We start from the raw sequence: 114,360 nt of genomic DNA, 5'->3' as shown, positions 1-114,360 counted from the left end.
AAGCCTTTTATAAATATTGTAAATAACTTTTCTTCTCGATATCGGCTCCAGTAATATGAGTTTTGTAAAGCGTAAAAGATCAAGATTCAAGTTATTTTTTATTTTAGAATTGTTGTTCTTTTTTTTTGCATCTCTTTGATATTGCTGAATTTCATATACATATTTCATATCCGAGACTGTTCAGGTGAAAGGTTGAATGGGAATAAAATCAAAAAGGAAGTATTTAATTATAACCAATTCTTCAATAGATTAACAATTAATATATCCACTTATAAATGTTACAACAAACTCATTATAAATACCAGCATTGAAACTTTGTATTTCCTGAAAGTGTAAAAAAAAACCATCAAATATCCTGCCCAGCACCAGGAAATATGACAATGTGTACCCTATTTTTGTGATACTTTTTTTTTTATATCAAGCCGGATCTCGAGAATCCAATGTTTCAGTTTAACCCTATTACCCATATAAACTACGGAATTGATATCAAGTAGTAAAACAAGTTTACTAAAATTATATGCAAAAAACATTTTGTTGTGTCCAATATGGCTTTATCCAAACCCCAATTAGGAATACAATCTCCAATCCAGTGTCAGTTATGTGAACGCGATCCTAAAATCTCCTGGAAATGCTTCGAATGTGACCTACTGATGTGTTGTGTATGTAAGAATAACATTCATCCTAAAATCAAAACTACGAAGGAGCATAGGATTGTAGCCATCAAGGATATTGGAAATTCACCTAGCGTTGTTCCTTCGAAGATTGATATGACTATTATTGAAACATATCAAACAAAGTTAGATCAGGTTCGTGAACTGGCAATTTCCTCGGATGGCTTGTTGTGGATTGGTGACGGACACCGCAAAAATAAAATACGATTACTCACTTCCCATACAGGATTGCAGAAAGTAAAATTTGAAGGAGATAAGCTTAAGGTGATATACAGTTTTAACACTAGCGTTTATGACATTGCTGTAACCCTTGATAATGACTTACTAATAGCTAATGGTGAACCAAAACTGAAACAGATCAAAAGTGGAACAAATAAAGTTGTAGACACTGTCTATGATGTACCAGAGCCTTCGTCCATTCATGTAACCAGACATAATAAGATAGTAGTAGGAATACCCGGTGGAAAAGTGATCGTAATGGACCATGATGGGAACCGTGACAAAGTGTATGGTAATGGCCATCATAAAGATACATTGTTCTACCCATGGAAGATAACTTCAACTAGCAATGATAATATTTTTGTTGTTGATTATAACACTACTGAGAATGAAAGAAGAGTGGTAGTACTGGGACATAAGGACATTATCAATACCTATTCTGGACATGCTGCTATCAACATTGAGGATAATCCATTTACACCATATGATTTAACAACCACGCCTTCTGATAATGTCATAGTTGTGGACGGGCGAAATACTCTTCATATATTAAATTCCTTTGGATATTTGGTAACTTTCATCAACACCGAAGATAAGGGAATTACGTATCCATTTTCCATTGGACTTGCAAAAGAAGAAAAATCTTGTATGCTGTATATAGGAACTTTTGGGAAAATATATAAATTGAACCTAATAGGTTGTTAATAAACCATAGACTAACTTTTAAGCTCGAAACAGTTCTAAAATCATGTATTGTTTCATTAATTGCTATGCAATCTTTAACAAGTTTCGATTGATTTAGAAATTTTGTTCAAATGTAAATTGTATACAACATATTTATCAAATACATCCATCATTTTAAACAAGACTGGGCTTTTTATTATTGTAATTGCTAAATTGTATATTCCCTGATTAAACTTGATGAATCATCCTTGATCAGTTTTTCAATCAACATATAGCACTGAAAGATTTTATGTTAATCCTGGGAGAATAGGATCGAGCACGATCAATTGTCCACCCTTCTTGGCAATTGAAATACAATATTGTATGCTGTTAGCTTTGAAACATGAACCAAATTGAAAGTTAAATCAAAGGCAAACTTTATGTTGTTAATAAAACACAGATTTCACATTAAATACAATTACTAGTACACAAAAAGGTTAATGTATGAATAAGTTCTTCCATAGTTTTTGATCGCGGTCAAAGGTGTCAGAGAATGCGAGACACAGGATTGACAAACATTTTGTCAACTTTATAATAAAAAGAATATGAAGAACCGGGGGTTTTACTTATTGGTACAAATGCCTTAATTATGTTCTAAATATCGGTATTTACTCTTTTACATGCATGTCCGTTGTCATTTAGGCTACTGTTTAAATTAAGTGATTTTTTTGTGACTATACTTTTCAGAGAGGACGATTATTCCGTGTTTTAAATCACTACAACTTCGAATCCCCACGTTCTTCAGACAGGCTTCACCTCAATAAAGACAACATCAGTATACCGCTGTTCAAAAGTGAAATAGAATGAGAGAAAACTTTGTGTGAGATTAACAATTGTATGTTAAATGAGTTACCTTCGTTAAATAAAGAATTTATTATCCTATTTATAAACAAATACGGGTTACAAACTAAAACCGAAGCAAATCAACTATAAGAGGAAAACACTGTAATAAAAGAAACACTGATGTTCAACAAAAACAAACGCCAGCAATCATAGGAACAACATACATAAAAAGTCTCAACCTTGACCGCATTTTACTGATCAATTGGTTATGAAGGTTGCCTGCATGCATTGACCTCTGATACTCAACGTTAATATTTTTATTCAGAGCGGAATGATTTCGGTAATTACTTTGCTAGCCTGGTGGGAATTAAAAATAAGTAGGTTTGCCAAAGACAGTTGGCGAAAACAAATATTCGAACCCTCAAAGAAAAACTATTTGAGATTTTTGCCTAACAACTGGTGAAAATGAATGTTTGTGAAAATCCGTCTACTGCTCCACAATAAAATCAAAAGAGTTTTATTGACTATATATTAATGGTTAAGTGGCTACTTAAAAAATACTTTTTATGCCTTATTTATGGACATTATGCTTTCTAGTCTGTGCGTGCGTTCGTTCGTCTGTATGATCAACAAAATAGCAGATAAATAATGAAAGGTTGTATTTGAATAGTAAACACTGGTTATAACAATTGAAATTCAGATCCCATGTCCACACATCACTTAGTCTATTCTGAAAATGCTCACATACTTTCTTTTCAAGATCCTTTTGATTTAGTTGTACTAATACTCAATGACTCCTTCAAAATTGGATACAGAAATTTCCCTGGTTGATGTAATGATTATTAGAAAGTAGAAGAGAGCTATGTTGGATTTACCCATGCCAACAGTTGATCAGGATCTAGTCACTATTGCGGAGCACACAACCATTTCTCTTGGTGAGGGGCATTTTGCTCAATCTTTAGTGTTCAGTGAATATGTAGCAGAATGATAATCCCTTTCTTTATGATTAGGTTCGAGTCCCAACTTGGCTCAAATGACTCTTGATTGGTTGTATTCAAGAATTCTTTTCATTGTCAGAGCAAGTTTATAACTAATGCATGCCTTCCTTTGTAGTAATTTAATCTATGGATTAGTTGTGGTGGAGTAAATAAAGGCAACAGTAGTATACCGCTGTTCAAAACTCGTAAATCTATAGACAAAAAACCAAAATTGGGATAACAAACTAAAATTGAGGGAAACCTTCTTTTACTTTTTAAAATTACTATAAATTGTGTTTTAGACACCAGATTACATTTGAACGATGAGATATGGTAGGAATTGCGAGTAGGAATATAACTCATGTAATATTTTAGTTAGAAATGACCTTTTGTTAATTAACAGGTCATAACAATGAATTTAAGGTTTGAGTTACAACTTAATTCTATTTCACAGCTAATTTTGTAGTCCAACTCTTTCTTTTAATACTACTTCATTCCATGAAGAAGTTATCTAAATCTAAATGTTAAAAAATAATGCCTTTTATATACTTGATGTATTTTCAAAACCTAATTAAATCCGGCGGTTTTTTTCAATTGGAATATTGTAAATAACTTTTTTTCTCGATATCAGCTCCAGTAATATGAGTTTTGCAAAGCGTAAAAGATTAAGATTCAAGTTATGTTTAATTTTAGAATTATTTTTCTTCTTTTTTTTGCATCTCTTTGTTGAATTATATACATTTAATATCAAATACTGTTCAGTTGAAAGGTTGAATGGGAATAAAATCAAAAAAGAAGAAATTAATTATCACCCACTGTTAAATAGATTAACAGATGAATATCCACTTATAAATGTTACACATTTCTTTAAAAGTATACAAAAATGTTTGAGATAACATACCCATCAGCAGGAAATATAATAAAAATAAGTTTTCTAGGAAAAGTGTACAATCTTTGTGTGTATACTTTTCATATATCCAGCAGGAATTCAAAACTTCAAAATCAGTTTAACTCTATCAAACTAAGGAATTAATACCAAGGGTTAAAGACAAGCTTTACTAGACAATGTATATCTAGATTTTAAACAAATAACATTCTGTTATATTCAATATGGCTCTATCTAAACCACAGTTAGGAATACAGTCTCCAATCCAGTGTCAATTATGTGACAGTGATCCCAAAATCTACTGGAAATGTTTAGAATGTGACTTACTGATGTGTAGTGTATGTAAGAATAACATTCATCCTAAAATTAAAACTGCTGGAGAACATGTAAGATTATAGGGATTAAGGATATTGAGTGTTCACTTAGCAATGTTCCTTCAAAGATTGATATGACTGTTGTCGAAACATATCATACAAAGTTAGTAAAATTGGTTCGTGATCTAGCAATATCATCGGAAGGCTTGTTTATGGATTAGTGATAGACACAATTTATGACTATGATCAATCAAGCAGATCCTTTGTCCATTCACGTAACACAAAAACATAAAATTATAGTAGGAACACATGAAGGCACGGTGGTAGTAATGGATCATGAGGGGAAACGTGAGAAAGTGTATAAGAAAGGTCTTACTAAAGATACATCGTTCTATCCATGGAAAATAACTTCGACTAGCAATGATAATATTTTCATTTATGATTATCAAAATAAAAATGAAAATAGAGTGGTAGTACTGGGACATGAGGACATTATAAGTACCTACACTGGACATTCAGTCATCAACACTGACGATAGACCGTTTGATCCTCGTGATGTAGCAACCACGCCTTCTGATAATGTTATAGTTGCGGATGGGCGCAATACTCTTCATATATTAAATTCATCTGGATATCTGGTTACTTGTATCAACACTGAAGATACAGGAATTACATATCCATATTCAATTTCTTAACAATCGTCAACAAGTTTCGATTAATTTGGAAATATAACTCAAGTGTTAATATATCAAATACGCACATGATTTTTATATAAGATTTTGCTTCTCATTATTGTTACTGCCAAATATTCACCAATAAATACTGAATGATTGCTTCAACTCAACACAAAACAAGAAATTGGTGGTTAAACATTATAGAAAATTATGCACGACCAATTTTTACCGTCACTTGTAGTGGAATGCAATTGTGTATGCTCTTCAGTAAGAACCTGTATTGAAAATAAAGACCAATGGAAACTGCATTAACGAATCTTGATTTGTTGTAATTTACCGAAGATTTCCCAATAAGTACAATTATATACAATATTTTAATGTATAAATAAGTTCCCTCACAACTTTAAATGATTAAATCGCACCCACTGAATTTCAATGAATGCGACACATAGGGATGCTAACCCATTGGCAACTTTGTTAAAAAAAAGTATTTGAAGACCCATGCCTTATTTTCTTATGTTTTTCTCGTTCACACGTTGTCCTTGATCTCATTTCCATTGTCCAACAACTATTAAAACAAAATGTATACATGTAATATTTTTTTTGTGATTATAATTATGACAATAAGAGAACCTGAATGAGCGCGCTCACATATCCCACGTCCCCACATTGTCACTGGACAAATAAAATAACTCTAAGAAAAACAAGAGTGCGCACACTGAAATGTCTGACCTTCTTTACTTATCATTGATATTATGTTGATAGTCCTAAATATAAAGTCTTATTACAACTGTCACATAAACTTTACATTAATAAAAAAATCAATGACCCAATGAACCATGAAAATGAGGCCAAGGTCAGATGGACCATGCCAGGCAGACATGTACAGCTAACAATTCTCCCTTATAACAAATGTATTGACCTATTGCTTATAGTTTAAGAAAAACAGACCAAAACACAAAAACTTAACACTGGGCAATGAACTGTGAAAATGAGGTCAAGGTCAAATAAAACCTGCGCGACTGACATATAGATCATAAAATATTTTCATACACCAAATATAGTTGACCTATTGCATATAGTATTAGAAACTTAACTTTAACCACTGAACCATGAAAATGAGGTCAAGTTCAGATGACACATGTCAGCTAGACATGTACACCTTACAATCATTACATACACCAAATGTAGTAGACCTATTGCATACAGTATAAGAAAAACAGACCAAAACACAAAAACTTAACTTTGACCACTTTTTTTAAATTATACTGACTAAAAGGAGATTCATGGGTAAAAACCAATGAGACAGCAATATAACAAGTAGTAAATGGCATTCAACGGTGCTAATTATCAACACCATATGGTTTGAATCTCATTGACCCAAGACCGATTGTGAATAATTTAAACAAAACCGACTGAATAACTGACAAACAACTGACAAACAACATTTCATGATACACTGTAATGGCAGACAAATAATGAAAAGGTGCATTTTTAATAGTAAACACTCATACTAGTAATAACAATTGAAATTCGGATCCCATGGCCACACATCACTTACTTAATTCTGAAAAGTCTCTCAAACTTTCTTTTCAAGATCCTTGGAAGCTAGTTACTAAGATACTTAATGGTATCTGCAAAAATTTGGATGCAGAAATTTCATTAGTTCATGTGACCATTATTAGAAGGAAGAACTGAATGTTGTCAGATCCCTAAAAGAAATACATGGACAACAGATCTGTATTTAAATCATATTGTTTTGAACAGGCACATGGACTTTGGTTCATGAGCTAGTGTCATAATTATGCAAGCCTTTTTAGTATGCAGATACAATACCTTTTAAAGCCTTACTGACCTATTAAGAATTTAAATTGTGCATGTATGATAGACAAAATCAATTATGTGTACACAAAATTTGTAGTTTTAAGAGGCAAACAATTCCTTATTTGCTAGTGTAAATTGAGAAACAATGCAGTCTCATTTTAAGTCAAACTATTGATGCCTGCTACCTTATTTGATTGTCTAGTAATAACTACTGTTACTAGTAGAAATCAAAGATATGCTTAATTCATGGACCATACAGGAAAAAAGTAACAACGAAAATACTAAACTCAAAGGCATGTTCTGTAAAGGGCTGTGCCATGAGCACACAATATATCCATAGCCAACAGTACAGTCTTTGGCAATTTTTTAACTAATTAAGTTCATAACTCTGCAATATGTAGCATATTAATCTATTCCAATAAAAAATCATAATATCTAATAAAATTTGTAGATTTAGCTAACAAAGTCCTTATATTTGTATAAAAGAGGGACGAAAGATACCAAAGGGACAGTCAAACTCATAAATCTAAAACAAAGTGACAACGCCATGGCCAAAAATGAAAAAGACAAACAGAAAAACAATAGTACACATGACACAACATAGAAAACTAAAGAATAAACAACACGAACCCCACCAAAAACTAGGGGTGATCTCAGGTGCTCCGGAAGGGTAAGCAGATCCTGCTCCACATGTGGCACCCGTCGTGTTGCTTATGTGATTACAAATCCGGTAAATAGTCTAATTCGGTAGGTCACATTCATGAAAGGGAAGGGGATTGTATTTATTGTTATAAAGTAACATTCGTTTATAGTGGAAAATTGTTTTAACGTTGAATAAGCTACAATTAAAAATTGCTTGCTAGTCCCTTCTCTGTGATTACCATTAGATAACTCTGGTTCATTTCCCAATCAATCTATCATCAAGGGAAGAAAAGTAATTCAAATTTTATTCATAGTCTTTTTCAAAAATGATGAACGGTTCTTTATATTGGTATGTAATCATTTTAAAAATTTCAAATTTATGAAATTATATTCGTACATCAATGTTTTTGATACACCAATAACAAAAACTGAAATATATTGAATTGATACATTTTGTAATTATTCAAAATTATATCAGAAACCTAAACTTAATTATAAAAAAATGAACCTGTTAAGGGGAGACAATACTCGCATAACTTTTTCGAATTGGCACATAATACAACGGAATGTCACTCTTGCATACAAATGGCACATCAATATAATTAATTAACTGTGCAATCGTGCTCCACCTTCAATGATGATTCTAAATTATAAATATAACCAAAAGTTGGTAATCTATAGATAGTGAAGACTAATGAAAGCTAACCCACTGTAAAAATATTTCTTTGCAATTTTTTAAAACTTCCTCAGAAAAATGCTCGAGCCACTTTCATAGCTCAAATTAATGTTTTTACACAATATTTGAATGAAGTAGTTAAAGATTATTCGCTTCTCAAAGAGTAAGACGCAATAAAAATCATATGCTTGCACCAACTTACCGAAATACGGATTTAGTTAAGTCCTAAACATTTCGACATTTCTTTGTTTATTTTTATCAAAACAATATTTTTAAACAAATCACATAAGTACGTGTTTAGATCCGACTAAATACCTATTTTCCAATATGGTCAGGTAAATTTGCAACAATATGGTATCAGAAATTTATATAAAAAAAGAGAGCTTTTTCAATAAACTAGATAAAAACAAGTCACCAAAGTTTAATGATAACAGCTAAAAGCATTTTAGAGATATTATTTGAAATACTGGAAATACACCTCTTTTTCATGAATAAAGTCCAAATACTACAAAATGTCAAATCAAATAATCAAAAGTTAACTTATGCCAATAATAGAAAAATCCAGCATTTTTTATGAATAAAATGCCACAAATCAGAAATATACAATTTCAAGTTTATAGAAATCAAAGAGAGCTTATGTCAAAAGATCTAAACAATTCACTAAAGTTTCATCAAAATTGGTAAAGCCTTTTTTAGTTACTGTCTAAGATGGTGACAACGGACAGACAATGGTATACAGGAATACTTCCCTTAAACCAGCTTTTACGAAGGGGAAATAAGCATAATTGTATATCTTAAAGAAATATTTTGACTAATGACATTTCTTGCAACAAATAATAAAATATTTTTTTGAATATTTTTAATTGTTTAGAGAAGATTCCTTTACACAGATAGAATGATAATGAAAATTAATGAAGTCCATTTTGAAGTTCTTGATTCAACGGTGTGAAAATATTCCAACTTCTGCACAAAACTTGTATGGCTTGGTTCTGTTTGGCCCTCTGAAAAAGAAAAGAATAAAATAAAATTGCAAAAATAAATTTTGTATATATTTTCATTTAGCATTACAAAAAGTTGTTAAATGGTTGTAGAATGGGTATTTTGAAGTTTTATAAAAATAAATTTTACATATAATGGGTGTAACTTAAATTAAAAAAAAAATGCTGATTATACACAACTTGTTGAAGTAGCACGAAAATTACCTATATTAGTTTACTTATTTTAATTGTTTTACATTTTTCATTCTTGGGGCTTTTATAGCTGACTATGCAATATGAGATTAACTCATTGTTGAAAACTATACAGTGACATACTTTTGGTCTCTTGTGGAGAGTTGTCTCATTGGCAATTATACAACAACTTCTTATTTTTTAAACACTTATTTTACCTTGCAAATCTAGCATAAACTTTCTCTTTTGATATTTCCTTAGGTCCTTCTTCAGCATTCTGTGTTTCTGTCTCCAAATACACATCAAAGCACATTAGCAGACGTTGCAATTGATTGGCTAAAATTTGGTCATGTGACTTGTGAATAATCATCTCTTTGTAATGAACATTGACCTCTTCCTCCATTTCCTATAAATAAAGTGTACCCAATTTTTATAATTCTTAGAATTAGTCATGATGAGTGAAAATGTAATGAATTACAGAATTATAAAATAAATATGTGATAAATATGTGGTAACTACTGTGAATAAAATTGAGAATGGAAATGGGGAATGTGCCAAAGAGACAACAACCCGACAATAGAAAAAAACAACAGCAGAAGGTCACAAACTGGTCTTCAATGTAGCGAAAAATTCCCGCACCCGGAGGCGTCCTTCAGCTGGCCCCTAAACAAATATATACTAGTTCAGTGATAATGAACTCCATACTAATTTCCAAATTGTACACAAGAATGCCTGTACCAAGTCAGGAATATGACATTTGTTATCCATTTATTTGATGTGTTTGTGCTTTTGACTTTTCCATTGGATTAGGGACTTTCAGTTTTGAATTTTCCTCTGAATTCAGTATTTTTGTGATTTTACTTTTCATTATTATTCGTAGGATACAAATTTTCTTAAATTTTGTGTGTGTAGGGAAACTACAAGTTAAATGTTAAGCAAAGTACAAATGTTCCATAGAAATAAAAGCTGACTGAAACTAAACTATGACAACAAATATCCACGAAAATAGAAGTTTTTCTTAATCCATGAAAATTAGTACCCACGAAAATGAATGAATCCACATTAGATATTCTTATAAATAATTTCATTTAAGGCCTAAAACTTTACAATTAAAATGACAGATCTATGGTTACCTGTATATTGATGTCATTTAAAGCTGATCTTTCTGTCTGCCATTGTAAACTAACGAGAAACAGTGGTGCCACTGCTGGGTAATCAGGTGTCATTACAATCTGTGCTGTCATCTTGGCTGCAAATAAAGAAAGCCATCTTGAATAAAAATCTGTATACTGTAAAGTGTTTTATTTCTAGTGGAGTGTATATTTCATGATTTACTGGGCTAAACCTGTTAATAAGGTTTTATTTTCAGATAAATTTGTTACTGTCTCTGATCTTTTCTATCTAAAGAGAAAGTTTTCGGGATGAGATATTTTCATGATGTTATCTTAATCACCAAACATGTAAAAATTAAGATCTCAAGAGTATTTTCCACTTAACAGTAATTCAAAAATATTTATCATATCCTACAGCTGTTCTTACAAATAAAAATCAGATAAATTCAGAATCTTTGGCTAGCATATATTTTTTTAAATTGTTGTCAGAAAAATGGACAAACATGTATGTGAGGTGAATTATTGTTGCATACACAAAATGCTATCAAAATTCACAATGCAATAATTCCTTTTTGTGTAACATCAAAAAACATCGCGAAAAATTTCTGAATTTACAGGTAAACATTCCCTTTAACACATTGACCTCTTACCTGAGCCTCTGTCCATGGTTGCAGTAAAGAAGATATCCGACTCCTTGGCTAGACCATTTGATATAAGTTCCTCAGTGTAAGGTAACACACAGAAGTCCTCATAGGTTGACCTCTTCCAGGAAGCTAGTTTGGCCACTATCTTTGTTGGAAATAATGACATGGCTTCTGGAGCAAGGGGGATAATACCTCTCTCTACAAATAACAAAGTTCCAAATAAATAGTTTAATGAAATCTTACAAAACATGGCAACTATCTTTGTTGGAAATAATGACATGGCCTCTGGAGCAAGGGAGATAATACCTCTCTATAAAACATTAAGTTCCATATCAATAGTTAAATGAATTCTAAAAAACAAAGACTACTATCTTTGTTAGAAATAATGACATGGCTTCTGGAGCAAGGGAGATAATACCACTCTCTATAAATAACAAAGTTAGATATAAATAGTTGAATGAATCAATTAAAACCAAATGGATCAAGAAAAAAAATGTGTTTTCATGGATATTTCATTTTGTGGTTTAAGCAAGATCTATACACAAAATACAATAAATTTGTGCAGTTATAGTATAAAAATAGGTAGATAAAACTAGGAGAAATAACAAGATATGACTATTTTTTATGAGTTAGCTATGATAAGCATAGTAAGTCAGTATTCAGGATAAATGACTGGCCTTCAGGAAAAAATTTATTAACCCTACTCAGTAAATTGAGGATACCATAATATTGTGGAGTCTTTTATTTATTCAAAGGTACCAATTTTTCTGGATTGAGAAAAATTTGATATTTTGTGGATATTTGATATCATAGTTTTGTCATAATCTGCATACATTTGAATAGAACATATCTAATATATTGAATATTTAAATTTGTGGTTCTGCTATACCCAGTAAATCCATTAAAATTGGTACATAATGAATCCTTAGAACAATGTGAAATAAAGTTACAATTACCTAATGACGCCAGCTGCTTTAGAAGTGATAATCTTGACTTGATTCTTCGTCTTAAGCGTTTGATAGTCTGCTGCATATTTTCTGAACTGACAGATGAATCTGCAACCTTTGAACTTTTGTTGTTGTTAAGGAACTGTAACCCTGACAACCACTGTGCCCACAGGTATGGCTTTCCGGTTTCCTTAATGTACTGATTAAATTCTCCCAACCTGTAAATTATAAACAGTTTATAATTTTTTAAAAGAAGCAATAGATGACACAAACAAAATCAGTATAAAGTTTTCAGAAAAAACGTTCATTATGTGGTTGTCTTTTTTTTTTAACCTGGACAAAGGATTTTTTTAAAATTGTGTAGATTATTTGATATGTTTTAATTAGCTAACTAAACAAGTTTATCTTTATATCCACAGATGACAGTTCGTTTACAATATTTACCTGACATTTTAAATTTAATATCTAAAGACATAACAAGAGGCTGTCACAACGACAGCAAACCGGATTTATTAACATTTATTTGTGTCCTGCCAATATCACAAGAACCATAACTGATGAACGGTGAAAGTGAAAATCGTCAATATCAAATTTGACCTCCATTTTGTCATCAGTATCAACATATTAAAATTTGAAAAGCTTAGGTTGAATGGTTCATGAGTAAATGCAACAACATCAGGGGCGGATCCAGGAATTTGGAAAAGGGGGGCGAAGTTTTTAAAGATCGCCGTGCGGAGCGAGGCGAAATTATTTTGGGACCTTTTTTGGACTAAAAAACATAAAATAAGTGTAAAATGCACTTTTTAAACGGTTCCTGACGTGGGGCATGTATATTCTATAGTTGCTGTAAAGTGTCAGGGTTGGACATTTTTTATGATGTGTTCTCCCTATTGATTGTCTATAATAAAATGATAGTATGGATCCAAAGCTATGTACTGATATATTTGATGTGGGACTTGTCAGTAAAAAATAGACATGGACAATTCTCATTTGTTGTATGTTAAGTTAGCATAACCTCACAGATTTTTTGTTGTAAACAAGAAATACGCCGGGCTATTCTATGAAATTTACAATAGGAATGAGTCTGAAATGACAACGAATTTATGAATGACCGTCGACAAATGGAGACATAAAGGCCACTCTCAGCAGTCAGGTTGCAGTCTGGTCTTGAAACAAGTATTCAATATATCAGTTCGGCGAAACAGACATTCCGGTCAGACATGCAAGCCCCTGACCTTAAAAAAATACACCCGTTTTTTATTCATCATGTTCGTTTAATGCTAAATTATTCTGTGGGAAATTTTCGTTTCTAATAGCAAACAAGAATGTGTCCCCAGTACACGAATGCCCCACTCGCACTATCATTTTCTATGTTCAGTGGACCGTGAAATTGGGGTAAACCATCTAATTTGGCATTAAAATTTAAAAGATCATATCATAGGGAACATGTATACTAAGTTTCAAGTCGATTGGATTTCAACTTCATCAAAAACTACCTCGACCAAAAACTTTAACCTGAAGCGGGACAGACGGACGAATGAACAGACAGACGGACAAACAGACGGACGAACGAACGGACGAACAGACGGACGAACGGACGCACAGACCAGAAAACATAATGCCCCTCTACTATCGTAGGTGGGGCATAAAAAGTGGACAAGATTATTGTTTTAAATCCAGATACGGCCAGAATTTTTATTTAATGCAAAAATCGGTGTCAGATTTTTTCTCTCTCAGATACCTTAGACTGCCTCCTCAAATCAAATGGTTCGTACCTTAGACTTTAAATCTATCTATTGAGCTGATACTGACTGGGTATCATTATTCAGCTATCATGTTATTCTAAAATAGGCTGGGGCGTTTGGGGTAAAACATGTTTTCGTAGGTAAATAATATTGCTGTGGATTTTTTTTTTCATGACAGTGTAATAGAGTATTACTTTCTGTTTGATTGAATTGTGAAGTAGAAGTCACTACTATACGTTTTTGCTCAATCCTGTGTCACTTTGAAGGTATCATGGTTGTCATCCTCAGACTAAGCAATGTGTTACTGTAATTTGAATTTCAAAATGACTGAGTGACGCACTGGTCAACTCCACCATAGCGAATCACATGACTTAGACATACTCAATAAATACGTATACCAGCGAAAAATATCTTTATAAGTAAAGAATTGTCGCATAAAAATTAAATACACGGGAAATGGCAAAGTTCACGAAGTCTTTTCTGATTAATCATTTTACAAAAAAAAAAAAAAAAAAGTCCAAGCAAAGGGGTCGACATTATTGAACTTGACCTCCTTTTTGTCATCAGTAACAACATATTAAAATTTGAAAAGCTTTGGTTGAACAGTTCATGAGTAAATGCATGGACACAACTAGAAAAGCCATTTTTTAATCTTTCAAGAACCATAACTCCTGAACGGTAAAAGTCAAAATCGTCATTATTGAACTTGACCTCCATTTTGTCATCAGTAACAACATATTAAAATTTGGGAAGCTTTGGTTGAACAGTTCATGCGTAAATGCACGGACATGACTGGAAATGCCATTTTTCAATCTTTCAAGAACCATAACTCTTGAACGGTAAAAGTCAAAATCGTCATTATTGAACTTGACCTCCATTTCGTCATCAGTAACAACATATTAAAATTTGGGAAGCTTTGGTTGAACAGTTCATGCGTAAATGCACGGACACGACTGGAAATGCCATTTTTCAATCTTTCAAGAACCATAAATCCTGAACGGTAAAAGTCAAAATCGTCATTATTGAACTTGACCTTCTTTTTGTTGCCAGTAACAACATATTAAAATTTTAAAAGCTTTGGATGAACGGTTCATGAGTAAATGCACGGACAACATTTGGTTGCCGCCCGACCGACCACCCGCCGTACATCCCCAAATCAATAACCGACATTTTTGTCACAAAAATCCAGTTAAAAATCAAGTAAATAACCTATAAAATATTCTAGTAAATAATTTTAATGCTACAAGTCTGCATGGTCAATAAATTAGTAAATCATTTGACATGATGAAATGTGTTGATATATTTATTACTACTAGAAAATGGTTTACTTTCACAGATTTAAAATTTTGCGTATAAATAGGCAAAAGCTGTTTGCAAGTTTTTTTTACCATATTTTTCTTGTTTCTGAATCCAATTAGAAATTTTCACTCCTTACCGTTTTAAAAATGAAAGCTATTATTCAAATACACACAACTTACCCTAATCTCCTTAATTCATACTGATTGGCAGCATTGGGTGAAGTGTTACCATTGTCACCAGGATATATCTCATTCAAAAGTAGGTCAGGTGAAAGAAGGTCACTGTAACATACATTTTTTCATATTATTTAAAATTAAGTACTGTAAACCAACTTATTATTGCGAGCGATTTATATTTTGTGACTTTCGCGAGTAGAAAAATAAAGCGAAGTGGACTAGAAAGTATAATAAAGTATTCACGAAAACAGGTTGGTTTACAGTAATTGAATATATAGTATCAAAGAATTCGGAGAATAGAAAATGCTGAGTTCTCATATCCTAATTCATCAATGAAAGCAGCTACTAAAATTAAACATAAAATATATCTTCCCGACAAAAGCTTGTGGTATGGCATATCTTGTACATATAAATCACACTTATAAAAATTTGTGCTGAAAATCATAACATTTGTAAGATTAACTTATAAAAACTTGTGCTATGGTTTATTTTTTTATAAAAGAAACTTGTTCAATGGCCTTAGTTCTGTCATTGAATCTGACTACTATAACTTCTTGAGCAACATAACAGTTTGTTAACTGTTTTACTATGTGGCTACCTGCTAGTGCTGACCTAGTTTTTAGTTCTTTCAAAATTACCAGCTAGTTTGTGTGTTGTGTTAAGGTCAAAGACTGGCTGTAAATTGTAAAACCTATTGTGAAACACTTGCAAAATACCGTTTTATGTCTTCATCATAGTATCCTTCTCCAAATATGTTCTTCCAAGACCTATTGTAAAGGCTGGTCGGATTCTGTTAAGTGTCTTTCATCATAGCGTGTTTTGCCAAGATAGGTTTCCAGTAACACTAAATAACTTACCCTCCAGATATACAAGATGGTGGAGATTCAGATCCAGATTTTAATTGCATCACCACAGTAACTATCTCTAAGGTTACCAAGTAGTAAAAATTTAACTGTAGACATGTACCATCTGTAAAAGTGACACATATTAATCATGAAGGCTTTCTTTAGCAACATTTGTTTTTATAGATATTCCTGAGTTTAAGGTTTTAATACAAAAAAATATCATCATGGGCTTTGTTTTAATATATTGGTTGCAAAATATTTGTCCAATTGAAAATTCAGTCAAATGGGCATGATGTGCAAAATAAAAACACACTTAATTTCAATATTAGCAAAATTCAATTCACAAACTTAAATTGCATTCAAGGCTTCAGAATTTGGTATAATAAATGATTTTCCAAAACACAACATTATCAATTAGTAACACATGTGCTTTATTAAGTATGTTTGTCTCTATATTCATGATATTTCTATGATAAAATATTTTAATGAAATAAGACTTACAAATATTTTGACAGAAAATTCTCGGGCACTCAAACCAGAGGATAAAATTTTGCACCTTTGATGATAGATGATAGCATAGATAATCACAATTTTATAAAGGCGAAGGATTTATTTTTGGCTTCAAATTATATTGGTAAATATTAAGATTGTGAATCTTTCCAGGAAATCCATATACAGGTTGAGGAGCAGTTATGGATACAAAAAATAAATCAGATAATACAACTTTAGTCGTGAGCTTTTGCTTACAAGTCAAACCTCAGCTATAAGTATAAAATATCTATATATATAATTTCAGTTGTTACACTTATTTTTGTTTAATTTAAATATATCTAAATATTTTAATTCTATCATAAATGCTGCATTGGATAGATATTGATCTTATGCAAATGAACATTACATGATCTTATGCAAATGATCATGTACATGATCTTATGCAAATGAACATGTACATGATCTTATGCAAATGAACATGTAAATGATCTTATGCAAATGAACATGTACATGAACATGTGTAAGACTTTGAATGATTTTGGAACATTCAAATCTGAAATGAAAGAGGAATTTTTGTCTGTTTTGTAGGGTTTTTATAACAACTTAATTTTCAAACTGTCACATGTTTTGCATAGATATTTTCAACCCAAGGTAGGATAATGGATGTATTGATTTTCATTTGCATTAGGTTGATTTCTACCAGAAATAGCTCATATATAATTTATTTACCTTTTGTCTTTATTTTAAGCACAACAGACAATGGATGTTTTTTTAGGACTTTCTTTTTTCTTTCAACCTTTCCAGAATCTATTGTTTTTCTTCTTCTTTTCTGTCAAATAAAAAAAAAATACAAATCTTCTGCATCAAACTTGAGATTCATAGTGGGTGAATATCTCAAGTTCAATCATACTTTTTAAATCATTGTGATTTGTAAGAGATTTACCCACTAATTGGACAAACTATTAAAGTAAAGCATTTATCTATATATCAAAGGTTATTTTTATATGATTCTGTTGTGATGTTACATATATCTTGATATAAAACCCTTTAATGTAGTATTAAAGAAAAAACTAACAATGGAAACCTTTTTTTTTTAAATTTTCCAACCAATAACTTGTTCAGTCATTAAACTATTGCTGGCATGAAAAATCAGTTAAAAATACTTTCTCTAATTCTTCGTCAATTTATCCCTTTCTGCACCCACTGTATAAAAAAATTTAATCAACGTGTGGTTTGTTTGATGTCAGTTCTTTATTGGTTAAAATCCGATTATGACGTCGATTTTTCTTGCTTTCCTCTGAATTTCCTATTGTGACGGCATGAAAAAAGGCGACCATGCCTGATGACGTCACATAGAAAGAACACATCTTTTTGCAGATCATTCGAAAAGAAGGAATAAGTTTGCCTGCATAATGTTAGAAAATCATTAGAGAAACAGATTCTATCACCAAATCTCGTGTAATACGATATTTATCCACTCTCAACAGTTAAATTTTAAATATTTAAAATGCTCGGGCAAGCCTCGCGTTTTAAATTTGAAAATTTAACTGTCTCGAGTGGATAAATATCGTATTACACTTGATGCAGTGGTAGAATCTATATTTAACCCAATTAACATGATATGTTTTTGCCCATGATTTTGACTTAGGAACAATGCTAAGAATATTGAAGCCACCAAATTGACAAAACAAAACATGGTTGTTAAAAACGACAAGAAAGTTATACATACAGATGATTTCTTTTCTTGTTCTTCCTGGTCACTGTCGCTATCCTCTGTAAAATATCATTCTTATGTCAAAAATACTTTGATAGTACATGACATTTGTTTTCTTAATTTTCAAAGACAAAATGCATTTCTATCTAATCTTTGCTGAAAAATAGATTTCCCTCACCTTTATTTAGCAACTTCATGGTATTTTATTACAAAATTGTTTAGAATCAGTAATTTAAAGACTTGTTTCATGCTTAGGTTTAAGGAAGTTCACTTGTCATGTTTTGGGATTTTTGTTAGATTTTTGGAATCCTCTGGTTTTATCCATTTGAATGCCTTCAAAAAAAATTGCCCATTGACCCCTATTTTTCTTTTTATAAATATTTTACATGTATAATGATAAGCCATCTGTAAAAGTCTTATAAAAATTTTAATTATTTTTTAATAGTTTTTGAGAACATAAACTTGTCAATGATAAAGCTATGAAAAGTCTAGAGAGAATATTTCCCGGCCAATATTTCAATAGCTAATGTCTCGAAAACAAGGACATTGACCTATATATTTTTTTGGCTCTTTTGATTCAAATATTAATCCCCTATCAATATAAACTAATGTTTTGAAAAGTTAATTATTTTGAAACTGAGAAGCAAACTCCCTTAAGAAGAATATCAACAAAGAAAATCAGAAATTTAGGTCTGACCGAGTTACATCTTTTTATAAGAAACTGTTACACTCTATTCATGATGCTGAAAATGAGCTTCAGAGAATAGCTTTAAAAAACAAACACTTACAATCAAACCATGCCTAAAAAGGTGTCAGTAAAACCTTGATGGGATGATCTCCCGAATTTTCAAAAAAATAAAACGGATCATGAAAAATGAATCATTAATTCCTTAGTCGTGATTAGTGTAAATCTAAAATTCCTGCAAAAATAAAACCTTAATCCTGACATCCATAATAAATTCCTTCCATCCTGCTAAAGAGAAATTAATTGTAGACTGTATAGTTGCCTATAATTGCTTACACCAAATTTATTCTAATTTTGGTGTATAGTTGTCTCATTGGTAATCATACCACATCTCCTCATTTTTATATTGTCAATATGTATGAGTTACCTACCAACATCAGCAAATAATTCTGGAGTAGACTTCATCGATTTTGCTGCTTCAATGTCGCCTTCTATCTTCACTTCTAATTTCTTGTCTGTTAATACAAGTTATAAATCATTAAAAGAAAATAATTTAACTAAAAACAAGAAGAGAAGTTTCTTTTTTTCCTAACTGAGATACCCCATGAATAAAAATACAAGCACCTACAGAAGAAAATTTTCATTTATCTTTTCATGGATGATAAATCTAAAACAAGATCCATAGTGTTAGGATGCTTAAAGAGAGTTCCATGCTCCTTGGACATTGAAGAATACAAACAGTAAATATTTGGTATTTCTTACACTACCCACACAATCAATTTTCTTTGAGTCTTTGTAGCATTAATAAAGGGATAGATCAAGTACTGAGTGATTTCTTGTCTGAACCTGATAAATGTTATTTCATAATTTCTTGCCATACAAGGACTACTTATAAAGTACATATAGGGGATGGGGAAGGTGTCCAGCTATTTGATGTTGTAGTATCTTAGGACTACTTACCACAAGCCTGTCTGTAGGCATCTGTCTGCATGTAAAGTACATATAGAGGATGGGGAAGGTGTCCAGCGATTTGATGCTGTGGTATATTAGGACTACTTACCACAAGCCTGTCTGTATGCGTCTGTCTGCATGTAAAGTACATATAGAGGATGGGGAAGGTGTCCAGCTATTTGATATTGTGGTATATTAGGACTACTTACCACAAGCCTGTCTGTATGCGTCTGTCTGCATGTAAAGTACATATAGGGGATGGGGAAGGTGTCCAGCTATTTGATATTGTAGTATCTTAGGACTACTTACCACAAGCCTGTCTGTAGGCATCTGTCTGCATGTAAAGTACATATAGGGGATGGGGAAGGTGTCCAGCTATTTGATATTGTAGTATCTTAGGACTACTTACCACAAGCCTGTCTGTAGGCATCTGTCTGCATGTAAAGTACATATAGGGGATGGGGAAGGTGTCCAGCTATTTGATGCTGTTCTCTGATCTGGTCAAATGGCATACCTAGGTACTCCTGAACTGGCTTAGTGGACTGTAAATAAAAAAACATTAAATATAAAGAGGATGTTAAAAGTATCCTACTATATGACTTTATTCTCAGATCTGGTTAATTAACAGACTTTTAAAACTACTCCTGTGTAAGCCTTGTAGATTTTAAAACATGCAAAACATACAATAAGTAAATACATGAGGCCAGGGTGCTGTAACCTTATGCTTTTCTCTGACCTGGTTAAACAGTATTGATTAATTGAATGTTTGTATGAGGTAATAAAAATATGAGTAGTGTTTAGGAAGTATACGATTTGTGGCTATTAAATTGCAGTCAAGATAATTTTTTAAGCAACAGAAATAGTGTACCTCATGTTTGTATACATTTTTTTATATCTATTTCTCTTTGTCTTTTCATGTTCACCAGTATATAATGGTGCAGAATGTGCTCCTTGAATGTAAAACAAAATTTTTAACACTTTTGTATATCAACATTTTGAAAACTACCAACCACAACTTTCCCATTTATTTTATTTTATTTTCTTAATATCTTTATCAAGGAATGACACAGACTAGAAACCACAAAACTAACCTGTAATATTGATGTAAGTTTTGGTTGCAAGTTTTCTAAATATTCTTGCTGTGTTTTTATTTCTTTGTCCAGTTGGTCTTTACTGGTTTCAGATTCCTTTAGCTTCTGAGCCAACCTATAAGAGAAATTTATTTTTGGATTCTTGATATCTAATCTGTTACAATGAAACATGTATTAATGTAATAAATTCAGTACTTCAGTGTTTGTTATAATTAGCCATGTTGTCTGTTTCAACAGGTTTTATGAGAATATGTATAGCATATATTGTATGGATACAGGTAAAAACTTCCACAGTTTGTGGTTAGCACATGCTTCATATGAATATGATTCACATTCTGCATAAAGGGACATAACTCAGAAACTGTAAGTGATCAAATTTGTTCTTGATCTTAGTTTAGTGGTAATAAGCATTGTGCATAAGTTTTATAACATTTGGTTGAGGCAAGCTAAACTTATAGAATGGAAACGAATAATTCAGCAATGTTTGCATTTGTAAAGGGGCATAACTCTAAAACAGTTAAATAATTTCATTAACAATAGAACATGATTAAAACATTCAGCTGATGTTTACAGAGTTATCTCCCTATAGTGTTATGTACCACTCTAAAGTTACATTTGACTTACATTTTTCTCTGTTCCAGTTCCCAATCTAATCTAGCTAGTCTCAGCTGGTGTTGGTCTTCTTTTGTAGTTTCCTGTAAAACCCAAGTTAATTAAAATGTTGACTACAATTTTTACCAGACCTTCAAAACTCTACCCTCAAAGGGAATCGTTTTGCCTTTTGCAAACAATCCTAACAGTAATTTTAATTTTTTTACAATAGTCTTTCAAGAAAAGGATCTAGTATGTATAATTGAATTGAAATAAAAGGAGAATGTATCTGAGAACACGAGTGCCCCCATTCAAGCTTTCTAACAAAAATAGGACAGACAGACGATCAAGGGTAACACTTAATGACCTCGTTGCCATATTTTTTTTAAACTGATTAAATCATGAAATACAACCATTATATCTATAATCATCACTTCCCCTCATGGAGGCTAAATGAAACAGTTTTGTTTGGAAGATGAGTATGACTTTTTCTAAGAAATGTTATAATTAACAAAATTTGTAAGGGTTCCGTGGAACCCAGTGTCTCGCCTACTTTTGCTGTAAATTGCAGGATCAACAAAAATGAGGGAAAAAATCAATAAAAATATTCCGCTTGATACCATGTTTGGATTGTAGGAAGCTTCTGTCCAAGTTTTGTAAAAAATCCTGGATAGTTTATGAATCTAATAAATGTTTTAAAAACTTTAACTGCAGACTGGATGTAATGTTAACTGGAAGAAAAACTAAGTCCATTTATAAGTAAAATACAGATACACAGGTACAAAATATTAACAAAATTTCCTTCTAGATACTAGCCTTTGATCATAAACAAGCTTCTGTCTTAGTTTGGTACAAAAAAAAAAAGCATAAGAAAGTTATCAAAAATTTTTAAAATTTAACCACAGAGTGAATGTGTTGTTACCTGGCAGAAAAAAAGTCCATTTAAAGTAAAATATGGAAAAAATGGATTTGTCATTTTACAAAATTTACTTCTGGATACTATCTTATGATCATAAACAAGCTTCTGTCCAAGTTTGGAACAAACCAAGGATAGTTTAAGAAAGTTATCAAAATTTTAAAAACTACAACCACAGAGTGATGTAATGTTTTCCCGCAGAAAAACTAAGTGTATTTATAAGTAAAATACGGAAAAAATGGAATTTTATTTTCACAAAATGTACTTCTGAATACTATCTTCTGATCATAAATAAGCTTCTGTCCAAGTTTGGTAGAAATCCAGGATAGTTTCAGAAAGTTATTTAAATTTTAAAAACTTTAACCACAGAGTGTATGTAATGTTTTCCCGCAGAAAAACTAAGTCCATTTATTAGTAAAATACAGAAAAAATGGAATTTTATTTTCACAAAATTTACTTCTGGATACTATCTTATGATCATAAACAAGCTTCTGTCCAAGTTTGGTAGAAATCCAGTATGGTTTAAGAAAGTTATTAAAATTTCAAAAACTTTAACCACAGAGTGAATATTTGTGGACGCCGCCACCGACGACACCGAAATGTAGGATCGCTTAGTCTCGCTTTTTCGACTAAAGTCGAAGGCTCAACAATAATGTAAATTCAGAAATTATTGCGATTTTTTAATTTTAATTTTTAAGATATATATACAAGTTTAAATTCATGAAATTATTATGATTATAACCCTGTGACATTTTTCGCAATGATAAAAACATCGCAATCATTTCTGGATTAACAGTATTCAATTGATGTAAATACAATTTTTAACTTACAGGTTTACTGATATCGCTTGGTGCTTCTTCATAAAACTCTTCAACAGATACAAGCTCAATTTCTTCATCTTTTGACCTTTAAAAGAAAGTTTCTACTTTATAAAATGTTACATCTTTTCTGCAATGGCACAATTTTTGAAGAACATAATGCATAATCTCAATTCAAATAATTGAGATGACTCTAGGATATTAGATACTGTAGATTCTATTATTTTCGTAAGCATCAATTTTCATGGATTAAAGGGATAATTCGCGATTTTTCACTTTTCATCTTATTATGTTCATAATACCATAAAAAACATATTCACCAAGTTTTATTTTGATATGAAATCTAATAAAGAAGAAAATTGGGAATTATTAATTTTATTTCTTGAAGCTTCCTGACTTATGTGACGTAGTTTAAGTCTTTGATGCATGCCGGGAGTGAAAATATCTCATTTAAGTCTTGTTCGTTAACAATCTAATTACGCGATTTAAAGCGCATCGACGACTTTTGGTGTAGCTATTAACCAACGAAAAATAAGTGATAGCCATGCAACTTTTAAAATTATATCGTGTGGATATTTTAAAACGAATTTTAATAATAAAATTAATTCATACATAGAACATTTTTATGATTTGTTTTGTACAAATACTTTAAACAAACATATGAAATTGACATGATCAATAGTGTATTAAAAATACATGTTTGTATTCTGACGTTTTTGCTTCATTACAGCAAACATTTTCACTTGCTTGTACGGTGGAAATAAAATGTGTATTGTTTTGTGACACCTAAAGAATGTTGAATGCGTAGGTTAACTCAAGGTAATTAAAAGATTAGCATTATGTAATTCTAATCCTTTGATCCTCATTCAGTGAAATCTAGGCGTCACGGTTCACTGGCATTCAGGTGTGAACAACATAATTGTAAACGGGACTCCGACAAAATTTCAGACACATGAATGTAAAAAAAAAATTAAAATTAATTAACGGGAATAATAAGATCGCACAATAACTGGATAGCTGTTGTATATTTTTATATTTTGCATAAGATCACTTTTTAATGAATTATGACTTTTGATTACTTTAGTAACGATAAAACACTGAATTATTTTAATTGAAGAATTTATAAATAAAAATAGCCTTCTAAACACGAGTTTATGAACTAAAAATTGTACTATTTGAAATAAGGATCGGCAGCCTTAAATATTTCAAACAGATCATTAACAATTGCAATTATATATTTTAGTCCATCCAAAGTGATCTTTAATTACCTATTTAGAAATTAATGTGCTCATCAAAATATTTTAAATCTGACAACACATGAAGACTTCAGATATTTAAAAAGAAAAATGTTTAAAAAAATTGACAGGAAATTAAAGGATCTAATTGGAATGGAATCGACAAATTACGAACAGATATGCTTTTCAAGTGTGAAAAACATCAACAAAATTTATACATAATCGGGAATATGTCCTTCTTAAAATACTCTTCGTCTCACACCGTAACTATATATAATACTTTAGCTATTTGACCAACGATGTATAAAAAAAGACAACGAATTTAATGTCATCCTTCCCTATTTTTTAATGTAATTATAAGTCTGTTTCAACTGGCAAGAATACCACTAAAGCGGACAAGCAGTTTCTTTAAATTGCTGTCATTGAATATCTAGTGAGAAAATAAATCCCGAAATTGATTTGAAACTTTGATACTCTATAGTTTTCCCGGAAAATATTCACATCCCTCGGTATAAGTGTACTTCCAGTGGCGTTTATATTACATGCATTTTGGAACAATTGTGACGAAGACGAATTTCGTTCTTTTTTCGAGAACAATCTAATTGAATTATAAATGTCCATAACTTCGATGAGCCAAATAAAGTTATATATCGACCTGTGTTTAAATCTCTTCTTCTTCTCCTTCTTCGTTTGGTATACAATAATCTATCGACATTTGATGATTACTTACTGTTGGCATACGTGGACTTTTCATTTTACAAAACTTTTACCCCAATTTACGCAAAATATATTATTATGTTCTTATGTTCTATGTATAAATGTATATATTTTAATTTGCACTATAGTTCCGTAACTTATAATCCAGGCGTATATACGAATGGTCCACAATGCGTACCTTTTTTTAAATCAATATATTTCTGGTATGTTCCAATCTGTCCTTCACCATTGACAACGAGTATATATTACATTTGACCAAATTTACTCTTGGATTTTTTTTTTATTTCATCAGATCTGTTGTTTTTTTGGTATTATTTATATTTTTATAAATAATTTTCTTTTAACCAGAAATGTTATTTATAAACAAGCGTATATGTTTAGTAATGACTATATATTATATCACTTTCGGACACGCAAGATAGAGATGAATATTATACACCTAATAGTTCAAAATGGAAAGTTATAAGTTATCGGCCGTGTACACTTATCAATACACTAAGAAGTGAAACGATGCATGAATTTGCAAACTCGACAGGAAATCGCTTGAATACCTGGACGTGTCACCTCACACCCCCTACAATACCTTTGGGAGTAATACCTTTAGCCATGCGGGTGATCAGTGGAGCGAAGATCCTAATTTATTTGAATAAAGTTTATTACATAAAAGAATTATGAACTAATTAGATTGCCGAAAACAATTCAAGTTTCACGGAAGACTTATTTATGATTTGAAATTTTGACTTTTTCACTAATTCCTATATTATCAGTCTTAAATAACAGATCATGGTTATTAAAAAAAAAGAAGAAAATTTCCGTTTCAAGTTAACTAGTCGGATAAAACAACCGTACGATTGACAAGATATCGACACGCAATTACGACTACATCGGGTTACTGTAGTTCTGGTCCTTAGACATATCGTGACTGCAAATCGGACAAGGTGACAAAATGGCCGACCGGAAAGAATTGATACTCTAAATTTAAAATCGATGGTGATCTCTTATCTAGCAGAATAAAACTTTAATACCTATGAATTTGAGCATTTTTATACAGAATAAACATAATATCAATTTTTGATTTTTTTGCGAAGTTTCCCTTTAAGGAATACTTGCATTTTGTAGATATATGATTTTGTAGTTTGACGATCTCTGCATACTTTAGCTTATAGGAAATTTGTAATTGGTCAAACATTTGAATATGTGGATCATATGTACCCAGGAAAATTGGTATCTATGGAATGAAAATGAATCTACAGCAAAGCATGGCAAGAATAGATATTTTATTTTCAAAGTACTGTTCCTCAAAAATAACAAGCAATTTCATAAAGTGAAATGTTAATTAAACGGTAAAAATTTGAACAAATAAAAAAGTTATTCCTATTAACCCACATTTTTGTATACCGCAGATGTTTGATTGGTTAAAAAGAAACAGTGGTCATAATAAAACTGGTTTACTATTGATGACAATGACAGGCTTATAGGAACAGTAATATTATATGTGTTACGATTATATAGATGGCAATATTCATCAAGTATCTTTATTTAAATACAATTAAAATGATGAATTCAGAACTGAATCAGAACTACAATTTTTCTTTATTTTTTTCTCAACCATGCAGAAAATCAAATATTAAACACACATAAACATATAAACAATTTCAACAATATAAGAAAACAACATGACATCATCTATAATGTAATTTCCTAAGTTTACAGAATAATCCATCTTCGATAGACAAGAGAAACGATCCAGAGTTCAGGTGCTGACATTGGTTAAAAATTATGTAGTTGAAAAGGGTGTGTTAAAGGCCATACATTGACCTATAATGGTTTACTTTTTTAAATTGTTATTTGGATGGAGAGTTGTCTCATTGGCACTCATACCACATCTTTCTATATCTAGTGATTTGTATCAACCAGAAGATGGCACAGCATTGTAATCACAAATGTTGGCTTAATCTGCCAAGGGTGGAGAGGAGGGGCTGGATCGTAACCCTTGGCTACAAAGATGAGCAAAACCTACGACTAATCAGTTTTTGATCACAAATTTATGTCTCTTTTCCAAGTATGAAATTTAATGATATGATGTCACATTTGTAAAATAACCTGAACAAAATGACAAACCGATTTGGTAATTTCATACCATTCATCATATGACAGCATGCTAAAAAGTAAGATATTCATTGAGGGTCCATAAAAAAATTTGTTTTTCTTTAGTGTTGCAAAAATGTAGTTTGAGAGAGGCAAAAGACACCATAGATGTTACTCTTTGAAAACTATCAAAAAAAGAATCTTTCGTTTTAATCCTTTCATTTGAAAATACAAACACCATAAAGGGCACAAATTGTTACAGACTAGTAACTACTAAAATCTCTGGAAAATTTCAATATTCATTGTATATCATATAACTTACTTAAACTCCAAACATTTAGTGATTTCTTTTTCTAGATGCATGGTTTCATACAATAGATTCTGTAGTTGTAAATGGTACTGGTCTATTCTCTGTTTGGCCTAAAATCAAGAAATAAAATGATATGAATTATCACTTATACAAGTGACTTCGGACTATTCCATTAAACATTCATGGTATCCAGGAGAGGTACTTTGAAAATAGAGTAACCACCCATAGAAGTGATTCTAGATACAAGCATATATTTTAACACATGTACAGCATTATAGTTGATGAGTTGCATCGTATATTAAAAGAATGTATGCAACATTAGTGCAAATGAATATTTATTCATAAATTAATTTAATTTGAGTTAAAAATATCTCAACGGAAAGTCTATACTTGTTTGAAAATTGAGGTTTCAGAAGAACCCTACATAAAAGACAAAAATCATCTTTTTTTCATATTTGAATGTTCCAAAATCAATCAAAGTCTATTACATGTACATGTGCATTTGCATAAGGTCGATGTCTATCGGGGGTCTCATTGGGGGGGGGTTCCGATCCCGGTTACTGTTTTGTCAGATTCCCGTATCCCGCTTACACTATGTACGTAAGCAATTCTCATTTTTTGTCATTTCCCGGGTCCTGCTAGACCTCATTTCCCGTTTTCACGACACAATAATTTGACTTTCATGTGTCCCGCTTACAAAAAATCGGCAATCCTGCGTCACGCTTAGACCCCAATGAGACCCATTCTATCAGATACAGCTTTTAAATATATGTCAGCAGCTATTTTGGCAAAAAAAAAGAGTAAAAATACACGTAAGTCTTACACATTTCAGTATAACTTACAATCAGTTTTAATCGTAAGATATTTACATACAAGTCAGCAGCTCTTTTCGCAAAAAAAATTAAGAGTAAAAATACTTATAAATTATACACATTTCAGCATAACTTACTATCCAATTTAATCGTAAGATATTTTGAGAAAAGAGTCACTGATAATCAAAATTTACCTCATTTGTAGCATCTCTTGATTTTTTGCATCTAATATGTGACAATCTGTTCAATTTCTTGAGCAATACAAAATGTAAAGCTGTTTCTCTCTTCTTTGTCTCTATGTGATCATTCTATTTAGAGAAAGAAAAAAACATAAATGATATAAGATAAAGATTATTTAAATATTATGTATACGTACCATGCAAATACAAAAATACACAAACATCGTGGTGATGTAACTCCATCAATCCTCCAGTCATTTCACATATTTAGCAATTGTCAGGGTTAGTAACATCTCAGGATTATTTCTCTCATTATTGTAGAATATTCAATGAATATACATTCATCATCTAATTGAATATATCGGGTAATCAGATATTTTTAGCTGAAATTTTAGGTATCTGATTAGCCGGAGTTTACTGTACTTCTACTATGTATTTAAGAAATGTAAAGCACGACTGAATGTCTATATCAAAATATTCTGTCTAATTTTGCCATAAAAATTGCTGAATTGTCTTTCCATTACTGTGGATTCATTAAAGGGAAACTTCGCAAAAAAATCAAAAATTGATATTATGTTCATTCTGTATAAAAATGCTCAAATTCATAGATATTAAAGTTTTATTCCGCTAGATAAGCGATCACCATCGATTTTAAATTTAGAGTATCAATTCTCTGCGATCAGCCATTTTGTCTTCTTTCCCGATTAATAAAAGCGATATGTCTATAAACCACAAAGAAACAAAACTACAGTAACCGATGTAGTCGTAATTGCGTGTCGATATCTTGTCAATCGTACGGTTGTTTTATCCGACTAACTAACTTGATACGAAAAATATTCTTACTTTTTTTAAATTACCATGGTCTGTTGTTTTTAAACTGTTGATATTGGAATTAGGTGAAAAGTCAAAGTTGAAATCATAAATAAGTGTTCCGTGAAAATTGTTTTCGAAAATCTAATTTGTTCATAATTCTTTAAAGTAATAAACAAATATATTTTGATCTTCCCTCATCTGATCACCAGCATGGCTAAAGGTATTACTTCCAAAGGTATTGTGAGGGGTGTGAGGTGACACGTCCAGGTATTCAAGCGATTTCCTGTCGGGCTTGCAAGTTCATGCATCGTTTCACTTCTGCAGGTATTGATCAGTGTACACGGCTGATAACTTATAACTTATAACTTTCCATTTTGAACTATCAGATGAATAATATACAACTCTGTCTTACTTGTCATTACTAAACTCATACGCTTGTTTATAAATAACATTTCTGGTGTAAAGAATATAATTCATAAACATATAAATAATACCCAAAAAATAAGATTTGATGAAATTAAAATCTATTTAAATATTTTTTCCAAGGGTGAATTTGGGAAAATGTTATATATAGTCATTGTCAATAGTGAAGGACAGATTGGAACAGACCAGAAATATTGATTTAAAAAAATGTACGCACTTGCCGACGATTCGTTTATACGACTGGATAGAGGTGTCAGACCACCAATTACTCCCTCCAATTTAGAACGTATTCCTACTTTGACACAAAATAGTGCTTTTGATGTCATTGTTTACTTAAACTAACCAACAAATTTGCAGAAATGAAACTTTTGGTGAAAGGGAAATATATTTAGACCATTTTGAGCCAAAATTCACTTGTGTATGAGTTTGCATTAAAAATTCAGGATTAATGCGCTACATAGTACACTAATTTAAGATTTCCAGAAAACCGGGAGTTATTTTGGTTGTACCTGTCTTTTCAAAATCAGAAATTTGTTACAAGACTTTAAACATTGGTTGAAAATTGGCATGTAGGAAGGTGATACATGTACAATTCAGGATATACCTGGTTTCCTTGAAGTTAAACTTAAGGTAAAATATTTAGAAAGCTGTGAAAATTGCAAAATTTGGTTGAACAGATAGGGATTTTTAATTGGTGGTCTGACACCTAGAAAGTTACGGAACTATAGCGCAATTTAAAATATATACATGTATACATTGAACATAAGAAAAAAACATATATTTTGAATAAATAGGGGTAAAAGTGTTGTAAATAGACTAGTCCACGTATGCCAACAGTATGTAATCATCGAATGTCGATAGACTATTGTATACCAGAAGAAGAAGAGAACCAATTTGATTTCAATACAGGTCGATGTATAACTTTTGCTTTGGTTCATTGAAGCTGTGGACCTAGTAAAATCACAGATTTATATTTCAATAAGATTGTTCTCGAACAAAGGAAGTAATTCGTCATCACAATTGTTATATATGCCACTGGACGAACACTAATTATCCCCAGGGAATGTGAATATTTTGCTGGGAAACTTTTGAGTATCAAAGTTTCAAATTAATTTCGGGATTTATTTTCTTTCTTGGTATTCAATAACAGAAAAAAGAATAAATTACTTGTTCGCTAAATAGGGGTATTCTTGTCAGATAAAAGACTTTTAGTTATATTTAAAAAATAGGGAAATATGACATTAAATTGGTTCTGTCTTTTTTTTAAACATCGTTAAAAAGATGTGTGTCTAAGGTGAACGCGACAAGAACCCTGTAATACTAGTACGAGAGTATAGCATGTAAACATTCCTTCTCAATAATATGGTTGTATTGGAAATCTTTTCATACAGATTGACAACTCATTGTCCGATATGCATGTAATATTTGCCACATGACGCCCATAGTTCTTTCTACCATCATCATCTTATTCTGTGATATTGCTGTAAACATCGATGGTTCACACCCAAACAAAATGGGAGTAATGGACCTTCAGAGCTTCTCCGTGTTATACACTTGTGAAATATATAGACGAAATTTCTGTATTGAAATGAATCTACATCTCACAAACAGGATTTTCAAATAACGATTGTGAGTAATCACCTTACAAACCAATATAAACGTATGGCAAGATATAACCATGAAGGAATTTAGTTTTTGTCAGACGCAAGAACTCATCACTATATATATCATAAACGTATACATATATATATGCATACAGTTTCAAATATTAAGAACAAACGGTCGATGTCGATAGTCTGTTTTCTAACTGTTCAGAGTTAGACATGTCACTTGTTCATTCTTGGAAGCCTTCATATTCCCCGTCTAACGATGGGAACTCTTTCTGATTGTGTTGACTATAAATGCTTGTATGGTAATTCTGTCGTTTATCTGTACAAGCGGTTGCATTTCCTCTCCTTTCCCAACAAACAAACGAACGAAACGCCACTAGTCTGATTTCTCTGGAGCTCATCCTCAATGGCTCTTATACGTCAGGAAACTTACATGTATACTAATAATGATTGTTTCATACTAATAATGATTGTTTCAAGAACAACGATGTATGGACGAACTATTATAAATTCGTCAATATCAGTTATGCATGACTAAAATATAACTTTTATTACAACTACTGTATTACTTATTTGGATTAATGACGGCTATCATGTTCAACATTGCACAAATATTATCATAGAATTTTAAAAAAAATTCTCAAAAATCCTCAAAAGAAATAATGCCTTAGCTTAGATAATTGATATTCTTTTCACAAAAAGTTCGTGTAAATGATTGTCAAATGAATTTAATTATGTAAGAATAAAATGTTAAAAAGAAACTAAAAAAAAAATCATGCATGTTGTATGTTGTATTTTTTTGTCAATTAAAAACTTTAAAATTGCAATAGTTTTATTAGCATTTAAACACAGCCAGATTTGAATACAAGTTAAGAAATTCCGGTAAGGTCAATGATATCAAACAGATGTACAATGGTATATCAAATTGGGTAATATTGCATTTAGTTTTTATAAAAGATTAAAACTACTATTTTTTGCTTCATATTTGAATCTTTACGCCAATTGCCGCTAAGAAAGTAATAAAAAATTTTCCTTTTATTTTTATACACTTTCGGAATTACGAATCTGAATTTTATTTTCAATTAATTTACACAATTTAATTATTGTATCTTTATTCTCATCGTGTATTAAATCTTAGTGTATTAACATCGTGACAGCATACTCTTTCTAATCCTTTCTGTTTATCCTTTCCAAATAACAACATTTATACCTGTGTACGCTTGAACTCACACCTGCGGCTAAATAGCTACAAGGTAAACGAATTGACCTCAAGCCGAGAAATATACAGTGACCTTTACAAAATAATATACACACTCTGCTCACACATTAGTTGCATTGAAATGATTATCAAAACAATAACGGCAAATAGAACTGAAATATTTTCAGTTCAATATCAGTAAAAATGTTCAATAAATATTTTATGAAAAAAATCTCAACAATAATTAATTAAATTTATTCAAAAACATTTACTAGAGATAATTTTATAAGAGTTTAATTCAATCAATACAAAACGGTATATGCATATTCATTTTCGTTCATTCTTATATTGTGGTTAATAACTTCGACCATTCGTCAGCTGTGCGCTTTTAATTACGTATATTGTCGATAAGCTATAAGAGTTAAACAGATTTTATTTTTTCCCAGAATTCAATAAATCGGGCTAATACGTCACGACCCACTCGAGAATTCAACCAAAAAAGTTACAAATACTTGATTTTCTCCGTTTTTAGAAGGAATATAAATTCAAAACTTTGCAAATGTGTTTTTCATGTTAAGATGAACATAATTAGATGATAAGTAAAAAATCGCGGAATTTCCCTTTAATATTTGATGATACATGTACTTATTTTTGTGGAATCATCATTTTTTTTTTAATTTTATAAATTCTTGATATTGTGGGTTGCCAAATTTCTATGTACAAATTTATAGACAATTTGTACTTCATTAAACACTTAATTTTGTGCTTTATCGATACCCATTTTGTCAAACATCTAAACATCTGAACCTCTGATAATATAATTTCCTACAAATATTAGAACAGACAATATGTGCGTCGTTGACAGTTCGTGTTGTTTCTTATTTTTTATTTATAACTGTTGATGTAAATGTCTTTTGGTTTTGTGATTCTTTGTCTACTTTCTTGTCTTTCGTTTAAATGCATACAAATTTAACGCAGAAATGATATATATATATACTTACGGTGGATTTGTCTGGTTTATCTTTAGAATCTCTGATATCTTTAAAACACTTTCTAACATCATCCGTTGTTGATTTAAACAAGCTCAGATCTTTTTTAGGATCTCTGTGTTCAACCTCTTCTTCCTCAGCATAAAACAATTTAACATCCTTAAAACAGAAAGGAAATATAATATTCAATAAGTTTAAGATAAACTAGAAGTACAAGTACAAAATTACTGCATTGCAAGCAATCTTTCTACATGTTCAAATCTTTAGAGCCTGTGTCGCTCACCTGACTCTACTTGGGTTTTTGAAATCATATAAAAAAAATATCAAAAATCACAACAGATACTCAAATAAGGATTGAGGCCAAATTTGGTTTAATATTGCATTCCATTGTGTGGTTCTGTAAAAGAAGACATTTGTAAGTATTTCTCATAGGGTCCTACGTTAAACTAAGTCCCCTGCTGGCAGCAATCTTGGATGATGGAGTTACAACACTTGGATAGCACCTCATATGGAACATGCATGCTATGTTTCATTCCATTCAGTGGTTCTTTAGAAGACTTTTGTATGCATTTCCAATAGGGTCCTATGTTACTGTGGATTCATTAACATTCATTGGGTACTAATTTTCGTGGATTTCATGGGTACAGGGGAACCACGAATTTAAATGTTCAACGAATTACAAATTTGCTGAAGGAATGTATGCAGACTTTTCCAAAACCACAAATTTAAATATCCACGAAAATGCAAGTTTTCCTCAATCCATGAAAATAAATGAATCTACAGTATACTAAATTCCCCGTTGGCGGCCATCTCGGATGATGGATTGGCTACAAAGAAACAACACTTGGTCAGCACCTCATAAGGAACGTTCATGCCATGTTTGGTTCCACTTCATTCAGTGGTTCTCTAGAAGTTCAAAATGTAAAAAGTTAACGATGACAACGGACAACCATGGATGCCAAGTGATGAGAATAGCTTACTTGGCCTTTTTTTTTAAATTTAGAGGCGATAAATATAAATATTATATGAAATTGGAATTTACTTAATATATGTCATGTGTATGTATTTCATATGTCCTTGTTTTTAAAGTTGGATTACAATTCTTCTTATATTTGTGGCTGTCAGATCTTTTTTGGGTCTACATGTACATGTCATGTCAAAACTTGCTGCGAGGTTTGATTAAGTATTTGGTTCTGGTATGGTTTCATCTGTAGCACCTGTTGGGTCTGCATCAGTTGTTTGGTCTTGATTTTTAGAAATATGAATAATTGATTTGGCATTCCCACCAAAAAAACATCATAGCTGTTTAAGATGACCATTTAGATATAATCACTTTTCAATTGGTGAATCAATTAATAAAAATTTACAGATGAAATAATTAACAAGCCATTATAACTGTCAATCAAATGATTATATACCAGTTAAACAGTGAGTTATGAAGGATTTTCCACAATACAAACTCACACACACGCCAATTATTAAAACATTGTTTATCAATAAAAAAAACAACATAAAAGTACAAACGAGAAAATTAAATATTGTCTGTAAATAGTAAAAAAATAACATAAGGACCTAAGAGCTACGGTTCCGCAACTAACAGACTAAACAAAGGCAAACTAGCCATTTTTCCAGCAACAACATTTTGAAGCAGCAATAAACTGTATGCTGCTGATACTTGGAAAGGATACTGGTACTAGGCGAGGTACATATAGTTGGTTAAAACAAGGATTTGTATAGTAAGTACTATACAAATCCTTGGTTAAAATATTATGAGTAAAAGGGCTTCAGAGAAGAAATTCTTTAAGAATCACAAAACGGATAATTTGCTGGTATTGAAATCGACTTTAAACATGATTCCTGTCTTTCAAATCTATGACAGCCTTTTTACATTTGTTGATGATTTCGATCTTTTCACATCCCCTGCTCCTCTGGTTGGAGAAGACTCTTTTTTTAAGCTTCTTTTCCTTTTAACTTCGACTTCGTGATGATCCTTGCTGCTCATTTTTTTTAAATTCGATGTGAATATTTCTCTTTCGTACTTAGATTTCTATGTACTATAATAAAACGTTACAGTGACTACACTCTAGGAGCGTTCAGTTTAAACTCAGTTGTTTATCAAGGTGATGAATTTAATAAGAGTTATTCTTCTTGCAACGTAATCAAGTTATGTATGTTGTCAGCACAAGAAACTGTGTTATAGTAGTCTCATATAGACACATTATTTCTTTAATTCATATATAATGAAAATATAAAAAACAAAAAACAAAGGAACATAACAACATTAATTACCTCAAGAAAACTCAATTACACAACCCAATGAATTACATTGATCAAGGAATACAAATCCTTGCATTGAAGACATTGAAGTTTTAACTCTTCGTTGGTAAAGAGGCACCCAGTTAAGCCAGTGCTTATCATGCAATTGACACTTGGTAACTGTAATCAAATATTGATAGTTTACTTATAATAGAGTAATGATAGTCATACAAGACTTTTAGGTGCAGCATAAAAAAAGTACTGTTCTGCACAGCTTAGTTAACTGACAAGGGTTCTTTTAGTTTAAAAAGTATTTATTAATGAAAAATGACAAGATAAATATTACAATGTTACATAAAGTTCATATATGGGATTCGGAAACAAGTTTGGAAAAACTTTTATAAATCTGTCTCTCTAAAAAAAACCAAAAAAACAACATTACGTGCCAACAGTATATTGTTTGTAAAATAGATATGTTGGTTAACTGGGTGCCTCTTTTATGGGTATCTTTATATCATTGATTTGTATGTTTGGTTTGTATTGCTTTTATATGGACACATACAGGTAGAAAAAAAATCATATACTGTAGTTTTATCACGTCTGACTCTGTACCAGCCTTTTCACGCATGATTTAAAAGTAATACTGAACTTTCTCGGGGCGGGGTTACATCTAGCTAGCTTAAAAACAAAGGAGGATGTTCACGAAGAGTTGGAATTGGCCCTAATTAAGATGCATGGTTTTTTCCTCTCAATCAGATAAAATAAAAGAACCTACAAATTTCATATAGAAATACGTGTGATAATGACTACTATTAACAAAATACATTTTTTTGCACCTTCCTTTAAAAGTTGACATTCCTTTAAAATTTACGAAGCTATGGTCTCTACAGAAAAAAATAAAATTATATATTGGTTTTTAAACGTGAATTTTGGTAAATTTTCCAATCCTTTTCATTGTTTTTGGCTTAATTAACCTAAAGATTTGTAAAGTACTCTAGAAATCCTTGATTAACCTTGACCAACATCCACGATCAAAAACGTTTTTATATCAATGAATTTTATTTCAAAATTGAAATCTTTTGGTTACAAAACATTTTTAATCGTAGTTGGTGTCCAAGCTTTTAGGTCTGAAAATTGCACACAGTTATTATATGTTGACAAAAACTTCCAAATGATGGGCTTACTTTGGAGAAAACAATCACGGTACTTATATGAAAAGAACTGATTTATTTAGCATTGAGGCTTTTGAAATAGACCAATTTACGCATCAAATCGTAACCTTGTTGGTTTTTTATGATTAAGTTGCCAATTAGACAACTAGTACTCTTCACAAGAGACCATATGACACAGTGAGAAATTAACAACTATAGGTCACCGTACGGCCTTTAACAATGAGCAAAGCCTATGCCACATAGTCAGCTATGAAAGGCCCCGAAATGACAAATGTTCGGATTTCGTTTTTTGTAAATCTGTTTTAAAATGTTTCATTTTCAATGCTTTAGTATTTCATTTAATTGCAACATTGAAAAAAAAATACAAACAAACAAAAATGTCAGAAATGTCATCTTCATTACAGCAGAATGCATTGAGTGTGTAAGTAAAGATAATAACTTTGGTTAGCTTGTTTGCTAGCTGAACCTAGCTGAACCTAGCTGAACCATGAAGTCATTATAAGGCTAGGTAAACTATCCTTCTGAAAGAGTAGACAAGTCCGACAGATAACTAATCTATCGGTCTGTAGGACCAGACTATACTCTAAAAGGAGGCCCTCAGGTTAGTGTACCTAACTTAATAATGACTTACGGTTCAGCTAGCAAGCAAGCTTACTAAAGAGTCTACATTTACCTTCACACTCATTGCATTCTGCTGTAACTGAAATAACTAAATACCTTCATTATCCTGTTTTGATAAACATCGTCTGGTATTGAGTTGTAAAGTCGATTAAAGCCAAAACTAATAGTATTGTTATACATATTCATATGCATATGCAAATTCACGGTACAACAATCTGATACATGTATTGTGGCATTGCACAACAATCTATATATATGGGAAGATGTGGTATGAGTGCCAATGAGACAACTCTCCATCCAAGTAACAATTTATAAAAGTAAACCATTATAGGTCAAAGTACGGCCTTCAACACGGAGCCTTGGCTCACACCGAACAGCAAGCTATAAAGGGACCCAAGAATGGCAAGTGTAAACCCATTCAAACGGGGAAACCAACGGTCTAAACTATATAAAAACGAGCAACCAGAACCACTCATGAACCAAATTAACAGACGACAACCACTGAACATCAGATTCCTAGTTCATTTATAAAATATGCAGTAACTTCCCAGTATAAAGAAGTTTTGCACAAAAAGCCATGCGCATGGTTATGTTTTTGACTATTTTATTAGTTGTTATTGGCTTTGAACTTGTTGTCAGTAAAGTTCTGTGATTACTCTTAGATCTGTACCTAGTGTCTTTTTTGTTGTTGTAGGATTGCACCAATACCCACGTTCGGTTTGTGCTTTTCTTACTTGTTTTTCTGCTTTGTACCAATCTGATGAGTTAAGTCGTTTCAACTAATTTTACAGTTTGTTTATATGTTGAACTGTTACACCACTGCCAGGTTAAGGGCGGGTTCTATATGTGTTTTTCTCAAGTCAGAAATCTGTTATTCAGTGGTTGTCGTTTTTTGCTCTATATCATATTTGTATTTCGTTCCTTATTCTAAACATAAATCAGGCCATTACTTTTCCTTGTTTGACTTGTTTAACATTTGTCACTTCGTGGCCTTTTATAGCTGACTATGCATAATGGGTTATGTCACTTGGTGTCTGGTGGAGATTTAACGTGTGTCAATTGAATCAATTATATACCATATCTTCTTATTTTTAAAATTTGATAGAACCGTCATTTTTCGTTTCTGAATTTTAAAGTTCTTCTTGCTGTCAATCAAGAAATCAAAAACCTTAATCTGTAAATCATTTCTGCAAAAATCCCTAGCTGAACTACAAATGTTATATGATTTTGATTAAAGTTAACGTTGCCGCAAATGATGAATTAAAAAAAACGGGTTTCAAAGCGGCACGGTCAATTAGTTTTTGGTCAGATAATATGGGAATTATGTATAGGGTATACATATATATCATAACCGTTCATATACTTAACTTTATTACCTACGAAATTGGTTTTCTTGAAGTCTTCATCAGAATGCTTATGCTCCATAGATAATTAATTCCCGTGGTTTTTATATAATGTAATTGCAATATCGAATAATGCAGTGATTTTTAATGTAAAAAATTATTTTGTGCATACACTCATGGACCCAGCAAAGATGGAGATAGAAAAGTACATGATCTGCTGCTGTCCTCGGAAATCTTGTGTCTTCTTTTCGCCGGGTTGCCTCATTGAGCGTTCATCTCGACTGCTTAAGTGTAAAATAAACAAATATATTTTAGTTACCATACATATCAAATCAAACATGGCTGTCAAAACTTATGACATTTATGAAAACATATACATGTATTATAAACCAAATATGACAGACGAGATTAAGAAAAAAATATCTAACCATGGGACGGTAACCCATGGGACCTGTGTTATAAACATAAAAACTCTTTAAAACGACACACATCTTTACTGTGACTTTAGACCTCTCCATGATTAGGGAATGATGCATTTATATATATTTTTAAAACATAAAGTCACAAGAAATCGCATGAGATTGTGTCAAATATTGATATAAACGTAAACTGTTTATACTTGAAAATGTGGAAAAGACCCTGCATGTGTCTATCATGCCTGGGATGTCGCATGTCACTTTTCTGAAATTTTATCATAACACTGGAATAAAAGGAATGAGCCCAAAGTATACCTAAGTCCTTTCAACTGCAAATGAACAAAAAAATGCAGACGGTAAAAATGTATATGTTTATAGATATTTATCAATAATTTCAATATAGGATGTTGGATTTAGATTCAGATTTCAGTGAAAGACATTGAAATTGGATGTAATTGTTTTTTTAGCCGATTAAAGTTAACAGTTCAGTGGTTGTTTTTTTGTTTTTATGTGAATATAACATATTTATTTTTTTTCTTATATATTCCGTATATTGATGGTATATTGAAGTCATACTAAAAACATTTTCTGTCTTCTATTTTGCTTAAGAAAGTGATTAACAATCTTTCTGATTGGAAAGAAGATCGGATAACACCACGAAATGTTGGTGTCTTTTTTAAAAATATTCAACATGATGTGTAATCCCGCGTAAAAATATATAAAATTAAAGTGAAAGTAAATGAAACACGAGTTACTTTCACTTTCAATGCTTGACACGCCCACCTCGTGAATAATAAGGAAGACGATATCGATGCAAATCGTTTCCTCTCTGAATTTTCGACACAATAAGTGTTTATCCAATTCAATGGTTACAGATAATTTTAAATATTACTTTGAAATCAACCAATATTTGAATTTTTAGAAACATATGCTTTTGCACATCCTTATTTTGTGTCTGTATGAAGCTTACGGATCTCCAAAAGGAAAAGTGGGTCACAACTGACACTCCCCTAAACAAAACGTCAGAGGAAGTTCTTGGTGAATGTCATACATGATACAACTGTGCAGGAGCTTACAATAATGCCTGGATATTCAGAAGGTTTCGTCGAAAAATTAAGGAAAAGATGTTATTGCTCGATTTGTGGCTTGCCAATGAAAAATCCCGTCAAGATAACAACATGTGGTCACCGATTCTGTGAGAGTTGTCTGCAAGAATTTCTAAGGTAAGTCAACACCTGTGGTTATTGATTTTGATATATATATGCATACTATGGAATCTGGATCAGCTGTGTTGTTCCAGAGATCTATGCTGAAAAATTAACTAAAATATTTTATTTTTCGGTCAATTATTTCGGAATTGCACATACATAATTTAGTCATTAAACTCCACATTCTATTTTAAATTTCTTCATATATTTCATGTACCATTTCAAATTATCTCAGTGTCAGAAACAATTTCTTTTCAAAATATGCAGTACTGGCAGATCAAATCAACAGCCTGAATTGTAAATGGATAAACTATTGAAATTTAAAGCAGAGTTCTATTTTTCACTTTTTTATAGAAAAAAGTTTTGAAAGCTTATTTTAATTAAAATTAACTAAAATATTAGTTTTTAAACTTGCCATCAAAGACTGGTTAGACTGTCAAGAATACAACATTTTTTAACCTGACATGTCAAACAGACAGAGTCACATACCCATGTTTGTTTAAAACATGCATGCAGCTGCTTTGAATATATTCTGTAGATTGTTGGTGCACTTACTGCAAATATTATTAGATCTCACTTTTTACTTATTTGATAGAAGGAAATTTTGAGCAGTGAGGAAAAAGGGCTCAATAATCAAATGCGAAAACTTTTTAATTGACAGAAATGGTCCGGACAAGTTTGTTTATTAATGAAATATCAGCACAGTTAAGATTTTTTTAAAAATATTTGATCTTGCTTGATTTAAACTTTTAGTAAATAATTTAACCTCATAAAATATTTCAGTTTTGGTAATTTGTCAGAATGTTTTTTCTTATAACAATTTATATTTTTTCTTTCACAATATGATAAGGGACAATTATTAAAATTGTAAGGTCATTATTATGTATTACTTATGGGGAAAATTACTAATTGATATTTTATATATTATAGAAAATAACATATCCATAAATTACTGTTAACATTTATTTGTCTGGGTGTAATTATTTACAAGTGTTAGTATTTAAGTATTGGGTTGACAAAAACATGACTATGACATAAGTTACTTATCTATTTGTCATGTAAATAGGTATATACTCTCACCTTGAAAATTACCTACATAGGTAAACAAAAATAGCATGTGATGAAACCGTTCCCTTTAGGTATTAATAACATGTACAACCTCTAAACTTAAAAGGATCATAGATGAGTTCTTATAGAAACTAGATGATTAAAATATCATCTTTTATATATTACATATATTCTGTAATATGCAGTAAAAATTATAAAAGTTCTCTTTGTCATATTTGGTGTTTTTAATAATGTAAATTTATAATTATGACAAAACCATTTCTTTATTTCATCTTAAAATTTATATCAAAGGTCACCGTTTGTAATTGCTTAAGGTGAAGATGTGCACTTGAGATCAAAGATTTCAGCTGAACTTAATGAAATAATTTTCACACTCCTCTTTTAAATTGATGCAATATATATAAAAGGTGATATAATTACCAATAATTAGATCACTCATTAAATAGGGATTACTTTAATTGGTTTGGATGACCTTAATCCTTTGATTACTTATCTGGACAACTCCTAATTAACAGGTAGATATAAACTACAGGTGAATATAAGTTATCATTATGGATATGAAGCCTTACAAGAAGAATCACATGGAAATGTTTTTTGCCTGTTCTGGTGGCAATTTGTTAGTATCAGCTTTATTACAGTTAAATAATTATTTATATCAGTGCTGCAAGTGAACGCTGGAAAATAAGATGCATTCACAAGATGCATTCACAAGCACTTGTGAACTCTGGGAAAAAAGATGCATTCACAAGCACTTGTGAACACGGGGAAATAAGATGCAGTCACAAGCACTTGTGAACTCTGGGGAAAAAGATGCATTCACAAGCACTTGTGAACACTGGAAAATAAGATGCATTCACAAGCATTTGTGAACTCGGGGGAAAAAAAGATGCATTCACAAGCACTTGTGAATACAGGGAAATAAGATGCATTCATAAGCACTTGTGAACTCTGGGAAAAAAGATGCATTCACAAGCACTTGTAAATGCTGGGAAATAAGATGCTTTCACTAGCACACGTTTGTGAACACGGGGAAATAAAATGCATCCACAAGCACTGGAAAATAAGATGCATTCACAAACACTTGTCAACGCTGGAAATAAGATGAATTCACAAGCGCTTCTGAATGCTGAAAAATAAGATGAATTCACAAGTACACGGAACTCTGGAAAATAAGATGCATTCACAAGCACTTATGAATACCCTGGGAAATAAGATGCATTCACAAGTACTTGTGAATACAGGGAAATAAGATGCATTCACAAGCACTTGTGAATACAGGGAAATAAGATGCATTCACAAGCACTATTAAATGCTCCTGTGCATAGAACAAACCCATGAATCTATTATTGATACCATTACCTTGTTAGAACAGCGATATAATAAGGTATAGGAAATTATTTTCAGGAACACAGTTTCTGTTGGTGTATCTCCTACAGTTCTGTATTGTGAACTCCATAAATTGAAATTAACATGCTAACACTTTACAGTTTATTACTTTTTTGGTTGCAGTTGCATATATATATATATATATATATATATTAAAACTGACGTGGAAAGGTAACACATGGCCAGCGAAAGCTCTTTTTTGAGAGCCCAGGTGGTCGTGTGGTCTAGCGGGACGGCTGCAGTGCAGGCGATTTGGTGTCACGATATCACAGTAGCATGGGTTCGAATCCCGGCGAGGGAAGAACCAAAAATTTGCGAAAGCAAATTTACAGATCTAACATTGTTGGGTTGATGTTTAGACGAGTTGTATATACATTATGTACACAGCCATGTATCACCATCATTGATGGCGATCCGATGGATACATCTGTTGTAGGGTTGTCACTGACTCAGACGTACTTAAATATATTTATATATATAAAAATATATATATTGAGGATGTAAGTCACCCTTAGTTAGAAAAAAATATAAATTTGCTGTGTAAGCACACTAGATTTGGAAATGAGCCTTGTTGACCTTAAATCCTTGTGACAAACATTCATATTTTTTTAATTCAAAGTGCGTAGTTTTGAATGAAAACTATGCAACTTTACTATCAAAAGTTACAAGCCATTATAGTTTGGTTTTATTTCTTTTCATTGGTACAAGTTTCCTTGGGTTGCAGAAAAACTGTATTTACATTGTATACACAATTTTGTGGTTTTAAACAAATTTCACTTTCAGGTCGATAGGAAAGTTCTTTTTGATTGAACACTTTTAAAAAATTGCTGTTCACCTTTACCCCTGAAATCCAAAAAAATTATTTCTCCATAAATTATGATGAATCCCCAGAGAGAAATTTATCAACAGAAAATCATTGAAACATTTTTAAATTCATAATACATGTACATTAAACCTTATTGAATTGATGTGAAATCCTTGCTATTAAAACAATATTGATTTAGTGAGTTTTTATTGGAAGTTAAATCTATGCTACTTAGATTATGTATATTTACAGCATCAATAAAAGGGTATAAAACCTATATAGAGACATTAAAACTGTTTGTTTAAATTCATATTGATTTTGTTAAGGAAGGGTGGAGTTAATGAAAAATGACTGTTCTCAAAAAGTTAATAGATTAGTTTCAGGAGTAGTTGATGGATATTTACTTTCCAAGGGTTGATCATTTAAAATGTTGTTGGTAGTTGTAGGAAGATAAACTAGGGTGTATTTTTTTAAAGTCGTCTATGAAAAAGAGATTTTTTTTTTATGAAATCAATTTGAAATTTCTGCATCAGAAAATGTGTGTAATATGATAAAGTGAGAGCTCTAGAATATATTGGGTTGGGCCTTAGGCTTTAGTTTCTCTTAGAACTAGAAATATTCTTTCAACAATGTTGTTTTTACCTATATTTTATTTCCGCTGATATCAGCAAAAAAGAGTCTAAGTATAGATTACCATAGATTGCTTGTAATTTGCATTGTACATGTCAGTTTTGTTTAACTTGCTATCTTAGTTAAACAAAATATGCACTAATCTAGACATCAAAGGTTTTCATAGACAGGTATTTTAAAAATTTCAAATTTGTATATTCAATTTTGACTTTTAAAGTTAGAAACATATCAAATTTTGAAGGTATTAAATTTTTAATCAGCTTATATACACAATGTACTTACTTTTTGATCTGATTTATAAAATTACATATTATGGTAAATTTTTTTAATAAATTTATTATTGTATTACATATTGAGTATTCTATTTTATCAAGAAAATATTGAATTCATGGAATGCGAGTTACACATAGAATGAAATCGGAAAATATGCATTTCAATATATTTATGAATGATTCTAAATTTTGCATAAAATTCACAAGTCCCAAAGAGTTGTTCTACAGAAATAGTTGCGTTTTAAAGAGAGGCCGATGATACCAAACATTTCTTTTGTATTTTTGACAAATGTTTAGGTCACATTTGGGGAACTGCAAATTGCATGCAAGTCTGACACGACTACTGTGAACTTCTGCAGAAGTTCAAATTTGCTTTAAATAATAAAAGGACATTAGGTTCACTAAAGTCTCAAAACTTTTTGATTGCAAGTGCCCTTTTCTTACATCTATTTTAAATATGTTTTTGGAAGTCAACAGTTGCCTTAATTTTGCTACATTGTAAAAATAAGTAGATTTCACTGTTATTTACCAGCATTGAAACATATGCTTCATCAAAAGCATTTAAAGAAGTACACCAATATCATTTATTTAGAACTATCAGTTTTGCAATTCTACTATTTAGTTGTAACCATTCTTTGAATTGTAACATAAAACCCACAGTATTTGATAAAAGCCTTTATAAGTCTCTAGTTTGAGTTATATGGCTATAACAGATATATTTAATCTTTAAACTGTATCGGGGTTATGGGTTGTTAATAAACCATGGAAATGCATTCTTAAATAGATAATTTCCTAACCCTTTAAAATATTAAAGTGGAAAACACAATTTGTGATCATTTGATTAAAGTGAGATCCTTTGCTGTTTAAAGCAAATATTACAAGAAAAGATTTGTTATAATGTTTAATATTTCAATTATTTATCTGTCAGCTAGGGTTACGACAATAAGTTAGTGTAATCATTAAATGATCTGTTTTTCCTGCTCTTTGTCCAATGTTTCCGTGATTTCCTGTGGAAAATGAATTTTATTTTTAAAGTTCATAAATATTTTGACATTTATACAAAGGTTCAGTCCTTCAACTAGTATCTGTTGAATGTATGTATTATGACAGAAACAGGGTTAATTGAGGAAGTGCATTGTTAGGATCAGAAACGTTTTGATCCATGAATTGATCTCTCAATCATTAAAGGTACAGATATTTCTAGTTTTTTATACCCACCACTATGGAAAATGAAGTTTTAGGAATATAAACATTTTTTTCTTTCCATCTAACTGCCAATGTATATCTGATGACTCTGATGGACTTTATTATGTATGTACAATTAGGAGATAACTGTATTGTATTTTAAGCTCCGATGGCATCAATTGGGGATTTGATGGTCGCAAATTAAGTTTACTGGCGACGCGTTAGCGGAGACAGTAAACGGGTATTTGCGACCATCAAATCCCAAATTGATGCCGTCGGAGCTTAAAATACAATATTGTTATCTCCATTCTAATGAAACTGACAGAAAATAACGTTAAAACATGTATTTAAAATCTGTCATATGCCGTCTGCGCTTGCGCGTACGTCCCATAGCATCAATTGTCAATTGATGCCATGTAAGAAAGTGACGTTATCCAATCAAAATGAACGTTACAAACGTTGTTGCATTAGAATGTATATATGTCTGTCCCAAATCAGGAGATTGTAATTCAGTGGTTGTCGTAACTGTTGATGTGTTACCTATTTTTTTTGTTCATTTTTTGTACATAAATTAGATTTTTAAAATGTTTTAAATTTGTTATTTCAGGACATTTTATAGCTGACTCAGGTATGGGCTTTGCTCATTGTTGAAGGCTGTCACTGTACAGTGACCTATAGTTGTTAATTTCTGTGTCATTTGGTCTCTTGAGGAGTGTTGTTTCATTCATGGCAATCATTCCATATCTACCTTTTTGTAATCATGAATGGAAAATTTTTCCAAATATGTTATTGTAAGGCAGCAACCATTTGATTTTCTGGGGGGGGGGGGGGGGGGGGGGGGGGGGCTATGGTTTTTTTTTTGAAAAAAAAGTTTGTTTCCAGTTTTTGGAGAAAAAAATAATTTGTTTTTGATTCTGAGAAAAAAAAATTGTTTGTTTCACCCTCAGCTGCCACTATATGTAATGCTAAAATTGAAAGAAAAAAATTGTTTTCGCCTTGTCGCGAAAAAAATAGATTGTTTTTCGCCGCAGGCGAAAAAAAAAGTTTGCACAGAAAAAAAAACCATAGCCCCCCCCAGAAAATCAAATGGTTGCTGCCTAAGTAATATTTTTGGAAGTTTTAGCTTCTGATAAACATTCCTTGTGGAAAGGGAGATAATATAGATATTCAAATAAAAGACTAGTGGACCTGCGAAGACATGATTCTGACTTAATTATGAGCTAGTTTTATATGATCTGCTGATACACAATTATTAGCATTGGCTTTATATGATATACTAACACTAGTCATTTTGGGGCCCTTTATAGCTTGCTGTTTGGTGTGAGCAATTGATTAGGCTACATGTTGAACCTATAATTGTTAAATTTTTATACATTGTGGCTTGGATAGAGAGTTGTCCTATTGGAAACCATACCACACCTTCCTATTTATAATGACTAAATAATTGACAATACAATATATGAATCTGTGATACTTTGCACTATGGGTAATCAAGATCAGACCATGACTTTTATGTTTCCAGATTTCATTTACTATTCTAACAAAATAAAAAGATGAAATACATTTGTACTTGAATATCTTGAACTTTATATTTTTAATGTGTAAGTAAAATTATCCGGGGACTAAATAAAAATAAAAAAGAAGACAAACAGGCAAAAACTAATTGTTTGAAAAGATAGATACATTGTACACATGTATTCAACAAGGATTTATATATTACATCTATGGTAAACTTAATGTGACTCTAAAAATTCTTGATTTTAATCCGGAATACAATGGAATATGTGGCAATGTAAATAATGGAATCATAAATTTATATGAAAAAAGTTAACAACAAGAATGTGTCCATAGTACACGGATGCCCCACTCCCACTATCATTTTTTATGTTCAGTGGACCGTGAAATTGGGGTCAAAACTTTAATTTGGAATTAAAATTAGAAAGATCATATCATGGGGAACATGTGTATTAAGTTTCAAGTTGATTGGACTTCTGACAGCTTCATCAAAAACTACCTCGACCAAATACTTTAACCGGACGGGTGAACGGAGGCACAAACAGACGGAAGGACGAACGGAGGCACAGACCAGTAAACATAATGCCCCTCTACTATCGTAGGTGGGGCATAAAAACAACCTATATATTGATTTAATTACATTGGAATATAAAAGTGTATATTAGTATTTAAAAGTATTTTTTTGGTATTAACAACCAACCAAGTTCAGTTTATAAAGTTTGGCTTTGTCTTTACTCTCAACCTCAGTAGTGGTTCCTAAGTACAGCATACAAAATTGTCCTACCATTGTTAGTCCAATTGAATATGGATTCTGCACTTTTCCTATGTCTTTAGTGCTGATGTATGTTCTTATTCATATTTCGCCTTCGGTCTCAAGTAATGAATTAGCTTAACTTCTCTATGAGGGGTGAAGCTTACATATAATATCTCTGTTTAAAGAAACAAACTATACCCACCTATAGCCAGGCCAGTGACCTTGACCCTAGTATATAAGCACCTGTTCCATAATAACTTGTCATTATTTTTCTAGAGGGTTTGAAGTGAACACTTCACATAAGTTCTTTTTAGTTATTTTATTTTTATCTTAAATTTGGCAGAAAGTTATTAAAGTTACATTAACTTGTCTACGATGTACGACAAGTTCTAATGTTATTTTGTTATTTACAAATAATAATTCCTCATTTGTCTACGATGTATGACAATTGTTGATGGAAATGAATTTAAAAATTTCTTGTCTACGATGTATGACAAGTGTTCATGGAAATTAATTAAATATTTTATTGTCTACGATGTATGACAATTTTATATATTCATTAAGTTTTTGCCTAATAGCACATTTGTTACTTAATTCATACTCCTGTTTGTTAAACAGGTAGATATTTAAAAGTATTTCTATTCACCTGAAGGTCGTGAGTACTTTTCACAATTTACACGTGTTTTACCTGCACAGGTACACATTTTTGTCTTACATTGGCTGAATTTGTTTATGCAAATGTATTGTTTTTGCAAGATGTTTAGAATGATGTTTACACTTACAAGGGTGATGGTTATGATTTTCATCACCTCTGGAATGTTTTAGAAATTAAGGATGATAAATTTAATAGGAATACAAGAGGTATTTTGAATAAATCCTCTTCTTAAACAGTTATAAAACCTAGTAGTTTTATAATAGATCATAATGGCATGGCAATTGGAAATAATTGACAAAGCAACAGAACCTGTAAAAAGTAAGTTTTAAAATCTAGTGTTACTTGTATAACTTCAAAATCTACTTGATTTGTGATTGTTTCTAACGAAAGTGCTGTTGAGATTTAGATAGGCATGTATATTGATACATTTACTATTTATTATTAATGTAGTAAAGAACCTGTATGAATCATGAGGTTTGAGACAGTTTCACTGCCTTCAACTCTAGCAGAGTTTGTAGAGAAACCTGCTGCTATATTTGAATTTTGCCATTAGAGGCTTACTTTAATGAAGATTTAGTTCTAAATTTTGATCTTATCTACTGAAATGATATGGTGTATGTACCTCCTTTTGGAGTATGTGCCATGGCTGATGATAGTCCAGCCGGAGTTGAATTTGATACGTCTTTTGATCCTGCATTAAGGTTTTCAGAGGCCTTTAAGGCTTCTTTTAGTGAGATTAATGGTCCATTATCTCATCCTGTTTGTTGAACAGTTTAATCATGATTTTGATAAAATCAGGAATATATAAAGTTCATAGAGGAAATACTATCACACTGAGAACGGTGACAATCCTAGTGTGTCTAGGATAATTAAAAAATCGAAATGGCAATGCCTAGACAGGCCCACTCTGTGGTTTCAAAGATGCAGGAAACCCAGAGATACTTTATTAAGGGGTTGATCATCACCCCTATTGTTGAGTTGGCTATTTCTTGTTGTAAGAATGAGCCATTGGATCTTGATATTACAAGGATTTTATTGTAAAATTATATTTGTTTGTTTTACCATGGTTTTCTGGTTAAACCCATAGGAGATGCTCAGAAATATTTAGATGATAAAACTTATTTGTAATTCTGTTGTGATAGTTGCTTTATCACATTTCTAGTTATGATTGCAAAAAGCAAACTTAGTGTTTATACAAAGATTCTAAAGCAAATTATAGATTCCTTGGAAGAAGTTCCAGGTCTAGCAATTAATTTACTCCCAGCTGTTATGGGAAAGGCAATATCAGTTTTTTAACTGCAGAGGCTCTGTTGGTCAACAGGGCGACTATACTAGTAGGCAATTCCCTTCATTGAGAGGGAGAGGTTTCCAAAAAGGGAACAGAGAATCTCGAAGAGGTCACATTTCTCAACCAGTTGCTATATATACAGTAGATAACTTAAATATTATGATTTGGAAAATGTTACTAATGATCTATTGATATAAGATATATTAAGAAATAGTTATAAAATTATTTTTAATGATGTACCACAAGGTTTATCCTTTTTGAATTAAATACATTTCACCTTTCTTAAGGATGAATTAATTTCAGAAGTCCAAAAATTGATAGCTAAGAGAGCTATTTAAAAGGTTGATCGATCAATGGAAAATCAGTTTATTTCCTTTATTTTCTTGGTTCCTAAGAAAGATTGGTCTTCAAGGCCTGTATCTATTTGAAAAATTCAAACAAACTTAGTTTGTGGCTTATCAGCATTTGGAGCAGGACCATTTATCTTTTGTTTAGATGTAATTCTTTAGGATAATTATCTATATATATATATATATATATAGATAGAGCTAACATCTATAGATCTCACAGATGCATATTTAAGTATCATTTATGTTTATATCACAATTTCCTGATTCATGTGGAAAAGACATTGATATGATATTTATGTTTTTTGTTTTGGATTGGCTTCTGCATCAAGAGTTTTTACTAAGGTTTTAAAACCTGTCTATGTATTTATGAAATAATGTCACTTGAAGTATATACATGCTATAGTTTATACATTGATGATTCTTTTATTATGGATCAGAGTTTAGATGATTGTATTGTGAATACAGAAGAAGTGGTGCAAATGCTTGATAAGCTGTGCTTCAGAAAAATTTTGAGAAGTTGGTACTCATTCCTTGGAAGCACATTGTTTTCCTTTGTCTCATTATTGACACTGAGCTTATATAATTTAAGTTTTTTCTGACAGATGAGAAATGGTAAAATTATCTCCCTTGGGAAATTCTTTTTAAATAGAATTTGTAACTGTATTATAGATGATTTACATCATATATTGGTCTTGTGATGAATGCTTTTAATGCAGTATCTGTGGGAATGTTAATTTGCAGAAACATGGCGAGAAATAATGTTGAAACACTGTATAGTTGTTACAGTGTTTATTATCATCAATAGGTGAAATTTTTTAACAATTTAAAATCAGAAATTAAAAATTTGATTTATCATCCAAATAAGTTTTTGGGTTGTACCAGATTCCTCTGACATAAGAAGGATTTGGGATCCAAATTTGAAGAAAATGTTTCTGTTGGTAGACGGAGCTTCTTTAAGAGTATGCACTCATTTCATATAGATTTCATAGTATTGTTGGCTATAATATTCTTCTGGAGAAAAAGTTTTAGTCACAGAGAGTTATACAATCAGAAAATACAATTTCAGTAGCTTTTATTATGCAATAGGAGGTGTAACCTCTTTGTCACTTAACATGCTTACTACAAATATTTCATTATTTGGGCTTGGTGTTCAAGAAAGAACATTTTTATCACAGCTCTTTATATTCCTGGTAAGAAAATTTTTGATGCTTATCATATGTCTAAAAAATTTACAGATTCAAAAGGATGTCAATTGAAAGAAGATATATTTGTTTTGTTGTTATTACGTTTTCATTTTCAATCTGTAGATAATTACTTCGTTGTCTTTTGACCAACAAGCTCCTTTCAGAGGTGTTTTTATTTTCATGATCAGAATTAAGACCTTATATTTTCCCATCTTTTTCATTGTTGGGGATATTTATAAAGAAAATTATTAGTGATAAAGTTCAGAAGGCTCTTTTGATTATCCTTTTTGGCTTGCTCAGAGTTGGTTTTCTTTGCTAAGACCAATTTTAATTTCTTTGCCAGTTAAACTGTTAAGCATAAAAAAAATTAGTAACAATGTTACATACTGAAGATAATGTCTTTCTGTCAGGAAGAGACTTAATTTAACTGTATATTGTAAAAAAAAAAAAAAAAAAAAAAAAAAAAAAAAAAAAAAAAAAAAAAATTTAAGTGAACCAACACCTGAAGGGTTGATTGTGCAGTAGGGTAAAAACGTGAGTATTATACTCAGAAATCACTTTAATATAAACAGGAGATTTCAGAATCATTTGTAAAATATATTTACACTTCATCTTGGAGACCATGCATCTATTATCTAGCATTATCAATATTTTTTTGAGAAATTTCATTATTTGGTGTGTTCAATTAGAGAACCAATTCCTTATCACCATCTAAAAAAGGATGTTATTGATTATTGAAATTTTTGTAAAACACAAGCTTTTCATATTCAGCATGTTTATTGTGAATTTTCCTTGTTCTATGTTGAAACAGACTTTTTCCTTTAAGAAACAGATTTTACTGAATTTGTTTGTTTACTACATGTATATGTGAAAGGTTGCTTAAACCTGAATCTGCAATTGAAGAGTTAGATACTCTTTCACTTGGGAGATGAATTTAGTGCTATCTTTTTTAAGTTCTTAATATTCATTGGAGTATTTAACATTGAAGACTGTCTTTTATACTTGTGTCTTTATTTGCCTTGACTACATCTGCCTTGAAGTACTATCTTTATCAGCTGTAGATTTACATTCTATGTCTTTCATTCAGAGACATGGCACTTTATTTTTTCATATACATGAGTTTTTGAAAAATACTAGATCTGTTAGTTAGTTTACCTACTTTGTGATGATTAAGACAATGATTTATCATGTTTTGTATACAAAATAGGTGAGAGAATTCATCTAAGTCTTTTCGTAAAGTTTAGATAGTTAGAGAGAGTTCTAATTTTATCTGAGGTTTTAAGGTTAACTCATTTAGAGGAACCTCTTCATAAGTGCATTTAGCTTCAGGATGTTCTATTAAGGACATTATGGCAACAGTTTTGTCTGGACATATGGTAAAACTTTTTACAAGTTCTATAACAGGAAAGTAAATAATATCAGTACTAAAACACTTTTCTTCAGTTGTAGTTACTGGATGATCTTGTGATTTTTATCCTTTATTAAATGTTGGCATTTATATAAAAATTGTTTTTAGTTTGTGTCTACACTTTAAACAAGCTAATTCATTACTTGAGACCGAAGGCGAAATATGAATAAGAATGTTCCTTCATCCAAGCATATCTTGGATGTGCAGGATGAAGGTCATTCTTAGAATATGAGCCTGAGGCTCGAAAGTAATTAATTCCCACCCTAGGGATTATCAGTCAGACCCACCCTTTTCCACTGGGTTTTATATTTGGTCGACACAAACTTGCTTTAAATTATGAAAAGTTATTATGGAACAGGTGCTTATATACTAGGGTCAAGGTCACTGGCCTGGCTATAGGTGGGTATAGTTTGTTTCTTTAAACAGAGATATTATATGTAAGCTTCACCCCTCATAGAGAAGTTAAGCTAATTCATTACTTTCGAGCCTCAGGCTCATATTCTAAGAATGACCTTCATCCTGCACATCCAAGATATGCTTGGATGAAGGAACATTATCAGCTGTCCTGACGAATTTAAGATATGAAGAACACAGTTGATAAAGTCTACCACAATAACATTGTCAGCAGGTGTGGTTGTTAAATCTCTTGGTGTAAATGGTTTACCTTCAGTATTGATGGCTGGATGTCCAGAATATGTATTTATTATGTCCTCATGTCCAAGAACTATCACTTTACCTTCATTTCCATTACCAAATAAATCAATCACAAAAATATTTTCATTGTTAGTTGCATCTATTTTCCATAGGCAGGTAAATGAAATACCTGTAGTCTGGTCCTCACCGTACATCTTCTCATGGTTCCCATCACAGTCCATAACTATCACAAAGCCCTTGACTTTTGTATAATTGCAAGCACCTGCTATCACTTTATTTTTTCTTGTAACATGAATAGATGTTGGCTGATATGGATGCACATTATAAACGGAATCTACAATTTTTTTATTTTTTTTTGTTCCCCTTTTTATCTGTTTTAGTATTGGTTCATTACTAGCTATTAGTAAATCATTACCAGGAGTTATAGCCAGGCCACAAATATCAATGTTAAAACTAGATATCACCTTTAGCATATTTCCTTCACATTTTACTTTCTGTAGTCCTGTATGGGAAGTAAATAATCTTATTCCCTTTTTATGGTCTCCATCACCAATCCACAATGAATCATCTAAGGATATTGCTAATTGCATAACCCCATCTAACTTGGTTTGATATTCTTCAACAGCAGTAACATGAACATTGGCAGAATCCTTGCTGGAAGATGATGTACTACTGATATCTTTGTTGAGTGATGATATTTTCCCGATATCTTTGATATCCAAAATCCTATGTTCCCCAGCAGTTTTGATTTTAGGATGAATGTTATTCTTACATGCATTACACATCAGTAAGTCACACTCCAAACATTTCCAGGAGATCTCTCAATCAATAAAGGGATATATATTTCTAGTTTGTATACCCACAAGGTACAGGCACTTGCTTTGATACATGAAAGGACCCTTCAATCATTAAAGGTACAGATATTTCTAGTTTTTTATACCCACCACTATGGAAAATGAAGTTTTAGGAATATAAACATTTTTTTCTTTCTTTCCAACTGCCAATGTATATCTGATGACTCTGATGGACTTTATTATGTATGTAAATCAGGAGCCTGTAATCAGTGGTTGTTGTAACTTACCTATTTTTTATCTCCATTTTTTGTACATTAATTAGGCTGTTAGTTTGCTCGTTTGAAATGTTTTATATTTGTTATTTCAGGACCTTTTATAGCTGACTCAGGTATGGGCTTTGCTCATTGTTGAAATCTGTCACTGTACAGTGACCTATAGTTGTTAATTTCTGTGTCATTTGGTCACTTGAGGAGTGTTGTCTCATTGGCAATCATACCATATCTACCTTTTTGTAATCATGAATGGAAAATTTTTCCAAAAATATTATTTTAAATAATATTTTTGGAAGTTTTAGCTTCTGCAAAACATTCTTTGTGGAAAGGGAGATAATATAGTTGTTCAAATAAAAGACTAGTGGACCTGAGAAGACATGATTCTGACTTAATTATGAGCTAGTTTTATATGATCTGCCGATACACAATTATTAGCATTGGCTTTATATGATATACTAACACTAGTCATTTTGGGGCCCTTTATAGCTTGCTGTTTGGTGTGAGCAATTGATTAGGCTACATGTTGAACCTATAATTGTTAAATTTTTATACATTGTGGCTTTGACAGAGAGTTGTCCTATTGGCAGCCATTCCACATCTTCCTATTTATAATGACTAAATAATTGACAATATATATACCATATGAATCTGTGATACTTTGCACTAAGGATAATCAAGATCAGACCATCACTAAATGTTCCCAGGTTTCATTTACTATTCTAACAAAATAAAAAGATGAAATACATTTGTACTTGAATATCTTGAACTTTATATTTTTAATTTGTAAGTAAAATTATCCGAGGACTAAAACAGGCAAAAACTAGTTGTTTGAAAAGATAAATACACATGCATTCAACAAGGATTTATATATTAAATCTATGGTCAGACTTAATGGGACTCTAAAAATTCTTGATTTTAAAGAGGAAAAAACCTTTGAAATCTGTCACTTTCTTAAATTTCTTTGTATAACACACTTTGAAGCATTAAATTAACAGTACATTTTTTGTAATCAGGAATACAATGGGATATGGGGCAATGTAAATAATGGAATCATTATTTTATACGAAAAAAGTTAACAAAAATAACCTATATAGAATGAAATTCATAACAGTGTAGCTATGGCCATTCATTGACTGGGGAAAATTAGGTGAACGTTCGTCTGTAATGCCCACTACTCACGACATACTTATCATAGAAATTTAAACTGTGAGGTCACCAAAGGTTTTAAACGCCTAAATAAAATAATTAAAAATACTAATCAGGAATAACCTTTGTAATTTGAAAATAAATAAAAATGGCCTTCAACACGGAGTCTTGGCTCACACCGAACAGCAAGCTATAAAGGTTGAATACTTAATATTCTTTACTTGATTGTTTGTTATAGTTTGACCATCAATTTTCCTAATATGATATCGCACGTTCTTTCAGATTATTTTTTTACTTAATTGGCTTTAAAAGTTACAATGCATGATGTCGTCTGTTTATGTAGTTCATATGTGTTTTTCGTTTCTCGTTGGTTTTCCCGTTTGAATGGTTTTACACTAGTAGTTTTGGGGCCCTCTATAACTTGCTGTTCGGTGTGAGCCAAGGCTCCGTGTTGCAGGTCGTACCTTGACCTATAATGGTTTACTTTTATGAATTATTACTTGGGAGGAGAGTTGTCTCATTGGCACTCATACCACATCTTCCTATATCTATCTATATCTATACATTTTTTTTCAACAAAAGAATACATCACAAGAATATAAGTTTTGTAAGAAACGTGAGAAATTGTGTTGGACTTGAAGATAAGGCAAAGTGACAAATATCTGAAAGAATGAATCGTTTAATGGTATTAAACAAAGAAATCAAATGATTTTTTAATTATCCAGAACTCTTCACAAACAAAACCCACATGTATACGCATTGAATAAATAGTAGGCCATTCTTAAATGATCACAACGTAGAAGTAGTTGACGTGTGCTCTTAACAATGAGATATTTTGTGAATTAACCCCATCAACTTAATAGTTTTTTTTACAATGGATAAACCTATTTTTTAATTATTATTAAATAATATCATCTCTGAACATTATTATTCTTATAAATGACACGGTTGTATGTGATGATTATAATAAATATTTAAAACAAATTCCTTTCAAGCTTTGTAAAAAGAAAGTTTCATTTTATGTATCGGAATGTGTAACAAGTGAATATTTCAATCCCCACTGGAAGGCCTCTGACAGACTGGGTGAGCATAAAATCATAGCCGTTGACAAACAAGTTACAACCTACAAATGTTTTACTGTCGACCACACTGTTATGCAATTAATTCTATCAATATATTTACATTGGAATATAAAAGTGTATATTAGCATTTACAAGTAAATCTTTTGTTATTAACAACCAAGCAAGTTCAGTTTATAAAGTTTTGCTTTGTTTTTGCTATCATCAAAGGTAGATGTTCCTAAGTACAGCATACAAAATTGTCCTGCCATTGCAAGTCCTATGGAACATGGATACTCTGCTGTTCCTTTGTCTTTAGTGCTGAGGTATGTGATCAGGTTACCTGAAGAATTTAAGATATGGAGAACACAGCTGAAAAAGTCAACAACAATAACATTGTCAGCAGAAGTTGTTGCTAAATCACTTGGTTTGAATGGAGTTTCTTCAGTATTGATGGTTGGACTTCCACAATAGGTATTAATTGTGTCCTCATGTCCAAGAACTACCACTTTCTTTTCATTTTTATCACCAACCCAATCAATTACAAAAATATTATCATTGTTAGTTGCATCTATTTTCCATGGAAAGGCAAATGAAATACCTTTAGTCTGGTCCTCACCGTACACTTTCTCATGGTTCCCATCTTGGTCCATCACTATCACAATGCCTTTGTCTTCTGAATAATTCCTACCTCCTACTATCACTTTATTGTTTCTGGTAACATAAATAGAACATGGCTGATATGGATCTACATTATAAACAGTATCTACAACTTTATTTGTTCCACTTTTAATCTGTTTTAGTATTGGTTCATCACTAGCTACAAGTAAGTCATTACCAAAAGTAATGGCTATCGCGAAAACATCAATATTAAAGCTAGATATGACCTTCAGTTTATTTCTTTCGCATTTGACTTTCTGTAATCCTGTGTGTGAAGAAAATAATCTCATCCCCTTTTTATGGAACCCTTCGCCAATCCACAACGAATCATCTAAGGATATTGCAAGTTGAACAACCCCATCTAACTGTGTTTGATATTCTTCAACAACAGTAACATCAACATTGGCAGAATCCTTGCTGGAAGGTGATGTACTACCAGCATCTTTGTTGGGTGATGCTGGGCTCAAGATATCCTTGATAGATATAATCTTATGTTTGCCTGCAGTTTTGATTTTAGGATGAATGTTATTCTTACATACACTACACATCAGTAAGTCACATTCTAAACATTTCCATGATATTTTAGGATCACGTTCGCACAACTGACACAGAATTGGAGATTGTATTCCTAACTGTGGTTTGGATAGAGCCATTTTTATGTGAAAAAATCAGTTTGTACTTTAATCCTTGATGTTGTGGTTATCTTGGTGATAGTAACTATACACATGGAAAAAAGTATTGCAACACCTTGATTTTTTAAAACTTGAAAAATTATCCTCTTATTTTGGATGGAATATGATAAAATATTTGTAAAATAATATTGAACTTAGTTAATGATAACATTGGCATTAAAAAGAACAAATAAAATTGAGAAAGGAAATGGGGAATATGTCAAAGCGACAACAACCCGACCATAGAGCAGACAAATTTTTTTTATCTAACCAAAATTTTTATAACAAAATGAAGTGTTTTTTGTACAAAAGAATGCATTTTACAACTTTACTGTAGTCGAACTTTACAATGTCACACATTTCAAAATTAATCTTTAGATGATTGTTCACATCATGGTTGATCGTTATACGCCAAAGAATAAGTACTTTATGCTCAGCCTCCATTCAAATGGATAACTGCATCACAACATCTTCTGATTCCTGCCATAAGTTGACTAATTTGTTGTTAAGGTAGCAGCAACCATTCCTGACGACGAGTATTGTTTATTTTATGACGTGTTTGAACTAAGGTGTCCTTTCATGCACTTTACGCCAAATAGTGTCCCATATATGCTCGATATGGTTCAAATTCGGGCTACGAACGGCCAAGAAAGATAAACCATATTCCATGGGAACAATGGATCTTCTGCCACAATGATAATTTTCAACTTTGGCGAGTTCTTCACTTTATTGGATACGGGCAGCTGTGTGTATGTTCGTAGGCAAAGGTATTGAAATGATCATATCGCACGATAACCAGTAGCGATGAGCCGATCTGGAACAGTTCTTGTTTGAAGGCTCCTGTATGGTCATCGCTCTCTTTTTAGAATTGTATTGTTTGCAATGGGTTTCCTTCTGAGCAACCTTCAATATGCTTGATTTTCCCTTGCAGATGTTATAAGGGGTCTTCTTGATCTCGGAAGGTCTTTAACATCGTTTGTAGTCTGATTTTTATTCTCAAAACGACTTATAGTGGAATGGTGATGACCAACAATACGTGCAATTGTGACAGTGACATACCTGCTTCTCTCGTGCTGATTATCTGCCATCTTGCTGCAGTTATGAGTTGTGGATGACCAATAACAAAGTGTCAATCAAATAACTTTATACACTTGGGTATTCAAAATGTTGAAAACAATGAGGATAAAAACATCTGTTTTACTGTTTACGAGTACAGTAGCTGCATGTGCAGATAAGAACTTATTGAGTCGATATTTATTGATTAAATTCAGGTGATATTTAAATAATGTTCAACTAGTTTTATTTCAACAAATTATATCACAAACAAATAAAGAGGGTTTTTTTAATTTGAATTTCAATTTGGTGTTGCAATACTTTTTTCCATGTGTATATTTTAATCTTCTCTAATGATAGTCCAATGTATTTTGATAATTTTGTGAAAAATTATTTACATTTTAAAGTTATGGGGTGTGAGATACCTGATTGGGGTCAATTGACTGGCTTATATTATGTCACATAGTGTCCAAATCAACTGTGTACAAGAAAAACAAAATTTAATGTTTTCTCAAAATTTATTCTGAAATTTACTTATATTTGGTATAGTAATGTATTGACCATATCTGTATATATGTTATTACTGTTTTAGATTGGATAATTTTAATCTAATGAAGTTAAGTATTTGGTAGACTCATTTTTGTTGAGCCTGCAACTTTTGTCGCAGAATTTAAGCTCGATATAGGGATAGTGATCCAGTGGCATGGTTAGATTACTTCTTGAAAGCTTTATATTTTAAAAGGTGGAAGACCTGAATGCTTCATACTTTGTATATAGATACCGCATGTTGCGAAGTTTCCGTCTGTCACATGTCCATTTCTACCTCATTTTTATGGTTCAGTGACTTCTTGAAAAAAAGTACAGATTTTTTTTGTAATTATGAGCAATAGCATATCTATATTTGGTATGTGCGTACCTTGCAAGATCCTATTAGACATGCCCATCAGACAGTTTTCACTTGACCTTGACCTCATTTCATGGATCAGTGAACAAGGTTAAGTTTTGGTGGTCAAGTCCATATATCTAAGATACTATAAGCAACAGGTCTAGAATATATTCAGTGTATGGAAGAACTGTAAGGTCCACATGTCCATCTGGCAGGTTTCATCTGCCCTTGACCTCATTTTTATGGTTCAGTGGTTGTAGGTAAGTTTTTGTGTTTTGAACTGTTTTTCTTATACTGTATGCAAAAGGTCTACTATATTTGGTGTATGGAATGATCGTAAGGTATACATGTCTGACCTTGACCTCATTTTCATGGTTCAGTGGTCAAAGTAAAGTTTTTGTCTCGCCTTGACGGAGTAAAAAAAGCAAGACATAGGTATGCTGTCTACGGCGGCGGTGGCAGCAATAATGTTTTAGTTTGTGATTAGGTCTAGTTTATGGTAAACCACAAGTGGTAGGTCACTCATATTTCATATGCAGTTGTATAAGCATTGGCACATCTCATTTCCATGGCCATTATTTGGCCCTGCCCCCTCAGTCATGGTCTATTGACTTTGAAACTTTTGCTTATTTTACATGTATTAGTTTGTGATTAGGTCAGTTTAGGGGGAACCACAAGTGGTAGGTCAATAATATTTGGCATGCAGTTGTATAAGCATTGGCATATCTCATTTCCATGGAGACAATTTGGCTCCGTCCCCTTAGTCATGGTCTATTGACTTTGAAAATTTTGCTAAGTTATCATGTATTAGTTTGTGATTAGGTCAGTTCAAGGGGAACCATTAGTGATAGGCCAATGTTAATTGGTATTCAGTTGTATAATCATTGGCACATCTCATTTCCATGAAGAATATTTGGCCTCGCCCCCTCGGTCATGGTCTATCGACTTTGAAAATTATCTTAGTTTATATGTATTAATTTGTGATTAGATCAGTTTAAGATGAACTGCTAATGTTAAGTCAATGATATTTGGTATGCAAATTTATTGGCATTTGCAAGTATCGTTTCCATGGAGATTATATAGCCCCACCCCCTCTTCATGGTTCATTGATTGAAATTTTTACATAGTTTACAAGTTAATGTTTGTGTTTAGGTTTGGGAACGACTTTTAATAAGTCAATGCTATTTGGTATGCAGTTGTACATGTTGTATTAGCATTGGCACATCTCATTTACATGGAGATTGTTTAGCCATGTAACTCAGTCATGGTTTATTGACTTTGAATATTTGCATAACTTGTGTAAGATGTTAAAGTATTGCTATTTTGATTTCAACATTTGCATAATCAAAATTACAAAAAGGCGAGACATATCTCTGTGATAACAGTTTATTGAGTTTTTGGTCTTTTTTCTAATAATATATGCAATAGGTCAACTATATTTGGTGTATGGAAATATTTTATGATCTATATGTAAGTCATGCAGGTTTTATTTTACCTTGACCTCATTTTCATGGTTCATTGTTCTCTTAACTTTTTGTGTTTAGGTCTGTTTTTCTTGAACTATTATAGTACTGGATCAACTATATTTGTTGTATGGAAAAATTGTTAGCTGTACATGCCTGCATAGCATGGTTCATCTGACCAAAACTTTTCTGTCAGTGTGAGATTTCTTTCAATTTTTACCCTGCATTGCCAGAGGCTTGAATCCATATTGCTGCCCATCCTTCTTCATGTCCAAAACATGTACTTATATTGTGTCCTCTCCAACTCAGAATTTTTATGGCCTCGCAACTTGTTGGGGCCATATATAGTTTTACCCTTATTTGTCATTCCCTCCTTTATACAGACTTTTTTCAAAATATCTTTACAAATATATATATATATATATATTGAGCTTGTTTTTATGTATGTCTACAATGGTAAGTCATAGATCAAGTTTAAAGTTTGGTTCTGCTCTATTGCAATTTGTTGAAAGTATGACTTTGGATTTTGTGAAAAATTCTGTTATACCATTTATTTTTTAAACGCCTTCACATATTGAGCTGATTTTAAGTATGTGAGTCTATTATGATGAGTTACAGATTGAGTGTACATTTGGTTCAGCTCCACTGATTTGTTCTGAAATTACAGGCCTTAGAAACATTCTGTGAAAATAACACATTATACAGGCCTTCATTCTCAAAATTCTACTCATTGAAATGGCTTAAAACTATTTTAGCAAGCAGATTCATATCTTTCCAACCCATGTAGTCTTTTGATATTACTAGGGCCTTGTTTGCCAAGTGGTCAAGGTAATCAAACTTCTCTATCAATTTATCTATCTTAAATTCTTTATTGACTCGGATTATCAGTTTTCCTATCCAAGATTGTGGTTTTCTCCAGACACAATAAAGGCCCCTCCATCAATAAAAACTGACCCCTGGTTGTGGTTCTCTCCAAGCACTATGGCGCCTTCAACAAATAAACATTGATCCCAACAAGATAGTCCAACAGTGTTGAAAGTGGCATTAACCGCCAATCAATCAATCCATTAATCAATTTCAATATTATTTAAAATTTTTACATTGATAATACTGACATTCATATTGAAGATGTATTAGGCAAAATATCCTGGTGTTCATTTGTAAGAGGTCTTAAAGAATTATCCATTTTCACTATTTTTGAAAGAATTTAACATGATTGTAGACTGATTAATTTGTTCATTGTCAATTAAAAAAATGTACATTTTATCATTATGCTCCAAAAATATTGCTAGTAATGTCTATCTTTTAAGATATTATACCAATTTTACTGATGGTGTTGCCCCTATTATGACCATCATTTAAAAACATTACAGGGGCGGATCCAGGATTTTCAGTTAGGGAAATTTTTATTTTAGTTGAGCGGAGCTGAAAAATTTTTTGAGGTTTTTTTAGGTAAAAATTATTGAAATATTCTTCTAAAGGGGTGAAATGTAGATATCTCGAACTATTGTGTGTTAAAATTAGCGAGGAATTGAAGTTTCAAGCTTTAATCCACACCTGACAACAATCTACAGATAGATGGGCAAACAGACGGAGGCAAAGTGAGACGAGACAGATCACAATTGCTCACCTGACCAATATATTTTTAAAACAAAAAAGTTTCACTTTTACCAGCGATTTTTAATTGTCCTTTCATACTATCTGTTTTTTACTTTTTTGATTTTCGGAGGTTGTGCCAGACTTTACTGTGTTCGCCACAAACAACTAAAAACAGAATGAGATGCATTTACGCAGTTATATTTATTTTCTGGGCATCCCAAGCATACAGTAATACGGTACAGAATTCCGCTAAATATTTAGGTTGCAAGTGAGAAATAAATATAGACACAGAGATACAAATTAATAAACTAACCTTTCGCTTGAAACAGTATTTCTATCTTTCATTACGGATATTATGAAAGAATCTTACCTGCCGACTGTTTTCTTGACCGTGTCATGATGAAATTGTGAAAGTGAGTAAGGGATGTTTTGGAACTTCGATTATCAAACAAATTGATTATAAAAATCGCAAATGCAATGTAACATTTGTTTTTACTTTAACTGCTAAAAAAAAACTATTATATTTGTCATCAAACGCAGCTCCGCGTTTGACACCTTCCTTTGAAATTATTTATAGAACTTTAATAAAGCATAGGTCAGTTGATTAGTAATCACGTTGATTCTGCTAAACTGACTGTTTTATATATACTTTGAATGTTAAAAAAGTTGAATGGTCTCTTCTGATACTTAAATATGTTGAAGTCAACCCATGCTTTGCAAATTTTAGGGGGGGGCGCACGCCATCCACGCCCCCACCTAAATCCGCCCCTGTATTGATAAGAGCTAATTAAAACTTATCACTGATTATTTGAGAAGGGCAATACTATAAAGTCCACTTTAACATGACAGTTAACATATGAGCGTATTGAATATATTTACAATGAAATAAAATTGCTTTTAAGTTAATCGATGGTGATTTTAACACCCTATCATGTTCAGTTTATATATTTTGTCGTCTTTACTGTCATCTTCAGGAGTTCCTATGAAGAGCATACAAATTCTGCCATTGCAAGTCTTATACTGAAATTGGCATTGTTATTCCTTTGTTCTTTAGGGAAATGTATGTAATCATCTGTCCTGAAGAATTTAAAATATGAAGATTACTGCTCCTCATATCTGCAACTATGACATTGTCAGTTGATGTTGTTGCTAAATCACTAGGTTGAAATGGTCTTTCTTAAGTATTGATAATGTCCCTCTGTCCTAGCACTACCACACATTTGTCTTTAGTTCTAGACTTTTGATCAGCAATAAAAATATTATCATTGCTAGTTGCAGTTATTCTTGATGGGTAAGTGAATGAAGTACCTTTAGTCTGGTCTGCACCATACTCATTTTCATGATTCCCATCATAGTCCATTACTATCACCAATCCCATTTCTTCTCTTGTATTATTAGTTGTGTCTATTTTAAACTTATTAGTTCCCACTATTATCTTATTTTTACTGGTAACATGAATGGACAAAGGTTGATATGGCTCTACATCATAAACAGTATCTACAATTTTATTTGTTCCACTTTATTTGTTTCACTATTGGTCCAACAGTAGATATAATTAAGTCATTACTAGGAGTAAAAGCAATGTCCCAAATATTGATGTTAAAACTAGATTTCACCTTTAACTTATTTCCTTCGCATTTGACTTTCTGCAATCCTGTGTGGGAGGAAAATAATCTCATTCCTTTTTGATGATCTCCATTTCCAATCCACATTGAACCGTCTAAGGATATTGCTAGATGAAAAAAACCATCTAACTTGGTTTGATATTCTTCAACATGAGTTATATCAACTTTGGAATTACCCTGGTTGGAAGGTGATTTACTCTCGTTGTCTTTGCTGGGTGATGATATTTTCCCGATATCTTTCATATCCAAAATCCTATGCTCTCCAGCAGTTTGATTTTCGGGTGAATGTTATTTTTACAAACACTACACATCAGTAAGTCACATTCTAAATATTTCCAGGAAATTTTAGGATCACGTTCACATAACTGACACTGAATATGGGACTGTATTCCTAACTGAGGTTTGGATAAAGCCATTTTTATGTGAAAAAAAAATAGTTTGTACTTCAATCTTTGATGTAGTGAATATCTTGGTGATAGTAACTATTTTAATCTCATCTAATGATAGTCCAATATATTTTGATAATTTTGTGAAATATTATTTACATTTTAAAGTTATGGGGTATGAGATACCTGATTGGAGACAATTAAAAGGCTAAAGTTATGTCACATAGTGTCCAAATCAATCCTACAAGAAAAACTAAATTTCTGGGGGAATTAATTTCACCTGTACTTAAATATCACATGTGAACCCCAGTTGTGGGAAAAAAAATTCATGTTTGCACCTGTCCTAAGTCAGGAATCTGATGTACAGTAGTTGTCGTTTGTTTATGTAATTTATACGTGTTTCTCGTTTCTCGTTTTATTTATATAGATTAGACCGTTGGTTTTCCGTTTGAATGGTTTTACACTAGTAATTTTGGGGCCCTTTATAGCTTGTTGTTCGGTGTGAGCCAAGGCTCCGTGTTGAAGGCCATACATTGACCTATAATGGTTTACTTTTTTTAAAATTGTTATTTGGATGGAGAGTTGTCTCATTGGCACACACACCACATCTTCCTATATCTATATATGTTGGGTAAACAAGTATAACAAACAAAAAACTGAATTCAAAGGCAAATGCAAAACTCATGTCTTCCTACTTTTTTGTGAACTAGGATGTTAAAAATATGACTTAACTATGTCAGTCTTTGGGTCCATTTGTCTGTCCGTTTGTTGGTCTGTCTGTCCTGCTTCAGGTTAAAGTTTTTAGTGTAGTTGAAGTCCAATCAACTTGAAACTTAGTACACATGTTCCCTATGATATGATCTCTTTGATTGTAATTCTATTTAGAGTTTTGACTCCAATTTAACGGTCCACTGAACATAGAAAATGCTAGTGTGAATGGGGCATCTGTGTACTATGGAAACAAAAAAGAAATTTGTCAGAATTTCCATTTTTCAATGAAATGGTCCCCTCCTTATAAATATGTTGTGTCCTAAGTACTTTTCTGTATATACCCTCATTAGAAAAAGCAATAAAATTGAGAATGGAAATGGGTAATGTGTCAAAGAGACAACAACCCGACCAAATAAAAAAAAAAACAACAGCAGAGGGTCACCAACAGGTCTTCAATGTAGCGAGAAATTCACGCACCCGGAGGCGTCCTTCAGCTGGCCCCTAAACAAATATATACTAGTCCAGTGATAATGAACACCATACTAATTTCCAAATTGTACACAAGAAACTAAAATTAAAATAATACAAGACTAACAAAGGCCAGAGGCTCCTGACTTGGGACAGGCGCAAAAATGCGGCGGGGTTAAACATTTTTGTGAGATCTCAACCCTCCCCCTATACCTCTAACCAATGTAGAAAAGTAAACGCATAACAATACGCACATTAAAATTCAGTTCAAGAGAAGTCCGAGTCTGATGTCAGAAGATGTAACCAAAGAAAATAAACAAAATGACAATAATACATAAATAACAACAGACTACTAGCAGTTAACTGACATGCCAGCTCCAGACTTCAATTAAACTAACTGAAAGATTATGATTTCATCATATGAAATCAGGCACAATCCTTCCCGTTAGGGGTTTAGTATCATACCATCATAACATATATGAGAAGAACATAACCTGTGTCATGCCAACAACTGTTTTTAGAATAAATGTGTTTAGTTCCGATGCAAAGACCTTATCAGTGACTCAATATTAACGCCAAAATATGCAATCTTTAATGACTTGACCACAGTATCGTAATTATATCCCTTCTTAATAGGTCTATTCAAAGGTTTTGTAAGTTTGTGAAGTGAATACTGACACCTTTGTGCTTTATAAAGAATATTTCCATAAAAAATTGGATGTGAAATACCTGAACGTATTAGAAGTCTGCATGTTGAGCTATATTTACGAATGATGTCTTTATACCGATGATAAAATTTAGTAAATGTTTTGACTAGTTTGTGATATCGAAAACCCTGGTGTAATAATTTTTCAGTAATACATAAATTTCTCTCGTTAAAATCTAAAACATTGTTACATACACGAGCGAATCGTACAAGTTGAGATATATAAACACCGTAAGATGGTGACAAGGGAAAGTCACCATCTAAAAACGGATAATTAACGATAGGAAATGAAAAATCATCCCTTTTATCATAAATTTTAGTATTCAGCTTTCCATTAGTGATATAGATATCAAGATCGAGAAAAGGGCAGTGGTCATTGTTAGTATTAGCTTTATTTAAAGTAAGTTCAACAGGATAAATTTCATTAATATACATACTGAAGTCGTCATTATTGAGAGCCAAAATATAATCCAAATATCTAAAAGTATTAAATTTGTTTATCAGATGTTGTTTCGATGGGTCTTTGCTTATTTTTTTCATAAATTGTAACTCATAACAATACAAAAACAGGTCCGCAATAAGTGGTGCACAGTTAGTCCCCATTGGAAGACTGTTCCTACCAAAACAATTGAAGGTCAAGGACGGATAACTACACTTTTGCTATTTAATGAAGGAGAAGAACATGGTTTCTTGCTATCTATAAAAAATCACTGTTTATACTCAAAAACCTGCAGTGTATTTGCATGTATTTGAACATTTGAATATAAAAGTAAATCAACAACCAATCAAGTTCAGTTTATATAGTTTGCCTTTGTCTTTACTTTCTTCTTCACCAGTTGTTCCTATATACAGCATGGAAAAATGTCCTGCCATAGTATGTCCTATAGAAGTCGGAAACTGCACAATCCCTTTGTCTTTAGCATTTATGTTTGTGGTCAGTTGTCCAGAAGAATTTAAGATATGAAGAGTACTGCTATTATATTCTACAACAATAACATTGTCAGAAGGTGTTGCTGTTAAATCTATTGGTGTAAAGGGTCTTTCTTCAGTGTTGATAACTGGATGTCCAGAATATGTATTTATTATACCCTCCTGTCCCAGTACTACCACTCTTCCTTCGTCTTGATCTCTCATTGTATCAACAACAAAAATGTTTTCATTGTTTGTTTGAGTTATTCTCCATGGGAGGATAAATGAAATACCTTTATTCTTGTCCTCGCCATACATATTCTCATGGTTTCCCTCTTGGTCTATGACTATCACCATACCATTCTCCTCTCTATCATCCCAAGCTCCTACTATAACTTTATTTTTTTTGGTTACATAAATAGATAATGGCTGATATGGATCCACATTATAAACAGTGTCAACAACTTTTTTCGTTCCACTTTTGATCCGTTGCAATATTGGTGATTCTTTAGTAGCTAAAAGTAAGTCATTACCAGGAGTTATGGCCAGGTTACAAATGTTAATGTTAAAGTCAGATATAACCTTTAGCTTATTTTCTTCACATTTTGCTTTCTGCAATCCTGTGTGGGAAGTGAATAATCTTATTCCCTTTTTTTTTTAATCCTTCCCCAATCCACAATGTGTCGTCTAAGGATGTTGCTAATAGCATAACCCCTTCTAATTTGGTTTCATATTTTTGAACAATAGTAATATCAATATTAGCAGAAATCTTGCTGGAAGATGATGTACTACTGATATCTTTGCTGGGGGGTGATATTTTCCCGATATCTTTGATATCCAAAATCCTATGTTCTCCGGCAGTTTTTATTTTAGGATGAATGTTGTTCTTACATGCATTACACATTAGCAAGTCACACTCTAAACATTTCCAGGAGATTTTAGGATCCTTCTCACATAACTGACACTGAATTGGAGACTGTATTCCGAACTGGGGTTTAGATAGAGCCATATTGAATAGAAACAAGTTTTATTTGTGTTGATCCCAGATAGATATTGTCAGAAATACCTTGTTTTTACCGATGGTTTTTACTTCCTAGTTTAAAAGGTTCAAGGGTAGATTAATTTAGATTTGAACATCCATATGTAAATTGCAGTATCCATCATGTTTTAAATGGAATGAAAAGCGTTATATTTGGATATATAATCATTTTATTGATGCACCTATGCTACACTCGAAAAAAAAACCTAGATATGCTGGAAAAAGATGTATTTTTATAAATATATATATGTCTAATGTTTTAAATACTTCATGGTAAACTGTTCAGATAATTTTCATATTTGATTTAACTTGTTGCTTTACATTGAATTAATCTTATTATACCTTGACTCATATAATTTATTGGTGTTATTAATGTCTCCAAAATCAATTTGAAATTATGAAGTAAATTCCAATAGGATATAATCAGTTTAGTACTGTCGTATAATTGAAAACGCAACTTTATCCAAAATATTGTTTTGAAAATTTTTAAAAGTTAATAGCTCAAAGGCTGAAATTTGAAGATATGAAAAACTTGTACTCTGATTGTTCAACAGTTTATTTTACATTTAAAATTTTGATAAATGTAGAGATGCAAAATTGGTGACTCTTTGTAATATAGTTGAGCATTGGTGTGTTTAATTTGGTTGGTTAAGGATTATGTACCCTTATGTTGATTCAATGCTAAACATATGAAAATTTTATAGCAAATCCACAGCATTTATCCTTGTACTCTCATATTTGATGACTGATAGATTGCATGCAGTGCTAGCATTGATTTCATTTAAACAAGTTTATTTATGTAGTTATTGGTTAAAACAAATAAAAATATGGACCAAATCAAGTACACCTTTTAGGGTGCGCTCAACTTTAATTTGTTCATATTAAGAAGAAGTTAATTTATTTTCATTGCTTCCTTCCAGGAAGCAATTCCCGACATATTTTCCGTATGCAAAGTGATCTCCGTGTGACCCATCTCGTAAAAATCCGGTGATTGCAATATGCATGAATGTCCTTAAAATAAACTATTATCTGATTATAAATGTTAAATACGTGCTCAATATCCATGCTTTTTTTGTTGATTGTCGTTAAACTTCGGCTTCAAAACACGAACTTTAATTACCTGCCATATTTTCACAACAACACTGACCGACTGAAAAAAAAATTGACGTTAATACGAAATTTATGCGAAAAAATAAAGATAAAATTGTGCACAGAAGACTAAGTTTATGATGTTTGTATGCATTGGTTCAAGAATTGGAATAACATTATTTTTCACTGGTCACTCGTTTATTATGACTTTAACATTCATAATTTTGTTGTAAATGAAACTTCAGGAACTTCATTATCAAAAGACCACATTTAACTTTTATGTAGATTTGAAATGCAAAGGGTGGATGATTGTCTGAGTAAATGGTCAAATTTAATTTTTCATTTTTACCATTAGATGTAAATTACCCTATTAATATCCAAAACAGTAACTAATAGGAGAAAGTAATTGAAATTTTGCAGTCAAATATTTGATAGAAAAACAATCTGCCCTTCTGACAGTTATGAAAAAAATGCCCTGAAGTCATATATATACATATAATGAGGTAAATAATTGGGTCCCTGTACCAGGATAAAGTTTTTGTTTGATACAGTTATTTTAAAGTTTTGATTTAAAAGTACTGTACATTCAGATATTATTGCATGTATTTATTATTAAATATGACAAAGAGGACAACAAAAATGTTTTTGAAGTTAATAGTACATACAGTAAATTAAAACATAATGCTGTAGTTATATACACTTTCCAAAGTACAAAGCAAGTAAAATATAAATGCTAGGGTAAAATAAACAAAATGAATCAAAACTGTAATAACCTCACTTTTGAAGTTCTGAACCCATCTGCACCAGGAATGCCTAAAACCATAAACCTGATAGCCCACTGATATTGAGGCACATCAAGAGTCATAGGACCAAAAAAAAACATTATATAAATAACACATAGCTGAGAAGGTGATAGAGCAAATTGGTACCCTGAGAAAACATTGTCAACCGCGGTGAAGCCAAGGTTGACAATGCTTTTTCAAGGGGTACCACTCTGCTCTATCATTCTCTTAGCTATGTGTTATTTGATTTATTATACTGAACGTCCTACCATTATTGTCTTTTACAGATTCAATTTGTTTCAAAGTATTTTCAATGATGTCACGTACATAACAACGTTATGGGTATTAGAAAAAAACAACAAATTTAAGCCATTTTTAAAAAAATTTTAAATTTTTAAATTTTGACAGTATAATAAAATCTGAGCCAAAACGTAAAACTTATATAAGCATTGTATTCAATTCAATGTAAATTCAATCCTTTAAATTGTTGATTTTTGATTGGTTTAGACGAGAAGGTAACATTCAAAACAATTGTTACCCTCTCAACCATGTGATAGAGTAAATTAACACCCTCGTATTAGCCAATCAAAATATGGCATTTTAAAGTGAAGTATAATAATATAGCTTATGGACCAATAAAAGGAAAACTGTTATGTAAATTAAAAAACTACACACTTCAGCAGTGGCGGATCCAGAAATTTTCGTAAGTGGGGGCCCACTCAGACTGCCTAAGAAGGGGCCTGTTCTGGTTATGCTTTAGCGATTCCCTATAAGATCAACCAAATTTTTCCAGGAAAAGGGGGAGGGGCAGGGCCCCCTGCACACAACCCCCCCCTTTAAATCTGCCTCTGATCAGCACCTAGAATCTTTCACTGTAGACCATCTTGATGTATTTTAAACATTAAATATTTATCTACTAAAACAGAGAACTATTTTTTTGTCAATCTTTATTCAAAATTCATATTTATCTTTCAACATTGGTCCCTGAGCTGAACCAATGTGTGGGGTCCCTACAAGTCTTCATTTGTTTTTCATCAATATTATGTGTATTGACCTATAGCAACCTATCATGGCATCAATTGTTTAGATGACTTGTAACACATTGGCTGTCACCTGACATGGACAGGTATGAGATAATCTGAGATAATCCTAGGGTCTTTAACAGGTAACGTAAACATCCTTTTATATGACTATCACCTGACATGGACAGGTATGAGATAATCTGAGATAATCCTAGGGTCTTTAACAGGTAATGTAAACATCCTTTTATAGGTTAAATTCAATAAGGAAATAATTACCACCTGTATAATATTTCAATTTGATGACTATTGGACAAAGGGAGATAATTAAATCACTACAGTCAAATTCAAGAAATCAAGGAATTTGACTTGGAATTGGGGTTTTAAATAAAATTATGTATTTGAGTATGTATCCCAGTTTATTTGCTGACATCAATACAATTTTCACACTTAATTCAGAAATTAATATGTCTTGTTCTTAAATTATATTCTGATGAAACTTCTTGAGTTGGTAGACAATCTGAATTTCTCTTTTCACACAAGGCATATTTTAGCAACCAAATATATTGTGTTTGTGTACCAAACCTTAATCATGGACTTAAAAAGTGGAAAACTCATGGATACTGAGCTACCAACATCACCCCAACAGAAATGAGTCTTAATTGGCTATGTATTAAAATTAATTTGATTTTGACCATGTTTGTATTGTGGAAAATCTTCTTTATACATGCGTCTCTTAGACAAATGAAGTGTTGTAATTCTAAAGTAATTTTTGTCCCCTGTGCAACACTGCAAGGGACATAGAAAAATTAGCATCCATCAAATTGTTTGTTCAGTTGAGTCCAATAATTTTTGTAAATCCATTGAAAGGCTTTTTTTTGTTTTTTGGGGAGAATTTTAAGAGGAAGAATGGATTTTGTACATGTTCATGTAAATTGCATGGACATAAAGAAAAAAAAATTGCCATATACGAACAGGATCTATTGATACTTTGATTGATCAAAAGGGAAATAACTTTTATTAACCAAAAATTGCAAAAATATGGACTTCATGTAGCTAAATCAAATAAAGAGGTCTCTTGATAAATAACTTGTATCTAATTCATCAGACAAAGTAGGTGACATTTTGTTTTCATAGAATAACTAATCGAAGAATTCAAATAGAGATAAATATTCAACGAGTGACCGAACAACACATTAATTCATAATTCACGAATGTGTGTAGTTCGGTAACGAGTTGAATATTTTTCGATATTTGAATTCTTAGATTAGTTATTCTTTTTATTACATTGGCAAATTGCTTTTTTATGAAATTAAAGTAGAAAATGTAAGAAACTATATCTTTTTCTACGCATTCACAATTAATCCAACGTAATCAACGTCTTGTGGTATGATGTCAGAGGAGTGAAATAAACGTGAGGAGTGAAATTGTCGGTTTTCATTTCACTGGGAAATCAATGTAATTCAATGCCACCAATGTAATAAATGAGTATTGATATTGTATCTTGATCAACTTGGTTTATCATAAACTGGTGTAATGACACATTTAATATTGGATGTGATGCATTTTAGAGGGTACAGGTGAAGTATATTTGAAATAACCTAAATGATAGCCATTTTATCTCATCTGAGGTATATTTTTATACTTATATGGAATTTTTAATCATTTATAAGTGGTTATATATCTGTTTATCTTATAGATTGAATTTTAGAACTTTTTTGAAATGTTAGAATAACATCCTTTGTTAAAATATGACAGAAGATTTTTTACACGTAAGTGATTTAGAAGTATTTTGTATATCTGCCAAATACTTTGGACTGGGCAGTTTGACATTTATGGTTGAAGATGACATCATGGGAAAACTGTCAAAGCTAGAAAGGGTAGACCTGGAATATTAGAGGTCTGTAATATTTAATTTTAGAAGGAAAATATATCATGCATAATGCAGTTTTGTGAGTTATCTGGTTTTGCATGGTTTTTCAAAATCTTTAGGTCTGTATTAACTAGAAATTAAATTTGCGTAAATTTAATTTGATTTTTAATTCAACTTATAATTTTTTTTTTATATATATACTCTTGTTTTAAGAGGAGTTGTGTTTGTCTTTTTATTGGTTTTCTTTGGGCAATGTGTTTACTGTTTTTTGTTTGCCATGGTGTTAAGTGGGTTTTTTTTTGTAAGCGTGACACTTGAAAGTCAAATTATTGTGCCATGAAAACGGGAAATGAAGTCTAGTGGGATACGGTAAATTACAAAAATGAGAATTGCTTACGTACATAGTGTAAGCGGGATACAAGCATCTGACAAAACAGTAAATCAGAACCCCCAACTGAGACCCCCGTTTAATGTTTTTTCTTTGGTCATGGTAATTGGCTGTTTTCTTTGGCCTAGGGGTTGCCTGTTTTTCTTTGGCCATGGTGTTGCTGGTTTTTCTTTGACCATGATGTTGCTTGTTTTTCTTTGACCATGGTGTTGGCTGTTTTTCTTTGACCATGGTGTTGACTGTTTTTCTTTGACTATGGTGTTTATCTGTTTTTCTTTGACCATGGTGTTTACCTGTTTTTCTTTGACCATGGTGTTGCCTGTTTTTCTTTGACCATGATGTTGGCTGTTTTTCTTTGACCATGATTTTGTTTGTTTTTCTTTGACCATGGTGTTGGCTGTTTTTCTTTGACCATGATTTTGTTTGTTTTTCTTTGACCATGGTGTTGGCTGTTTTTCTTTGACCGTGGTGTTGACTGTTTTTCTTTGACTATGGTGTTTATCTGTTTTTCTTTGACCATGGTGTTTACCTATTTTTCTTTGACCATGGTGTTACTTGTTTTTCTTTGATCATGATGTTGCTTGTTTTTCTTTGACAATGGTGTTGACTCTTTTTCCTCGGCCATGATGTTGGCTGTTTTTCTTTAACCATGATTTTGTTTGTTTTTCTTTGACCATGGTGTTGCCTGTTTTTCTTTGACCATGATGTTGCTTGTTTTTCTTTGACCATAGTGTTGATTGTTTTTCCTTGACAATGGTGTTGACTGTTTTTCTTTGACCATGGTGTTTACCTGTTTTTCTTTGACCATGGTGTTACCTGTTTTTCTTTGACCATGGTGTTACCTGTTTTTCCTCGGCCATGGTATTGGCTGTTTTTCTTTGACAATGGTGTTGACTGTTTTTCCTCAGCCATGATGTTGGCTGGTTTTTCTTTGACCATGGTGTTACCTGTTTTTCTTGACCACGGTATTACCTGTTTTTCTTAGACCATGGTGTTACCCTTTTCCTGTGCCATGGTGTTGGCTGTTTTCTTTGACCATGCTGCTACATGTTTTTCTTTGACCATGGTGTTGCCTGGGTTTTTTTTACCATGGTGTTACCTGTTTTTCTTTGAGCATGTTGTTACCTGTTTTTCTTTGACCATGGTGTTGCCTGTTTTTCCTTGACCATGGTGTTGACTATTATTCTTTGGCCATTGTGTTGACAATTATTCTTTGACCATGGTGTTGACTTTTTTTTTTTACTATGGTGTTGACTATTATTCTTTGGCCATTGTGTTGACTATTATTCTTTGGCCATTTTGTTGACTGTTATTCGTTGACCATGGTGTGAACTGTTTTTCTTTGGTGATGGTGTTGTTTGTTTTTCCTTTGCCATGATGTTTACAGGTTTTTTTTAATTTGTTGATTTTGATTGTTCCTCTGTATCTGATTTCACCCCTTTTAAAAATGTATATTGAATTTATAATCATATCGTATGCTCCTGGGAATACTTTTGTTAAAAGGTGCTGCTTCTATCGTGATTAACCAGAGAATTATGAGAGACATATATAATATAAAGTGAGAAACATTGTAGTTTTTTGTATAATTTTAATCAGATAGCAATTAAATCTTCATTCATATTTTATATAAAAAAAATTGTGTTGTTGCCAGATTTTGTAAAATTTGAGATCAAGACATTATGACATTTGTGTGTGGGCCGTGTTGACATTTTAACCTTTAAATCTATGCTACGTTTACCTCATTATTTATATAAGTTCTTTAGAAATAAGATATAAATTCATTGACCAGAAATTTTAAATGTATACAAAATTAATGATCAGTTAAACAATTAATAAAGAAAAAGTAAACATACTCTTGTGACAGAAAGAAAAGCAGTACATATGTTTGAATAGAAAAAAATTGCTGCTGGTAATTAATATTTTTGAAATAGAAAATTATGTACACCAGGTACTAGACAATTTAAGTGTAAATGTAGCCATGGTTTAAATTTCGTTACTTAACATGAATAAAAAAAAGTAAAATGGAAGGCTTTAGATTCGATTAGCAGGAAGGGGTTAACATTTGAGATGTATGACCAATAAAAAATTAATAAACTTTATTGCTAGAGATATCACAACAAAGCCTCCCTTCCATCCCCCCTTTTTGTGTCCAGTTTTATCTTAGCTTATACTGGTTAGAAAAGATAACCAGGCAAAGTGGTATTTTGAATAACAATGCACCACAAAAATATTAAAGTTCCTTTTGTGTTTAAATGTCCCCTTTAAAAAAAATTTACTAGTAATCATCTAACAGTTATGTAATTGATTCCAAACAGTACTATGTAAATTCCGAAATTATTGTTTGCATTTATTTTTCATTTTTTCATTATAATCCTGTGTAATTTATATAAAAAAATTGAAAATGCGAGTTTAACTTATTGCAATTATAACCCACTTGCATTTTTCACAATTATAAAAACATTGCAATAATTTCTGAATTTACAGAACATATGATCAATACATATTTTATACTCTTATAGTAGATAAGTCTCAACTTTGATCTAGAATACAATTTCATCCAGAAGTGATTTAATGTATATTTATCCTGAAAAATGAAAATATAATGCATATGTCCTAAGGGTCATTATATCATTAACATATAAAACAAATTGATTTTTTTAGACTTTAGAACAGATGTGAACTTCACATGCTTGGCTGTCTATTAGTGATGTATTGTTTTGTACTGGGCTGTTGTTCATTTGACCTTTTTTGTTTGTTTTAGACTAAAGTGTAGCTTTTAAGGCCATTGTTGTTTGTTTGCATGACAAATTTAAAAAAGAAAAAAATAAATACATTAACTTCACAAAATTTTGACTTATTCAATTGGATACAAAAGCTCAGCATTAAATTCCATTAATGGTAAGGTTTAAGTTAACTTTTAGAAAAGAATATTTGAGAGAAAATGACACATTGGGGAAATTTATGGGTTGATGAGGCCTATTATAATTTTATTTGCTGTAAATTGTGAAATTTTTGTATTGTTATTTATTTCTAAAAAATGCAATGTGAGGAGCCTCTGGCCTTTGTTAGTCTTGTATTATTTTAATTTTAGTTTCTTGTGTACAATTTGGAAATTAGTATGGCGTTCATTATCACTGGACTAGTATATATTTGTTGAGGGGCCAGCTGAAGGACGCCTCCGGGTGCGGGAATTTCTCGCTACATTGAAGACCTGTTGGTGACCCTCTGCTGTTATTTTTTATTTGGTCGGGTTGTTGTCTCTTTGACACATTCCCCATTTCATGCATAAATTAACAGATATGCATGAATTAATAGATATGCATATAAATTAACAGATATACATAAATAAACTGATAGGCATAAATCAATAGATATGCATAAACATGAATAAAAGGAGATCTGTAGAATATGTCAAAAGGACAGCAACCCAATGACAATCCAAGGTTGCCTATATAACAAATCTTGAACCTCCACCCCCTGATTTTAGATTTTGTCATCTGATTGAGTCACTGACAGAAATACTAGCATATGTAACCCCATAAACGTCACCCATGTAAAATATAACCTGTCACAATAAGTTTGATGACATTGTATCTATACAGATAATCATCAGGTAAAAATAAAAACCAGGTGTGATAAAGATACCCCTCGTTATCGTCAATATCGTAATTACCATTTAATGGGACGTCCCCTCAATTTGATCTATGAAACATTGGGCATTTACAGCACTAAGCTTTGATAAAACACAGGTGATAGAATACCTGTATTACCTGTAATCGCCTTTAATGTTTGGCTACCTGATGGGTCCCTGATTAGGGACATTGATGACTTGGAATAAAAGTGGACATGATTGTTTTGTACCTATTATACCGACCATGTGAGGGCTGTATAGCCAGTCAAGATAGTTACTCCCATTATCATGTACCTATTTCCTGGTGTCCTAAAAATGACCACTAAAAAGTATTTTAAAACATTCTTCAATATAACAACATGGAAAAATATGTCCTTTCTTTTCAATTGTACCTTTTATACCGACCCTGCAAGGGCTGTATAGCAAATCAAGGTAGTTTAAAAAAACTACTATCATCATGTACCTATATCCTGGTCACTGTGGCCTAAAAATGACCACTAAAGAGCATTTTAAAATTCTTTGACAACAACATGGATAAATATGTCCTTTTCTTTACAATTTTTGATAGACATGTAGAGATGATAATTGATGTTTTAAACTTGAACAGTATCCAAAATTTTTTTTGTATAATGTAAGCATAATTAAATATTAATTCCTGATCAGGTTAAGCATTAGGAGGGCTACCAATATAATGTAATGGTATATCAATATCTATAGGGCTATAAAAATAAGGAGATGTGGTATGATTGCCAATGAAACAACTATATATATCCACCAAGCTTGAAATAAAGTGAATGTAAGCAATTATAGGCAACCGTACAGCATTCAACTAATTAGAAAACCCATACCTTATAGTTGGCTATTATAAGCCACAACATGAAATATATGAAACAAGTCGTCGAAATATATTGAACAAACTCATGAAATGACCTAATTTTTGACAAAATAATTTATGACAATTATCTTGAACCAACAACAAGCACTAAACTATGGCTTCTGTCTAGGGAGAGGCAAATAGAGATTGTGGCGGGGTTGAACTTGTTTGTGAACACTCAACCCTCCCCTAACCTGGTGTAAAAGCACAACATAAACCATTTAAAGTAACTTTTATCAGATGTAAGACAATTAACTAGTACATATAACACATTTTGTATACATTTTGCAGTAGCTAGGTTTAAGATTTATGTGTATTTAAGGGTGAATTTGAAGATGATGATCATCACTTTCTTCAGTGACCCCTTGACTTTTGATGTAAAAATTGCAACATCAAGACATCAAGACATAGAAAATATTTCGTCCTGGAAAGGTTAAAATAATTTTGAATGTCATAATTTCACATTTATTTAATGCTTTTAGTGATATTTAAGGTCATAATCGTTTAAGCTTCAATGTGTTGAAGTTATCAAAGTTATAATAATGGCACAATTTTTTTTTTTTAAAAGCAGTCAAGATTTATTTCCCTAACATTTTATCGGTTCACTTTTAAGTGTTCAGCTGTTGTTGACAATGAATTAAAATCTATTATCATTATCAGATGGTTATGAGAGAAAGCTTTTATCGTCATCATTAACCTTATGATTAATCACTGTCATTATCATTTTGAGATTTTACTACATTAACTATTCAATTATACATTACTGAAAAACTTTGCCTAACTATTTAGATCTGAGCATCGCTGATGAGTCTTATGAAAACGAAACGCGCATCTGGCATATTAAGTTATAATCCTGGTACCTTTGATAACTATATACTAAAACATATATGAAATAACATTCACAAGAAATTTTGCATGGTAAAAAGTTAGACTAGGGACAGACGAAGAATCTAAAAACCTGTTTCAAGTGTTTGATGCTCCCTAGTGTAAAATTGCGCTTTTTGATACATCAAAGGTTGATATTTTAAATTTATTCCATATGCGTGACTTTTAAAGATAAATAATCCAGATAAAATTTGATCTCATTAATCTAATGAAAAAGTTCAACCATCAACTCATCAATTTGTAATCATTCTTTTATTCAATTCCTTACTGACCATAGTCTGAGCTGAACCATTATTAAATTAATTTGAAATCTTTCTTTTATTCTATCATCTTCACAATGGACACCATGCCACTTGTCTTATCCACTAGGGGTATCAGAATCAATTAATTTCAAGTAAATTTCATATATTCATGTACAGTTGGAAGACAACTGAAAAGTTCAGTCATAGAACCCAAGGGCTTTAACCATAGAATCTGATTATTAAAATTAATTTGATTGATTTTGTGTATAGATAGAAGGTCCAACCTTAGCCAAGGGCTATCTTGTACATTAAAAGATAACAATTCATTTCTTTATTAGATAAATTTGTGAAGATTTATTTCTTTATTAGAGGTGTGTTACATAAAAACTTATGTCGTTAAAGATTTTATCGCTGGACCAAAACATAGATATCAGTTTATAAAACAAGTATAGAACATATAGCGATCATTTGATATAAGGTTGTTTTACAAGTATGTTTACAGAAAAAGTTACAAGGTGAATATTATCTACCAGTATGTGTTTTTTTATTAATTTAAGAAATTCATGGTAGATGATTTTAGTTTAAAAAAAAGTAAATGCACATCCACATGGTAAATTAGTTTTTCGTAGGATTTTGAAATATATACATATTCCCTTTGGAACAATTTTGATATTGAAGCTTACAGTATTGTATCAATTTATATTTAGTGTTATTAGAATAAAAGTTTACAATCTAATATACATTTATTACAGAAGTATTTTTTTTTTACATATTTTTTTTTAAAGTTTCACATTTCATAAATTTTTATTATTGTTGAGATGAAATTTGAATTTAATATTTTAATTAGGATTGATTTGTGAATATGTTTTTTAGCAGGCTTCAAATGATACTTCAGTAGTTTTTTTTTAGCTTTTTTATTATTCAAGCAGCAGATTTTCATATGGCACAAAAATACATATTATGAAAAGGAATAGACATATTAATGCACTAATAGTAATCTTATCATTTATAAACAATAGTAGACTTGTATACCAGCAGTTGAAAAAAGGGAAATAACTCTTACAAAGATTTTGACAGAAGAATACATGTATGAGTTATGTGCTATATGCTTTGTATATTGACTTGTATCTCAGTAAAACTTTTACATTCATAAGTAATACATACATAAAAGGATTGAATTTAAAAATTATTCAAAAGATATCTAAGCTATGATTTAGGTTTCAATAATTCTATGTCATATTTTCAAATAGAAAGTTTAACAATAATAATTTGAAGGTTATTTTAAATTGACCGTTTTGCCCCTTCTTTCTGAATCAAGTGAAGCTATCCATCTGTTGTAAGTGCAGTACAAAATGATCACCGAACCACAATAATTACCATACCAAATCAGTTTTATAATAACTACTTTACAATTATAATCTGGACTCCTGTTCAAACGACTGTCGTAAAATTTCAATAGATTTTCAAAATTTTCAAAATCTTTTGTATAAAATTATAATAGATGATTTGGTGGGTTAATACCCGCATATCAGATAAGATCACAAAATTTCTATGAATAACTGTAAAAGGCGCGTGTCAGCAAGTGTTTGTAAAAGAAAATAACAGCATGCACTGTTATGAAGAATTTCTTTGAAGTGTTATTTGAATAATGCAGCCACAACAAGAGTTTTTGCTAGTAGCGGTTGGTCGTGTGCGAAAAGTTTTCTCAAAAATATTGTTAACCAATCAGATGACAGAATAAATACATCTGTCTGTCCATCTGCCCGTAACATGTTAACAAAACTTTTTAATTTATTCAAACTTAGAGTAAGGTGTTGGTATTTAATTTGTCCATGAAACTCTCGGGGATACACATCATAAATGATGGGTGTAATAAGTAACAGGGATATGCCCGGTTTATCCAATTCTAGGGACCCTCCAGCATTTGGGAGACAGGATCTTATTAGGGCTAGCTTGAAAATTATCAAGAAACATTCAAAGTAAGTTTTATTTTTTCATACAATTTTTTTCTGATATTAAATTAGAATTTTTTAAAATGTATAATTCTGTTTAGTATTAGATAAACAAACTCATCATTAAGATACCAGGATTGAAACTTTGTATTTGCGCAAGATGCATGTTTTGGTCTACAAATAGACTCATCAGTGATAATCATTTACAGTTAGATTTTTTTTTCTTATACTTTTTTTTTCTGAAATTGGTATTCAAATTTGAAAATTGAAAACCAGCTATTATTCTTTTAAGTAGTAATATTTGTTTTACATATTTGTTTGTTTTATTTTAAATTGAAGGTCAATATTGCATAAGATTCTCATAAAAGAAATGTTTTACAACAATGGAAGAAAATTTTCATCACTAAAATTAGACAGTAATCTGACAGGGTTCCTTTTAAATATAAATATAACCATATGATGTCTCACTATTTTTAGAGAGATAAAATGAAAAATTCGGTAAGATTCTTTTTAAAGAGTAAATTAACACGCTAAATTTAGAAAAGTTATTATCACTTTAAGGTAAAAATTGGCATCATTTCAAACATAATATTTTTTCTTTGTTGATTTATATAAGGTATAAATAATACATTAGTAATTCTAATGTTTTGTTCTTACTTGTAGCTCGTAAATCTTGAACCTATCTCAAGAGCGTAAGCTGATATGTGTATTTATCTTACTTTAAAACCTTTATTTATATTCATCAAAGACAATTTTTAGTTTTGTTTTAACAAATAAAGACTTTTTCCTCTTATAAAGAAAACATTGTACATCTAAAGTAGGATCGGTTAAATTTAAATTTCTCTTCAGATTGTGAGTAGATAAAAAGTTTGGTTGTTTTATCGTCTATCAACAGTTAAATCAATCAGATGTTTACGGTCGAAAAAACAGGGCCGTTACGAAGATCTTTTGTATGTAAGGACATGCTTTATCCCTTTGTTTTAGGCCTGGCCGCCTTTCAGTTTTTGTCAGATTGGTATAAAAACATGAATATAATACAGGATATTTATCCCTTTTGACGCCGATGTTTTTGACAGGGTTTTATTTAAGAACTGAGTAGTTTTGTAAAGATCGGTGGAGAGTCGAGTGGATGTCCAATCATGTTTAGGTGAATACAATAGATTTGTGATGCTGATGTATATCATTATGACTAGCTCATAAACCAGTAAACATAATATTAGCGAAGATTAACGACAAGCTATGAATATATTCGGTCAATAACAATAGTTTGTTTTCTGCTTACAGCACAGGAGTTTTCCGATGTCCAGAAGATGACAAAGCCATTGATTATGCCCAGGTAGGTGTCTTTATTTGTTTGTGTTTGATTTGATGTGAGTGACCACATCATTAATTAGTTTAAATTACACGGAAGTAACAAATAGACTTACCTGATTTAGTTAGTACATGGTTGGTAAATTGATAGTGTGAGGTAAATTGACTCTAAATAATTTCTTAAATTATTGGATAACTAAAGGAATTTAGAGCTTACTGGATTCTGTAGGTATTGTATGATTATAACTTATTTCAGTTTTCAAATTATTTGCATAAATTGTTTTAAAAAATCAATTTAATAAACATAATGCATTGAAATTTTATATAGGAGTAAAATGACGGAATAATTGAAAAATATCATTTCTGTAAACATGTTTATTTAGGAGGAAATTGGTTTTAATTTTGCATATGCATAAATATTGCTTAAAAATTTATTAAAATTTTTGCAAATAATTTCATGAGCATTTATCTTAAAAATGTAGTCTTTTTTTTTTAAATGTTAATTTATGGTAGACACAAATATTTAGTTTCAGACTTGTCTAATTTTAAGTAATAATGATCCCAATGTAACAAGACATATTTCACATTGAAAATTTCCTTTTTGGGGAATCTTATAATGAAATCTCATTATATATTTGAAAAATTTGAAGGAAAAAAAAGACTAAAGACCAGAACAATATGGGTAACTCTGATACAAATTTGTATTACAAGACCTTCTTGCAGCTTGTAATCCACAGACAGATAAAGCTAATCTGGTCAAGATATGCTATTGTCCCTCTATGATAAAAGCTTGTTTGTACATATTGTTACTTTACACAGTACCCTTTAAAACGGCCATCAGCTTGAATTATAAATAATGAAACAATAATGAGATACAAAAGAAAAAGCTGTTAAAATCGGTTGTCAATATCAGGAGTTCAGGACAGTAGGATAACAGTACCGCACTTGACCAATTGACCAGGAGTTATTTGTTCCGTTATGAGAGTATTTTCACAGGTGAGACTAATTTTTGATGTTTACCTTTCATGAGCAGGTGCTCTTGAAGACCCGCCAGCTGAACTAGTATTGTTGGACTAACGGCAATTTCACACTTTAACATTGAAGACTTTGAAATTCTTTTGGGTTAAAAGGTTAGATATGGGGCAGTTTATGAAGTTGCATCTTCTTTGATGTGTATGAAATGACAGATTGCTCTACGACTTTCTGAACAGCTGAAGTTACAACTCTCCTCTACTATAACTGGTAGTCTGTCCCTGTTATGACTTGTAAGCTGTTTCAATAACAATACTTTTGACCCTTTTGTACACATGATCCCTTTTATGATTTGAAGGATGATCAATATTCAGCTTTGTAAAAGGCTTTTTAATGCAAATTAAGAAATTTGATTCTATAAAAAATTAATAGATATGTGTAGTCTATTTATCATTGTATTGTCAATTTTACAATTACAAATTCTTTTAAAAAAAATCATCCTTTCACTAGTACATATATTGGGCCACAATATCTAGACCAGTTCCTCTGATGTTAGGGTTCTACCATTTGATTTTTATTGACAGAACGGGGGAATAGTTGAATGAAAAATTTTGTCCGGCATTTTTTTAGTTGTAATCTCTCTCCTGCCTCTTTATTTTTCACTCTTATCAGTTATGTTTGTCTGAGAAAAAGTAAAAAGTATATCCATTATGAAACAGTTTGATATCAATAAAATTGTTGATTCTCAAATGTCCTGCTAATAATCATTGTCTAAACTCAAAAGACATTTTTAAGTACCGGTATGAATATAACCATCAATGGATGATCAGATATTATTTACTATTAAATATCACACCAGAAAATTACAGTAATAATAAAAATTTACAGTCAAAGGTAACCATGGCAACTGATGAAGACAAAACCTTAAAACAATGAAGAAATTGATTTTGTTGTCTAAAATGACATAAAATGGCTGAAGTGATAATTACATTGGAATAATTTGGTAAATGAAAAATGATGAAGTGTAAAGTCAGGGTACTTTTTCTAAGTTTCTAGAATCAGTCATAAGAAATCGGTCAGATTGCAATAAACTAAACTTTATTTTTAAGGTTTCATCTGGGAATAGTATGAAGTTCATAAATTACTGGCACAGAAATTAATAAGCTCAAGAACTCAAATAATGCATGTGTTTTTTTTATATAAAAAATTATTGCAATGTTTTTAATATATATGCAAATAATGGGACTGGGTGAAAATCTCAATAATAGGAACTTGCATCTGGTGTCCAATATATATACCTATTTATAATGCGCCTTGTCCTAAAATCTCAATAATCAATCCAGCATTTTTGTTCTGTTTTCAAATATTGCAATAACAAATTCCCGCAATAATTTCTGAATAGAGTAGATGGAAAAACATACCCAGAAAAAATCGAACTTGTAACTTATGTAATAGTAATGAAATTGGAGATGAATTTCACTATATTTTAGAATGTACATATTTATCCAAAGAAAGGAAAGAATGTATAGATGAAAAATTCTGTACCAACATTAATACTCTCAAGTTTAAAGCAGTTATGAATTTTTCAAAACAATCAAAACTTAAAAAGCTGTGTAAGCTCATTAGAATCATTTATACAAAAATGGTTTCTCTCTGATAAAATGGAATCCACCAAACCTGTGCATTCTTTTCTTCTCTATTTGCTGTAACCTCACCATGTTTTATAGTATTATTATGTATGTCTATGTATTTCTGTATACCATTGTATCAACATAAGTTCTTCAGAATAAAATATATATATACAATATATATAGTACTTTGAATTGAGAAGTGACTTGTATCATAATTTCAACACTAATCCTCGCATCCATTTGACAAAACCAAAACGGAAGGGAATATCAAGTATCTATAGTGTTGTGGGCATGTAAAGGTGCAAATATTTTGTGCAAATTCAGAAAGAGATTTTTATATGAGGGTGGGTTGATCTTTATTAGTGAACTACTGAATTTCCTTTTAATGATAATTTTTAGATGTAATTTGAGATAAAAGGTTTTTTGTAATTTTTTCCCATTTAGTTGTTAAGCTCCCTCTCTTCAGTTGGAAATGACATCTTTAATCAAATACAGGAAGTTGGGTACAAAAAGTGCTTTGGGATTAAGAATTACTGATTCATCAACATATCTCTTGTTAATTCCACTTTTTATGTTTTTTAATGAATTGTTTTGTTCTCAAATTCCACATTTCAACTGATGCTTGGAGGTTTAGTTCAATAAAAACCATAATGAAGCATGAAAATAATGAGCTTCCTAATGTCCTTAATTCTACAGCTGGAAAAAAACATTTCAAAGATTCAGATCCAGGCTGATGATCACATGAGTGTTTTCATCAATATTGATTGGATGCTGTTAAAAAATAGAGGATGAAATATGGTCTATTTGAACTTACAGCTAACGACTATAAAATATTTGTTTAATACATAGATGGAGTTTACATATTGTTAACTTACAACTATAAACCAGTGAAAAATTCCATTATTTCAGGTAAATTAGATCCTTTATGTTTATTTAAAGTTTTGATTATGTTTGATGTATTTAAAATAATATTTAAATGAAACCCAATACACACAATGGTTTTATTTTCGCAAAAATCAATATTTATTGTGTTAATTATTCTAGTAGCATCAAATTGCTTCTTTTTCCATCTAATTGTCTAGCATGCAAGCAAGTCTTTTTGACCTAGTCAATATTTGGTCACTCTGATATATTCTGTTCTTCCTATTCCATTATTCATATTTGTTTAACTGGATACAAAAATTGTGATGTAAAAAATTATTGATAATAGATGAATATGCTTTTTAGAAAGTAAATAGCTAATTTTTTGTTGCATTGTTTCATATTATTTCGTCTCGAGATCTTTTAAAGCTGTAAGGGTTTTGCTTATACATGATTGAAGGCCACAGTCGCGGTCTGTAATTCTTCGCTCATTAGTTTAAAAATTTTAATAGATAGTGGTCTATCGGTAATTACAATCATACCACATCTCCTTATGTTTTTACATATTACATATAAAATTCCTTAAGTAATTAAGTAATTGGATTTAGGAGGGGTCCTGGGCTCCCCTTTTGTGGGAAAAATTATGTATTTTATAATCACCGAAGCATGACTGTATCAGGCCCCCTCTTAGGCAGTCACTGGGCTCCCTCTTATGAACATTTCTGGATCTGCTACTCAATGACATGTAATGTGTTATATGCATCTTAGAAACAATGATTTAGTATTGATCAGCTATTACGATGTTCAGTAATAGTGCAGAATTATCAGTTATGCATTCCTGAACAGAAAATGTTCCTGTGGGGTTTAATGACAATAAGTCAATGGATACTGATTGATGAATAACAAGTGAATCACTATAAAACAAAGTATCATGATTCAGTAATGTATAATCAATGGCAACGTTATGATTCACAATTAAATATATGCTAGTAAGTTTGGGCTTAGTCCTTGCTGTTGTACACATCCCAGGACTCAATCAAAATGCAGGATGTAGTCTTTGAGAAAATGATAAGTCAGGTATTTACTTTTTTAAATATTTTAGGAGAGGGAATTGTCATTTAGACTCCACTTCATTATGTGTACTCATACCCGTAGCCAGGGGGGTTCGTCCGAACCCCTCCCCCCCCCCCCCCCTTGAAAACAAATAACGACTGTTAAAGTCAACGTTCTGTTCAAATTGTGACTGCTAAAGTTGAGTTTTTGAGGCCAAATAACCCCCATTTGGAAATTCCTGGCTACGGGCCTGGTACTGATAAGTGAGATAGAACTTTTTGAAAAAGATGTTGGGTACCGTATGCATCAGTGAGACAGATTACTTTGTGGAGATATAAATATAAGAACATGTGGTATGATTTGAAAATGTCAACTCTCCACAACTGACCAAATGACATAAATATTAACATCTCTGGGACAGTGTTTGGTCTTCTACAATGATCAAAACACTATATAGAGACTACATAACATGGGGGGTAGCATAAAACAAAAATCCTACTAAAAACTATATGTATAATAAACATTATTTACATGCTTCTTCACATTTGATTATTTGATTGATTGGTGTTTAATGCCACCTTCAACATTATTGTGCTATTCAGTGGCTGTCAGTTCTTATCATGCTGTAGTGCCTGGAGAGAACCATGACTTTCGATATGAAAACAGTCCTAGTCATTTAAGATTGGAGTCAAGTGCACCACTTGCCCCTTGAAGGGTTTTAACTCGCAATCTCAGTATTGATTGGCTAGTGATACAGTAGTTCAACAACTTAGACCAATCTGCCACTGAGGCCCCTCACACATTTAATAAAAACAGGAAATATACACTGCAGTCTATTGCAGTAAAACCAATAAGTCATGGCATGATGGCAGCACAAGCTTTTAATTTTGAGCTTAAATTATTTTTTAAATTAACAAAATATTTTGCCTGTATGTGAAATGAGAATTGAATGAAATCTATGTACTGAAAGACCTTCACATAATCATTAAACATGGACATAAAATGGTCTTAAAATTTTTTTTATAGCCATATAAATACTCTATCATTAGTTTGAATGTGTAAGTCCATTTGTTATAAATGTTTTTAAGCCTATCAAAAAAGGGTTTGTATCTGATTAAATGATTTTAATCTCTATAACTTTTCTCTGTGAAGCCATCATCCATATGTTACACATGACAATCAATCGCTATAGAAATAGGCGACATCGTAAATATGTGACCACCTTATTACAGAAAAACACCATTAAATGAAATAATAAAAAATAATTCTATAAATGTAATCAAGTAGACTATTCATTTTGTACTAGTCAAGAGGAATTTCTGTTATTTTTAAGTAGGTACAAAATATTTCCATTGATTAACCATGTTTTAATGAAAAACTTGCCAGGCAGATGTTGCCGATTTAATTCTCAGAAATAAGTGATGCTTGTCCTATGAAAAAATGAAGAAATTGATATGTTGTGGTCTATTTAATTATTCAAAATACATTATTCAAAAGTCAGAAATGGATTTATTGACAAGAAATGCTGCTTCGTTAGACAACCTAGATAATCGGAGAAAGCAATAAGATCATTTATCTCTATCATAGATTTGAGATACTACGATATTCAATAACATAGCTGTTTTGTCAATATATGGATGAATTTTCCCTGAAAACCATCTGTTGGGTGGAAAATGTCTGGGTGTCAAATTCTAGATAAGAATGTTAAAAAATATAATTAGGGATGAAGAAAAAATCAGATAAATAAAATGGGTTAAAGATTTATTGGGTTGCTTGAAAAAGTGGTTGTTTTTAATTTTGTAAATTAAAAGCATGGTGGTGAAACATGCATTAAAGAAACAAAAACTCCACTTGACCATTTGTTGTAAATCTCAACCATATACCTTAACCATGTTAGCAATGTTTGTCTATGATATGTTGTTTTTAAATTGAAAATAATTCTACATTAAAGATATATATAAAAAAATGAAGATCTATCTATTACTGCTTGATTTTTTATTATTTGTTTTTTATGTACTTCTTACAGTTAAACTGTTTACAACCTTTTAGCTTACAGCAAAACATTAAATTAATGTGGGAAAATAGAGGTAATTTAAGCCATTTCTGACTCTATATTAATTATCATTCTTCAGTCTTCAGATGTTTCTATTTGAAAATGCAGGCTATATACATGTATTGAATACAAACACTTTGGAAATTCCAGTATCTCTTTAATAAAAAAAATCAAACCAGAAATGAGAAATGTTGTCAGTACAGCCCTATTGATTAGTTTGTTTAATTAATTGATATATTAGTCGGAGATAATTTTGTAGAAAGCAGTCATAATTCATCCATTGGGACTTAATAAACTCTCATTAATTTCCAATAAATTATAAAAACTAGATCAATATCATCACTTTTAAAAAGAAATTTTCTCCTTCTGTTTATCGTCTCAATTATTTTGATCTAAAATCAATCGGGTAGCGGTTTTCACCTGTACCAACAGAGGTTATTACTTCCTGTCCGTAATAGTTGGGGATGTCAGATACAAAAATGGCGTTAGTTATTGTTACGACTACTGCTGTGTTAATGCGATATTTATGTGAAGTGTCACATCCAATGCCATTAATAGGGTTGAATTAAAAATCGTCCCTAATCTGATTAGAGGTAATTGTATTGTTAGTTGATTAGCTGTCTTGACCAGTACTTAATCCCATATTTAATGTTGATTCTTAGGATTTTTACCTGTCCACAGATGATTGTAGGTGGCATAGAATTAAAACACCTTGTGGTGTAAACCACCCATGTACTCTATGAACAAACATGACATAATACTTTTATAAGATTTGAAAAGTAAATCTCTTTGTTTGTTTTAATAAACCATGTCAAATTTACACTTATCTTCAAGAAAGCTGTTTTTATCTCACCTATTATGACTATATGAGTAAAATTTTCGACATGATTTTGAAATTTAAAAAACTTTAAAGAGCTGACAGGTTAAAAATTAAAATTTATTGTTGATGAAAATTGGATTTAAATTTTGAACTGCGGTTGATCTTGAAAGGTTGTTCTGGGGTATGTATTTTATAAAGTGGATTTTATTGTGTTTTGATTAGTTTTAGATTTAATTTAATAAAACTCTTAATTTATGAGACTATTTTTATGTCTTGGACAATGAAAAATTTATACTTTGATTTTTTTTACAAAAAACAATTTGACAAGAAAATATAAGTTAAAAGATTTATCTTTGGTGTTAATTAAAATAATTGAATTGAAATTATTAAAAATTCCATTGTGACATTAAAGTGCTATTCATTCAGTAGAAATTGAAATTTAAGGGAAATGAAATAAGAATAGAATGTGGCAGAACATTAATTTGAACGATGTTAATCAGATATTAGGGAAGTCAAAAAGGTGCGTCAAGAAGCCAGGTACATAAGTTTTCTTATTGTCACATTTTTATTTCCTTATTTTATTCTCATCAATTATTTCCTTTAATTTGATCGGCTACTTTTAACGAATACAACTCATGTCAGTGTAGTAGTCGTATAACAGAACTGAAAAGATAAAACAAATGTTTTCTAGCCATAAATTTGAGGTAGGTTTTTCTGTCATATATTTCTGAATCCTGCATTAAAAATTATTTTTGTACTGCACAATTAGTAATTGTTTATTATTCATTTGAAAGTCTTTCAAAAACCTTTTTTATTTTATGGAAACAAATGTTGTAATAATGTTGTCTTCCCAATATCCAATGTAAGGTACTCCAAGTGTGTTTTGATGTGGTCCTAAAAGATGTCGATACATGTTTATGAAATAATTGATAACTCATTTTATACTGTAAAATTTCCTTATGAAAAGACTGAAAGAAACTTGGCAAGCAATGCATGATAAGATTGAGAATGGCATCATCAATATGTTTTATTTGGTTTCACTTAGTTCTGTTTTCAATGAACACATAAAATATTTCTAAAATTATCCCTCATTAAAATTTAAACATGCCATATCCTCTTAGTAACTGCCCACTTCATACTGTATCCCTGATGAAAACCAGGACATTTATTTGATTACTTCAGTAATTACAGATAATTCATTAAAAATATAGCTATGTAATTTCATAGTGTTGTAGATCATTTAGATATAGTATATTTCCAAAACTATCCCTTTTGAAAACTATAACATGCATAATCCTTTCACTGCCCACTGCCCATAATGTATCCCTGATGAAAGCCAGGACATATATTTGATAACATCAGTAATTACTTATTACAAATACATGTAATTTTATAGTGTTATACTAGATTCTGGGTCAGTTTTCCTTTGATCTTAATATCAGCAATTAGTACTTATTCTCCTATGGGATAAACATCGGTCTGTTATGGTCAGTGGATATTTTTGTCCATCCAGTCAGTGGTATATATTTAAGTTGACCATTTTGGTTACAGAACTTTTATTGAATGATATGTTATGATGAGACAAAAGGTAAGCTTTCATATATCCTGTTCAACTATGGCTCTAAAATTTAATTTTGTGATACCTGACCAGTATAAAATAGAGCATTAGTTTATGGTGCATAAGTCAGACAATTAGTTTTCTGGTTTGAATTGTTTTACATTTGTCATTTCGGAACATTTCGGAACATTTTATTACCGACTATGCAGTATGTGAAAAATAGATGGTAACAGTTTGACTGAATTTGTGTTACCTATAATTTTATGGTTGTTTATATATATACCTATATTTGAAACAATTGTAAAGAAAACAAACATTTGGATTAATAGTTATATATGCTGAATTTTACAATGAGGGTCATATATGGGGAGGGGTATGTGCATAAACACACTGGAAATAAAATAGCCATTTAACAATTGAAATCTTACACATTATTTTTTTCTCCCTATTTTCCACTTATAGACACTGATAATGATAAGTTATAAGCATGAAAACATGTGAAATAAAGATTGTGAAGACCTGTCTGATACCACCCATTACAAAGTTTTAAGATTCTGTAGTGTATTGAACTAAACAGAAGTTTGATATAAAGATAAACTGACCATTGTCAAATTTCTGTATTTACTGTTTGTTTACTACATTGATTAGGAAGTTGACATTATATTAGATTACGAGCTGTCATCAGCTTCTACAAAGTCAAATATTTGTTTTGTCCATCAAGTATAGAAACAGAGGATCTGGTGTTCTAAGTGGGGGTGACAGGTCTGACGTTTCTCCTAAGCTAAGGGATCAATTTTGCCTGAATAATCAAAGGACCACTGTTTTTTAAGTGAATTTTTTTCCTCTTGAAGAAAATCAGTGCATGTCTTGTATAAAGCTGCAATATAAAGAATAGAGGGTCTTTAACTTTTGTATGTCAAAATTAAAGACCCTCTTGCAGAAACTTTTTAGGTAGAGAACATGCTACTTCTGAATGAGATTATCATATTAGCACTGACTTGTCCTGAACATGTATGACATATTTGCCACTGGACCTAATTAAAGCTTATAGCTTTGAAAAGCAATCTATGACTGTCTTATTAAGTTTAATAATGAACCAAGAAGAAAGATATTTTATAGTGTGTCTATGCACCATATGTTACATTTGTTGAAGTACCATTCAGTACTGTTAGATCTGGTTCCCTATCTCAGGTGAGGCAGGTGTATTATGATCTAGATAAAGTTAATTGCAGGTAATAATATTCATATCTTAACCCAACATATTGTAAAAAGTAGCTGTTAATCTCTCATCAAGTCATAATTTTGAACTAAGGGAAGCAGGAATTCTTACTGGAAAATTTAATTCTAGGCAAAATTGACTTCCACTTTATACAGTTTTCTTGGTGTATTTCTTTTATTCAAAATTCAGGTAGGATAAAAAAAAAAATTATTTTGTGCAGTTAACTTTGATAATTAACTGCTCAAATTTCTTGGCAGATATTGCATGATTACTAATAGACCAGTTTCACATAAGCTACTAATCAACGCTGATCTCGAAATCTTCTGCGCGTTTGAGTTTAAATCTCGCGATAATTAACGATATCATACGTGACAGGGGGCTACTGATATTTAGCAACACAATAATAAATCAACCGCTTAAAATTACTGCGTTATGTACATTGCTGTATGTCAGTTTGATTTTTCGTGAAAAGAGAAAAATATTTTGATAAAGAGAAAACAGCCTAAACATCAGAAATTCATTTAATTTCAGTTCTGTTCCAGTTTTTCTTCGAAATATTTTTTACATCTTCTTCACATGCATGTAAAGGGTTTTTACGGTCTACATATAGGTTTAGTATCATAGACTCGAACTTTTAATTTTCTTTTAAAAAAATACAGGTTACTGTTATGGTAACTTTTGCATGAAATTTTATGGGTACAAGGACATGATACCGGCACTACTAAATAATCGAAATTTCCAATAATGGTAGTACAATGTAGGGGAGTATAATATATAATGTTCAACGAAAATTGATAGAATTTTTCCTTACATACTCTTGTCAAAGATGTAGTACATAATTATTGTGATATGCTAACAATATGAAAAACACAATGATAGGTCACCGAGTGTTTTCAAGCTATACGCTGTGAAAATATGAATCATTTTGTATGGATTAAACAGAGGCATTTTTAAGGTAAAAGTATCATTATATGAATATTTGAAGGTAAAACAAATGATAGAATTCCAAAGTAAAATGTGAGAAAATAGCTCTTATAAAATGCGTTCAGAAAACAACAGAAAAAATGGAGTCACCATGCGTTTTATCCTGTTTAGCGTACATGGCATATAACATTAATAGAACACTTTCCTATTGATTGTAATAGACACGTAGTAGACAGGGCCCTGGTACCGTGTTGAAGACCGTACATTGACCTATAGTTGTTAAAGATATGTGATATAATTTATGGGGATTAGAAAAATAAAATTAATATTTAAGAATTATCTCCCCTTGTAGTTTTTCCAACAACAAAAAAGAAGCTTGTATTGGAGTTTGATATTTTTTGTTGTTGCTGTCAATCAATTTTATAGAATTTATGGTTATTCAAAGTTAGTTTTATTAATATTTATCAGAAATAAAACAGATACTTCAAAGATTAATGCTAGATTTATATACACCCAATGAGTTTCATGCACACTTCAAGTTTGATTAAGCTACTACTTTCTGCCAAACTGTTTTGATTGCAGATGATTTATGGATTATTAAATTGAAATTTATAAAGTATAGCTTGCAGCTTTTAGTGACTAAATCATTACATTTACTTGATTGATGAAATAGAATGTTTGGCAGGAAGGATTTTTGTACATTTCGAAAGTAAGTGTAAAATTCAACTTTTAATTAAATTTTTTAATACATTACTGGGTATTATGGGAATGTCTGATGAGCTGTATTGGAACATTGTTTACATAAGTATCTGGTATTGTCTTTTGAAATATTATACTTCAGCATGTTTAAGAATGAAGTTGACGATTGCAGACCTTGTTGACGGTGCACACCTGTTTTCTAAGTCTGATATAACTTGATCCAACTCTTAACTTTTGCAAAGCATTTATATAAATCTTGGTTTCATTTGAATTCAGACTAAAGTTTACTTTATAGGCTAATTGTTTGATTGATTGTAATTTTGTCTGCTGGGGGTATAAGTAATTCAAACAATCATTTTGTCCAACATAAATACTGAATATAACTATTACAACATCAAAGCCAAACATAGAAAATTCAGTAAATCAGAGTATACGTTTTCAAGGTCAAAGTATTGATTTATTATAATTAGCTTTTTATTTATAACTTAAAAAAAATTGAAACTGGTTAAATTTTTAAATGATCAATAAATTTAAAATAGGATAATTGTGAGAATTAAAAGATTGTCTACTTTTCTAAACAAATACAATTTTTGTCAGATTTTAAAATTCTAACAAATTCATAGTGTATTTATTTTTTACAAAAGACAAGGAAATCAATCCAGCATTATAAGTCCGATAATTATATGAATCACTTAATATATAGGCCAATTAAGTAGTCAGTAAATTTTTTGACAGGTTTCGATGACTAAGTCATTGGCAGGTGAAAAGAGGATGAAATTTAATATCTGGTCAATTTTAAAGTCACATTTACGAGAATTTAATGTGAGAAGACAAAATTGATAAATACTTATTTCAATGCCAATCTATTAAATATGTCTTAAAATGGACGTTTGAGAGTTGTTAATAATGCTTTATCGATAAGGTTAGGACCAATTGGCCGGCTCACGGCAAAAGGCGCTGTGACTCAGAATAGAGGTATCTGTGTTATCAAACATTTACTATACATAAAATGTGGTAATGGTCAACATCACAGGTGTAATAGACTTTTATTTATCCACTTAACTTGTCAATATTTATTTACTTATATTATTGAGGCTCCATTGGGGAACTACTTTTAAAATTACTGGACCAGAATTCAAAGTCATCTCCTGAAACAGTTAAGGAGCAACATTTAACAACTACCTCTAAAATATGATGTAAAATTGCTGGTCATTGTTGAAGGTTATTTAATGAGATTTTTTTTGTTACTGTGCATTGTTGGTTACTGTCTAAATCACATGTGAACTGAACATATCTTCCGTCTCTGATTTTGCGTCAGTAACTTTTTGAGGTAACCAGATGAAATTCGCTCAAAACCACCATAATATTTTTTTTTTTGGGGGGGGGGGGGGGAGGGGGGGGGGAGTGGGGGGGGAGGGGGGGGGAGTGGGGGGTCAATATTCTCTAAGAAATTGTTGCGCTAGATTAATTTTGAAAATTTGCAATCAAAATTGCTTCAAAATTATTTCTCTTTTTAAATTTTCCTTTTTATCTGGGGGAGATTTGCTCAAAAATTGAAATTAACTGATTTACAAAACGTCTGAGCACTAGTCCTATGATGTCCAAGTCCCTCGCTTGGGTCCCACCATCAAATTACCTTCCTTACTTTACTAATTGTCTGGACAGGTATTCCATGATAATTTTCCTTGTTAAAATCACTTTAAATTCTTTGAAGTTTTAAAGTAACAGATTGATAGATAATATTGATAAGATTTAATTTACTAGCTATTATTTGAACCAAATCTTTATAATCCTGTGTAAAATTTAAATCTGACTTGAAATGAACATTGCATGTTCTGCAGTTAATATAGATAAGTTGATCATTGGTTAATTCATGTCTTAGAGGAGAAAAACAAGGAGGTATGTAGGCTTATATAGCTTTTATATCATAGTTTTTTTAAAAGATTTTTTTTATAAAATGAAGAGTTAAGAAAACCAATATTGTTGCAGTCTTTTGTTTGTTTGTGGATTCATGTAGGACAATATCTTTTTTAAGCATTAAAAGAAAAAAGAAATCTATCTTCAAAACTGCAGGATTAATTTTAATCTATGGTGAATTACATATCTTCAAAAAAAATTTTTTTAGTACACTCCTTGGGAGATACTGGATTTTTGAAAGAACAATTCCATTACAAAGATTATATTGTGTTGGGAGAAGCAAGGTGAAAATTATTGGACGATTTTATGCTAAAAGTTGTATAACTGAATCAAGAAGAAAATGATATTAAAGTTTGTATCGCTTGAACTGTTGACCTGTTCAATATGCTTTACACCAGTATAAACGATTTTTTTATGTTAAATCCCAAATCATTAATAATTTGTGATAAATCTGAAGTGATTTCAATAAAGAACTGAAAATGACAATATAAGAATTTGTAATACATGTACCACATCTGGTGACAATAGAATTGAAGATTATGATACTCATCATACTATATATCGTGTTAAACATAGATAGTTTGTATTAGTATGAAGTAAATGAGGCGTATTTAGTAAAAAGATGAGTTGTCAGACTACCAGATGTCACCTAGTCAATAAATTCTTTGTCCATTCTATTTTAATGATGTTTTATTCGTACAATATGTTGACAAATACTGCTCTATATAATCATGATAATGACAACAAATAAAAGATTCTGGTTTTGGCAGTTTACAATTTATAGACTTGGTTTTGGCAGTATACAGTTTATAGAAATTTTATTTACAAATTGGTTGATATATGGTCACAATTACTATGGTCAGCCAGGTCAAATTGATGAAGTTTACTGACCATGCTTGAACCCTTATATGATTTCCAGAAGCAATACAAATTTATAAGTCATTGATTTATCATTTGGACATTGGTTGAATGGTCAATAACTGATCTGTTTGTCCTATGTCATATTGTCAAGGGGAATTGTTTTTGAAAGGTGATTTGTTCAGTGGTGGAACAATTTATTTATTAAGTTTCTTGATATTTCTTTTTGTTTTGACTGCAACATTACAAGCACTCAGATTCATGTGTTTACAATTAATGTTACTTTATTTCTGATATTTAGTATTTGTTGAAAATACAGAAGACCTGATCTAAAGTTTGAAAAAATGATGGACTATTTAAATTTACCCCGTTCAGCACTTGAGTTTCAACTTTGAAAATATTTAATTATGTGAAAGCAAAGAGCTGAAAAAGACATTTTAGTTGAGAAACAAAAATTGAGATGTAGATCAAATCAGTATTCCTTTGGAAAAGTAAATCAACATTGTAAATTTTGAATAGAACATTTTCTTAGTGGGTTTGTTTTCATAATCTTTGCACTTAGACGATCTCAAATAGTGCTGACGTTGCAGATTATTTATCAATGGAATAAGAATTTAAATCGTAGGTAAGCTTATTTGTCAATATATATTTTCAACAAAAATTAAATGTTTCTTTCAATGCAGGTTTTGAAGGAGGTGTTTTAAGGAGGAACAAATTAATTGTAGATCAAAAACCATTTGACTTATTGTACCTTTTTCTCATAGAACTATTTTTGTTATATAACCACTGCATTATACTTTTATTGTCAACTTTTGAAAGATACATTCTCAGCTTAGTAGGGGATACATAAATGTATTATTGTACAAAAACAGTAGGTAAACCATGTAAACTGTGACTTTTGTTAGCTTTTGTTGAATTATTTAACGCAAAAATGTCTTTCATTTTGAATATTTTATGAAGCCATCAAGTGAATGGTGAAGGCTGTCAATCCTTGTTAAATACATTGAAATCAATAAGAAAGAGATGGAACATAGCTATTATACAATGAATCACATGTAAATAACATATTACAAATCAATACATGTAATTGAAAAAAGTTAGTGAGATTGATATGCAGAGCCCCAGCAGAGGTATGCCTTTCAGTTTTAAAACTTTAAATTAGGACTACCTCAGTTGTTAGATCATCATGTGGTACTGTAAATTCATTTGTCTTTGTTGATTGAGAAAAACTTGCATTTTTGTGAATATTTGATTTCATGGTTTTGCCAATGTCTATACATACATGCAAATTTTTAATTCATTGAACATTAAATTTGTGGTTTATCTGTACCGATGAAATCCATGAAAATTGGTACCCCATGACAAATAATTAATCCACAGTAATTCAGAATCAAGACATAGATTATTAGTGAATTTGGAAATATAAATTGTTATGCAGAATTTTGATGTTTTCATAAATATTTGAGGGAGGGAGGTGGAAGGATGGGAAAATACTTGGGAGGTCGGAAGGATGGGGAAATACTTGGGAGGTGTTCCAACTTCCTTGGAGTCTTTTCCACATTATTTTAAATTTTTGCACTATTTTCACAAATAAGGAGGTAGAAAGGTACAAACAGATTCCTTTTTGAGGTTTTAGTTTGAGTTTCCGTTTCATATTTTTATCAGTTGAAATATTTCATTGTGGACTTTGATCGACTGTAATAAGTACAGATAACTTAAATGTCAAATATTTCCAGTTGACGAGCTGAGAATTTTTCATATGATACCTACATTTTATTCATGGTCATAAAGGAACAGTGAAAATTTTGTAATATGATATTTTACATAGTATTTATACATACAATTATAATGACAGGAGTTTTATTGTGTTATATTTAAAAACTTTTTGATGTATAGTTTTATTTTCTGTGAGATTTTCCCATTTTAGTATGATCTGTAAAATTTTCTGGGGTGGGAATTAGGTACCAGCATGACTATCAACAATAAACTTTATGATAAAATGATTGAAATAATAAAAGGTTTGAAGCAAACAGTAGCCAAAAAAATAAGCTAAGATGATATAATTTTTAAAAGGGCAGTAACTCTATATTTTTGATGATATTCAACACTCTATTTTTTGCTGATATTCTACAAAACTAGCTAAAATTGAGGTTTCAGTAGGATGTGAATTTCTTCACTTTTCCTTCTTTATAAAAACATAGTTTTCAGAATATTATTTACATATAATTTGAGAAATAGGAAAGTTGTAAGAAAGAATTGATTTGGAGGAAATAATTATGGGATATCTACATATAGAGGTTATTGTTGGCAAGGTCATTTGATAAGTGGACCAAATGTCTTAGTGTACAATACTGCAAGCTCAGCAAAAATGTTTGCTATTCCATTAAGTTACGTTCTCTACATAGCTTACTAATTTATCACATATTTCATTTTGTTTATAAACAAGAACAAAGAACTACCTTTTTAAAATTAATTTTAATGAACTTTAAAGCCTTTGGACATTTCATGTGAATTGCATATTTATCATTTTAAATTTTTCAGGTGTAATGTTTACCTTTTTGTACATATTGAACTGTCTTTTGATGTGATGTAAATTTTTGTGTATTGGTGGTCTTTGATGTCTTTCGGACAGGTATGAAATACCTACCAGGTGTTTATCTTTACCTTATCAAATAAAACAAATTCCATCAGGTCTTTCTTACTTATCATATCTACCTATATATAATTTTTATCATTGTGAATTAGACATATTTTGTATTGATAATCTATGTGCAAACATCATCTCAACATTGTTTCACAAAACATTCTTTACAAGGAGTAAGTTTTCTATTAACTATATGTTTATATTGAAAATGGTAAGGTCTTTATTTTAGATATATTTATGTTCTGAACATGCATGAAATATTTGCAACTGGACGTTAAGCAACCAACAATCAGCAATTATGTATTTTAGAAACTGGAAGTTAATTTTGGGTTTGGTAGTATTTTCATTTCAATTGACAATATCTTTAAAAATAACAAATTTTAAAAAGTACATATTTACTTTATATAAGATATAAAAAAAAAACACCTTAATCCTTAAAGTTCGGACTTCATGCACTTAATTTTGACTGAACATTTGTTATCTTAATTTATGATTGACAAAAAAAATAGTTCAAATGATTTTGTCAATAGTAGATATCAGTTTTTAGAATGTTAGAATATAAGCTAAGATTGACAGTTCTGTATGACACAGGTCTTGTTCTGGGTAGCAGATATAAACTTTGGTTTGACTTTCATAGAAGCACACTGATACTTAAGGTGGAGAAATTAGTTAATTATTGATAGAGATTTAAGTTTTGACCTTTTCATGGCTGTAGTTCAATGGAAACTATAGTGTGTGATAACATTGTGTGAGAGAATTCGACGTTTGATGTACCACTGTTCACTCCAGTGCAATTTATGACAATACCACTGCATCAATCAGAATTATTTTTTTTGCAGTGTTTTAAGAAATGATTTTGCTTTGTTGTCGCGTATTATTTGTGAAACATTCAATGTTTTAAAAAGGCGAATTTTCTTTATAAAGTCAATGATTATGTTGACTTTTGAAGGCCAAACTTTCTACAGCCTTAAATACGCTAATGAAAGATCCAAAAACTATACCAATACATAACGACATGATTATGAAATTATAACAAATCTATTGGTTCACAAATTTTTACTCGTTATTGCAAAATAATGAACTTAATATATCTGACATTTTCTCCCTACCCAGTTTACCCCTATACATTTTTATGATGTGGACTGGTCATTGTTATTGAATCGTAGGCAATTTGATTGGATTAAGTTGTTATTAGTTTACCTTCAAACTTGTTTATGCTTTTCATACATGACTATTGATTAATTAGAACGTGCATGAATGTGACCGGTAACTAAAATGACCTTCAAACTGGACACTGGACGAGTCAATATTATGTTTTATCAATGAAAGTTAAGGTATGAAAGGTAAGAATTGCCACTTATTCGATTTTCACAAAATTTTCGGAATATACAGTTGGAAAGGTTATTTTTTAAAAACCTATTGTGAAGAGTAAAGAGAAAGTTTACAAATAATACGTTTTGTTCCATTAAACAAGTCATTTTCGTAAGAGAAATACCGAAATATATTTTACGCACGACTACGGCAGGTAAAATTATTATTTATCATAATAAAAAAAAGCATTTTTCAGTCTCATTGGAATATGTTGATTACAATTAATCCCAAACTTAAGAAGTAAGTAACTAAAGTCAAAATATGTCCGATCTGCCTATTTCTGCACATCAAAAGTCAATACGATCGTTTTAAAGTCAATTTCGTCTACCTCACAAAATCTTGTTAGGCACTATAGTTGATGAATTGTCATGGGAAACAACTCTCATTTACCTATCAGTAGTAATATTTACATTTGTGGATGTTTCTTTCAATATAAAAACAACATTTTTTTTATCTGATCTACGTTTACTTTGATGTTACCTGTACATAATTACCAGGTGATTATCAGTAGGTATATGTATGTAGACTGTTGATATATAATACAAACTTATCTTGATGAAATCTGATTAAGTTTTTTTATTGTCTGCAAATGAGTGATTGTAGAAATGTATACCTAGATATGAGATCAGCTGATTATCTTGGATGTATATTGCGTTTATAACAAAGGTGTTTTAGCAAGGTGATAACAAATTGGGCAGGTTAATTAATTTGATCGCATTTTTGATTAAACATCTATATAATTGTCAACTTTATTGATAACTCGCATTAATGACATTACAATTGGTGACAGTTATGGAGAAGGTTTATTAATTCTACTCTACGCTTTTTAGGAATATTAAATGAAAAACTTGACTTTTGTGATAATATTAACTTTTCAAATCTATTACCTGGGATGAATATTGTATTTATAACAAAGGTGTTTTTAGCAAGGTGATAACAAATTAAGCAGGTTAATTAATTTGATCAAAGTTTTGATTAAACGTCTGTATCATTGTCAACTTTATTGGGAACATTACGAAAGGTGGCTGCATTATGGAGGAGTTTTATTAATTCCACCCTACGCTTTTTAGGAATATCAAATGAAAAACTTGACTTTTGTGATTATATTATACTTTCAAATCTATACAAAGCCTGTCTGGCATTTATGGATTAGGGATACTTGAACATAGGATTAACACCTGTGCAAGGTAAAACTTTTATAGTATTGAACTTTTTCCAGTTTATACATACGTCTATAGAATGAATTGTAAATTAAGTATCATGCAGGAGAATTTAATGAGTAAACTTTGTTATTGGTAGGTAAATATATGGACAAATATTTGACCAAACATTATTAGATCTTGCATCAACTTTTGACATTAGTTGATGGGCTGAGTTTTAAATAGGATTAAAATTTGTACTAAAGTTTTGGATGTTTAGCATGTTTACGTATCTCTGTTATGGAAAGTCGTCAAGATGTTTCAGAAAATAGTCAGGTATTTCTTTTTTAATGTAATTTTAAGTTGTTTGTTGAGCCATGTTGAAAAATATATTGGTTTCAAAACATATATATACTTTGGACATTTGTTTTTAAGCTATAACAGGGGGGAAAGTCAAGAAACCATAGCAATGGAAAACTTTGGTTTTAAAGTTATGTTAGGAAAGGGGAAAAAGATGATATGTTATTTTTGACTTGTTAAATTTTATCAGCATTCTAATATTTCTTATGCAGAGACTTACTCATTCTTTTCAACATTTTAAGGATGAGATCAAAGTCTTAAAAAGCCCTGATACAAATAAGTGTATAGTATCATTTTCTTATTAGTTTGTTACCAGTATTGTATTATAAGTTCATGCCTTTATGTCAGTTTTGAGGCTTTGATTGTACTTTTTGTACCTTTGTGGTTTTATAGGTTCTTCATTGTTTTAATAAGGTTTAAATTTTCAAATATTTTGGCCTCAAGCATCTCTGAAGAGACATTGTTGAAATGACTGCAGAAAAATGGGTACCATTAATGCTATTATAGATAACAGTAAATATGATAAATGAATACCCATCTATTTTTATAAAGACTGTGAATAATGTTGACATCTAGATGTCTTTGGTTATAAATGTTGTTGGGTTGCTGTTTCATTGACATTATAACATCCAATATCTTTTTTTATTCACAGACAATTTTTTTCAGAGATAAAGGCAGAAAAATATTTTATTTGATATAAACTGTAAAAATATTATCGTACAAATTGCATTTGTTATGCATGTGAAAAATCCGTTATTATCAAGTTTTACGTAATTACCTACATATTGAACACATGCAACAGATGTGCATATGTTATTATTGAACTGAAATACTTATATTATGATAAAACAGTGGAAATATTTGCTACATATATCAGGTGATGGATAACAGGAAGATTTTATTGGGTAATCTGTGTTTTTAAATTATATCAATTTTCTACTTAATGAGGAGGGTAATGTCAAAATGATTTAGGATTTGTTTCCTTGTGGCAAAATTACATATTGTCCAGAAGTTTGATCGATATAATTTGAGGAGTTAATTACTGTGTTCAGAAAAATATTGCAAATTTTTAAGGTATTTTAATACATGTGACAGTAATTATATATGAATACATGTAGTAATAGTATTCAGTGGTTCTGAAAATGCGTTGTGTTTACATGGTGAGAAGTATGTATTACAGCTAGATGTCTGAATTTATGCAACAATCAAATATTTTAGTTCCCTGTAATATGGGATTTCACCAGTGGTTTATAGGTGACTTACCAGGGTAAATTCATAAGTATTAAGTAATGTGATATCTGTAGAACTAAATTTTATTCTTATAAACTTTAAACCAGGACCTGATAAGGTGCTTTTCAGATTTTTGATGAAGCCTGAGGCCTGGTAGGAAATCACTACTGAAATGTACATGCAACTTTTTATCATTGTGAACCTGATACTGTCTCATTTTTCACATAATAAAAACATCCCAATAATATATGAATATACAGTATCTAAGGTTAAACAGATTAAGTAAGGTGATACTTGCAGATCAGATTTAAAAGTATTATATCTCATTCTGATAAAGCCTAAACCAGGACCTTAAAAAGGTGCTTTTTAGATTTTTTGGCTTAGCCTGGCAGGAAATCTTTGTTTATTTTGTTAATCTGAAAAATGTGATATTTTGTAAATTTTCTTCAATAATTGGCATGACAACATCCTCTGGGTGATGGGGACAGCTTTATGTATGGGTCTTCACTAAAAATGCTTCCTTTACTTTACAACAATGGAAGTTTTAAACGACCTTGATAGGCTTTACAGCCATTGCAAGGTCAGTGCTTCCTTCAGATGATGGAGACAGCTTTATGTGTTGGTCTTCACTAAAACACTTCCTCCAGATCATTTGACTTTCCTTTTATTATTATGAGGAGAATCATATGTTTATGATAGATTTGACAATTATTTGAAGGGTTGCCATTGTAGCATGTACTTGTCAGATTGTAAAATGTTTGGGTTCTCCATGTTAAGGAGTAATTAACACAGCAAGGGGGAAAACATGATAAAAAGAAATAGGGATCATAAATGTAAATTATTGGTAGGTATAAAATATCATTAGTCTTAAGATGAAAGCTAAGATAACATTTGTTGTATTAAATATTAGTAGCCTGCTGGTTTTTGAGGGTATGGCATTTAAAATCATGAGTTAAAAATATTGAAATGCCCTGGCACTTTCATGGAAATTTCCCAGTGGAATATCAAGCTAAAAGGTAGCAGTTTGATCTTGTGACATTATTTTTTTTTTTATCTTGCAAGTTTGCAACATTGTTTAGTTTTATCTTTAAATATTATAAATTTTTATCTTAAATATTTATTTTTTATCTTTTTACAATTGTTTATTTTTATCTTGCATCATTGTTTAGTTTTATCTTTTAACAATGTTTATATTTATTTTGTTGTATTTGTTATTGTTTGCTATATCTTTGAATTCACTGTTCATTTTTGCACCAAAAATATTGTTTGTGTAAACTTTGTTAACACTGATTTGGCGAAACTACAAATTATTCTATCGAAAATATTACATAATTGTGAAGAAAAACAGATAGTATTACCTAATTTATAAAATTTCCCTGGCTTCTATCATTTATCAAGATGAAGTAATATTTTCTTGAAATAATTTATTCTATGATGAACAGTTTTTAGTCTCAGTTTCAGGAGTTTTCCTGAGAGTTGAAGGTCTTCCGTTAGTTATACTCAGAGATATCCAATTATTCCATTAAATAATCTTTGATCTATGGAATATTAAGAACCCTTTTACATAAATTTTACATATTTGAATTTGATTTTTTCAGATCTACCCAGATGAGGAATTAACATCAGAAGTTATGAACAGCCTGACCCGCTGTCGTTACGTCAAGGAAGGTTGTCGCTGGGTAGATAAATTACAAAATTTACAGGTACGGTTGCTTTTTCCTTATTGATATTTTAAACATTATACAGAGAATCCAGTTTCAGAAAGACACAAAAAGAGCAGATACATGAAGAAAAGAATTAGTTTAGTTTACACATATTTCATTTGCTTGTATGCAAAAGGGATAAGACACAAGTAAATCAAACTTATATAGTCTTCTCCCAACAAGAAAAGAGTTATCAAATGGCTAATAAAACTTGACAATAAAAGTAAAATATCCTACACTCTTACTGTGGACCTTAGACCAAACTGGACAGATTCATTGCTGGCTCAGGCTTAATATGAATTTTAAACTATGAGGGGAAATGAAACATTATAATTTTATGATTGGAGAATGGTAAAATGTACAAGATGATGTCTTCCTTGAAGACGAGAAATGTTCAAAATCTTTTAAAGCAAATAACCATGCAAGAAAATTTTGAAATTATGAAAAAAGATCTACGCTATCGAATTTTTAGTGAAAAAAAGGAATATGAAATTATGGTAACACAGGGTTTTTGTAGACCCTAGGCAAATGCCTTGAAACCAGTATGGTTAATGATTTCAGTATAAAAACCACACTATATATACTTAACTTTAAAAAGAAATTACATTATCATTAATTATTTTGAGTGGACACCTGAAATTCTAAAACAATATTTCCCAAACCAGCTTTCTGACAAAAATATGGCACATTTTGTCTGATTTCACATGGACCTCTTAATAGAAATAAGAAATAAAAAGATGTGGTATTAGTGCCAATGAGACGTACAACTCGCCATACAAGTCACAATGTGTAAAAAGTAAATAATTATAGTTCAAAATACAGCCTTCAACACATAGCCTTGGCTTACACTAAATAGCCAAGCTAAATCAAACTCATTGTAAGATAATTGTTTACAAAAACATTTTATAAGATTATAATATTTATATGAAAATATAATTAATTTTAATCTTACAGGCTCATTTGGACCAATGTAGATTTGAAGCAATATCCTGCCCTAACAAGTGTTCAGCATTTTTATCTCGTCTAGATTTAGACGATCATCTAGATTATACTTGCCCAAAAAGATTTGTTCAATGTGAACACTGCAATCAACAATTTCCCGGAGAACTTTTCGAAAAGGTAAGATTGGAGAAAACATCTAACTTCTATTCCCCTCACTCACTTGACTCAAATATAAAAAAGAAGATGTGATATGATGTTGTATCAAAGCATGGTTAATGTGATAATACATTAATTAATAAACATTCATAGTTTTTTGCTTGTTCAGATCAGATTTTGATTTTGGAAGATATGTTATGAATGCCAATGAGACAACTGTCCATCCAAGTAACAATTTATAAAAGTAAACAATTATAGGTGAAGGTACGGCCTTCAATAGGGAGCCTTGGCTCACACCGAACAACAAGCTATAAAGGGCCCCAAAAATTACTAGTGTAAAACCATTCAAACGGGAAAACAAACGGTCTAATCTATATAAAAAAGAGAAACAAGAAACACTTATGAACCACATAACAGAACCATGACAACTACTGAACATCAGGTTCCTGACATTGTTTATACTGTTTCTTAAATAGAATAAGCAACCTAATGAAAAAACACAGCTTCTTCATATACATGTATCACATTTAATTAATTTTTAAAAATAATTTATCATATTATAGAGCAATGAAGCATTTTTGAATTACTGATTTCTTTAGAATTTTAGAGTTATCTCCCATTACTAGTTCCCAAAAATAGATTAATTGGTGTTTAAAGCCAGTTTCAGCACTATCTTTCTATTTCATGGATGTCAGTGTTTATTTTTACTGAGAGAACTTTGAACCTTCCACCCAAATAGTATCATCTTGTTGATGTGATGATATTAATGAAACAGTATGTTATTTTGTCAATTTCAGTCAATTTTTATAATCATCTTCTCAAATAATTTTCAAGATAGCTTGCTTTTCACTAATTAATTTTGTATTAAATAATTGTCTGTTTACAGCAACATTCAGGGAACTGTCCTTATGAGGTGACATGGTGTGAAAACAAATGTGGAGCCAAATTAGAGAGACGATTCATCATCAACCACTCCAAAAACGAATGCCACAAACGTACAGTGCCATGTAAATACTGCAGCAGAGACTTCGTAGCTGAAACATTACAGGTAAATAAACCATAGCTTAGATACTGAATGGCCTTTAACAATCAGCAAAAACCATATTGTATTATAAGCTATAATTCCTGTTTCATTTGGTCTCTTGTGGAGAGTTGTCTCATTGACAATCATACCACATCTAAATTTTAGATATAAGCAATAAAAGACCTTGACAAGACTCAATGTAATTTTTAAATTTTCAAAAAACAAGTCAAGTTCTTGGTAAGTCTTGAAATATATAAAGTGTTACATCATCTATTTCATGTAAAATAAATATCACATGTTGACAGATAACAGATAAAGAATACTTTTAATAATTCATAAATTTGGATCTATAATTAAATCTTGTCAGCGGCTTGACCGCAAGTATTTATATATCCACTAGTATTTATGTATCCGGTAGCTTGTTTATTTTAACAATGTGCAATATGAATATGTCAGGATTTTCCCATAGTTGTAGTCTTGCACGTGTTGTCATGTATAATGCTGCTCAGTTATGATATTTGACTTGAATAGTGAACATCAATAAAATGTAGTCTCTTTACAAAATCTGGATTATTTAGGTTCCTAATGGAACCAAAGTTGTCCCCAAGTTATGACCAAAAGGTGCCACGCAATAAAAGTAAGCAGAAAGTTCACCTGTTTAAAAATGAATGTGTTTGAGCGTGTTTTATAACGTTTTGTAATAAAATTTGTTTTTATTCATTTATGGTGATTGCTTTGTAACAAAATACATGGAAATTAACACAGAATAATAAATAAAATACATGGAAATTAACACAGAATAATAAATAAAATATGATTTTGCAAGCTGTGCTGTTTCTATGTGTATTTTACTGCTTAATGTATAATTAAGTTGTTATATGAAACCATATAATCATGTTACTTATCTAATATATCTAGAACCTATTTGAAATTTAAGATTTTTTTATACAATTGATGACAAAATTTTAATCAAAAACAATCAGCAGAATTATATGAGTAACAGTGTTGAATTCAAATTGTTCAAGTATGATCTCGATGAGTTTAAATTCAAACATTTGATTGAATTTTCAACCACAAGTTGTTTCAGAAATTTAAAACTTTGATTGAAATTTCAACGGCAAATTGTTTTCAAGCATTCATTATTTTGGTGTCGTAAAAAGTATATAAACAGTAATTGGAATCGGACAGAAATCAATTCATTCGTGGTATGGGCAAAATTGATTATGAGTTAAATCATAGCCTTTGTTGTGTATGCCAGTAATACATGTTGATGATGATATCATATTATATAAGAGTGTTAATGTAATGGGGGTACCTTCATGACGAATAACAGTAAAAAATATAGCCAATTGACTTTAAAGGTATTATTTGGATAATGACGATAAAATGTACACCTTCTTTTAGACGATAAAAAAATCGGCAAATTTTGATGAAACACATTTTTTTTTCTCCAAAAATAATGATAATGATAATTATTATGAGACCTCTGACAAATCATGATAAGGATAAAGGTAAAATTTTAACCAATAACAGTAGGAGAAAATGATGACCGTTTGATGACTGATGGTAAGGGATATTACTACCCTCATATAAGGACACAATTTCACATTGAAAATAGTTTAATGAGTTAACAGAGAAAATAATGACAAATTGCAAAAAAATACTTACATAGTATGAAATGATAGTCTAGTAAAACCTAAAAAGTTTGAGCTCTAACATGTACATTAAAATATTAAATGCTTCTTTTAACAATGTTTAACCACATTATTGGTACTAACTTTTCTTATCCTTCTATTCATAGACTCATCAGTATCAGTGTCCCAGATTCCCTGTTGCCTGTCCTAACAGATGTGATCCAACAAAAATACCTAGAGAAGATTTAGATGTTCATGTACTGGCTGTCTGTCCATCAGCAACTATTAACTGTACTTTCAAAGATGCAGGATGCACACATAAGGTGAGAGTATTTCCTGACTGACAAATGGCTAGGGCAAGAATATGAAAACTACACAGAGGTTGCTTAAATTTTTATATACAACCTTTAAAAAAAAAGAGCAAAATTACAAAAATACTGAACCTCTGGGAAATTCAAAATGAAAAATCCCTAATCAAATGTCAAAATCAAAAGTTCTCACATATCAAACAAGTGTATAACAACTATCATATTCCTGACTTGGTACAAACATTTACTTATGTAGAAAATGGTGGATTAAACCTGGTTTTATAGCTAGCTAAACCTGTAACTTGTATGACAGTTGCATAAAATTCCATTATATTGACAACGATGTGTACAAAATAAAGAGACATCTAGAATTTGATATTGTTTTCAACAGAATTTACATCTAACATAACACACATTTTATAAGTTTTTTGCAGTGTTTCATACTTAACTGAACTATTTATAAATTTCTTGTATTTACAGTGTCCAAGATTCAGTTTGGATAAACATACAGAGGACAATATGAAACAGCACCTCCAGCTTATGTGTGGCCTTGTCAAAACTCAACAGACCGAAATCACTCAACTGTGCAATGCTTTATATACTCTTACTCATATAACAGACGGTACTTTTATTTGGAAAATCACGAACTACAAACAAAAGTTTCTCGAATCTGTGTATAAAAGTACTGAAATTGTTAGTGAACCATTCTACACAAATCGCTATGGATACAAAATGGCTGCCTCAGTGTTTTTAAATGGAAATGGTGCAGGTGAAGGAAAATACCTCTCAGTATACATTAAACTTTTACCAGGGGAATTTGACAATATTTTAGACTGGCCCTTTAGTTTGCCGATTTCATTTTCAGTGCTAGATCAAAACGGAAACTCAGATAAACGTGCTCATATAAAAGAGAGTTTTACTCCAGATCCAACCTGGAAGCATTTTCAAAAACCAAAGACCAATGCTGACCATAAAGAAACATTGGGATTCGGCTATCCCAAATTTATTTCGCATGAAATCCTCAAAACCAGGAACTACATCAGAGACGATTGTATTGTCGTTAAAGTTAGTGTGGACAATGACAAATTCCTTCATCCATAATTGTTTTTGTTTATCCAAATTTGTTATATTGTTTATTTATTATAATTGTACATAATCCATATTTTCGGATGTTTCCATTTAGATTGGTATTTTGTTGAATGTTTGAATTGTTACTGTAAAGGTTGTCTGTTACCAAATACAAAATAGAAGTAAGTGCATTAAGGTTGATTTCTGATATGATATTGAAAAAGCATGATGTCTTTTTCAAAGTTTGCATTTAGCTATTTAATTATACAAAAAATAGATTAGAAATTTTCTTCTACAATTTCACCAGGTCAGGCTTATAAAGGGACATAATTCAAGTAGGATTTCCTAGATTGAAAATAATATAAAGGAAATTTATTTCCCATATAACTTGAAAATTCAAGAGCAGAAATGGGAAATTCATTTTTAACCACAAACAAAATATGTTGAAGAATTTGTCAGATTATGTACAGGACAAATACAGAAAGAAAGAAAAGAACATTTTCGAAAATAGCCTGCATTATAGAGGGCCCTCATGGGGTTTTTGATTATGTGATTACTTGGCCGTTTTTTTAATGATTATTTGTCATTATTAAGCCAAATATTTCATGATTATTTGATTACCTAGGACTGTATTTTTAGTTTATGATTATTTGATTACTAAAGATAAGCAAATATTTAATGATTATGTGATTATATTGGCAAAAAAATGGTGATTATGTGATTACTAGGACCCCCCATGAGGGGCCTCATTATATGTAACAAAACTGAAAATGTGATGTAAATCGATTTTTTTTAAAGATATAATTATCCGTTCTTTAACTTGTTAGGAGTTAAATTTTTCTTGTTAAGCATGTTCAGTGGTAAGAATTATGTCCCTTTGTTAAAACTATGTATGTGCGATTTAAATTTTATTCTTACAATGTAAGTATAATGTGTGATGTTGAACATCCAATTGTAGAACAATCAATCTTATAGATGGCATGTGAAGTATTATGTCTTGTCTCTGTTCCTTAATTTATTACCTCATTCAATGCTGAAAATTAATGAATTCCTTCTGATATTAAATAAAAATTTAATTATTTATTAAATGAAATACCTCAACCTTTTGCCAAAGATAGCTTTGTAAGAACAACAACTTGTTATTTGAATGATACATATGTTTGTGCTCAATGACAATATCTTATCATTTGTTTTACATTAGTACTAATAATTACCAAGTCTATTAGTCAAATTATGATCTGATAAGTTGAAAAATTTCTCATATTAACTATCTGTATAGTATGAGAGCCTGTATCCCTATTTTACATGTATACCGGTAATCAAATATGAATATACTCAAATTGTGTACATTCATTTAATGATGTCCAATCATAGTTATCTATTGTACATATTTACTCAAGTGAATATTACTGTTATCTAGTCATTTTACACATCAGTGCATTATTTTTCAAACTTGAAACAATACAATAAAACATATGAAATATTATTCATGTATTCTGTTTTTTTATTTTTGCCCTTTTGAAATTGTAACAGCTGTAAATTGATAAATATTGTGAGAATTTTATTATTGCAAATAATGTGACTTGTTGAGTATGGCTTGGATAAGAACTCTTATCATGCTTATTCCAAACTCTGTCTGACCGACAAAATGTGAGACAAAAAGTCATTTGATCAGACAGAACTTTTAAAGTCATATGAAACGAGTGAGTGGTGAAAAATAATGTTTTTCCAATTCTTGAACCAATGCATGTATATATCACAAAATAAGTCCTCTGTGCACGATTTTATCATTATTTACGCAAATATATCGTATAATCGTCAATTTTTTTTCTCTCTGTCTGTTATGATTTAACAAATATGGCTGCTCATTAAATGCCGTGTTTTGAAGCCGAAGTTTACCGATTGTCACCTTATAGTAAATAAATAACAAAAAGCATGGGTATTGAGCACGTGCTTAACATGTACAATCAGATAATTGTTTATTTTAATGACAGATTCATGCGTATTGCGATCACCGGATTTTTACGAGGAGGGTTACGCTCAGGTCACTATGCATACGGAAAATATGTCGGCGAATTGCTTCCTGGAAGCAAGCAATTAAAAATAAGTAAACTTCTTCTAAATGTGGACAAATCAAAGAATTTTCCTCAGAAAAAAGTATATGTACAAAAGTTTTATAATGAAAACTATCCATTTAGTTATAAAGACAGATGCATATTTTTTTTTAATTTGAGGTTTCATATGACTTTAAGATTTTTGGTTGAATATATAGAAGATAATTCAAATTTCTTTTTCGGCAGACAAACCCTAAAACAGTTTGGCACAGACTGCCTATAGTATATGCAGCTTTTTCTGAAATTGCAATAGTTACTTTTTTCGAATTTTGGTTGGTTGGTCATGTTAAAAAACTTATAATATTGACTTTTCAAATATGAAGGGAGATAATTCAAATATTTAATTTTGAATATGGCAAACAAGAAATGAAATACTGAATTCTTGTATTCCTGTGAGTGTATTTCCAATATTTAATACCTCCCTATTTTCATTTTAGTTTAATATATAGATAAAATTGAAGGTCTATCCAAAGATCAAAACA

General features: G+C 31.1%; 3 protein-coding genes across 12 annotated transcripts; 2 read left to right on the top strand and 1 right to left on the bottom strand.

Annotated features, from left to right (window-relative positions):
* The first annotated feature begins 545 nt into the window (after positions 1-545).
* LOC139526570 (uncharacterized) lies at positions 546-1,595 on the top strand. The gene has a single exon (XM_071321727.1). It carries the CDS (start codon positions 546-548, stop codon positions 1,593-1,595), a length of 1,050 nt encoding a protein of 349 aa, XP_071177828.1.
* Positions 1,596-9,171: 7,576 nt separating this feature from the next.
* LOC139528241 (THO complex subunit 5 homolog) lies at positions 9,172-36,040 on the bottom strand. Of its 2 annotated transcripts, XM_071324124.1 has the most exons (19): positions 35,847-36,000; positions 33,971-34,117; positions 28,941-29,054; positions 27,947-28,044; positions 27,677-27,697; positions 23,597-23,672; positions 21,884-21,954; positions 21,260-21,374; positions 20,578-20,710; positions 19,649-19,732; positions 18,548-18,591; positions 17,548-17,647; positions 16,339-16,450; positions 15,485-15,586; positions 12,271-12,479; positions 11,321-11,512; positions 10,692-10,807; positions 9,777-9,964; positions 9,172-9,390 (listed from the first exon to the last, which is right to left on the bottom strand). In XM_071324124.1, exons 1-19 carry the CDS (start codon positions 35,958-35,960, stop codon positions 9,327-9,329), a joined length of 2,100 nt encoding a protein of 699 aa, XP_071180225.1. In that variant the 5' UTR covers positions 35,961-36,000; the 3' UTR covers positions 9,172-9,326. The 2 variants fall into 2 exon arrangements, with proteins under 2 accessions (XP_071180225.1, XP_071180226.1); XM_071324125.1 differs by lacking the exon at positions 27,677-27,697 and having other exon boundaries at positions 35,847-36,040.
* Positions 36,041-40,766: 4,726 nt separating this feature from the next.
* LOC139528237 (TNF receptor-associated factor 4-like) lies at positions 40,767-113,250 on the top strand. 9 transcript variants are annotated; one of them, XR_011665552.1, is made up of 8 exons: positions 40,767-40,989; positions 83,594-83,645; positions 106,528-106,632; positions 107,587-107,751; positions 108,617-108,778; positions 110,556-110,711; positions 111,177-112,278; positions 112,506-113,250. XR_011665552.1 is itself a non-coding variant. In XM_071324122.1 (7 exons), exons 1-7 carry the CDS (start codon positions 42,594-42,596, stop codon positions 111,795-111,797), a joined length of 1,326 nt encoding a protein of 441 aa, XP_071180223.1. In that variant the 5' UTR covers positions 42,563-42,593; the 3' UTR covers positions 111,798-112,257. The 9 variants fall into 9 exon arrangements, 3 of the variants coding, with proteins under 3 accessions (XP_071180223.1, XP_071180224.1, XP_071180222.1); XM_071324122.1 differs by lacking the exons at positions 40,767-40,989; positions 112,506-113,250 and adding an exon at positions 42,563-42,658 and having other exon boundaries at positions 111,177-112,257; XM_071324123.1 differs by lacking the exons at positions 40,767-40,989; positions 112,506-113,250 and adding an exon at positions 80,486-80,509 and having other exon boundaries at positions 111,177-112,257.
* The last annotated feature ends 1,110 nt before the right edge of the window (positions 113,251-114,360 follow it).

The sequence above is a fragment of the Mytilus edulis genome, chromosome 6 (assembly GCF_963676685.1).
Source record: "Mytilus edulis chromosome 6, xbMytEdul2.2, whole genome shotgun sequence".
Classification (NCBI taxonomy): domain Eukaryota; kingdom Metazoa; phylum Mollusca; class Bivalvia; order Mytilida; family Mytilidae; genus Mytilus; species Mytilus edulis.
Note: the sequence above shows the minus strand (reverse complement) of the source record. Positions and strands in the feature narration are given on the sequence as shown.

What these genes read in the sequence shown, in the direction of transcription:
- LOC139526570 (XM_071321727.1), top strand. Translation starts at nt 546, where the DNA reads ATGGCTTTATCCAAACCCCAATTAGGAATACAATCTCCAATCCAGTGT.
- LOC139528241 (XM_071324124.1), bottom strand. Translation starts at nt 35,960, where the DNA reads ATGAGCAGCAAGGATCATCACGAAGTCGAAGTTAAAAGGAAAAGAAGC. An exon ending in AAAGCAGCTGGCGTCATTAG is followed by an intron (nt 11,513 to 12,270) that starts GTAATTGTAACT and finishes TGTTATTTGTAG; the next exon opens with AGAGAGGTATTATCCCCCTT. An exon ending in AACCATGGACAGAGGCTCAG is followed by an intron (nt 10,808 to 11,320) that starts GTAAGAGGTCAA and finishes CTTTATTTGCAG; the next exon opens with CCAAGATGACAGCACAGATT.
- LOC139528237 (XM_071324121.1), top strand. Translation starts at nt 82,218, where the DNA reads ATGATGGGTGTAATAAGTAACAGGGATATGCCCGGTTTATCCAATTCT. An exon ending in ATTATCAAGAAACATTCAAA is followed by an intron (nt 82,337 to 83,593) that starts GTAAGTTTTATT and finishes TTCTGCTTACAG; the next exon opens with CACAGGAGTTTTCCGATGTC. An exon ending in TCGTAGCTGAAACATTACAG is followed by an intron (nt 108,779 to 110,555) that starts GTAAATAAACCA and finishes TTCTATTCATAG; the next exon opens with ACTCATCAGTATCAGTGTCC.